Source organism: Poecile atricapillus, chromosome 11 (assembly GCF_030490865.1).
Source record: "Poecile atricapillus isolate bPoeAtr1 chromosome 11, bPoeAtr1.hap1, whole genome shotgun sequence".
Lineage (NCBI taxonomy): Eukaryota > Metazoa > Chordata > Aves > Passeriformes > Paridae > Poecile > Poecile atricapillus.
Genome location: NC_081259.1, coordinates 6429115 through 6540064, shown reverse-complemented (window position 1 = coordinate 6540064; position 110950 = coordinate 6429115). Strand labels below are relative to the sequence as shown.

General features: G+C 43.6%; 1 protein-coding gene across 1 annotated transcript; it reads left to right on the top strand.

The window, feature by feature from the left end:
- The first annotated feature begins 578 nt into the window (after positions 1-578).
- On the top strand, positions 579-56547 carry SV2B (synaptic vesicle glycoprotein 2B). Its single transcript, XM_058846878.1, has 13 exons — positions 579-715; positions 29164-30013; positions 39736-39916; positions 40499-40650; positions 42518-42651; positions 43404-43493; positions 45611-45721; positions 46760-46848; positions 47563-47727; positions 50217-50350; positions 51070-51270; positions 53565-53724; positions 54762-56547. The coding sequence occupies exons 2-13, from the start codon at positions 29530-29532 to the stop codon at positions 54943-54945; spliced, it is 2085 nt and encodes a 694-aa protein (XP_058702861.1). The 5' UTR covers positions 579-715; positions 29164-29529; the 3' UTR covers positions 54946-56547.
- The last annotated feature ends 54403 nt before the right edge of the window (positions 56548-110950 follow it).

The following is a 110950-nucleotide window of genomic DNA, read 5'->3' as shown; positions in this document are numbered from 1 at the left end:
CTCCCAACTCCCTGCTAGGATGGGGAATTCTGTGGCTGGCCCTGTAGCTCCTGCCCTGCCCAGCCACACAAGCAGAGTCAGCATCAATCGTGGCTTGTGAAGGCAGAGCTAGAAATCGCTGGAGAAAGCCTGGGTGGAAGAGGGAAAGCAAAGAAGGGAAAGACCGTGGAAAGTCTTTGCCTTTAATGTGAGCTAATGTCTTTCCTCCCTGCGTCGAACATCCTCAATTTCCTGTTTAACTTAAAGTCAACACATCTGTCACGTTAGCATCGCCCGCTGCCTGCTTTCCCCAAGCCTCCCCCCTCCCATCTGCCGTCCCTGCTGCCTGCAGCCCCGCTCCCTCCCATCGCTCCGGGGGTGTGTGCTTGCCGTGTGCTCCCTGCTGCACTTTGCCTCAGCTCCAGCCTCACAGCCCCGCTCCCTCCCATCGCTCCGGGGGTGTGTGCTTGCCGTGTGCTCCCTGCTGCACTTTGCCTCAGCTCCAGCCTCACAGCCCCGCTCCCTCCCATCGCTCCGGGGGTGTGTGCTTGCCGTGTGCTCCCTGCTGCACTTTGCCTCGCATCCTGCGGGATGATCGGCTCGGCTTGCGGAGCACCCACTCCTAATCTCCGCCTTGTGACATCCTAGCAGACAGGGGCAGCCCTTCCAGGAGCAGCTCCACGGGCTGGAAACAGGGGGAATGGCTGGTGAACGGCTGTGATATTTCCTAGTTCTGGTAAGCAATGATGCTTTTCTCTTTGATGGTCCCTTTCTGGGCAACCAGTCCAGATGTAAAAGTAATAGGGCTTAACGGGGTAGAAAAGCAAAAGGAGGGAGCTGAAAACGAGACAGGAAAAAAAAAAGTGAAGCTCATTTGGTTTGTAGTGAAGCTTTTCCAGGGGTCAGTGCTCATCTAAGCAATTTAATTACTGTTAAGTGAGAGGCTGGGACCCAAGCTGATCAATGTGTGTGCCTGGGCAGTCGGACCAGCTCTCACAGGCAGATCCATTGCCCACCCTGTGTCTTTTTTCCTTTGTGATTTCCAGCTTGGTCTGATATTTTCCATGTAGTCCTATGTGAGCTCCTACGTAAATGCTGCTTTCTCTGCCCTGGTCTTGTTACTGCAGGAGTTTTGGGAAGTCATTCATAAATTTCTGCCCCTGAGTTGATGCATAAAGCCTCACAACTTTCCTAGCTGATAAACTATCTCCATCCTGAAGTCTAACTGCATTTTTCACTGAAACCAGTCCCCTAGGTTCTGCCAGTAGCTGATATAGAGAGAGGTGCAGATAAAGATGTTTGGAAGGAAGAGGGTCTCACTGGACACTCTGTTGGGACCATGAGCTGTCTGATGTCCTGGACATGGGATTACTCCAAATGAGAGGTTTGCAAGTCAGTGTCTCACAGGAGTCTCAAAATAGGCGTCCTGCATCTTAGTTGAGTGACAGCAGAGCTCTTATACCAGGGGTGAATTTAGGGCCCTTGTTTAAAGAGGATCAGGGAATAATAAACCTAAAAGCAGCCTTTGCAATCTGGCTGTATTGAATCTGCAAAGGTCTGTACATAAAAACAAAGGAGAAATGTACTGGGGGAGCTTTGGCAATTTTTCTGACCGGTTTAAAGATATGACCTTCTTGACAGACCTGTGTTTCACCCAAAAATTGGTGCAGAATTTGGTTTGGGGGTACCAAAATATTTTTTTCTAGATTTATTTATGACTGGCAGAATGAAAACTACTTCTGGAGAACATTTCAGAGATAACTTGCTTATAAAAATATTCCTCTCAGGATATATTCATGCAGAAACCTCCACTTGCTAAAAACTCACACATTTCCTACTCTTTGATGTTAGATACTGTGACACTGAGAGTAGGGCACTTTGGGGTTTGTGATTATTTTAGAGAAACCTAGGCATTTCAAGCATCAGTTATATTAAATCTGAAGAAAAATATCCTTCTCTCTTCAGCAGCAGGTTTTGACTTGGAGTTTTGTTCCAAGTGTGTTTCAGGGACAATTTTTGACCAAATCTCTGTGATAAACAGGGGTGAAGAGAACATGGGGGACTGGAAGGGACTTTGTGTGACTAAATCCCAGCACAGGGCAAGAAGGAGAGTGCAAGTGCAGGAATTTTCCAGTTTGTTGTCTTTGGGGGTTGATAATGTGAAGAAATCTTCTTAGAGAGGATAGCTTTTATGTCCTTTAACCAAAACACCATGGTTTGTGTCAAAAGGTTGAAAATCCTTCATTCCACATTTCCTGGAATAATGCTTCTGAGCACCAGAAAATTATTTACCAGTCTGTAAATTATTTTTGTTGTTGAATTATCTTCTAAAACCTGCAGTAATGTTGATAGCAGAGTATCTCTGCTGTCAGTTTGATGTTGTGTCCCACATTCAGTCTGAGATGCTGGCCAATGGTGACTGTGCATTCCTGTCCCTCTGCAGTTCTGCCTGGCACTGCTAATTTCCCCTGTTTAATTAATGGCTCTGTAATATTTATAAAGAGAAAAACCTCATACCCATCTGTGATAACTTTGGTGCTTCTGCCAAGATGAAATTCTAGAGCCAAATGAATATTACAATATGCTGGATATAGAGATGTTTATAATGTCCCAAATTTCCTGAGCCTTCCTGATTTGATAATGGGGAAGTGAAGTACTGATCCCAAAGTCTTTGTCTCTGGATAGAAACAAAATTGAATATGCTACAGAATTAATGAATATTGTGACTTCAATTCAATTTTAGCCTTTTCTTATGGACATTTGGGTTATAAAGGATGGATTTCCCTTGTGAAAAAAAATCCATTTGGTGAGGGCAGGGGAGTCATATGGGATCTTGAATGAAGAATACTCCAGATCATTCCTGTGATGGCACTTGGCATCAGCCATCCTCTCTTCAAGACAAAGCAATCAAGAAGATGGAAGATTAAACTTCTCCTTGCTAGGGAGACTTCCACATTATTTGATTGAAATTGGAATCCTGTCACCTCATGCTTGTCTTTCCAGATTTTTCTTACCACATCTGCTAAATTACCACCAGCTATTTGCGTTTTAAATGAGGGCTTCCTCCCGCACACCCCATCTGCTCAGCCTGTTTGTTCTTCCCGTGCAGTCACGACTTAGTGATCGTGGTTATGGCAGAGGAAACTCACTGGTGTTGGGGGGAGAAGGAAGATGGGATTGATTGAGGTGGCCTGGCAGATTCCCCTGGCTGTGCTGAATTTGAAAGAGGAGCTCTGTTAAAACTGGGGAAGAACCTCTTATGAATGAGATTTTACTCAGAGAAAGGGAGCTGGGAAGCTCAGCCCACTTTGAGGACAATTCTTTTTTCTCTAGTACTGTCCCAGGGAATGTTTACAAATAGATGTCAGAGAGTCTCCAGTATCTAAGGTGACATAGCTCACCTGGGCATGTTCTTGACTGCCCTAGTGCCAGGGAGGGAGAAGAAATTACAGCTTTTCTTGCTTGCAGGTGGTTGAAATGTGAGAACACTGTAAGTATTCTAATCTCCCTCATTAAAGTTGGAGAGGCTACAGGTTTCCAGAGATGTTTTCTGCTCACCTTAGTGTGTCAAACCTGGAGATATGACTACAGATAGAGAAGGATGTGATTGAGATCTACAAACTTGTGATGTGGAGGAGGCATTTAGTCAGTAGGGCTGCTGACTTATCTTCTCAAATCCAAGACCCAGGCAACATCAGAACTGACTAAGAGAAGCCAGGTACAGCTCCAAGATGCCTCTTGGCATGAGGATTGTGTCAGCTCTGATGCTGGGCAGGCTCCTCCAGGAGATGCTGCAGGACTGTGAGGGCTCAGTTCTCACTGATTCAGTGTTTCCAGCCAAACTCAGTGTTTTGCTGTGCTTCACAGTAGCTCTTGGGGAAGATGAGTTTGCAGGAAGCTGGAATTCAGCAGCTCCTGACTGGGTGATGGATGGATTTGTTCAAGCCCTGGTTCCCAGCACAGCAGCTGCCTCCTTGGCCTCCCACCTCCCAGGCTGGGAGTGAGAGGCATGGTGTCCTCTGAGCAGCACTGCAACGTGGAGATTTTCCCAGTCCTGGCCTGCAGATAATATCTGTGGAGTGTTCTGTAAAGTGTGAGAGGGTGAATAGACCCCTGCAGGATTTTTTGGACCCTGTGGAAAGTGCTATGGGAGCCAATCTGCTTGTACACACAATATGCTTCACACTCTTCCTGCTCTTGAGGTGCTGCAGTGGTAAACTAAGGACTGTGTCAGGACACAAGTGGTGTCTCGGGGATTGCTCCCACCATATCCCTCCTGGCACAGGGAACAACCTGCTTCCTCCTGCAAGGGACACTTCTCTTGCCCTTTGTGGCAGGTGGTCAGGCTGCTGCAGATTAACTGCTGTAATTATTGCAGCTTACAGGTTCCTGACCTCCTAAACTTATATCCAAGCCCTTCTCAGGTGTGCAGGACTCTCCTGTTGTCTCCTCTATGCCTTGACACTTGGAGGAGGCCCTGTAGAGGAGGTGATGGTCACTTCTTTGAGGAACCTCATTTATGTTGCAGTGATGGCCCTCCATCAAGGCCAGCTGCACTTTGTTCTGCAGCTCCTGTGAGTCACTCCTCAGGGGAATAGCACATCTGGAGAATCAGGTTAGAGGCAGATTAGATTTGATGCCTCCAAGGGGATGATTGAGAGTTTGGGGGACAAGAATGGAAGTATGCACAATACTTCTCCAGCTGTATTTGGTGCGGAGGGTGTGTTGCACAGGACACTCCCACTGATGGATAAAAAGTTATTTTAGATTTACAAACTATCCTGGGTGGGTGGATCCTGATGTTCTTCTCAGGGTAGAGTAAAATAAGTAAAATTTCTCTGGATTTATACCAGAATAAGAGCTAGATGGGCTACTATGAGAGATATGGCACCTCATAATGTAATAAAACATAAAGTGATAATTCTGCTTTGTACACAAAGTCCAAAACTCTCTCTGACCTGATAGATGGAACGTAGGAGGAGGTGATTTGTGGCCACAAGCTGGCTTTTTACACACTTGTTTTGTTTTTTTTAATGGCAACTGGTTCTCAAATGCTTTCTATGCTCCACAAAGGAGGAAATCTGACCCAAATTCTCCTCATCTGCTTCCACTGAGAGTGGGAACCAGTGGGATCAGCCATTTCTGAGTTCGTTTATCCTTCTAGACCCCTAAACCAATGTACTTGTAGCCCAGTGCATTTCAGATGTTTTATCAGGACTGTTTCATTGCAGCAATCTAGTGTGCATTAATTATAAGCATGTGTAAATAAGGTGTTAAATGATTTATACCAAGACCCAGATTGAGAAATCCCAGTGATTTCTTCTCCTGTGTAGCTGCTGTAGAAAAGGTCAGACTTCCTGGCATTGAGGAGGAGATGAGGAATCTTTTCACTTGCAATTCAAACCCAGAATTGCTGGGCTTGGTGCAGGCTATGGCCAGCATGAAAGGGGGAGGAAGCCCATCTCCAGTGAGGCCAGCACATGTGTGACAAATCCTGCTGTCACCACTGCCAGTCACTGGCCCTCTGGGCACTGTGGTGGTTCTCTGACGTTGGGACACCCTTGGGAAGGCTGGGAATTCCTTTTGCATTCTCAGAGCCAGAGCGTGTGAATTAAGAACAGAGTAATTTTAATTAATCTTGTACTTACTATTTATCACTAATTGGATATGCTTTTGGTGCTCTTTTTTTTTTATTTCTTCTTATAGATAAGGGTGTTTAGGGTTGGTTATTAGTATCTATTTCATAGTTCTAGCAAGAGAGGATCCTTTGCTCTTAGAAGCTAAGACTGCAAACCATCAGAGCTGCTGCCTGTGCTGCAGCCTGGATTAGTGCCTGGGGGTGCTGGGCAGCACGGACACCTCCAGCCCAGGGTGCCCAGCAGCAGGGCAGGGACAAACCAGAGCCTTGCTGGGTCTGGGGATGTTGCAGACATCAGGGGCTCTGGTAGGAAACATTCATAGACCATTTCTGACCAGAGAGCATTTGGTGTTTTGACATGATTTTGGAAAGTCAGGCATGACTAAGGTAGGTCAGTTTGGGGTCTCTCATTAAGGCTTTATTTTCAAGCTACCCTCCTTAGCATGGTGGCTACCAACAGAGTCCGTGCTGAATGCTGCACAGCCAGATGATGTCCTTTCAGATGATGTCCTTTCAGATGATGTCCTTTCAGCTCCTGTAATCCTTCTGACACACACAGGACAGGCACTAAGGGAATGAGAAAAGATTAGGAAAAGCCTAATTTTGCCCCTCCACACACCTTGCAGATTCTGCAAAGCCTTTTCTGTAGCCAAAGCTTACACCCTGCCTGCTTTGAAACCAGAAAGAAATGGGAGAGAGCTCACGTCCTGCTGACTCACAGTTACAGGGAGCTGAGCACAGCGATTTCCCAGCCATCAGTAGGAAAGGAAGTAAGATTTACACCTGGGAAGCGTCAGGGAATTTGGAAGGGAGGAATGAGAAATAAGGTGCTTCAAAGCCATGCTGTTTGAAAGATGTCACAGCTAAAGCAGAAGGCTGAAACAGGAATCCCATTTGGCTTTCTCCAGAGCAAATTTATAGAGGAGGCAAGTTCTGAAGGTGGAGAGAGGCTTGGTGAGGATGAGAACCCTCATCCCCCCTCACTCTCTCTGTGCCAGGCAGCTGCTGCTGGTTCCTGCTGTTCCAGGCCATGCAGCTGATTAAATATTGAAAGGGTTTCACTGCTGTTGCTTGAAAAGCTTCTGTCTGGATGAAAATGAAGTTATGTGAGGACAAGTTTGTGCTGGCAAAATTAGTCTCTGTTTGAATACATCTGGCCATACCATACAAACACACCCAAAATAGCTTTGTGGGTTTTAAGGAAAAGGCACCAGCAGGACGTGGGTTTGGGTTCCTCATTTTCGGAGCCAAGGTGTGGGAGTGCTCAGGGAGGTGGGGATTGCAGATGGGGGTCAGGCTGAGTTGTCAGAGGCCTTGTGGCATTCAGAGGCTGGTGCAGGTGCTCAAAGGCTGGTTGTGATGGGAGCCAACACCTGAGGTCTGTGTGGTCACACAACAGCTCCAGGCTCAGCTCCCACACACCCCCAAAAGCCTGGGAGATACAGTGATGGATGGAGGTGCAGGCAGAGAGAGGGGAGGGGGAAGGGATTTGTACTGAGTTATAGGATAAAGGCAGAGGCAGGAGGAGAGCTGGGATTAGAGGTAGGGGCCAAAAGTGTGAAAAATTGAGAGGGTTGATCTGTGGGCTGTGATTGTAGGGAGTGTTACAGCAGCACAGCTTGGCCTGAGATGTTTAGTCATTTTATGCTGTCAGAAAAGACACATTTGAGCAGGAAAAGAAAGCTCCATTCATTGCCTGAGTGTCCAAAACAAGCATGCAAATCTGTCCTGTGATCAAAGGCAAACTTTGGAAACATGTCTCTGATCTTGTTAGTGTAAGTATAAACAGAGAAAAGATATCAACTTGATTAAAATGCTGCTGTAATCTGCAGAGATGTGGGATAATCTGTCCTGAAAGCACCAGGCTACCCAGCAGGCAGGGAGGCCATCCAGCCTGCAGGAACAGGACAGGATGGGTAAAGAGCTGCTGGCCCCTCTGGGTCGTGTAGAGGTTCAGACAGAAGAAGGAGAGATGGGATTTCCATCCTTCCTGCAAGGGGAATTTAGTCCTTGCTTTGGACTGCATTTATTTTAGTGCATAATCATCACTGAGAATTGGTTGTTTTATCTATAAATTAAGTAAAATTTTGTCATAATTTTATTAAATATTTCTAGAATTTGGTGCTTGCATCCTATGGGAGAGAAGTCTGTAGAAATGCCTGTGAGTAAACATGCAAACAAAGCTTTGCTTACTCACAGCCTGAGTGAACTGGCCAACATTTGCTGCACAAAATAAGGCATTTAGCAGCTAATTCTTTTTTTCCCCCAATAGTAAGGAAAAAAGAGATCATATTTATCTTCCTTGCTCAGAACGAGGTGAAATGTCCACAGCAGAATCTGCCGTGCTGCTTTTCATTATTCTTTGGACCGAACTGAAACGAGATTTCAAAAATTACATGAATCAGTTCAGTTTATGGGAGTCATTAAGCAGTTTGTAAGTGGTTTTTCCAGCGTTTCATGACAGTTGTTAATTGCATTTGATTAGAGGAACATAGTCACAGCACGGCTGATGGATGGATTCTCATCTGAGCAAATCTGGATTAATCTATAGCCCTAAGGTTGTGATCCATAACATAATTTAAATCAAATTAAAAATCAAGGCTGCTATTAAAATGGGATGTGTGTTCATGGTGAAAGTAATTTTATCATTTTGGCATCTTTTTCATTCTTTCAGAGCACCTAGTGTAGCTCTTCAATTTCAATTATTTTTTCACAATTATAAGAAAAACTTTTGCACTGGGAAATATTCCAGCTGGAAGATTTCCAAAAGAAAATATTTCTTTTGGCATTTAAAAATCAAATTCTGAAATGGTTTTTAATTCCTACTAGATTTAGATAAGCCGTTTGATTAAAAAAAATCCAGAATTTCCATCTCCCAGCAGTGTACTGAGAAATGCAGGACCTCATTGTAATTATTTAATTAACTATTGCTGAGGCTTTTTTCCCCCTCGTATGTGCTATGAAATAATACCATGATTTTGGCAGGCTTACAGCATCTGAGCCCATGTGGCTCAGCAGAAATGCACGGCAAGTAAGGAATCAAATGAAGTCTGTTACATCTGTGCTACACGGCTTTTCCCTCAAATGGGAAGGAATGCCCAGCCTGCCCACCCCACAAGTTGGAATTAAACCCCCCAGATAAATAGGTCAGCTCAGAACAGACCCTCCCCAGGGGTCTTGGTCTCCTGTACATCGCCCTAAATGAGGATTTTCCCCTTGAGATGCTTTGGGGAGGCAGCAGCCCAAGGGCCGTGGGGTGGGGGCTCAGGGCTCCAGCAGAGTCTGTGGCACCTGAATTATAGGAGACAACCTTTGCATTTTTCCAATTACTGAGTGTAGTAATTGTTGTCCAGTGACTTCCTTTACTCCCTCCTTTCTATCAGTGCAAAGTGTGTAGGAGAAACTCTCTGTGGAGGGATCTCCCCTGGATGGAAGAAGTTCTTTGGCTGCAAGAGTGGTGGTGCAGGGCTTGGGGACATCCACCCACAGACAATCCACAAACACCCACAGACACCCAGGGACACCCACAGATACCCAGGAACACCCACAGACACCCAGGGACACCCACAGATATCCACAAACACCCACAGACACCCAGGAACACCCACAGACACCCAGGGACACCCACAGATACCCACAAACACCCACAGATATCCACAAACACCCACAGACACCCAGGGACACCCACAGATACCCGGGAACACCCACAGACACCCAGGAACACCCACAGACACCCAGGAACACCTACAGATATCCACAAACACCCACAAACACCCAGGGACACCCACAGACACCCAGGGACACCCACAGACACCCAGGAACACCCACAGATACCCACAAACACCCCGGGAAGCTGACAGCAGGGGCTTCAGTGGCCTTTCAAGAGCAGCAAAACCAGCAGCTCCTTGTCCTGCCTGTACAGCACGTGGGAGGTGGCAGCTGGTGGATCCCTGCCCTGTGGGGCCATTGGGGATAATGGAGCTGCTTCCCTGATTAACTCTGGCAGCGGCTGCTGAGTTAATTAGCGGGCAGATATAGGATACTAGGCATTACTAATTTGTCCACAGATGCAGCTTGGAGCTGAGTGGGTTTGGGGTGAACTTCATCCCTGCTGTTAGGAAAAATAATTTTCAATATCTGTTTCGAAATGTTTCAAATTCCTGTTTGAGCAGGAGATGCTTCTGCTGTTTCCACTGTGAGATTCCTTCATGAAGCTCAACCTACATGAGATTTCAGTTCAGAATCTTCCTATATGGCTTCATTTCACATCCATCTGGCCCTGCTTGATCATGTCTGGACTTGTGCCTTGCCCTTGACAGGCATGGTCATTCAGGTTTCATCTTCTCACTAGGAAGGGGAATCTTGCTTGCTCCAAGTGAGAGAGATCCAGTTAAACACGAGAGGCTCCTGAGAGGTGCCTAGAAATAATTCATTTACTGTGCTTGCAGAAGCAGTGGCTTGTTCTGACCAGCCATGTGTGGTTAAAACACATGAGGGCAGAGACCTCCCAGGATCCAGCTGGTATAAAAGGACAGGCAGGACCCTCAATCAAAGCCTTTAGTAATTTCACAGGGCGTAGCTGTTCAGGTTTCATGAACTCAGGGAATCCCTGTGAGAATTCCTGTCCTTGCAGCTAGAAAAGAGCCATTACCAATTGTTCATTATGACAGTAACCACTTACAGCCATTGGCTTGTGGCCATGGCATGATCTGAGCATCAGCAACTCCATTTCCTGCCGGTTCCAGGTAGGCAGATGTTTTCTTTGGGAGTGTTATGGAGCCTGTAAGTGGTTTGGATTGGGATATTGTGCCCGTGCAGTATCTGCTTTCATCAGGTGCTTCTTCTATAGGACATCAGAGATAGCATCTGCTGAGTGGGTGATGGAAAATAGGTGGAGTAAAAAGGGAGAAAGGTTGAAAATGGAGTTACTTGTTAGTTACTACTCAGTTACTCATCACAGAGGAGGGATTTTCTTTCTTTTTTCCTCAGTGATTGCTGAGTCAAATGTGCATATCACATTTTACCAAACAAGCCTGTTCTGCATTCTTATGCAGAGCATTTCTTGCGTGAAGATGGAGTCAATTACCGTGCATGTATTTGCCCAGCCCGAGGAGCCTGCCAGGCTCCCATCTATATTTCATCAGCCTCAACACTCCCCGAGGCTTGCAGCACTTTGCTCTGCCTGCAGTGAAGGGCTCCTCCACTGCAAAAGCAACAATGACTCAAGAGAAATACACAGACAGATGAAGTTCCCTGGATTTAACATCTCCTGGCAGCCTTGGCCTTATCCCCTTAATGCTGGGTGGCATTTGGATGCTCTTTTCAGCAGCCAGGTACCAGCTGATGTTTAATCTACCTGCCACTGGGCTGATGTAGAGAGCAAGCTGCTCCTCACACCCTGTGCAAGCTGGAAGCCAACAGCAGCACTGACCCCCTCCTGCCACGCTGTGGTGTCTTTTCCATCTTTAATTCATGAAAGGGTTAAAGCAAGGTCTCTTAAAACTTCTGGCTCAGTGGTACAGTCAAGTGCAGGCTCACACTTACAGGTTACTGCCAGCAGTTTGCCTTTGCTTTTCAGCAGCCCTGCTGATGAGGTTTCTGTCTATCCCCTCAAGATGCTGTCCTTCAACCCCAGAAAAATTGCTGCCAGGAAGCTTTGCCTAAAATTCAGCATCAGTTTGAATTTCAGGCTTTCGCATCTGCTGCAAATCTCCCAACAGAGCTGGGCCCAGAGCTGAGTCCCTTTATACTACCCAGTGAAGCCAGTGGGTCCATGGAAAAGAGAAACTCCTCATCTCTCTTTGAAGAACATGTTCCTTCCCTCTGGTCAAAGAATGTTCATCCAAAAATTTTATTCTCAAAAGAAAAGGGATCTGTTCTGCACAAATTAGAAATGTTTGAGAAGCAAATATTTCCCTTTGTCCATTTACACAGAAAATTACTGAACCCCCTGCTGAACTTTGAATCAGGGAAAACCAGCCAAATTTTCAAGAAAAATATTTTTTATGGAAAGAAAGAGCATTATTAGCACCTTTCCTTTTAATAGAAAACCAGTCTATTTTTTGATGCTCTTTTCTACTTTATCAGCCTGATGAAACAAACAAGCAAGGCGTAGAAAAAAGACTGATTTTTTTAAACCTTTAAAGTTATACAGTTTTAAACCTTCTAAGTTATAAAGTTTTAAACCTTCAAAGTTATTCCCCTGATTTCTAGTAGATTCCCCATTTTCTAGGTACTTAGGATAATATAGAAGAAACAATGCCTGTTCCTCTCAGAAGGGCTGTATTTTTAGAAGGGATGCAGAAAAGAGAGGTAAGGTAGTTTTTTTCCAAGTAACATATGGGCTTTCCAATAGTGATCCCACTTTTTTATTATTTTGATTTTACTTTAGAATTGAAATACAGTGGGTCTTGATAGTATTTGAACCCATCTGTGCCCATGTGTGGTTTCTTTACGTTGCTTTTATTGTGGAAAGAATAAATGCCACATTAGAGTTAAATCTTCAGTTGCTGATAATGCAGCTGGCTTTTCTTGCAGTTGGGATCAAGCCAAAGGAATAATCGTGTGTATCTATGCAAAGCATATCTCTGAAATCTCCAGCTCACATTGCTCTGGGATCCCAGCACAGGTGATTTTATGACAATACCTGCTGTAATTAGGAACCTAATTAAATATCCTCTGATCTTACCCTTCTCAGAGTCAGCTCAGGGGGCTGATTCGGATTCTCCAACTCTCTCTCTTCACGTGGTCCATGGTCACACTCCTACAGCAAAGCAGGTGACTTTTAGCACCCTTTGAATAGAGACACTGCTCATCAGCATCCCAGAGCTCAGGGGTGAATGGACCAGCAGCATGAGCCAGTGTTGCTGGTAAGTTCCTAAAAAGTATATGGAATGTGTTAAAAAGACAAATCCCACAGAATGACTGAGCTAGAAAGAAGCCAGGAAGGGCAGGAAGGCTGGAGAACTTGGCCACATTTGGGCAGAGAAAGTCAGCTGTGCCTCAGCCATCTGCAGCAGCGCAGCAGGTCATCTGTCAGGTTAGTGTGGAAACGAGTGAGGAGCTGCTCTGTGGCTGGGGGCAGGTGCTGAGGGTGCTGTGCAGAGGGATCAGCAGTTTTGCCTTCACTTGGCAGCCAGGGTTACTCTAGCAGAAGAAATCAGCCCTGTCCATGAGCCAAGGGAGCTCTCTGCATGATGTCATGCTGCAGGGGAACCCCTTGCTGCAGAGACCACAGTCAGTGCTTCCCTCCTGAAAAGCGCCAGAAACAAGAGAAGTGGAAAGAAAAATCAGGCAAAACTTCCCTGCCTCTAGCAGGGGTTCTTCAAGCTCAGTCTGCCTTTTAGTCTGGCTGGGAGAGGTGGTGCCCTAAATGAGCAGAGCAGAAGTGGCTGCTGGTTTGTAGGAACAGCACTGAGATAGCCTTAGGGTTATATGGGCAAATAGCAGGGATGAATCTGGGTTCACAAAGCCCTGCTGTGCAATCCACTGTGCTGTTACCCAGCTCTGACCACAGGGAAGTTCCCCCACAGTTTGCAACATTCAGAGACAGCAACAGATTGGGACCCCTCAGGGAGAGACATTTTCTTTGTTTTAAACAAGGGAGGAGAGTAATTTCAAAACAATTAGTGGGAGGTATTTCCTAGAGAAAATCCTTCTTGTCTCATGGCAAATTCCCAAGGTACATTGCTTGCAGACACAAAACCTCTGCAATCTTCTCAGCTCTGCATCAAAGGCTGGTGCCCCAAATTCAGGCACTGTGCAGCAGGTGTTGAACAGAGGCCTCATGCAGAACCTTGGAAGGAGAGCCTAGATGAGGACAGCTGGACAGGGGACCCTTAGGAAGCAGGTAAAGCTGTCACCTACACTCTGTAGAGGACAGACAGACCTTTTAGACACTAAATTTTATGAGATAATGTCTTACTAAAAATTAAAAAAAAAGAGAGAGAGACAAAATGCCTCACCTGGAGGCTGTTGTACCTGGCTCTGATTAGTTTGGAGGTATAGTGTGGCTTTTTATTGCTCTCTAATTGTGTGGAAAAAAGGTTTTACCTGGATCCTACAGGTGTGAGCAGCCCTGCACAGCAGCACATGGCTATGGGAAGCAGTGAGCAGGGAATATCCATGTGTCATGTCCAGGTAGCTGGGGCATGTGGCCCACGACTGCTTCCACTAAAGGCCATGGGCCAGTCCTGCAGAAAAGTTTGGGCACCAGCACCTCAAAGTTTGGAGGTCTGGACAGGACCCAGCCCCAGTCATGGGTTGTTGGTAACTATGGTTGCTGCCACTACATCCAGCCCTCAGCTTCTCTACAGGGAATTGAGAAACTTGTTTTATTTGAAAATAATAGACTCTTCCACTGACCAGTTTTACAGCCCATCTCATCCCAATTCCAGCAATAAACCCATTTACTGTGGAGAAGAGGCAGGTGCTGCTTGGCCCTCTTCCAGCACAGAGCTTGAAACACAACAGGCCCATCAATGCCTTCAGCTCTCAGCTCTGTGCCCATCTCTAGATCTGTTTGAGGTTTTCATGTGTGCAGGGGCTGTCCTCGCTCCATATTCATTAGTATGGATTCCTCATATCTGCACCTCACTGGAAAAGCTGACGAGGGAATTCCATGCTCAGGCAAAGCACCAAATCCACAGGCCTGAAAACCAACCTTGTATCCAGCACAAACACACCAGTTTTACACCCAGCAACAGCATTTTGGATGCCCTTGTCCAGTGGAGTTGCAACATTATCTGTTCCCAAGTACCTCGCAGCATATTTGGAAGGTAGAAAGTACTCAATTCCATTCCCAAACTGTGAAGTAGAGACAGAAATGGCAGCCACACAGAGCCCTACAAAAATTCTGTTTCAGAGAAATAACTTTCTATAGGAAATGTCCAAAACTGATGTGTTAGTCATGGGTCCATGGTGTCCTATGATCACTTCCCTGCAGGGATCTCATGCAAGCAAGAGGGGGACTGGTCATCTCTTGTCCCTCCTGCCTGGTTTGTAGAGACAGGATTTGTTCCTGCAGGCTTGGTACTGTGGTACTGTGCTCTGTATGCTTATTCATGGGCAAGCAGAAAGATTTTGCAGCCACCAGACTTTACATTCATCACTAAAGTGCCATCAGAAATCAGCTTTTCGCCTATCCAGTCTGGGTTAGCTGAAAGGCTTGATATCCCCCCCTCCAGTCTGTTGGCTGTTCCCTGGCTCCCTGACAAGGAAGTATGAGGTTACACTGTCATAAATAACTTGTGATCATCACCTCCTTGCCACTTTCTTCACCTGGGATATTCTATCCTTTTTCCCCCTGAAGAGGCACTAATGTGATCTGCCTTGAAGTATTTGTTATCCCCTTGAAATTTGCCAGCTAATCCCCCCAGGCTTGTCATCTGGAGGACACCTGCTCTCACTCCACTTCTTCCTGCCTTCTCCCATATATCATCAAGGATTCCTGCTTCTAGCAAAAGTCTTGAATCTATTTTGTCTTTACTCCAGGTGTGATAGACTGTAATTCTCTCCTCCCTGTGGGGAGCAGAAGCCATTTACTGAGATATCACTTTATCTTCTGGTGTCATTTCTGTGTCAATAGTCCCAGTGTAGCAGGTGAAGGGAAAAACATTCCACAGCCTTCCTATTACTGCTGCCCAGGGCTGACTGTCCAGGGAAATATCTAGCTTGGGATGCCCTCTCTGATAGTTGGCACCAGCAAATGCATCCAAGAAAATCTCTTGGTGGATACTTACAGATCAGCCTACACCAGAGTGAAGCTCTCTTGATATTTGCCTAATTGAAGAACTTATTCCTCCAAGTAGAAAAAAAAATGTTGTAGAAAAAGAAACTCAGTTGAAACTGACCTTCTTTCTCTCAAATATATCCAATCCCTGCTTTTTAATGCTGCCAAGACCTTGCCTTTTATTCCCAGGAGACCCACAGGTTAGTGTAAATAGGAATTTCCTTGTGCAAGATTTTAATCTCTTGGCTTTCAAGTTTCTTTAATGTCCCTTTTGTCTCCTATTATGAGACTGCAAGTCCTTCTCATTTACATTTTGAGGACAAGGAGACTGATTTTTTTTTTTCTTTTCTTCCCCATTGCAAGAGATATTTTCCCTGTCCCAAAACATGCTTGGAAACAGAGCCCAAACAGAGGGTAAGGAAGGCAGATACTGCGTGGAGGCCTCTTAGAAGCTGCTGCCTTGTTGTGCCTTCCCTTCCACCCAACTCAGCTCTTGGGTGTGGGCTAATCTGGTGGCCACTTGGCCACCAGACCCACCTGCCAGTGAGTGGCTTCACTCAGCCCTGACAAGGCTTGGAGGAGCGCTGCCTGCTGACTCGGGGCAGAGGGGAGGAGTGGAAGTTCTGTGCTGGGACACAGGATGGGATCTCTGCAGCTCGGTGGGAAGGGACAGCAGCAGCTGAAGGAGTGAGTGTGACAACACATTGCAGGCTGCACATGCTGCTGAATCCAGGAGCTCCTCTGTGAGGCCTGGGAGAGCAGGGGCTAGAGGAAAGTCCCTGATCCCGCTCATGGGAGGCCAGCTGGAGGAACTCTGCTGTGGAGGGTTGGCAATAGAGGGGCCACTTGAAGCCCAAATCCTGGCAGCCAGTCCCTGACACGCTTTTCAAGAGCAGCTCTTTGAGGCCTGTTGTGCCTGGCTCTGCAGCACACAGGGCACAGCCAGCTCTCCTGGAGCTCTGGACTATCAAAATGCCTGTCAAAAGGACAGGCAGCCAAAATTCCCCGAGGAGCCTGGCGAGGTTTGATCTCAGCGTGTCAGAATGTGGACTGGAAGCTGGGCAATAACACACTGACAGATGAAATCCTCAGATGGGGCCAAATGCTGCTGTCCACCTCAGTCCCTCAATTCACCTGCTGACACGAGGAGCTGTGCTCCTGCTGAGGGGTGGAGAGGGCTGAGGGAAAGGCTGCCTACCAAACAAGAGTTTGCAAGCAGGTTCAGGGCAAGTGGAGACCAGCCAATATGTACAGGAGGCAGGTCCCAGACAGGACAGGAAGGAAGGGAAATGATGAAGGTCCTTGCTGCTCAAATTTTGCTGAAAGCCATATTCCTCCACTAAACTCACTTCCACGGTGTCCACGGCTGGCATTTCTGCTGTACAGCTCTTTGAGCTGGGTCAAAGAATCTGGGTTTTGGGTAGAGGTAGAGGGATGTCCCTCACTTCAGTACCTGCAGGAGGGAGCCTACTTGGACCAGGGACAAGTCAAAAGATACCTGCTCCCCACCTCTGAAATCCAGAGTGTCTCCTTTGCATGGGAATGCTCAGGTTTCAGGATCTCTCTCAGTTGCCTTCTCATTTTTAGGGAGTCTGATGACTCTCAGAGTCCTTACATGCCTTCTTTGGCTAGGGCTGAAATAAGAGGAGCAGAAGGAGAGCTATGAAACGTTCTGGAAATATTCTTGATTCTGATCAGAAACAGCACACTGAAGGTCATTCACAGGAGACTCTGCCCATGTGAGCATAATTTCAGCATCATACCGGTCTTGGCAAGGACAATCTGAAGTCCAAAAAGGTGAACTTTTGAGCTCTTCACCAGTGGTTACAAGATTCTCTTTTCAGTTATGCATGTGTTTTTCCTACACAATCTCTGACAGGTAGAGAAAACAAGTTATTATTTTGCAGACAAAGAGCTAAACCTAAGAGTAACTAAATGGCTTACCTTAGGTTAATCGAGCCATTTGTGGCATTAGAGAAAAGTACAGAGTTCTTGATGTTGCCCAAGTCACTAAGCCATCTCTTCTCTAATCAAATTTGTCTGAGTCCTTGCAAATGTCTGCACAGGCATGTATTTTTCTTTTTTTTTTTTACTCTTTTCGTATTTTATAGCGAAATTCCTGATAAAACATAAGCAGAAGTTGCCTGAATTCAACTCTCCTGGCATAAATTCCACTGATGGCAGTCTGATTTTAACTCCCATCTGTACTGTCGTGCCCCTACCCACAGGCATGAGTCACACTGAGCAATAAATAACAGCTAAATCCTTCTTCTGCCTCGACAGGTGATGCTGAGGATTTTCTCTCTGCGTACACACTGGGTATAGTGCCACAGCCTGATGATGTATTGTGGCTATTAATTTGAGGAGATGAAGCTTTTTCATTATTAATGTCCAACCTAAGTGCAGGAATTTATTGGGAATTATTTGGGAAGCAAATGCAGAACCTTCTCACTGCTCTGATGTGCTGAGCCTAATTTGCTTTTGTTTGTTTGTTTGTTTTTCTTCTTTTTGCTGGCTCAAGGCAGCATTAGTTTCCAAGACTGATACTGTTATGCCTTTTTCTCTCCTTACCTTTCCGACCTTCACAATCCCCTGGCTTGTCCTGCCTCCTTTATCTCATGCTCTGCTGTTGCTTTCTGTCATTCTTTGGCTCCTGCAGTATCTTCTCATTGTTTCAGTTTTTTCCTCCTTTCCTTCTCTGTTCCATAGAGGCACAAACATCATTTCAGAAGCCTGTGAGGCAGCAAGTGCCCCATGGCACAGCTGAAAGCCACATGACTTTGGGTTGTCAGAATACTGGTCAAGCTTAGGGCTCTGTGTAAATGAGCTCCTCTTGCAAAGATCTGTCCTAAAGGCTCCTGCAGGAGCAAGAAAGGAATGAGGGAGGCTTAGGAAAAAACCACTGCCAGGCAACCCAACTTTCCAAATGTTAAGGGACCCATTACACGTGGTTAAATTATGCATTCTCTTCTTCTGCAGGTGCAAAAATTTTTGAGTCAAAATCCTTCATGAGTATAAGAACATAAGAATAAATGTAGAATTGCTATGTGTAAGGCTGCTTGTAAGTCAATACCAACATATTTCAGGCCCTATGGCAAATTTTTATGACTTTCTTCAAGATGCAGGTTTCAAAAGTAGGTTCTTCAAAGATCTGAGAGAATCTGAGATATTCAAGGTACAGCTCAGACAGGCTTTACAAATTGCCTCCTTACAGAAGAAGACATCTCTCTGTGGGTATGCTTTGTTTGTGCTGCAGTGATACATGCGGGGCACATAGTGAATTTGATAGCTAGATAATGGAATCTGTTGAATGATCACGGCTGCTCCAAGGTTCAGCTCTCTTCAGTAGTGTCTCATATTTAAAAAAAAAAAAAAGGAAAAAGGTTAAACTCATCAAAATGCCATGAACATGAATGGAGAAAAAGCAATTGCTCCAGTATTTTCCCTGCCACTTAACCTTGAAAGGAGTCTCTTTAAATTTGCTTCTGCTTGCACTTGTATTTCTCCACAGGCAAGGTGCATAATGAACAGTGCATTTGCAATTTTGAAAACCCTTGAGGCCACAATACAATTGTTTTGGAGGTCTTATGCAGAAAAGAAAGAGGCTGTATTTAGTTTGAGAACCACCCCTTTTATCTGATCTCATACTAACTGTGCCCCTTTAGCCTTGATCATTGGGCAGCCCCGAAGGGAAACACAGGGATCAAGCCTATTAAAGGGCATGATGGAAGCATAAGGTTGGCTGTGTCTGTGACAGGCTACAGGGGATTTCTGGGAGCGAGCGAGAATTCTGGCATGGCCACTGTGTTTGTACACTTCACTGGAGCTGGTGAGCAGCTGTCTCAAGACACTGATGCCTGAGCATCCTGGGCTGGGAAAGAGCTGTTCCTGATGGCAGGAGTGGTTTCCAGCCTGTGGAAATGTCTCTGCTAGAGCTCTTTCTCAACACACTCCAATGCCACGGAAAACAGGAGACAGCAACCCTGCAAAGGCTGCCGAGAGGTGCAGTAAATTATTTTGTCTGCATTTGTGGGGAGGTTGGTTGGTCCCCCAGCAATGGGAAGGTGCTCATGAGCAATAACTGATGGTTTTTTGTCAGTACCTGAAACACCACAGTCACCTCCCATCTGAGACTGGGGATGATGAAGCATCCTGGCCACAGCAGTGTGGGAGCACTGGGCAAAGGCTCCTTTCGTGGCACAACACTCTGAAGACACTTTGGCCACATGGATCCAAAGAAAGGAGGAGCCAGGAAGAAAGGAGGAAAGGACAAGAGCATGGAGTGCTGGGGGCAAACAGACACAGCAAACCTCAAGGCTGCTGTGTTAGGTAGAGGCAGGAAAAAGAAGGAAAGGGGTGTTTAATAAGGATAAAGAAAATCCCTCCTGAAAGAAAGCAGTACTTAGAAATCACTCTAGGGTTTTCTGCTTTCATGGCACTGAAGCAAATCTATTCATCACAGCCATGTATTAATGAATTAGTTAATTAAGCAGCTCATTATTTAATAACTCAGGTTGCAAGTGTGATGAAATAAAAATCCCCTTTGTAGCCAGAGGCACATCTTTGCCAATAAGCTAAGCAGTTTATAGTTAATCAGGGATGTTTGCTGTCTGACACAGGCAGAATCTGCTGAATTGCAAGCAGTTTACTTCCAAGGTTATTGCTTACAGTTCTCTCTGGGAGCTTGTCAGGGCCTCCAAGCCCAGTAAGGTTAAACCTAATAAGCTGTCCAAGGGCAAATACACGTAGAAATGCTCAAATTTATGAAAGGGCACCAGGGCACTGCTGTTTCTGAATAAACATCCAATTTTCTATTGGTTTACACTGCCAGGTGCGGTGCTGATAGAGAGGCTGGTTTATTATTAAGCAGTAAAACCTCAAAGATTCTAGCTCATTATTATATTTAAAGAGACAGGGAAATAGTAGAAGCATGTCCTGGTTGTTTGGCTCTGATATGGCTCCCCCAGGTGATTTTGGGAAAGCTCCTTTATTTGCATTGACATTGGGACACCTCTAAGTATTACTTGATGTCCAGGTTGGGGTTTGTGCCTCAGCTCCACAATAAGGAAAATGTTTGTGGGGCAGCAAAGCTCGCCTTTACCTTGGTATTCATGTGGAGGATAGCTGGGTTTGAAGATGGGAATAAATCCTTTCCTAGCTTGTCCACAGAGTCCCTGAAATATGGGGGGGGGGGGGGGGGGTCAGCACACAGTATTTCCATTTCCATGCTCAGATACAGTTTTAGTCTCTCTCTGCCTCAAGTCATGATGGGCATGATGAACAAACCTGAGACTTTTTCTCAGCCTTTGATGGGACTTGGGAGCACTGTAGGTTGCTTAGGTACTGTGGTAATGGGAGAGAGAAGAGGAAATAGATAGCTAGAAGAAGTTTAGAGACCATGAGTAATTTCTCAACTAAAACATTTTTAATCTCAGTAAGATGTCCAAATTCCAGCTCAGGATATTAATTTCTGAGTTTTCTTTGGGTAAATTATCATTTCCACAAAACTCTGGCACATAAAAGCAGACTCCTCTCCCACCAGCCCTCCTGCTGTGATTCTCCTCTATCCTCCATAGTTTTGTTCTTTTCCCCTTCACCCTTTTCTCCCTTCTGACTAAGCTCTGGGCTGCCACTTCTCCCCGCGTTTGCTCCTTGAAGCAAGTCTGTTCATTATTTATTAGCTCCCATCCTCTTACACCATCTGTCTCAACTCATTATCCATATTCAGCTTGTCAAATTGACCTTTTATGGCCTTTCACTGGAATCCTAATGTGTAGTCTGTCCCTCCTTATATAGATATGTGTTGCTAAGCCATTCCTTTCCAACTCCTACTGTTAAACATTCCTCTCTGTTTCTATCTCATGAACACCCAGTTTGTTAGTCTGCACCCCTAACTTCAGAAAAACTATTTATTCTGCTTGACTGATGCTTGTTCCTTGTCTCATCTGCTGCATGTTTGCTATGCCAGCTTGCTGTAGCACATCCTGTCTTAGATATGACCTTTAAAGCATCTGCACCAACAGAGTATCAGACTTTAGGGTATAATCTCCCTATAACAGTCTGGGGGTCTTTCTGTCCCTTAGTTCATAACATAACATAGTGGATTGCAAGCTGAATTCAGCCCACAGCCACTTTGCTGTGAGAGTCACCACCACCACATAAAGCAATGGCATTTTAGTGTGCAATGTGCTGGAAACCAGAAATCTCCCCCAGTGGGATGGGTGAGAATGAAAAAAATGTAAAGGCATTGGAGCAGTGCAGCCAGACTCTTACTCAGCATTAATCAGAACAGTTCAATCAAACAACTGAACTATTTGTGTTCCATCTCTGTTTCCAAATCCAAGGGCTACTGTAAATGCTTCAGAGACAATAGTTTCTCCTCAGAGAAACTATAGTGTAATGCAGGAGTGTAGGATCAAATAATGCAATAAGTATTTTCTCCTAGTGGAACAAACATACACAGTGTGCACCTGCCCAGGAATGTGTAAAACCCACCACAGATCAATAGAGATTATCCAGAAACTGTAGGAGAACTTCAGCTCAATAAACTGTGCAGCAGAGAGTTTTGAACTAAAATGCTTTCTCTAAATAATTAATCAGGGCTGCTGGTAACACACTAAATAAATACTCCAGCTCTGGTTTCCCTGCATTTCTTGATATACCAGGGCTGCATCTGCACCAATCTTTTCCAGCCTACAGTGTGGGAGCAGTGAATAAACGAGTCCTGTCCCAGAGACCCTGGCAGCATTTTTGAGCAAATCAATGTGTTTTACACTGCAGAGAGGACTTTCACCCTCCATGTCCTACCTGTGCTGTAGGGGAGCAATCAGTAGGTGTCATCTGGACTGCTGAAAGTCGGTTCTTTGAACCAGATGATTTCAAGTCAATGACTTTCAAATATCTTGCTCTTCTTCACAGAATCTGTGGCACAGATAGCTTGCTTAACAAGCTCCGTAGAGAGTTTTTGAACCTGTGTTACGTATCTATCAAACAATTCCTTAATAATAAGAAAAGTTTCAGGAGAAACTATTTTTTTCTTTAGTTTTCACTTAATACAGTGCTCTCCTCTGAAGCTACAACAAAAGACACCTCTTTTTACACAGTTCAAAGCAAATTCTTTTTAAAGGTAGGCTCTGCTACAGACTGTGATTTTTAAATCTCTTGCTGCCCAGACCCAGTTAGCCTCCTGTGTTTGCAGCCACAGTTGATTGTGGTAGGCATTAACACATAATTTTACACCTGAAAAACATATATTGATGTGCCCTTCCATGTAATTTTGTTGTCTTTGATGGCAAAGTAGCTCCTTTTTTGCTTCCAGCTACCATGTCACTGAGTAAGAAAACTAAACTCATCTATCCTCCTTGATTTTCTGAAACAAGAGCAGAAAAGAAACCTCAGAAATGATACTGGATCTGATATTGCTCCAGTTGCAATGGGTTTTCAACCTGGGACTGTGATATAATTCTCCCTCAAGAATACTTGATGACCATGGTTTCTTTTGGACATTAATTGCAAAGACAAATTTTACTCCAATCTTGTGAGACTGGAGAGGAATCAATTTAGATTTTTTTTTTCTAGTGTTGTGTATAGCATTCCTTTACCTGTCTAAAATCCTGTAGAAACTTGCATTCCAAGGGATGACCTGTATTTTGAAAAAAAGAGACCAGGTTTTCAGCTGATTAAATCTCACTGATCCACTGGCCAGTGTTCAGATCTGAGAACATCCTCCTGGAAATTCCCCAGGGACACGCTGCTCTTCACCACCAGTGATTAGGATATTTGATGGAAAGGCAAAAGAAGGAACGTGGCTGCTGAAGACCTGCAAGAGATGTGATCTATATTGATACAATCATCCCCTAAAATAATGTTCAGTCATTGGTGTGGGTTGGGTTGGGTTTTTTTTGACTGAGTGATGCCCCTCAACTTCTTCCAAAAGTGTTTCAGAGTTCTATGCTCTGAGACTTTTCTCCTGTTATTTTGGCAGTGAAAGAGAGATGCAAAAAGTCAAGCAAGAATTAATAAGGCTTAAGGCTGATCTCGAACAGAGATGGCACCAGATGCATTTATAATCCTTGGATATGAAGGCAAGAGCTACTGTTATTACAAAGCATTTTTTTCCAGTTTGTGGATCAATAATATCTCAGGGCTTCCATCCTTCCCTGGCCATTTCCTCCTTTATTCTGAGCATAGTTTGGACCACTAATCCCTGTTCTTGCTCCTTGACTTCCGATTTCACTTGGTTTCTACCTTTTTGTATTTGAAGCCCCCTCATTTCCTTTTTCTACCTTCCCTCACATATAAATTCTCTTCAGATTCTGCTGCTTTTCCCTCTGCAGGATCCTTGCCAAGAACCCAGCCTTGCCATCTGTCCAGGAGAATGATGATATTGCTCAGCTCTCTTCTGGATGTTGAATTGTGTGGCTGCAGCAGCAATTTTAATGTTAGCAAAAATACCCAAAAAAACCCCCAAGAAATGAAACAAAACAAAAAACCAAACAACACCCCCCCCCCCCAAAAAAAAGCCCCCAAACCCCTCCCAAAAAACTCACAAAACAACAAAAAGAAACCCACCCCAACAATATCAGAACCCTGTGGAAGAAAAGCCCTTTTCTGCCTCACAAAGGTCAGATGCTTTTATTCATATGCATATAAATAGCAGGATTACTTTTCCTATATTGTATGTCTCTATATTGTCTTCCTAAAGGTGCACCTGAGATAATTTTACATCCATGAGAGCATAATCAGAGTTCATGTTACAATTTTTGTTGATATAAACATGCCATTTTTCCAAACCTGAATTATTTAGAGGGAAAAAATCAGTTTCAATGAATGTTTCTAATAAAAAATGGATCAAGCAGTTGACAAGATGGCATTTCTTAAATGAAATCTTTTGTTTCAGTTTCAAACAAATCTCCATGCACCTCTTTTTTCTTTTTTTTTTAATACCAATGAAAAGGGCAACTTTCTACAGTATAAGATGAAGTATTTATAATGGACCTGATCTGAAAGCATTTTGTTGTGAATTATGGGATTGCAGTCCAATTTTTTAGATTTAAAATAATTAGTATTATTTATACTAGTTGGAAAGAGAGAAATTTTCAAAGTTGCCCTGAGGTAAAATAACATTTTTCTTAGTTAAAAAAAAAATAAAATGGAAGTCTTCATTGAAAACCTGACAGAAACTTGGGAGCATTTTCCTGGTCCTCAGCTGTGAAGCTGGGAGCATAGAGACCTCTTTTCCCTAAATTCTGGTTTGTTTAAGGCTTAAGCTTTTGGGGACGCAAGTTGCCATCTATTCATGTATCCATATAACCACAGCTGCAAAGGGATCTGCAATTCCCACCAGAGGAAAGCTGTGCTGCCCTGGTGTGGGGTCTGGAGGGACACAGAGATGCCAAGAAGCCAAGGAACAGAGCCCAGGATGCTCAGCCTGTCTGATGATGTTGGTGTCACTGCTGGCTGCCTGAAATCCAGGATGCTGCTCCCCTGGGAGCTGTGATTTGTTAGGCACCTCAGAAATCTGTCCCTTCCTGTGTACAAACAGATCCATTAGTTGCAACCTCATTAAGAATCTGAAGCTGGAACTTCACAGAAAGCTATCTACATAATCATCTTTCTCCTTTCAGTGAGGAAAATTTCTCCTCAGGAATTTTTTTTACAGTCAGCTTTGTGACTGCAGAATTGTCCTTACGGTCACTGTAGGATCTGGGCACCTTCCCATTGCTGTCAGCAGAAAGCAGCTCTGGAGGTGAGGATGTTCTGCAGGAGGAGTCGTCCTTCAGGCAGAATATTAAACTGCTCTGCCATCTGTTTTACAGGGATTATTCTGGTGAATGCTAAAAATCCCTTGAAAGCATTTTTATGGTGTCCCTGTCCTGCTCCTTCTCCTTAGGGTTCAAACAACCTCTCCCTCCTGCTGTTGGTTTTGAGTGTTCTCCCCTTCTGAGCGTGCAGCAAGGCCCTGGCAGCTGCCAGCCTTGGCTGTCCCTGCAGGATCCACATCATGGATGTGCATCATGCATTTATGTGTGTGCACCCACGGCTCGTGCTCCCACAAAGCAACATCCTCACTCTCTTTGCTTTTCCAGAAACTCCCTCATGCCCCAAGCTGCAATATTTCATAAGAAAACTCTGCTCATATCTGCCCTGCTCACTAACTTGGCATGATTTCTGTTCTCTCATAGAGCTCAGCTCTCTGATAAGCCCTGGGCTCTCTTCATTTAGTACCAGGCACAAGGAACTTGCCCTTCTCTACATCCCCTCCAAGCTCTGCTGCTCTCCAGCTTCCAGTTTATCACCTCACCATGCCAGACTTACCTGTATGCCCTCTCACAGAGGAAAATGCAGTGTTAATCTGCTTTATATAAACATCCCTTTTCCTAGAGTAGATACCATTTCTATTATGAGGATATCCAAGACTTTAGGTTCCTATTTTAATTTGCACAGCTCAAATGACTGAATTCCTGGCTAAGTATGCAACATCTGAGCTAACTAATGAGCTCAAGAAAACTCCAAGATGCATCATGTATTTTAAAGAAAGCAGGAAAGGAACTGAATCCTGATGTATTCCAGGTTCCTGTGTCCAACACTCAGTTTAATGGGATGTTTTGGGGAAACCCAGAATGAAGCTTTCCTGCCTCTGCCTTCCTGCCCCTGCAGACCCTGCCTTATGGAGCCTCGCATTTGTTGTGTGTTCAAACCTCACTTGTGTGTCTCAGAAAGGAACTGGCAGCTTAGAAGGGCCAAGGATTGTAATTAGAATAATTTAGATTGGAAAAGAACTCTAAGACCATTAAGTCCAACCATTGACCCAGCAGTGCCAAGCCCACCACTCAACCATGTCCCCAAGTGCCACAGCTACAGGACTTCTAAATACCTGCAGGGGTGATGACTCCACCACGGCCCTGGGCACACTGTTCCAATGCTTGACAACCCTTCTGATGGTGCAATTCTCCTAATTTCCTGTCTGAAACTTCCCTGGCACAACTTGAGGCCGTTTCCTGTTGTGCTGTTGCTTGTTATCTGGGAGAAGAGACTGACACCCACCCTGCTACAATAGGCTCGGTGTGATGTGTATATTTGTCTCAAGTGCTCATGCATCACTGTGAAGGGTAATTATAGCAACCCAAGCCTGCCATCTTTATGACACATCATGGTTTCGCATCTAAATGCTAAATGGGGCTGTTAATGAGTGAGTGCAGCTCAGCTTGAGTGAAAGGGTGTTAAAGAATCAGGTCTGGAGTGAATCAGCCTGTGCATATGTGGCAAGGAAAGAAAACAAGTGGTGTGAAATACAGGAAGTGTGGCATTCTGAAGTTATAGTCTGCCTCTCTGTGCTGCCCCTTCTCCTAGGGTGATCCCAGGAAATATCCATCCTACAAACTGAATGGGAACCCAGTCACTATTTTTTGCCACAACCTTTTCTCTGAAGTACATTTTATTCCCCATACAGGTGACTCTCACCAGGCTGTAAGACTCATCAGCTCATGTCATTATTTCTTAGGCTGCCCAAGATGTGATTCCATCTGGTAAATGCCAGTCTTTGTGTGTCAGTGAAAGAGCACAGATGCTTCAATAGGTCTTTTCTAAGTTTGTGATCTTTGGTCCTGTTGTTGTGGGAGGCGAAGAGCCCAGCTTTAAGCCTCAGCAGCTTTTAGAGAACAAAAAAGATTTCCAGCACTTGGTCTTTCAGAACATACTTTTACCTTTTGAAAAGAGAGGTAAGGTTTGTGGAGACCCAGGGTCTGATCAGTTCTGCTATTGATCATTAGTGTTATTGTTACTTTGTTTCCTAAAATGAGTTTTCAATTCAGTTCTGCAGCAACCAGAAAGGGACAAACACAGTGAGGTCACTGCGCTTCCTGCTCCAACTCTTAGGTCGCTTTGAAGCATGACCTGGCAGCAGATGATTCTTAAGGATTTCCAAACCAAGGCCTAATGTTCTTTTGCACATATTGTTCTTTTGTTTTTCCTCTTTAAATAAAAGGCTCCTTCTCCTACTTTTCAAAAGAAAATATGTCTCTGTGGAAGGACATTTTACTGCCTTGGAGAACATGATGTTCAGTCATGACACAAATCTTTGTGTAATTAAGAAAGTTACTTCAGGACTGGGAGGCTCTGAGACTCAAAAGTAATATTGGAATTTTTTTAACCATTAAAGGTAACACTCCAGCACTGAAACAAGAGCTGTAGGACTCACTTAAATGCTTCCTATGGCTATCAAATGTATTAACTCCCCTGCACATTAACAGCTCTGGTGCCTATGCAAATATTTCTCTTTACTGCTCCATGCACTGGAGATGCCTGGTCATTATAACCTGAAAAGAATGCCTTTGGGATTAATTTTTTTTTTTTCTATTGCTTTATTGATCACTCTTTTTGAGCCTTGGAAGAATACCCTGTTGCCTTTTTCACTTGATGCAAAATGTACGGTGTGATTCCACATAAAGAAAGGGAAGAGGAAACACTTTGAAGCGTAGTGACAAATAGCAGAGGGCCAGAGAAAAGGAAGAGGTTCTGGCAGGCTCTGCAGAGGCTGTGTTGTAATTATGGGCCATAAATATATAGGTAGATAAGCAGAGGTGCAGAGGAAGCTTTTATGAAGTTCCTTGGAGCAGCTCCATGAACAGGCAAAGCATGGCCATTAATCCATGCAGAGAAGTCAGGTCTCTGCTCCTTCCTTACCCTGAGCATTTGGGCTGCCAGAAAAGCACAGCATTTGCAGCAGGAGTGATGCCTCTCTGAGCATTTTATTATAGAGGCTGCTACTGAATTTCTCCTCTGAAGACGTTTTAGCTGCATATAGCACTGTTATTTACAGTGTGTGCGTTTGCGTGCGCTTCTATAGGTCAACTGACTGTGTAGGTAACAACACCCACACATCCTCAGGCTTGTGCCTGCCCATGTCAATCCATACCTCATTTACACTTTATTTAGGCAAGTAGCTCAAAGCTTAAAGCAAAGTCTACGTTCTGTGCATGCCTACGCTGTGCTGCCTGCTCTGGCGTGACTCCACTCCCTTTCCCTGTGCTTCTCCTTCCAAACTCTGTGTCTACAGCTGTGTGAGGCAGGGGAACACTGGAGAGCCAGCTGGCTGGAACCTGCCTGGAAAATAATGGAAATCAGGTGTCCAGAAGGAGTATGTGTTTAGATGTGTCTTGACTCCCCTTGGTTTTCCCTGCAGACAGCAGTGATTCTGTATTAGCTTTATTTTTTTACTCTCTCTGAAAATCATCCCCTGTTGATGTTTAGATATGGAGAGAACAGTGGTGTCACTTTTGGTGACTTTATCTTGGCAGATGCTGCATGCCAGCTGTGCATCTGGCATACAGATGGAGAGAAAAGAGGGAAAAAAGAAGCCAATAAATAAAATTAATGTGGGGATCTGGATGAGAAAGAAAACCAAGATCATATTTTGTCTCATTATGATGCTCACCAGTTCTGGGGACCAGGGCTGAGTGTACTCTGAGGAGATGGGTAAAAACTTATTTAGCAACCTGAGAGCTCTGTTCCAGCAACCCAGCCCAGTTCTGCTCTCTGTGGAAAGCAGTACCACATATGGGAGGCAGGACTTCCAGGAACGACAGAAATTGGGACCACATGGTACTTTACATTCTACTTTGGGTTCCCACTGAACTTGGTACATTTTAATGCTGTTTTTTTCAGAGGCTTTGGGTTTTGGTGATGCAAGAACATTCCTCTGTTGCCGTGTTTTTTCAAAGGAAAGGCATGTATTCAAAATGTTGGGCATTAAAGTCAGTGCATGTGTGCTTGCAAGCTTACTGCTGTCTCATTGCTATTGTTTCCTCTTTCTCAGGACATGACCTTCAGCACCACAATGAATCAGGAAAAACCTGTCAAATCCTCCTAGCTCCCCGGCTGTGCAATTTGCTGTTCCCTCGCTGTTCCCCAGACAGCAGCTTTTCTCACCCAAAGCACAGAAGCCAGCAAGTCACAAATGACAGCTGAAAAGTGAAGCATTACCAAAAGCTGCGTGAGACTCTGTCAGAGAGAACCTTTATATATAATTCTCCCTCTGAGCCTGGGAAGCTGTGCATCCCATCAGTTCCAAAGAACGGAGAGAAGATATGTTCAAGTAACCAACACCAGAAACTGCACAAATCCATAGACATTTCAGAATATCTACACAGTGACCTACAGCATTTAGAATTCTCCCTTCAGAATGGATGATGGCTATAGAAACACAAACCAGGTCTCAGATGACTACAGGTACCAGGATGGCAGCTATGACACACCCAATGACGGCTACTACCGGGGCGGGGACGAGCCCGCGCAGGAAGAGGATGCCCAGAGTGATGTTACAGAAGGCCATGATGAGGATGATGAGGTCTATGAGGGCGAGTACCAAGGGATCCCACACCCAGATGACATTAAAGAAAAGCAGAAGAAGCGAGCCCCTGCCATGGATGATGAGTACAGAGACCGTGCTGACCTTATGGCCGAGAGGATGGAGGATGAGGAGCAGCTTGCCCACCAGTACGAGAACATCATCGAGGAGTGTGGCCATGGACGCTTCCAGTGGACTCTCTTCTTTGTTTTAGGGTTGGCACTTATGGCAGATGGGGTGGAGGTGTTTGTGGTTGGATTTGTTCTTCCCAGTGCTGAGAAGGATATGTGCTTGTCCAGTTCCAACAAAGGGATGCTGGGTAAGTGCCACTGGCAAACAGCTCTTCTAATGCAGTGAGAAGCAGCTGGGACAACTTTCTCTAGTGACCAGCTGATTTCAGGATCTTCTGATGACTTTCTTCTTGTGTTGTATGTCATGCATAGTCATGCCTGGGTGGATCTGACCCAGGAGGGGTTCACATGCTGATGAGCAGCAGAATTGTACCAGAATATGCTGTGGCCAGTCTGGTCACAGTGGGCTGGATCTGGGCAAGGCAGATCACAGTCTGCAGGTCCCCAGAGCAAAACTCCAAGGGGTGTTCAAGGATAAATAAGTGAAAAGTTAAAGGTGGATCTAGTGACTCAAAATTCAAAGCTGTTAGAAGGTTTCCCTTTTCTTCAGCCCAAAGTCCCAACTGGCAAATCAACTGTGCAGTCAGTTCCTTCTGCCTGCTAACTTCTCAGTTTGCACATATGTCCTGGATCAGATGTAGTCAATGGAGGTTTCTTTTTCTGTCTCTGGAATGAAATTAAAGTGCAGCATGCAGATTAAAGCTGAGACTACTGGCAGCATCCCTTTTGCATCACTACTGACATCTCCCTGAGGACAAAATACAAGGCTTAGTTATTGGGAGTGAGACTGGGTGGAAAGGTTTGGACGAACAATTTTTTCCCTTGAACAATAGGCAAGCCAAATTCCATCAGCCAAAACAGCAAAACCTCCCAGATCTCCAAGAATCAGGACAGGATCCAGCATGGTCTGTAGTGAGAGCCAGCCACGCAATAGGACAGAGCATCTGGAAGGGAAATAAAATAGCTCTTGGAATAACAGCTTGTGGAGGGAGAGAGTGTCTTGATGGACATGTAGTGGGATTGCAGGGAATCATCAGGGACTGCAGTCATACATGCTGGCCCAGAAGCCCTGCCTGATGTAAGGTAAATGCAGATTTGGGACTAGACCCCAGCCATTGACTTCATTCTATTTACATTATTTTCATGTGACAAAGGCAATAGATAATTATCTCTATATAAATCTCTCCTCTTGGTGTACTGAGGTCATATTCACTTTTCTTTTTCTCCCTTTTTCCTTGAACTTGAGGATCTGGATGTTTCTTTCTATAGTTAGCCAGGTTTGTACTGACTTTTGTGCCTTAAAGAATTTAGTCACCTTTTTTGCTTCACAAACCCCTTAAAAATTCTAGCTCAAAATATCTCCGGTCAGATATCTAAAGACAAACCTCTCACAATTAGATCCTGATTTCAAAGGAACTTTGGAATTCACCAGCTCCCCGTGGGACACAAGGCTTGGTGTCTTTTCAGTGATGAGACCTTTTTTTGAAAAGCAGGTCATTTATTTTAGTGACTCTGTGAAAGCTGAGATTTTCAGAAACTCTGACCCCATAAATATCTACCTCTGTATAGCTCAAGCTCTGGCAGGCTCCTAAATGAGAAAACTTCAAATGTCACAAGGAAATCTATCTTTGAAGTATTTCTGGCCTAACCACAGGTAAAAATGAACACGAAATCTCCCCAGAGAGCACATTCTGCGTTTTCCAGCTCAGTATTTGCAAAGCTGAAAGTTCAGGTTGTTCTGATAAGCTCTGAATAAGCAAGGAGACATTTGGGTCCGTATCCAATCCCAGCTCCAGCCTCCTGCGCACTAACTGAGCTAATCTGGGACTGCTAATGAGGGGAAGAGAGCTCTTCTTGCTGCCTTTCCTGCCCACTTTCAAACACAGCTTGTGAGAACCTGATCTTGCAGAACAATTTCTCCTGTCCTTAGCTTGCTTGTTTGGTGGAATCTGCTGTCAAAGCTTGTATTCAAACTATTTCATGACTTCATTATGAGAGGAAAGAAAATAATTTTTCTAAAAACAATAAAAGCTGGTCCACTTTAGTTTGGAGCAGGGAGGAGAGGGGGTGGTTATGGTAGCATGCAGTTGTTATTGACTGGTGGTGTACACAGGACAGGTCTCTGATTCAGCCCATCTTGTTTGTTAAACACCCCTTCTTGTCTGCTGGACATTTCTCTGCTGGACATTTCTCTGCTGCTGGATCTGAGGTTTGTGAGATGACTCTTTGTGAAAATGAATTAAGCACGGCTTGGAAAGCCTTACATTGCCCAGCAGTGCTCTGATGTGAGAAATGAGTCCCCAAGGCATCAAGGAGAGTGTGACGAGCCTGGGGTGGGTAGGGGGCTGCTGGAGGGCACAGGAAGGGAGCAATGCAGATCTCTGGGTCTGGAGAGGGGAAGGGGACCTTTCTGCCAAATAAAGGGTGGCAGCAGCAGGGAAAAAGAAGGTGTTGGAGGTTTGACAGGTAGCAGGGCAGTGCAGGGACATGAGGTGTGGGTGCAGCCCTGTCTCCAGCACAGTTTTCTGTCCCAAATACTGCCCCTGCAAGAAGTTTCATCTCTTTTCTGAGCGGCTGGGGCATAAGGACAGCAGATATCAGCTTCTCAAGGGGAAGGCTGAGGAAGTGCTATTGATGGAGACAAGAACAAAATCAGCAAAATCTTTCTTAGCATAGCTTTAGCTCCCATCCACCTGCAGGTAGGAAAAAAGGTGTCTCCCACAAAACTCAGTGTCCAAGACAAGCTCATGTCCCTCTGTGAATCCATTGCCTTAGTGGGCTGTGAGAGTGGACATTGATCAGGGTTCAGTTACACTTAGGGAATGATTTGGTGGCAGTCAAAGAGCCTTCACCTCAGTTTCTCATGTGCAGTGACAGTCCTGCACGAGTGTGTCTGCACAGGATGAACAGGGGGGTGATTAGAGCAGGAACAGCTTTCCCTCAAGTTATCACACGGGTTTAGGGAAGCAGGGATATTATCCACACATGAGCTACTGCCCCTTGCCTTATCCCCATCTACTGATAAACATCTACAGATAAGCTCGTGTTTATTCCCAAGGAACCCATTATCTCCACACGATTTTGCTAAGGAAACATAACCAGGTTTTCCCAGGAGCAGTTAAGGTCACTTCCAGGCAGCTGCTAACATTTAAACATACAAGGTCTCAGCCATAACAAGAGAAGCCAGGAGGGAAAAACTGGGAAATAAGTCAGGTGAGTAATCAAACTCCAGCAGAAATAGGAAGGGACAAATAAGAGATAAAGCAGATGCCTCCTAAAGACTAATTTAGTGAAGTTCAGCTTCTGTTAAAAGGATATTTTGCATTAAACACTCTGCATATTGCATATTTTTTTCTCCCTTGGAAAGCAGTCATGGGAAAATATCAAGCAAACTATGGCCAAATTATGCAAAAATTGCAAATAAACAGATGCCCACAGTGTTTCATGAAATGTGTGAAATGGATATGACACATCTTAGAAAACGTTTACATTTCATTCTGAAAATAAACATCTTACCATCAGATGCAAAGTAACAACTATTTTAGCCCTAAATATCCCAAGTGGGACAAAACACGTATTTGGGGGTTTTCAGTTATGAGAAATGCTAATTTAAAGATGATTTCAGGAGTATTAAAAAAAAAAAAAAAAAAAAAAAAAGAAACAACAGTATACATATTTAAGCACTTTGATTTAATCAACTTATAATACAAGTTGTTAAGAAGTTTGGTAACATGTAACAACATTATTTTTACATATTCATTTGATAGATCAGCTTTGCTCAGCTTTCATCAGCAGTAGTCAAAATAATAATTCTGTTCTTAAATTTAATGAAACAGAATATTCCTTCTCAGTATGATACAGCCTATTAGAAACATTTTCTTTTAATACGCTAAGGATAATCAAAAGAATAATAAAATTTGTATTTTTGTATTTGCTCAAAGGCACACATTATTTGGAGAAATATCTTATAAATATATATCTTTACATGCTATAAATCCCTTCTTAGAAGACTAAATATTGTGTTTGCAAGCACAGAGCAGTAAGTACACAACAAGTATAGAAGATAATGACATAGTTATGTTTTAAACTTTTTCACATCCTGCATACAAAAACTCAAGGCACAGTTAAAGCATCAACCCTCCCAGATCCCAGAGCTGCAGTTGTGTTATTGTCATTTCACAGTTCACTAAACTGAGACAAAGAAATTTTTAAGGGATTTGCCCATAACTGTAAAATAGCTACACCAAGGCTGAGAATAAAATTGCTTTTTCAGGCTCCCTTCTCCTTTTTATGATTTAATAATAATGTTTTTAAGGAGAATATCATATTACAGACTCTTAACCTCACAATGCCGGATAAAAAGAAACTAGAAAAAAAATCCTATAAGTAATTATTCTTTTATGTAGCAAATCAAGCTTGGCTGTGTGAGTCAGGTTAAATAGGATGTGTACAACATGCCTGCTTTTACTTGTGTGAAAAGGATGTTTTATTATCAGCTGAGATAAAATCTGGTCACAGCTTCTCATTGACCTGAATTCACCTGATATGACAGTAAATCCTAATCCCCTCTGCAGAGCTCAATGGCTTTTCTCCACTTCTTTTTTTTTCCTCTGGCTGAGCACGAAGCCCTGCCATGACTCCCTTGCTCTGCCACGGGTTTTTGCTGCCTCTTTTTCTCCTCCGTAGCCACTGACCCCCAACACAGCAGCCACTACACCCTGGTGAGACCTGCCCATGTCAGGCATGGATTCCTGGCTGCAAATTTGCTCTCAATTAGAAACACTCAGCCCAAGATGCAGCCCAAGCAGCATCATCACCTTGAGCAGTAGGGAAAAAAAAAAGATGTTTTTGTGATTTGAGAACACCCCACATTTTGTGTAGGTCTGATATGGGGATGAATGTCTGAGTCCCCATCTGTAAACACTGTGGGAATTTCATCTGATGGATTCCAGCCTGGGGAGATATTTGTTGGACAGAAAAGGATTTGTTTGGCCTCCTCCATTGAAATTGTTGCTTTACAGAGGGGTGGGACAAGCCTTTCCTTTGACTTCCATTTAAAGGCCAGGTTGATTCTTGGGGGAAGCATTAATAAGCCTACAAGGAAGAGCAGATTGAAAATTGCAAGAATAATGGAATAAAAAGGCCACCAGACTTCACCTGATCCTCTGTCAAGACTGTCTCCTGTTCTGGGACATCACTGGTACAAGAGAGTCAGCACTAGCACTACTTTCAATTCCTCTCTTTCAGTTACTTACAATTGGATCCTTTGCTTTGCCACATCCATCTCTCAAATTGTCCAGACCTGACTCACAAAGTTTTGTATCCATAAGGTGCATCCCTAACAGATTCCACACCATTAACAGTATTCAGTTTTGGTTTTAGTACAATCTGAACTACAAGATACAAAATGTCCTAATCATTTTCTGTTGTCCAAATATTTTCCCTCTTCAAGAACCTCTTTTTTTCACCCTAAGGCTGTACTGGTAGTGGCCTGGGATTGGAAGGCAGGCAGGAGCTTTCCCATTCCTGTGGTTACTGGGCCCAGGCAGCCTCCTCACCTCCCTGACAGCCCCAAGGACTCTGGGACTAATTCTTCTCAGTGAGCTATTTGGGTTTTATTCTGCTCAAATTTTCTATTTATTTCACAAGTCTTTGTCCTGTCTTAAGAGGGATTATTTTTAGATGTGCCTCTTTTTTAAGAACTTTAATCCCATTAACTAACAATGACAAAAATTCATGCTTGTGATGCTGATTTAGGTAAACCTTGAAGTTTTTTATTCTTTTCTAAAACCCTTAGAAGTCTACTTTTAACTATATTGAAGTAGTAAAAATACAGTTTAGCACACTAAGAGTCATATACTGTATCTGCAGCATACTCCTTTCCTTATTCCTAGAACTTCAGCTTTCAACTTCAAATTCCTGTCTAATACTGAGCACACAAGTTCAGTATAGGCTAATAAATTTCTTAGTGTGAAAATGCTAAATATGTAACCCCTTTTCTAGTGGGAATAATCCCAGACAGTGGTCACATATTTTCCTTATAACTTCAGCAATGGATGAGTCATAGCCCAAAATTTATTCATAGAATTTCAGCTCTTTGGTTTTCCACCACTTTTATGGGAGACTGTTGCAGACTTTCCCACAGGCATTCATTATACTCCAGGACTTGTGGAATAGCCTGCAAATAATGGCTTATTCAGAGTTGCCCTTAACATTTCATCTGAGCACCTTATGTGTCAATTGGGAAGTTGATCCTTCCTAGCACAGTCTAAGTCTGTGTGGTTTGAAGCCAAGTTTAGAAGTCAAGATTCTGGTGCAGACCATTTTAACACTGTACTGCAGAATATTTGATGGACAGAACTAGCCCAGCAAAAGAAATACCATTTTGTGATCACTTTTCTTGGTCCAACTCTCCTTAAAATTTTAGTCTCCTTGACATGAGCTGGATCTTTTTCAGAGGTAGCAGCCATCACTGTGCTCTCTGGAAGATTGTCTCCCTGCAAGGAGGCTGTTTGAGTAACTATTCCACTCCTCCCTGGGTCCCTGCCACCTTGTTGTCAATCCAGGACACAGCAATCTGCAAAGCAGACGTTGTTCTGCACCCTGGGTCCCGAGATCCATCAGCTGACTGTTCTATAGCAGCTACCCCAAAATTTTAATTACGTTGGCCAGAACATGCAGTCTTCACCAAAAAAAGACCTCTCCATGATAATGAAGTGTTCTGTTGATTTTGTTTCAGCCCTGAAGCACATATTTCCATAACCAGGATCCTTCCCTCAAAACCTGGCTATGTAGACAGTCTCTAGTTGTCCCTGATATCGTCTTTACTACAGATTTTTATTGTTTTAAATTTCTGGGGGATCATGCATCAATTGATTTATCATCTATAATAACCAATTAAAGCAACGTCCTCTAGATGAGTTTGTGACATTAACAGCTCTGCTGTGATGTATCTGCTCACTGTTTGATGCGTGCTGTGTTGCAGAGATCCAATCCTCCCTTCCCCCACAAGTTTGTGCTCCTTAGTCAGAATCTGCAGGGGTTTGGTTACAAAAGCAGCTCCACTTCTTGATGTCGAGTTTCAAGCAATGCCACATCCCACACTGATCCTATTCTTCTCCTGGCCAGAGAGCAGGCTGCCCCTCACCAGTCACTGCAGTAAAACACCAGAAGACAGTGACAATCTCCTCCACCTCCTCCTGACCTGGGATGTTTTCTGTTACTAAGAGGATTTGGATGAACATCTGCCATCCAGGGATTTTCTCCGGAAAAGAAGAAAAAAAAAAAAAAAAAAAAAAAAAAAGAAAAAATAGGAGAAAGAGGGGGGAAAATTAAATTTGGCAGATCATTTTTTTCTTCCTCATCAGGGACTGGCAGTGCTGGCAGGGCTCGCTGCCAGATGGGTGCCTGTGATGCACCAGTGAGTAGATACAGGGCTCATCATCACTTCCTTCCACTGGCTGCCATCAGAGCTGCTCCATTAAATGTGGCTCAGGAGCCAGGGTAAAAGCATTAAGCCTCCAGCACTGCATTAAGATCCTTCCTTCAGGAAGTTTTTGGACTGAAACTGTTTTTGCTTTGGCTCACCCTTGTAATTTGCACTTCAGTGGACAAGCTGAAGGTCAAGGTTAATAGAAATGGAGATCCCAGACTCTGAGGTGTGCCTGTATCTTCTCTTCAGATCAGTACCTGAAACCTTTACACACCTTCAGATCTCCTCACCAGGACAGCTTGGATCAGAAGGGCAGGGCAGGGAGTGCAAGGATTGGCTGCACAGAGCCACATGCTCATGGTGGAGGCACATCTGGCCAAATCCTGCTCCACAGTTCTGGTACAAAGGCTTTTAATAGACAAGAACAGATTTTTTTGCTTTTGACACACAAGTCTTGCCCATCAGACATCTTGTGGATTGAAAAGAATCACTCACAGAGAGGTGACCCTACTGTGGAATGGGGAGATTTAAGAAATCCAAACTTTTCCACATCTGATCAGTGTGACACAAGTGTCCTTCAAATGCTGCAATGGAACTCTGCTGTATAGCTCTTAATTTAGTAATGCATTTTAAATCAAGTGCAAGCATTTGCAATGAAAAGGAAGACAGGATCAGCTGCCAGATAACTCTGCATTAGCCCTTAGCTGGCTTTGCTGGATGGCACAGAGCTGCCCTCAGCCACCAGACTGTTTTGTTTAAACATTAATGAATTACAAAATCATTCATTCCCAGCTTGTTTTCCAAGTGTGTTTGACAGAACAGGACCTGGGGAAGGTGTTGGCTCTCAAGAGAAGCCAATCCTGGTTCAAGATGAGGAATGAACTTCCAAAGAGTCCACCATGCTTGAAGAAATGTTTCTTTTAGCTGTATTTCTTCAATCAGTGAATAGGAATGTTTCCTGTTAAGGTAGTGTATTGCTCAGCATCTGATGCCTTCACTCAGGGCCAGGGATGCAGGGAGCACTGCTGCCTTCCTTCAACCCCTGCTCAGCTGGGTCTTGAACCTGACATGTCCCCAGTCTCCAAACATCCTCAACCATCATCTTTTTCTTTCAAGAACTCCCTGCACTGCAAGTTCTGCTTTCTGGCAAGCAGATGTTCTCCATCCTGAAATAGCTCAGCTCATCTGGATCACATCCAGCTGTGGTCAGGCCCCATCAGGATCTCCACAGCAGGACTGTGGAGCAGGACAGCCCATAGCTGTGCAGTCCTGTAGGATTGCACACAGGCTACAGTCCTGTCAATGGAGTTTGATATGATGCAGGAGGTATTCTTGGGAGCAGCCTCTTGGACCTCTGTGCTCCCCAGGTAAAGCTGTGGTTGCAAACAATTTCCTCTGAACTACATAAAGTAGATAAAATAAATGAAAAAGAATATTCCTGAACTTTTGAGCATTATTAACGAGTGCTATTTACACTGGTACCTGCATAAAGCAAAAGACAATAAATTCTGCAGCCCTTCTGCAGCAGTGGCAGTAGAAGAGCAAAGGACAGCTGCTGTGTTCTCCAGGAGAGTAGCAAGCACAGTCTGAGCAGGGGACAGGGAGACTGCCCGGGGTGGAAACCCATTCTCTACAATTCAGCCTGGCACTAAATGAGTCATTGAGACTGCCTTTTGAGGACCCCATAGTAGATCCAGTGAAGTCAGGTTAAAAAGAAGAATCCATCTTTCTTAAGTGTTAGAGAGATAACTCTATAGAGAAAACTGTCCAGACAAGGCTTAGATTCTCCCTTCTCCTCAGATTTTCAGATCAAGACTGCACTCTTGAGTAAGCTGTCCTTTAGTTAGACGCCAGATCTTGGCTCAGAAACGAAGGAAGTAGCTGAGCTACACGAGGTGAGTCTGGGTAACAGACTGATCCTTTCAGATACAGCTGGGAAAAGCAGAGAGTGAAAGAGATGAAACACTGCAAAGAGATTTAGCCATGCTTCATCAGTCTCTCTGCTCTCACAGCTTTCTGAGCAGAAACAGCCGCCTGACAGAGCCTCTCCCTACACATCCTCTATCCCGATGCACTCAGGGGGGTCAGAGGAGTTAAGACATCAGACTTCTGTTGTATTGTTGGTGGCACATAGCTGGGACACGTGCATCCTAAGCTGCTTATGCCTGGCCATTGCTTACGTGCAGGGGATGTGTGAGCAGCGAGGTTGGGAAGGAAAGATGTGGGTATGGTCAAATGAGGGTGTGTCCATACTGCCTGAAGTGATGCAAGCTCTCAGGCACAAGATGGGGAAATTACTGTCCTGCCAATGGGCAGAGTTTCTGGCATCTGAGATTTGGGGTGGCTAGGATTATCTCTGCTTTATTGCACAGTATGCCAGGGCAACATCAGCTGCCACATGGGCACCTTAAAAATCTGCTTCTACACTGAGTGCTATTTCCACCCTGCTAACAAGCTGACTGTCTCTCTCACTTCCAGGCTTGATAGTCTACTTAGGAATGATGGTGGGGGCTGTCTTGCTGGGTGGCCTCGCTGATAAACTGGGAAGAAAGCAATGCCTCATCATATCACTTGCAATCAATGCTGCCTTTGCATTCCTCTCCTCCTTCGTCCAGGGATACGGATTCTTCCTCTTCTGCCGCCTTATCTCGGGCCTCGGGTGGGTACCTGGAGAATCTGCCCTAGCACAGCTGGGCAGGGTGGGTGTGTGGGCAGGGACAGGGAAGGCTGCTCAGGAGATGCATCCCTGCTACCCAGCTGGGATGGCATTGCCATTTAGGACCTCACTCTTGACCCTTAGAGCTGTAATGGTGGGAAAGGTTGGTCACTGATGTTCTTCTGGTACTGCCCAAATTGTGCAGGAATGTGGGCAAAACTGAAAAATGCCCACCTCCAAGGCCTCCAATGAGACCCTCAGCAGTTCCCATTGGCTGCCTGTATTTTGCCTCCCTAAAATGAGTGATAATGAAATAACAAAAGATGTTTAATTGAAGAGCAGGGTGTTACTCTGGGTTTGTACAAACTGTACAGGAAATTCAGCTTTTAGAGCATGAGAAGGATCTTGTTCATCTTTGATGTCTAAGACCAGTCCAGCCAAAGAGAGATTTGCATTTTTCCTCCAAGCCTCACTTCTGAGCAGCCCATCTGTGAGTGTGACCTCCCCTCATTAAACATGCAATCCTAACCACAAAGACATTGAAAAAGACTCTCATTTTTCCCATGTGCTATTTTTTTTCCTCAGTATTGGGGGCACCCTCCCCATCGTGTTTGCCTATTTCTCTGAATTCCTGTCTCGTGAGAAGAGGGGGGAACACCTGAGCTGGCTTTGCATGTTCTGGATGATTGGTGGCATTTATGCCTCAGCAATGGCTTGGAGCATCATCCCACATTACGGTAATTTGTGCTTTTGACTTTCTACACCACCACATTCCTACACCACTGCACCACCCCAAACCCTTGCACAGGTAATGACAGTTCTTACACACCCCAGCATAAATATCACTGAAAATAACAGATACCTGAAGTGCTCACAGAAGGTCTCATAAATTGACTGTGTGATTGACTGATGGATACTAAGGCTGCAGGTAGGACTGGATGGGGCTGCTTTCCATCTAAAGCCTCAAATACATCTTTTGAATTACACTGCTGGAGCCTGAGCCTTAATCTAAATGTCACCTCATTCAGGGAAAAATTGACTAAGATTATATTTCAAAAAATTGATCCTGTTATCAAAAAGAAGCAACTTTAATCAGGGAATTACTGATGTAATTACTGATGTAATTACTGGTGCTGTGAATGATAGCAGTGAGGACAGCACATGTGCCTTCCCTTAGCCAAGTGGCCACACTGGCAGGGCTGTGTACCTGATGACACATCTGCCCAGATGTGAGGGGCTGAAGGCACTTCCGACTTCACCTAAATGGATGCAGGAGTGGAATGGGTTCCCTGCCCTCAGCTGCAAGTGGGAATGAAAAAGTAGATGGCTGTAAACTGAAATTTATTTGTGCTCTGAGAAGCAGAGTCTGCGTGTCACATGGAATTCCTTGTAACTTGTATATATAACCTGGGAAAACACCAGAAGCAAATATCTACTGGAGAAGATTAATTCCCCCAGTACTCAGTGACACCAGCTGTTTGCAAAATCCTGTTTGAGGAAAGTAGGACAGTTCACAAAACCCACAAAGGAAACCACTAACGTTTACCTGTCTATCATTTCATTTTTAGCACATTGAAAGCACATTCAGTATAAAGAAATATTCCTGCTTTTGATTGACATGACAGAGACTGTTGGAAGAAATAGGCAAACTTATTGCAGTGGTGTCAGGTAGAAATAATTGTATTACCTGCAACACCATTTGCTTTTAAAAGCCCTTAGATATTTACATTACAATTATTTTTCAGATGACTTTTTGATGTTGTGTTTTTGTAGCTTCCTTTTGGATTTCCAGTGTTCCACCTACTATTTTGGAACTTTGTGAAATCATTAGAACACCATGACTGGCTCAGATGAGACATCTGCAAAACCCATTGCTTGATGATTTCCTTGTTATGTGAATAAAACTTTTATAGCAAAAAAAATATTTAAACACTCCTTATGAGATTTGATCCTAGGGAAGGTGAATGGAGCAATGTAAGAGAATGAGGCTGTACTTTCCAGTTCTTAGCAGGGGAATACCTAACTTGGTCAAACACCAGGAAAAAAAGCAGAAGGGGTACCTCAAATGCAAGACTAGGATTTTGATGTTTTTAAGCTTGAACCCCAGCTCAGGTTTTGTAGGTCTGGAAAAAAATAAACGTGCTTTTCTTGCTCACTTCCATGAAATGTGAAATACATATGTGATGTAGGAGATGGAAGGAAGCTGTCTCTAATGTGCCTCTCAGATCAGAGATTTAACCTTTGTAAAATTTAGTAATATCACTGAGAAACAATCAGTCATGGCCCTTATTCCTGTACCATTTTCCTGCCTTGCTATAGCTAACACAGAGCTGTCCCTATCACTAGGTGATTTCTAAACTCAAAGATAAAAGAAGGTTCTTAAAAGGCAGAGCCTGAGCATGTTCCAATTTCTGTAATGAACATGAACTTGCTGCTGTCTGCTGAGCACACTATTGAGCCTCCAAGAACCACCAGTACTAAGAATAGCAAACTTTCAACCTGTCCTCATGGCATACAGAGCTGCAAAGTTCAGAGCTGCTTTAGCAGAGAAAAACTCAGAATTCCTGGTCAGTATTTTCACTTGTTGGCTCTTGCTGTTTCCAGGCTGGGGGTTCAGCATGGGAACCAAGTACCACTTCCACAGCTGGAGAGTTTTTGTACTCGTGTGTGCTCTGCCCTGTATTGCCTCCCTGGTGGCGCTGAAATTCATGCCTGAAAGCCCACGGTTTTTGCTGGAGGTAAGATGATTCATCTCAAACCTTGCAGTCTGATATCAGCAGAGGATGGCAGGTCCCTAAAGTGCCACTGTCTGTCTTTCTTTGTCCCATCAAACACACGGAGCACAAGCTCAGAGGCAAAGCCACTCCTACATGTCTACACCAGCTCCACAGACTGCTTAAAGCCCAAAGACTGCAGACTGTGGGGTCAGTCAGTGATGATTTGTGTGTCACTGCCAGATGGGGTACAGGAGGAAGGTTGTGAGAGATGGGAATTTTGTATGTCCAATAAAGGCACTTTGAAAACATCTCACAGAGTTTGGGCATGGAACTACTGAATCCTGGTGGTAGAGCAAAGAGCAAAGTGCATTTCACTGAGTAAAATACTTAAACATCAGAAATCTTAAGCAATTATTCTGCATCTCCACTTCACAGATGGAAAATGTAGCAATACATAGTTCAAGCCTGCAAGTCTTTAGCAGAGTGGGGATGGGAGTCCAGTTCTCCTCATCCATCTTCTTTCATCTCTTTTTAAAGCTCTATCCCTGACCCCTTTTCTGCCTCAGGCAGTTTTAGGACAGTTCCTTTCTCCAGCACAGAGGTGCTGCACTCTGTGGATACCAACCTTGCTTCCAGCTCTTCAGATTTCATGCAGCCCAGGCTGTGTGCTTCTCTGCTATGCTGGATCTCTAGAATTGATTTCTCTCTGTGCTTTGATAAATTACAGAGCTGGGACCTTGAACACTTGCTTTCTTTCTCTTTGTTGTTTTCAGATTGGTAAACATGATGAGGCTTGGATGATACTCAAGCAAGTTCATGACACCAACATGCGGGCCAAGGGCGAGCCAGAGAGGGTGTTTACGGTGAGTTGATCAAAGCCATCAGCTAAGAGAAGCTGGACATACCCCCCTTAGTGCAGCACAGCATGACTTTACTCCTCCTTGGAACTCTCTCAGTGTAATCTCTCCCCAAGCAACCAGAAAAAGGACTGTGAGAAGTATTTTGTGTGTTTAAACTTAGATGCCAGTCTGGTTTTTTTCAAGAATTAGTCAGGTCTATCAATTGCAGTGAATACTCTTTATTACTGGTCTTACTCTACATCCTTTAGACCAGTGATTTCTCAATTATGCACATACTTAATTGGCTTACTCTAAGAGACTAAAACAAAATAAGATATTACCCATGTGGGGTACCTGAGTCAGTCCTTTCTCCATTCTGGCTTCTAATCAAAGTCTGATTAAACTTCAAGTGCTTTCTAATGAGCTTTCCAAACTCCACCTGCCTCATATCCAGTCTTTAATCTCTCCAAGGGAAAGTGGGATGAGTGGCTATTACTCATTGGTCTGCTGCTTGTTGTGAAAAAGGTCACACCAGCGGAGTTGTTAATAGTAAAATCAGAGGAAAGGTTTATGCTGGGGTTAGCTGCAAATTACTATAATTCAGTTGTAAAATCCTGGTGAGCCAGCCAGGGAAGAACTCTTGATTTATACTTTTAAAGATGAGAGTGCACATGCTTTTAAAGGATGGAAAAAAAGGAGATACCCTTGTGTGTGAAGCATGTATTTTTGATCAAGAAGGAGAGAAACGCTCCATGTTCAGAAGGGTTGTCAGGAAACTGTGCCCCTCGGGAGTGATCCTTCAAGGAAATTAAAGTTTCATATCTGAGCATGACAATTGTGTGCAGGTTCATGTAGGATCTTAATGAGCATGTGTTATTTTTAGGCTACCAGCCATTTGAGTAATGCAAGCCCTGATAGCAAAGATGAGAGAGACGTTTTCTTTAAATCCATCACTGGCTTTGCTGTAACGCTGAGCTGGGAAATGAAGCTCAAATAGAAATATATATAAATATATCTATATATCTCACAAAGTAGGGCACTATGAGAGTCTGAGCTGAGTAGGAGAATGAAGGAGCAGCTGTACAGCCCCCGTTAGTGCTCGTTACTCCATGCAACAGAGTCATGACTGCAGTGGAGGAGCTGAGCTCAGTATCGCACCTCGCGGCTCCGGCTGAGCCGAGATGTACTCACACCCGCTGGCACAGGCGGTGATCAGTGCTCCTGGTGTGGCACAAACTGTCAGGTTTTGTGCTCTTCTGATAGGCCAGAAGTTGTCAGTCTGTGATGAGTCAGCTGGTATGGGACAGTTCCCAGATCTGACATTTAATCGGTGCCAGGAGGAGGAGTGCGGAGACTCCACAGCTGAGCCAAGGCGCTCGTTCACACTCAGAAATTTATTCAGCAAATTTTCGCCTTCTCCATGTGTTTACAAACAGTTCTGTTTCCCTTGAACATGTCCTTTAATTAAAGTTACTAAGCAAATATTTACTGGGATCCATTTGTAAGTTTTCCTGAGCAGTCCAGTTCAGGTACTCAGCAGTGAAAATTCAGACTCTTTTGGTGAAGCAAACTGATTGAATTGTGTGGGCTCACTTGATGGCAAGATGCATTTTCAGCTAAGAAGATTCCCATCTACGCATTCATTTGTCATAGAAGTTCTGCCAGTGGTATTTAAAAGATATTGAATGGGAGATATTCCTGTTAGCTGTCTTAGAAGCATGAAATCCTGAGGACACAGTTTAGGTACAAGTGACTGATCTTAGAGATAATTTTTACTATATTTTCTGAGTCCTAATTTGTAGTAGGAATCTGAAGATAGAGAAATAAGGTAGTATACAGGTACATTAGCCAGCAAATGAAAGATTGAAGTGGACATGATGTATTTGAAATATTTCATGGAAGAAAAGAGAGAGAAAGAGAGGATGGAGGGATGGATGAAAAGAAGGAAGGTTCATTTCTGTTAATAGTGCCTTGCTGTAATTAAATCAATTAGTTCAATTGCTAATGCTAACTTTTAAGGAAAAAATAATAAGGGTTATTAGGTAGAAAGATTGCCTGGAAGACAGTGGAATTTAAATCCATCCAGGATGAATTCTAGAAACTTCAGTCCAATTTTTTTCCCTTTTTTTTTTTCTCTCCAGGTTTCCTATATCAAAACTCCAAAGCAAGTAGATGAATTTATTGAAATCCAGAGCTCAACAGGGACCTGGTACCAGCGGTGGCTGGTCAGAATCACGACTACTTTAAAACAGGTAAAGAGAAGAAAAAATTCACACAGTGCTCCAGTGCCTCTTTTATTCAGGTCATGATACCTTGAAACCCTGACTCTCACCTCAGAAATCTTCTGGGTGTTGCAGAGAGCTGCATTTTCTGTGCAGATGTGTGCACCTGCAAGCTGCCATGCTGCCAGTCAGGCCCCAAAATGCCCCTGTGAGCGTCACTGTCATCCAGCAGTGCAGAGCTTCCAGCCACAGCCCCAAGTGCTTGCCTCTCCTCCTGAGCAGATAAATATTGATTCTCTCTCCCCAAGCCTAAGTGAAATTACCACCTGCAGTGGAGGAAGAAAGTGTTTGCTCTTTGCTTCTGCTGAGACTAAGTTTCTGAGAATTGTTTCCTAGGCAAACTTAACCTTTCACACCTGCTATGCTGCTCACCTAATGCCCATGTAGGACTGTGGAAAACCTTGCTAGAACGTCTAGTCTTGAAGGATGAGCTGAAAATAAAGCAAAGTGGCAAGATAAGAGCTTGAGGAGTTACATCCCCTCATCTTCTTGGCAGCATTTTCTGCAACAAGTCAAGAGCAGATCTTGGTCTGCCTCCTGCTTGGCTTCATCCCTACCTGATTTCATCTTATACCTCTTACAGTGCCAGCTGTGTTTGGGCTTTTGCTCTCCAGAGAGCTTTCAATCTCAGTTTGAAAGCACTCCTGACACCATACATATATTTGAAAAGATAAGGTTGTCAGAGGGTCTGAGAATAATCTCATATCCACATTTGCTGATATAACCTGAGAGAGACATTGCCTCATACCCAGCCCTAATCATGCACTCCAGCTCATTACAGAGGGCTCTGATCAAGTACTCTGGCACTGAGCTGAATAACTGATTTTTTTGTAAGCCATTTACTTGACAAATACAATTTTGAAAAAAACACTGAATATAAGCCACACATCTGATCTTCCCCTGATGAACCCATTTTTCTGACATTAGGTTTATGATGCACTCATAAATTAAGCTGTCAAGCACCTGCTGGGGTGTCCTGGCATCTAATTCCTTCTTGTGGATTTGTAGGTCTGGGACAACGTGCTATATTGTTTAACAGCCCAGTACAGGATGAACACACTGATGCTGGCTGTGGTTTGGTTTACAATGGCCTTAAGGTAAGGAAAGTATTTCTTTATATTTTTCAGGAAACTAAAGCACTATTCAGAGTCTAAATAATTATTTACACATGTAAATAAACTATTACAAAATTAATCCTGCTCTTACTTTAAAGAGTCTTTGTGAACTAAGCCTTGCTCTTCTACATATATTGATCAATCTGATTGCTTTATATGAAGTACAAGATGCTTTGAACAAATCAGGACTTGAGAAGTGGTTGGTAGCACAGTAATAAATTGACTTTCTCACCTGTAGATCTTTTATTTGATCTTGTCCACACATGCACACAAAAGACACAACTCTACCAGATTCTCAGCTGTTCCTTAGTCTAGATCAAAACCACTCAGGGGAGTCTAAACTACAGAGAAATTTTGTCTAATTCTCACATGAACTGCACACTTCCAGAAATCAGCCCAATTTGTTTCTGCTCTGCTAATTTAATGGGTAGCAAGGTTAGCACATTGCTTTATTCCCCAGCCAAGGGGAAATAAAATGAACTGTCCTGCTTCAAATGAAAGGGAGTGGACCAACACACTTCTGAGATCAGCAGGGTGCTTAGAGCACAGAAACACTTTGCTCAGTCCTGTGTCAGCACTGAGCAAGAATTTGTGTCAGACATGCATTCACATTTGGAGTTTAACAAGTTTGCAAGATGTGAAGTAGATCTTTTAAAGAATCCTGTATCCCTGATGTGCCTCCCAATCCTGCTGCAGTTACTATGGCCTTATTGTCTGGTTCCCTGACATGATCCGGTATTTCCAAGATGAGGCATATGAATCCCGAGTGAAGATATTTGATGAGGAAGAAGTGTCCCATTTCACCTTTAATTTCACCCTGGAAAACCAGATCCACAGAAATGGGGAATACAGGAATGACAAGTAAGTGAACAGAATTTGCTTTGCTGTATTCACAGTGAAATCAATTTCTAGAAAGTTCCTTCTTTCTTTTCCATTTTTCATCAACTTGAACCTCTCTGTTGTTCTTTTGGACACTCAAATTAAATCTCTCAAGTCCCAGAGGCAGTTTTTGACTGACAAAATATAATTTTAATCCTGTTTTTCCACCTACTTTGCCTCTGTCACTGACTTCTGCAGAACCCAGGGGATCCCAGCAGCCCTGTGTTGGGATCAGGGCAGAGAGTGCCCACTTGGCTGTGCTGAGCAGCCCTGGATGCAGAGGTGACTTCTTTTTCCTTAGCCCACACTGACATCTACAGGGCTTGGGCAGCTACTGGTAATGAAATCGCTGCTGTATTTCCAAAATAAAAAGCTACTTCTTGAAGATGAACAACCCCAGTATCCATCTTGCAGCCTGGGCTGTGGCCACACTGGGGTGCTTCTCCCACTGCAGTCACTATCTCCCCACAGATGAGTGTGTCACCTTCTCCTTTAGTGTTTTGAAGTCCGTGAATTTGCTCCAGAAGAGCATCATTGCTTTCCTCCCTTTCTTCCCCCTGTTTGGGCCTTGTTGTTTCTCCTTCTGGGTCCACTCTGGGCCCCAGTCAATCTATGTTCCACAGAAATGTAAATCCTAGTCATTCCATTACTACTTTTCAAAATCCCAATAAAAATAAAAAATATTCCTATGCAATTTCTGTGATCTCATTGCCCCAGGCAGACCTAGCAGGATGCTGCTCCAGCTGCCTTGCTGGAGGGAGCTCCTCCTCAAGTGGGGTGGATGTTAAATGTTACACAAAACACTCTTTGTTTTAATCTTCACAGCTGAAACCACATCTCATTGTCCAGCCAACTTGTTCCAATCCCCTCAGAAACTATTCATCTCCATTTCCTTTTTACATATTTGATATAAATCGGTGGGGGACCCCAACATGTGTCCTCATGTGCTTCCACACACCATCCCTGCAGCAAGGAGCTGAGCTTGGTGATGCAAACCTGGCCCCACAGTTCCTGTTCCCCAAAACAAAGTGGTGAGAAGTGGATGTTGGTCAAATTTAGGGACTGGAGACATTTTTCTTATGCCTAGAGGAGGTACTGAATTTTCATTAACTTCACTGAGAACTGAGGATACTCAGGACCTGGATGAAGGCATAAAACTGTGCTGTAAATCACTGTTCTCCCACCTTGGGCCTCTCCATTTTAAATACCCAAAATCTCATTGAGCTAAATTGCAGTAATGCCCAGAAGTTATCTCAGCATGGCTTACAGCTGTGTTTTCCCTGCAGCCCTTGGCTGTGAGCTAAAACTCCATGGATCACCAGGCCATTGCTATCTGACTCTTCTAAACTTGGGTGTTATGAAAGCAAACTGCAGGGGGAAAATGGGTTTTAACAGCCTTTGGGAGTAAATACATCACAGACAAATACATCACTGAGCAAATGCAGAACAGCTTAAATTTTGCTGTAACCTGTGAGACCGTCTACATGGAGCAAAACACTTGAACAATCTTCTTGTGGTATTTTGTGCATTAATAATTTCTGTTAGTAGGCTCAGTCAAGAAGCCCTGCAGCGCTCATTTAAAGGTGTAAACAACCATCACGTTACGCTGTGTTAAAAGTGCTCAATTCAATTAAGCTGCAGAGTACATGTTAGAAGGGTTTTTTTCATCTGGTGACAGTCATGGCCTCTTTAGCTAGAGCAGTAATGCTTGTTCTTAATAGCTCCTTACATCTTCTAAACATGCCTGTGCATTACCTAATACATCTTCTCAGTGTTCCTGCAAAATCTCACAGGTAAATCAATATTGTGTCATTCTTCAGGCAGCCAGGTCAGACATGTCACGCTTCCCATCAGAGGAGAAATCAATCACCTGACACAGTTTATTATTTTTAGTGAAATCTCTTTTCATTACATGATACGTAATAAACCTCGAACAGAGATGGTTACAAGCAGAACTCAGATAATCTCCCCACTCTCTCCAGAATCCCTACTGCATTTTCACTTAAAAAATCACTTTGAGTTTAAACAGCTGTCAGAAACCTTTCACCAAATGGCTCAATAGGCTCCTGATAATGGCTGGCTTTATTTATGATGGAGGGAGGGGGAAACTAAGGAAGGCAGCAAGGTCAGCTCATGAAGGAAATGCCCTGCATTGAGTGAAATTCTCTCTTCTTCAGACAGACTAGGACTGAACATGAGAGGATTTGTGTCCCCTCAGCTTTAGAAGCACATTTTCTCAGATGTGATTATTTTGAGGAATAGAAAAACTGCCAAATCCTAAAAGATCCATGTCTCTTTAAAAAAAATACCTCTTCAGACCCTTATCTCCTAATAAAACACAGAAGGACCTGGAGGGAGTTATGCACTAGAAATTGGAATGAGTGCTCCATCTCTTGAAACGGCCACTGCACACTCTGCAGTGTAGAAAATATCTTAAAGCACAGAGTGAAGTTCTGTTTCCTGCCCCACAGATTTATTGGCATGAAATTCAAGGAAGTGAGATTTGAGGATTCATTATTTGAGGATTGCTACTTTGAAGATGTGAGATCCAGTGAGACCTTCTTTGAAAACTGCACCATCATCTCTACTGTCTTTTATAACACAGGTAATGGGATTCCTGCTGCAGTGTCATTTCTGTAACTAGGAACTACTTTATCAGAAAACCATTTTATTAGAACTGTTTTACCTGTTTTGTGGAAGAAAGGATGGCAGGGGTCTGTGTGTTTGAGTGTGTGCTGGGTAATGAAAGTGGTGCTGGAGGAAAAGAGTGTGATGCATTTGGAAGGAGATCTCAGGTTGCTCCATCAGTGATTTTAACCCCATGGCATCTGGTGTCTCTGTGTGATGTATGGGAAATGCAAAATCCTATGCTCAGGCCCTGACAGGTTAAAGTAATGGCACAATTCTCAGCACTTTACAGCTCTACTCAGTAAAAGTTAAAATATAATTTCAAGCCACCGGCAGTTGAAGATCATCAGCAGTAAAATACTCTGTAATTTATACCAAAAAAAAGCTCTTAATTTCTACTCTAATAAAGAACAAATGATAATGCTATGAAAACCAAAGCCTGCATTGCCCTGTCCTTGTGGCATGGGGATACTGGTTCAGGTGACTCCACAAATAAAAGTAATGCATGAGCTTGCATCAACCAGGAGCCAAAGACTCAGCTGGAGTTTGCCACTCTAAAAAATTTCCACTGAAACAAATACTCCCTGGCTATTTCCACTGGATGAGAAACTTCTCTTGGGTCTTTGGTCTGGTCCTTGCTGTTGTATGAAGGAGTTCAGCCAAGCAGGGTCAAGCCTTTGCCTCTTTCCCTCACAGATCTCTACGAACACAAATTCATCAACTGCAGGCTCATCAACAGCACGTTCATGAAGGAGAAGGAAGGCTGCCACATCGACTTTGAGGAGGACAATGATTTTCTGATCTACCTGGTCAGCTTCCTGGGCAGCCTGTCCGTGCTGCCAGGCAACATCATCTCTGCATTGCTCATGGACAAAATTGGGAGGATCAAGATGATTGGTGAGGGGGACAATGGGTGATGGGGCAGGAGGTGGTGGGAGCACAGCCCTGCAAAGATCCCTGCTTGATGTGAAGGGCTGGCTGTGTCTGCACACGGGCATGGCTCTGGAGGGAATGAGCCATCCTCAAAACAAAAGGAGCAGAAGGATTAAGACTGGAGGGTGAGGCAGGTGATCTACTCCATGGCAGTGAGCAAGTGACCTACTCCCCTCCTCTTCACCCTGCTTTTCTGTGTGTCTGTAACATTTCTTTTTTTTAAATTTATTTTGCCTTTTGTGTCAAATCCTGCACATTTTTTTCAGTGCTCTGCTAATCAGGGTCAGAGCTAAAAAAGGATCTCTTGGTCCTGTTGAGCTGCCACTGAAATCCAAAGCTTCTGTATAAATAAATGAACATTTTGCTTGTAGCAATGAATATTCACAAAGATTATTTGATGTGGCAGCTTGACAGCCCAGGAGTTCCCTCTTTTGGTTTTTATCTGATTTTCAAATGATTGCACAAGGAGCTTCAGAGACCATATGGTAAATTAACTGACCATGTCACAGCCAAGAAAGGAGCCACCCTTTAGGATCATGGGAATAAATTATCGAGTTATCACCTTATCAGCTTCATGAATACTTTGGGAATTGCCGGTGTTGCAGCCTCCAGGGTTCAGACCTTGCTCTCCAGGTACTATGGGAATCATGCCCTGAGGGACAGCCAAAGGAAGGTAATAAAATCAGGGATGTGGCTCAGGGATAAGGGGTGAATCACTCTCTTGAGCTCCTCTCTCTCCTCTGAGAACAGAGGGAAGGTTTAGCTCAGCCTCACCTTCAGACAGGTTAAAGTAGAGCAAGATGACTGATGTCTCAGGAAGGTACACTGAGGGAAAATGAGCATTCATGTGGTGGATTTGGAAAAGACCCAAACAAACTGGAAGGTCTGTGGGAAATAAATTAGAGGAAGCTGAATGAGAATCAGATTGTCCATCCTGCAGACATGTCAGCATTTCAGCATTTTCATCTGGAATTGAGATGACAGCTGGAGCCCTAAATGCTTATTTCTCCTGCAAAATGAAGAGAACAAGACAAAAATTAGTAACGACATGCTGAAATGTTTCACTATGAAATTTCCAATTGAAAAAGCCTTCTGGCATCCCACCTGTATCACGCTGTCGAACATTTTATTTCTGGTCAGCTTAACAGGAAAACTGAATTTCTCCTTTTGTGTTATGTGCCTTCCTGGGGCTTCAGTTCGTTTTTATCATGTTCTGCCAAACCTTCTCTTGTACTAAACAGCAGATCTCTTGGTGCTCTCATGGTGACCAGTGCTGGGCTGGGCTTTTGCAGCAGGGGGAATATCCACACCACACTGTGGGGATGTAGTTTGGCCTTGTGCCATGGAGGAGTAGGGGACATGGAGTCCTGAACAGCAGCTTTTCATAGTGAAAATTGCCATTTTCAGTGGCAAGATGCAACCTAATGTCCAAATTTAAGCATTTCAGTTACACTTCAGCATCCAAATTATTTTGGATGGCGCTAAATTGACACCAAAAACACCAAACAACAGAGAAAATGGTTTGCTTTTCTGGTAATAAATGGAGATATTACAGTGATAACAGAACATTCTGGTGAAAAATAGTTTGATTTTTCACAAATTTCATCTTTCAGGTGAGAATTCCCAATGGGGTAGAAAGCAGTGATGTAGCTATTAATATTTCTGAATCTGAACTGTGCCTAACTGAGCATGAATGCTCTCACTTTCTCCCTCGGTGATGTTCATAAAATTATGGCTCCTGTGCAAATGTGCCATGAAATCTAATGATGTTCTTATAATTAAAAGAGACCTCAAGTGCTTCATACAAGTGACTGTAAATTATCCTAATTGGGACTAGAAATGTGTCAAGTGACTTCAATATGATATGAAATGCACAAGCTTATCACTTGAAACTCAAGTTGAAAAACCTTCACAATGATGCTTCCTCCTCATTGACTTTCATGTTTACTTGTCTCTGCTCTTCCTGGGTCCATCTGGAAGTCTGAGATGCTGGAAGCCTGCCTGGAAAAGCCCATCTTCACAGTCTTTATGGAGCAGGATTATCAGCAAGATCAGGTGGACACTGAGAACGTTTCCAGGCTGGTTTCCAGCATCAGAGAATGACAGATAGGCAGCATCAAGGTGTTTTTGGATTCTCACAGATTTAGTTCTTATTGGGATGAAATGCCATCACTTGGAAGCCATCTTTAACAAATGTTTGCTCAACTGTGGACAGGGGAAGCTGGTGCCAGTGTTCTCCTGTTGGTTTCCCCCCGCAGGTGGCTCGATGCTGATCTCAGCCGTGTGCTGCTTCTTCCTGTTCTTCGGGAACAGCGAGTCGGCGATGATCGGCTGGCAGTGCCTCTTCTGTGGGGCCAGCATCGCCGCCTGGAACGCCCTGGATGTCATCACCGTGGAGCTCTACCCCACAGACAAAAGGTGCTCAGAACATTTCTCCCTTTAGCCTCCACCCTCTACCTAGTTCTCTTGGTTCCCAATGGAAAAAGCTGCTCTAGAGACATGTAGGTGGGGGAGCTGTATATTTTTATTTATTTTACTTTCACCAGTCCTTCAGGGCTTTTAATCCTGGGTCACAACAGACATTTTCAAGCATAATTCTGCTTGTGTGGCAGGTTTAACTCAGGGATCATGTGGACATATGGAGATTATGGGCTGATAAATCAAAGAACCATAGAATCATGGTATCACAGAATGGTTTGGGTTGGAAGGGACCTCAAAGATCAGCTAGTTCTAAAGCCCATGCCATGGGCAGGGCTTTCACCAAATGAAAGATGTACTCTGTCATTTCCATGGATGTGCATGGAGGTCTGGTCTTTCACACTGTATCCCCGAGCCTCTGGGCATGGCTCATCACTGGGGCAGCCTTCCCCTCCAAACCTGGAGAAAACCACGTGCACAGAGTGATTTGAGACACCAGGAAGAACAGGAGACTTTGGGACCACATCCTGCAGATTAAATCTCTCCTTACAACATCATTATAAGCCCCTTTTTGTCTTTTTCAGACTGTTTTGAGGGGAAGCCAGAAATGAAGGAGGACTATACATTGAAAATAGTGTGCTTTTAGCTGCTGGATGAAACAGGATTTAGAGGAGAACTGTGGTTATTTCTCTGGGGACAACCTACTCCAGGCAGCCCTTGGAAAGGCTTTGAGGAGATCTAGAGCAGATTTTGTCCTGCTGTCTTTGGGGAGGGCAAAGGCTGACAGAGTGGGCCACTGTAGGGCTATGGAGAAGGTGAGATGAAAAGGAGAAATGAGTGCACACAGACATTCTCATTTACACAGACATGCAAAACAGTTGCATCTATTTATCAACTTATTTGTTCTGCCCAGTATTACTTACTAGAAGAGTAGCCTGGGCAACATAAGAGAATTCACAAAATTACCCGTCCAAACATTCTCTGATTGTGCCAGAAACTCCCTCCTAACCATTGCTTTCTGCTTTTCTTCCCCACAGGGCAACAGCCTTTGGCATCCTCAATGGTCTTTGCAAGTTTGGTGCCATCCTGGGGAACTCTATCTTCTCCTCCTTCGTAGGGATAACCAAGGTGGTTCCCATCCTTCTGGCCTCCTCTGCTCTGGTTGGGGGTGGCCTGCTCGCTTTGCGCCTGCCAGAGACTCGAGAACAGGTCCTGATGTGAGCAACAGAGGCCAGGGGGCTTGGAGGGGGGGCAGGTGTAGAAGAAGAGCGAAAAAGAGCCATGTCTGGAAAACCCAAAACGCTCATTCTAACTGTTCTGTCAATACCTCAAAGCGAGACAGCAGAGGGAAGGAAGAACCCGCAGGGATATAAACAAAACCATCGTTTCTGACCTTATTACAGCCACAACTGGTGCATGCAGCCCCCACATGCCCCTTGCAGAGCTTGGGTGCCACCCTGCCCATGCTGGGAGCCCCCGCTGTCCCTGTCCACGTCCCTGCAAGGACACCAGACGCAGACAGTGGCTCGGTGTGCGGGTGTGACACGGCAGGACAGACCCCCACCCTCCTGCCTCTGCCCCATGAGACCCTGCCCTGCCTCCCAGCCCTGCTCAGCCATCCACACCAGCTGTGCTCAGAGGCACAGAGCATCCCGGGGGAGCCAGGTAACCAACCTGCAGTAGGTGAGCTCCAGCAACAGGGGTAAGAGTTGCAGATGTGGCCGGGGGGGCCCCAGCTGTCTTGGTTTTGGGATTACCACTCACCTGGAAGAGTGAGAGTCCTGATTTCTCCAGTATGTGAGGGTGGGTGCTCAGCTGTCTCAGAAGATTCAGAGCTTCAAAGCCCTTTACTGTCTTTATTTGGGCACAGGGAATCACTAGGCACCTTCTTGCTGTGGAAGAGAAATATCTAAATAATTATATATATATATATGTATTTACACCTACTTGCAAACGTATGTACACCCATTGAAGTGTTCAGCTATTAAAAGTTAGTATTTTTTATTTCTGTACCCTTAAGATGATTTTAAGAGTCACACTAAAAACAAATCCCAGTAATTCAAGATTATCAGGAGTCATGACCAACTTAGTGACAGTTCATTCTTTACATCCAGATACCAAATATTTAAATGTATTAATGGCTGGGAATATATATTTCTTTAATGATTGAAAGGGTTTTTTTTCCTGCAACTTCACAGAGGAGAAATTGATATGATATTGGAGCATTCCACAAACCAAATGTGTACATATTATCCAGTGTAAATAGGGGATTTTTGCCTAATACCTAGAGTATGGTAACTGACAATTTACCAGCATTTTAGCCATATTATTTGAAGAATATGATGCTTGATTTTCTAATATACTTGGGTCTCATTGAAACACTGTAAGCACAGTTACTTAAAGCCATTTAACTTGTTACACAGGGAATGCACACAGCAAGTTTTCACTGTACAGAACATTAAATTCCCCATTAAGTGGCACAGTTTAGTTTGATATCCTGTGGAGAACATTTCTGAAATTTGTGTGCCCTTTCTATCATACGAGTTAAGTCCTGTAGCACCTAGAGGCAAAGTGAGTTGTGTATTTTGGGCTATGTATTCTTGGGAAACCAGAAATGCAAAGCATCCTGTTCAATAACAGTGCTCATAATAGATAACACTAATTATTTTGTTTCAACAAGCTCAGCAATAGACCAGAATCGATCTGAAACCACCTCATAGTGCAGCTAATTTGTCAAACCAGGATATTTTGTGACATAAAAAGTTCTTTTGTACTTCCGCTGGTGATCTTCTCATTTACCTTTTGTTGGATCTTCTTCATTATTGCTTTTTTTAAAAAATTTTTTGGAGATTTTGGTTTTTTTTTAAGAAAACCAAGCAAGGCCAGGCTGAAATCCTGCAGGAGTGATGTCTCACAGCCCAGGCTGCAGCTGTGGGAGTCAGCGTGCTGCTGCTGCAGGGGCAGCTGAAGGACACACAGCAGGGCTCGATCACAAGCAGAAAATCCTTGCCAATGAGGCAAAAGCCTCTAATGAGCATCGCTTTTATCATTGTGTCAATCAGGGATAAGCACTCATGGATCACCTATAGGCTACAATGGGCTGTTTGAGATTTTTGACCTTTATTCTGAGGTTTGTGAAGTCGGTAAAATCACATGCTGCTGTAATAACCAACCTTATTATGCCTCATTTCTTCATTTTGTGGGTAGCTTAGGGCTTTTTTATTATTATTTATTTTATTTATTTGTCTTCAAAACAACAAGGTTCCCTCTCTAAGGTAGGAGTGAATGTAATTATGTCCTTTGGCAGCAGTTCACAGGTTCTATGCAGAATCACAGCCCAGAATGTGGGGTTTTTCTTTAAGAATATCTGGTCCTTCTGCATGATGAGAGACAGTTTAAATATGTATTTTAACACAAAAGATCACCACGACCTTTAGGTTTCACCCATTTTATTGGGCTGTGCTTGCCAATTACCTCATTGCAACTGGGCAGGGGGGCAAATTTTTGTTTCATTTTCTGGATTATTCGCTTGTGCTGCTCTGAGGAGCCAGAACCTATTTTTCTAAATATTTATTTTGCATAGCATTCCTATTTACATGTCACCCAATGCTCACAGCAAACCTGACTATTTGTGTTCTCCACTGACATTTTGCAGTGACATTAATGACATCATTTATTTTGCAAAACTTCCCTGTTAATTTTCAGAGAAGGAAGAAACTGAAATCTTGAGGAGATAGAAATGGCAAGGTAATATTAGGAAATATTATCCAATCTTAGACACCTTTCTTCCTTGCAGAATGGCTCTTTCAAGGGCTGCTAAATCTCACCTCACAGACCAGCTGGGATGAGGTAAAGGGTAATAGGATCTCACTGTCAATGTCACCTGGAAATTCTTTGCACCCCTAAAATCCATGGGTCAGTCACTTGAGGGCTAAGGGATATTGCACGTGTTGGGACAAGGCTCCTACCCCTGGCTTGACCAGGGAGTTTGTGACCTGACAGGAGAGAGCAAACACACACCACAGCTGGCATGTGAGAGCCTGAGATAAAGGACAACAATGAGCAGAGCAGAGGAAAGGAAAAGCTAAAGAGAGCTCCCATCTCCTGGCTGAGACACCTAGGACTGGACTGAATGGATTCCCACTGTTCTCAGCTGAAAGGCAGAGGCAATGCAAAACTTGCCCTGGGTAGTCCTGCTTCTTCAGGGACAGAGAGATACAGGGCAACAGCTCCAGCTCAGGCACTGAATTTGTGATACCTGGGCTGACATCTCCCACCCAGTTCAGTGGAGACAGGCTTGGTCCATATTCCCAATGTGTTTGTTTGCTGTCCTTGCCATGGTGTAAATCAGTGTGGGTGTCACACTGCTGCTCTCCAGAGCAAAGCAGCTGCTGGGTGCAGACCCCTCTGCATTGGCTGGGGTTTGTTCTGGGCTCAGTTTCAAGCCTTGGCCACCTGCTAGGCTTAGCCTCGGTCACAGACCCTTGAGCCTCAAGCAAGGGAAGATTTCTCCTCAGGCACCTCCTCTGATGGCTCAGCTTAATTTCTGCTGTAAAATCAGCATTGCCTGGGCTGGTCGAGGGCCAGCACATCTCCTCCCTCAGCTGCCCACATCTGCCACAATGAACAGTCTCTCTCTTGGATACACTGGACCTTCCACAGAGAAATCTGCTCATCACAGGTCCCCTGACGGTCCCTGCACAGCACTGTTTCCACGGATTCATGAACTTCACTGCAACAGGGACACAGAGGACCAGGGCAGGGGACTTGCCTTAAATCCCAAAGATCTCTTCTAGAGGACAGCTGGATCTCCTCGTGCATGTGTGGCACACCAGGACAGCCACTTAGCTGATGATAATTGTGGCATGGGAAAGGTGAACCTAAGGAACCCAAACTGGCCTGCTGTGGCTTGGTGTCTTCAGCTCTGCTGCACTGTGGTGGGACAAGTCCATTGCTGAATTTCTGAGCATGCAGACACAGGCTTTTATAGGAACACCAGGCACTGTTGATATTATTAAAGACCAGTGCTATTACAATAAGAGTTCTGCCTCCTCATATTCCCTGTTGATTTAACGGGTTGTGCTGTTGTGATTTATTTACTCCAGTTGTGCAGGACAGCTCCTGTTACTGATTTTGGCTCTGCTACATCCTAGTGGTGGTGGCTGCAGCTTGTGCTGTGTGGGGTGATCCCCTCCTTGCCCATATCAACATTACTATTTGAAATTCCTTGAAATGCTATGGGACTTACAGATGGTGGCATATGGATCTTTTGGACTATGAAGAGCGTCAGTCTTGGAAAACCCATATCCAGTGCCAGAGGTTCTGCACACTGGGAAGTTCTCAGGCATCCTGATGTCCTTCAGTGATGCTGAGAGTGGTCCAGCCCCAAGGCTGCTTTCACACAAGGGCACGGAGCAGGACTGCATGGAGCTGAGCTTTCTGCAGGTGTCCAGGCCCCTTCCAGGTCCTGCTTTGAAACCTCCAACTGCAGAGTATACTCTGATGCTCTTAAGGAGGCCCTAGGTCCTTTTATATTCCCTGCTTGTGTCCTTTGACTTTCCAAAGGAGTCACAAAACCTGAGAGGATATTTTGAAGTTTATGTAGATTTGAGCCCTATGCATTTTATTTTGCATTAAGTTTCTCCCTCAGTTTCTCACCCTTATATTAGCAAATGCTGCTTTTAGGAAGAATCAAGCCTGGGAACTGAAGAAAACAAAATGAAATTAATTTCTTTGCTGTATGTGATGCTAGTGCTGTATAAATGTACACACACTGCAAGTCCCACTGTAAATAACACCTGGTGTCGTGCTTTAATGGAAAGTTTCATTTAGATGTTCAGTCAGCTCTGTGTGTGAAATAGCCAATTCCAGTCCCTTGGTTCCTTTTCTTCATTTAAAACCTTCTTTTATTTTTTTTTTTATTTGATCTGTGTCTGGTTGTCACTGGAAATTGCAGCTGTTCCAATGGACTTTGTTTTTGTTCTCTCTGTCACATTAAAAGGCTGGAAGAAAAAGAATGGCTCTTGTAGTGTTTGTGTTTAATGTACATTTGAGCCGTTTCACAAGGACTCTACTGGGTAACTTTGTACCCTGACACTGTGACGGCTTTCTTTGATGTTTGCTACTTGTTCATCCTTCCTTTCTCTCAAACAATCCCAACTCAATTAAGTCTTCCTTCTATCACAATCATTTCACACTGTGGACTTCCAAATACAGGACATGAGAAAATCTTCACCCTGAAAATTTTTCTGGTAGGAGAAAGCACGAAATATCTTCAAATGCTGTGCAAGACCAAAAAGCTAAATTCTGCATTGTAACAGGAATGCATCCCCAAAGAAGCACTGCTTTTGTGGCCTGGCACACTATTTGCCCACAGTATACTCCCTTCTCACATGCATTCTAGAGAATGTGATCTCTTTCTTTTTATTTGCAGCTCTTTGTATATATCTAACTGTCCAGGCCATGCTTTCAGAACAATGATACAGATAGCAGCAATTGCTGCTCATGGAAAAGAGCTCATGGCAGTGGAGCAGTGGAGTCTGGCTGCCAGACTATGGGACTTACACAAGAATTTCTTTATGTAGAACATAAAATGCAGTGATCCCACTTGTCCTCGGCCCGCTGAAGGGTTTTGATTTGAGTTAGTTAATTAAGAAATTTAAGTGCTGAAAAGTTGTTGGGTAAATCAATGATTAGTGCTCTCATCACATCCACTGCAACAAGCTGAAGGTAATATTAAAGTGAGAGATAAAGAGCCAGAGAGATTGGAAATGTAATAAAGAAGCCATGAAGGTATTTCCATCATCAGGGGACTAAACCAGCGTTTTCCCTCAGCTTGGGTTCAGATGGGTCCCACAGGACCTGTCTGGGCTGGGGTTCCCCTGGGTGAATCAGAGCCAGCAGCAGTCTGGGATTGGTATGGGGCTGCTCTCAGGTGGGAACAGGTAAGGGCTGCTCTCAAGTGGGAACAGGTAAGGGCTGCTCTCAGGTGGGAACAGGTAAGGGCTGCTCTCAGGTGGGAACAGGTAAGGGCTGCTCTCAGGTGGGAGCTGCCAACTGTGACTTTTGCAGTGCTCATGTCCAGAGTGCAGAGCTATGGAATCAACTTTCCCTGAGCCCCTCCTGTGTGTTTGGCCTGTAGGAAAGCGTGCATCAGCAAACACCATCAGAAAGCATTTTCTACAAAGTGGGTTTTTACATAAAGTTCAGAGATTTGCGCTCAAAGCCTTGGAGGTGTTTTTGAGTCATTCTTACTCCAGGCTACTTGACATTCTGCATAAGGCTGAAGTTTCAGTAAGCAGAAAAATCCCATATTTGAATGTTCAGACAGGGTTGCTGATAAAAACAGGGCATAAAACCCCTGACTAATTTTAAATTAAGGCGCAGGGAATTTAAAAACAGGATTATGTGGCACGTCTGCCTGAGATCACATAGGATGGACTGGTTGGTAAGAAAACCTTTACAAATCTGTGTTCCTGCTTTTCCATATTGATGTTCCTGCCCTGACCATCTCATTTTCATCGTGTGGATTTTCTGGCACAGATTCTCGTAGCTACTAATAAATGACCCAGATTCCCTAGATGTGCAAGTTCATCCAAGCTGTCACAGGAGGTTACCTGGTGGAGGAAGGAGGCTGGGGATGATGGCATTCCTAGCAGCCACAAAATCCAGCAATAGGCCTGAGTGATGCTTCTGAATTGTGAAGTGACTTCATATTAGGAATGTGACTTGAGTCAGGTTATGGTAAGATGGCAAATCATTTTACCAGTGCTCTGGTATTTCAGATCCTAATTTGGGGACTTTAAAAGTAGAGACCAAACTTGGCAATCTAAGTTCACATTTGTTGAAAAGACAAGGGAAGAGCAAAACTTGGCCAGGTCCTTGTGGATGGGAAATAGAGCCCAGCTTGGGGCAGAATTTACTGGAGACTGAGCACAAACCATGGTATGATTTTGGGGCTGATACTGAGTCTGTCCTTCTCAGACAAGTTTTTTTGTGAGCAGATGATTATAAACCAAAAAAAACTATCAAAACATTTTTCCTACCATTCTCAGTGAGCAAGGAGAATTAGCTGAAGAACTTTCAGCTACCATAGCCCATGATAATGCAAATAATTAGGGGATTAGATATAATTGTTAACATTTTAAGCGTACAGAGTTATTACTGCACTAACCCATACAGTACTATTTGAAAATACTAAAAGTCAGGTTTAAATTTATTGTTCAGTTCTTTTTTCACCTATAAAAATGTGTGTGTGTATACCTACATACACACATATGCACATGTATGTAAAATCCAATTATTGCACTTGACCTTACTAACGATGCCCAAGCTTTTTGGGGGATTGAAAGACCAGGAGATGGCAGCAGTTGCCCACAACATTGACTGGTCTCTGCTTGCCAATAATTGCTGGAGGCTGTGCCCAGGACCCCCTTCAGACAGGCGAGGTGCTGCAGCAGTGCCATCAGATTCAGCTCACAGGGCTCTGACCCTCAGCGAAATCAGGGAAAAGGGGGTAACAAAAAAAAAAAAAACAGTGATTGGAAAGTTGAGGGAACAAGCAGCCCTGACTAACGCCAAAGCTTTTGGAATGTGAGTTGTGCAGACGTGAAGCGAAGCAAACACAATTATGGGGGAGAAAATAAGAATTTCTGCTTCAGTAGGCTAGTGCAATGGTTTTCAAGCTTTCTCAGCCTGCACATCCTGAGTGTTTTCCAGGGGAGATGTGGATTCCTTGTAATAATGTGGTGGGACTGCAGCTAGAGGAGAAAAGCTGTGGACTGGACAGTGCCTGAGCCGCAGGGCTCTGAGCAGGGGGGCATGGGGTGCCTCCTGGGGCAGCCTGCTGAGATGCTGTAGGGAATGGGCTTTGTGGACAAGGTCTCCAGCCCAGCTAATCATGACAAGATGTCACCAACACTGTCTCAGAAGTTCCTCCTTCCCCAAAAGGCAGAACCTTCTGCAGTTAAAATTTGGGCTGTTAGAAGGAGTCTCAGCACAGAGTGGTTTGGTGAACCCCTCCCACATCTCTGTATGAGCAATGTAAGTCAGGGGACAACACAGGGGTTTCTAAGTGCTTTGCTTATCACCTCAAAACAGCTTGAGGCCACAAACCCTCAATGCTTTCCCTATATGGGTGATTCAGATCAGAATTCCGATCCTGCTGGGAATTAAGCAACTAAAATCTACATTGCAGCTGTCCTGCCCACGGCTTCCAGAACCCACAGAGCCAAGCCTGAGGCTTGTGATCCTCTCAAGCAGGGCTTTACCCCAGCCTTAGGAGCTGGTTCCCACCACACCTGGCTACAGCTGAGGGCCACCATGGATTTTGTGTTGATGTTTTCTCTCTGAAAAGAGAGAACAAGCTTAGAATTCCCTGGAAAGCTTTTCCTTCACTATAGAAAATAAACAAAAGGGCTACTCAGTAAACACAAACAGAGCTAACAGCGAGGAAACTAAAGCCAGATCTCAAGTGGCTTCATTCCTAGCTTTTGTTATCCTGGCAAAGTAAAGAGACACTCCAGGGAGGACGTAACTTCCCAAGGCTGCAGCCTGTCCAGCAGTGGAGTGCCATGGGCAGGACAGGAGCAGGATCCCCTCCTGTCCTGGGGTTTCAGAAGAAGTCTTTAAGATTTCTCCAGAGGGAGCCCTTTCTTAGCCTTGAAATCTTCTGCTTCAGAATGGAAAAAGAATATTGCACTCAGCCCTTCAAAATACATCTTTGAATGATAAACTCAGCTCTTTTATCCTTTCTTATTTAGGATAAGGATAAGACCTTTGAAATCATCCCAGCAACCCTGTTCCTTCTCTTAGATCCCTGAACAACAAACTGCTCTGAAGAAGCCAGCCTCATACCGAGCCCTTAGGCCTATAAATATTTCAGAACAACTATTTACAGCCCTCTTTTGACACTATCCAAAGAGACCATAAAGAGTTCTGAGCAGCCCTGGCTCTGCACAGGACCCTGCTAAGTTACTTTGTCCCCTTTTGCATCCCACCTGGCAGAGGACAGGAATAGTGTCACCTTTGTGTTGATCCCTGGGACAGATCTCTTGCTCTGTGTGGGGTGACCCCTACATTAGGGGCTCGAGAGACCTTCTCAGACAGATTTTCTGAGATTTTGGGTTTGGGGTGACAGTTACTATTCCATGTCCTTGCTGACACTTGTCTCTGGTATTGCAGAATGCCCTTCCTCCAGCTCAGTTAAAGCAGCTTTTTATAAATGCTACACATTTAGAAATAACCAGTTTCCCTGTCTCCACGGGTCAAGGTTCAGTATAAAACTTGTGGGAAGAAACTCTCATTAAAGGGAAAAAAAAAAGGTAACCCTGGGCGAATGCCACATCACCACAGAAGAGTTCAAGGCTGAAGTTAAGTGTATCCTTAAATCATGAACATGATTATTGCAACCTTCCAGTGTCCACTGGGGATGAAATATTGCCTTGATAGGCTTTAGAGACAGGATTTCATAAAGAGGAAATCTAGATGGGAAAATAAAGCAGGGAAATCCAACAAAATCCAACAAAAAAAATTGCCCCAAATTCAAACCCAAACACTTTTCTGACCATATCTCATATTAAACAGGGGTACCTCCCAGCAGAGCAGGTTGCTCAGAGCCCCACCCAGCCCTCTCCCAGTAGCACATTGGTCATGGTGCAAGGGCAGAGCCCTCAGCCTGGATCTCTGCTGTGTGTGCAAGCCCCAGGCTCGTGGAGCTGTGGGTGGCAAATTCTCTGAATGAGAATTAGGGTGGCGGTGTGGCTCACTGGAAAGCTGACAGCTCCTTCTCACTTTAGAAGACTTTCTGAACTAGAACTCTGAGGTGTCTCAGGGCACAGCAAAATCTGGGAAAATTGCCTTCTGTCTCCTTTTCTCTCTGGGTTTTCTTTTTTCTCTTCAGGTATGACTTCCCCAGGTATCCTCCCTTGCTTGATGCAGTTGGAATCTGGTGACACGATGCAAAAGAAATGCTGATTTTTAAGCAAGATTATGCAAATCCAATATGTTCAGTCACTGCAGTCCTGGGAATTCCCTTATCAGCAACATAATCATTGAGAATGAATTCCCCCAGTCTGTGAGATAATGGCAGGGAAGGAGTGAGGACTGAGCTAATCACCAGGCTTTACTCAGCCAGGGCATCCTTGTACATGACAAGGAATGAGCACAGGGTGAAATGTTTGTACCACAGAGATTTCCAGTGCAATGACCCTGCTTTCAATAGGCCACAAAGAATTAAGGCCAATGTGGAAGACAATCTAGATCTTTCTGTTTGCCACATAGGGATCCTGGTCTAGTTTGATGTCTGTCTTTGAGCTGATTGAGGAATAAAGCACTGAAATTTTCTGTCTCGAGTTGTTCAGTGGTCATAGACCTGAGCTGTTAGTTCTTGTGCTCCCCTTTGAAACAAAAAAGTGTTCCTTGGCATTACATTTATGAATAAAGTCGTTGGGTGGTGGCCTGATAAATTTGATTTCAAAATGAGATGTGGGGCATAATGCTGACTACTTATTTTATGTCTTTGCTACCTTCTTACTACCAATCACAACTCACAAGTGACTACTTTGTTTTCCTCTGGGCATGATTTAGCTTTATTTATTGGCATTGTTCTTATTACTATTCATAAAAGAAATTATCAAGGTAACCTGGTTGATGGACTTCCAAGCATTTGGTAATGACTTCTGCAAATCATGAAGAAAAATGAACCTTCAAAACTGAAGACATAAGCAAAAGCAGGGCAAGGGGATGATGAGCTTTAAAGAATAGGTGTCCTTTCAAGCCAAAGATTAATTCCAGATTAAAATTATCAAACAGTAAATAGTACACTTGAGTCTTCGTCAATAGAAAGCAAATTTACCCTGTTGCAAATATACTAATCACTAGCCTAGCAACTCACATTATTAGCTGACAATAATTATTCTCTCCAAGGGAAGTACAGCCCTTCAAAGGAGATTGCATCTTAAATCACGGCAAATTTTAATTTAAATTAAAAGTGTAGGAATGCACACAATGCCCCATCTCTCTGTTATCCGTCCAGGATGGTGTCATTACAGTGTTTTAAAGACAGCCCCAATCATTGAACTAAATACCTGCAGCCTAACACCTCGCAATTTCATTTTCTCCTTGTCAGACTGTGTAATTGATATTTGTACTGGAGGTAACAAAACAGAAAATGTGAAGGTAAGGTGTTGGTAACTGTGCCATTACTGTCTCTTAAACTGCCTGAGAGGTGGCGAGGATGGAGTGACAGTGGGGAACTGGTGCCTTTGTAACTGGGCACAAAACCATCCACGGGGCCTAAGGCTGCAGTCAGTGCCTCTTGGACTGGGATAGGTGTGAGGTCTTCTCACAACACCCCGTGTGCCTGTTCCTGCTGGAAACCAAGTCCTGCAAAGAACCGAGTTCATTGACTTCAGCGAGATCTCAGCTTGCTGCAGGGTGTGACTGGGGATGTGGAGAGTCAGCCCCTGGGAGGTGGCAGGAGATGGGGCTCTCCAGTCACCTGCAGGGACAGATGGAGGGAGCTGAAACCTTCACTGGTGCCTTTGCTGTCTGACTTTCATGATTCATGCAGTCTTGAGGATTGACAGTTCCCAAGCACAGTCACAGAGAAGTGACCGATTCTGTTCCCCTTGTTCTGAGCTCAAGGACAGGGTAATGGGATCTGTTTCATGGGCTTTTTGCTGAGAGTGAAATCACCAGCTGAATTACAGAGATTTTTCTGCCTGTGTGGGAGTTTGTTTTCTCCTCCAAATGCCTTGGGCTCAGTGAGAGCACTTCTTCTATAGAAGATAGCTCAGAAGTGTCAAACTATGGTGAGGGCCAGGTAATTGCAAAACTTTTCTCTGAAGAAGGCTCACAGACTCCTGTCTTTCCAGGTGCCACAGCAAGATTTTCCTTGGCCATCACAGCTCTGAAACCATCTAAATGCCCAAATCTTCTCCATTGACTTCTAATTCTTTTCATGTTGTCCTTTCAAGTTTGTACAACACAAAGCTCAACAGGGCTGGTGGGTTAGGGAGATGCAAATGCCCTACAGAAGTGACCCTGAGTCTGAAGACTAAAAACCAGGACCTTTGGGTTAAAACTGCTCATCAGGTAAACAAAACAAAATCCTAATACCTCTCAAATGTGAATAATTTGTTGAGAATATCTTCCGGGGTGATAGATAATTGTATCTGTTCTGCCTCCAAAGCAGCTCAAATCAGCCCAGTGACATTTGTCACAAGTGGAGGCAGTTATTAATAGGCTGCATACTTATAAAACTTCTTTACAATGCAAATTGCTTCTTACTGTCTTTATCCCAGATTTGGGGATGTTTTATCCATGTATTCCTGCCATCTGACTCCTGAGTTGAATCTAAATATCCTGAAGGAAAGAGGAGTGAAAGCCCTGTTGACTCCAAAGCTTTGGACAGCACCGGGAGTTCTGGAGATGTGTCCAGGGGGGATGTAGGACACTGGTCCAGCAGGACTAAAAGACTGTGATGCCTCCCTTACTAGTAAAAAGCCCACCAGAATAAATCCCAGAATATGGCCAATTTACTTGCTCACCACTGGAGCTGCTTGTACCCATCCACTTGGCAACACTGATTGAATAAGAAGTTTAATTTATTTGGATTTCAGAGATGCTTTGGCAAACGTAGAGTGGGGATCACCCTGTCTTCTTTCCAGCATTACATGAAATGTGTATTTTTAGCACTTGAGCTCAGAACTAATTTTTCAGGAATTTCACAGCTTAAGCCTCTCGATTTGGAAAATAATCAGCGAAACATTAAGCAAGGCTGGAGGTAATGGGGCTGGGGCCAGCTGTGAGCCCTTTCTGATGTCCCATGTTGATTGCTGGCTTTATCCTCAGTGTCAGGAAGAAAAACAGGAGAAAGCAAATACAATGCAACCTCCAAGCAGAATATGTAAACATAAATCATCAAATAATAGTAGCAGTGACCCAGGGACAAGCAGTTGCTGGAGAGGAGAGGCTTTCAGACTCCCAGATGAGATTTAAAATCAAAGTCCTGAGCTCTTCTTGTCAATAATGGATTAATGAAATGAACAGACACAATGTGCATACTATGGGAAGATGCAGAAAATAAAGTACTGAAATCCTGGCTGTATTTTTGTGTGCAGCACAGTAGACTGGGTTGTTCTAAGAACTGAATTCTTGCTTCTTTTAAAATCTGTCTCCATACTGAAAAAATGCCCCTATATTTATACACAGATGAAATTAGACTTACTGTAATGTGTATATTACATAAACAGACTCCAGTAGCTCTTGGGGTCAGATATGATTTAGAAATGCACATTACTGTTATTATTAATAATTATGATCATGACCAGCTGGAGTTTATAACTCAGGACATACTAGCCATGGCAGTTTATTACTAATGTATGTGTCCTGATCATTATCTTATAAAACAACCAACCAAAGTGCTATACTGTGTATAGGAAATCATCCCCTCTGCACTGCTAAGTGAGCTAAACACATAGGTACCATTAGTCCTCCATTATATACTCTTCCAAGTACAATTAAGTGCAGACAGGGTCTAAAACTGGGGCCTGTTGTTTTTCCCCTGTGCATCATGTAGGTGGAGTTGGTTTATTACACCCATTTCAGTTCTTGTTTTTTAAAAAAAGAATAAAAGCTAAATGGTCTCATTAAAACCTCATAGAGGAAATTTATTCATCCTACTGAAATATTTTTGGGCTCTTCCGAAACCAGTAATCAGCGTCTGAAGACAGTCATCTGCCTTGCTAATGGACCACAGTTACATGTGTAATTGATTAATTAAGGAACGAAAATCACTGCTGAGACTAAGGGAAACATCCACAGCTTCAGCAGGCATCAAAGTGAAATAGCAGCTCCTCCTGGGCAAAGCAGATGAGACTGTTTCAGGTATTTTTTTCCATTTTAGACTGCTCTATCTTCTCTGTACACGTTGTTGTTTGGTATCCCAGACTTTTCTGTGGGGGTAAGAAACAAGGAAAACAAGAAACACTCCAGCCCTCCTTTTCCAGCTGGCAGAAGGAGCACAGTGTGGCTGGGTTTGAGCATGTGTGTGTTTATCCCCTTGCAGTCACTCACTGGCTTTGTGTGCATGAGCAATCACGTACATGGAAAAAGGCAATGGAGGCAACTCAAACAAACAAGATCTTTGGCAAGCTCTGGGTGAGCATGGTGGCATCTGCTACTCTTTGCAAGCTGTGTTGTCATGATTTCCCTCCTGTGGAGGTTGTGCCTCCTGTCTCACCACTCATTTCACCAGTTTGGGGCTTCACCGATGCTTCACAGCAAAGCTCTTGCAGGTGCTGGCTGAGGAGAGGTTCCACACACAGGCAGAGCCAAATATCAACACCTCAGCAGATATTCTGAACAGGGGAAATGGTGCTGTCACCTCTGGTGAGCTCATGGTGAGTGTACACATTGCTAGGCAGAGGAGCTGTGCTCCACTGGAGCTCTTTCAAGGCATGAGAGTCCTTCAAGAGCAGGAAGAAGTGGGACACAGGGATTCTGCCTGCAGACAGCATGGCTGGTGCTGAGGTCTTGCTTCTTCTGTTTAACACCTGAACTGAGAGATTCCTTGCACTTTGAAAGAACTTTCAGAAGTTTCTGGTGATATCTGTACTAGGGGCTGCATCTAAGAGAAAATAAAAGATAGGCATAAATATTTCCTGTCACTAAATCTATTGTTTTTCTGTGTCTCTCGTTGCCTCAGTTTGATCTTCACAGCGCTCCAGGCAGATCCAAAGATCAGGCAGATTTTATAGTGGGTTAGAAAGAACCAAAGTATTGAAATATGATAAAAAGTCCTAAACCTATTTTTAGATAAGCATCTTGAGCCGTCTAATAACTCAACCTTTGGCAACTCAGCCAGGCAGCCCAACCAAAGCCAGTTTTTAATAGTCAGAGACTGAGCTGTTTAGCTTGCTCTCTTCATCTGCCCATTAGACACCTCCCATTAGGCATTACCGCTCCAGTTGTGCACTGGTCAACAAACTCTTGGAGAACAGATGGCTCAGACAGATTTTCTGTAGACCAGAGTCAGGCAGTTTCAGTGCCTTTATGTTCTTGAGGATATGGATGGTGTAGGTACAGCTCTGGACTCCTCACTCCCTGTATTCTGGCATAAATACTCTCATAACCAGCCCACTGCACACCCTCCAGGGGGTTGTTCCTGCTGATGTTGATGTGCATGAGCACAATTTGTGTTAGTGATGAGTTATCTCAGTTGGTCATGAAAAGGCAGGAGTATAACTGAGGCACTGAATGCTTTTCACTCAAATAATTTTATTACATGATGAATTTTCAAGTGCTGGGAATTGTAGGTAGGCATCCACAAGCAAACATCCCTAAGTTACCTTCAGATTTTGTAACATCTGAGTTTAGTTTTTAGGCAGCTAAAATGAAGTATATGGAAATTGTCTGGCTTTTATGGCAGTTGTGAATGATTGCTAACCTCAAAATTCTTAAAAGCAGCATTTTTGTGCATTTATTCCTCAGAGCTTATGTCACATTTGGAGAACAAATTGAACCCTCTCCTCTCAGCTTCCTTAAGCTTTTGCTTGTGAGTGGCAAAGATCTGAAGTTGGGTACATTTCCTTAACTGCACCTTAAGGTATTTGCCCCTAACTGCTATAAACAGCTGTCATAAGCAGCCTTTTGGAGGTCACTTATGCCTGCATTGCTATCCAGTGCCAAATAATGATTTGGCAAAGCACTACACAACTGGGCTGAATTTTAAGTATGGCATTAACTGTGTTTAACTCTGCTTGGTGTCAGCGGGGCTTACAATGAGTTTTAAATGTTTCACTGAACAAGGATGGATTCAAGCAGGTGCTTATTGTTCAGCAGGCACAAAAGCACCTGACTGAATCAGGACCTAAGAGAGATGAATGGAGAGAGTTACAGAGCAGCTGTGTCCCTGCCTTCCTAGCAGTGAAATTTCCATCCAGGGAGCAGGTGAAAATGGAAAGGAAAAAGAAAAACTATTTCAAATTAAAGAAGGAAGGGAGAAAAACACATGTTGGGTCACTGTGGGTATGCTTAGAGTGATGTGTTGACTCTGACAGACTCCTGGGTATGGATGTCTCCTCTTTGTGAGGGGCAGTCTGTCTGATGGTTATGAATGATGGCCAAGTGGAAGGATCATCAGGACAAGTGCAATCCTATTCATAGTCCATAAAATAGCAGAAGAGACGCTCCCAGTCTTCTCACTTACGTCAGCTTTGAGACTAAGCCAGAAAACCTGTTATTATGGAACAACTTTGTATGCATGTGCATGTTCATTGTGTGTCTGGGTTTGCAAAACCTGTCATTGTCAGACACAATAATGGCATTTTACTGGACAGAAATTGAACTTTCCTTGTCTTTTTAGGTTTTTATTTTGAGAGGAAAAACTGAGAGGTCTGCTGCCCCCTCAGCTTCACTGATTTATGATTGAGGCTTATTTTATTGTAGATTTTATTTTCTTGTGCATTCAGATGATAACAGGGTTCAGGAGGAACAGCATGAGTGACATCCAGAATGCCTCTGTTTTCTTAAGGATTATGTAGTTTGTCTGTTGTCTGATCTCTCGCAAACAATTAAACTTCCATCATGGATTTCTACTTTATTTATAAAATAGATATTTCAGTACCTACCTAAGAGGCCCCATATAATCACAGTCTGGTTTGGGGACATTCTAAGATGATCTAGTCCAAACCTTCTGCCATGGACAGAGACATCCAGCCTGACTTTGAACAATTCCAAAGGTCGGGCAGCCACAGCTTCTCTGAGCAACTTGTTCCCATGTTGCACATAGAGCAATTTTGTGGTTTTCCTGTGTCTCCAGGATTATAACAGTAGCTCTGCATTGAACTCTCACTTCCCCCTTATCTAGATGGAAATCTATTTTGCACACACACACACCCCCACACCACTCAGTTCATGTTTTCATCTCTTGGGAATATTTAGTCTTCCTATGAAACCCAAGCCAACACAAAGAAATCAATTAATTCTGACTCGTGAAGACAATGATACTGCGGAAGGAGAATAGATGAGTAGCGGATGTTTAGTCTAATGGATGATGAAAAGCTAAAGTGTTTTAAACACTGATGTATTACCACTGAGACCAACAGTGGGATTTAGAGAGAAGAGGAACTGTGGCTCCTCATTTTGCTGGCACCTCCATTTTTCAGGTTGGATCCAAAGGTCTGTCCCAGCTGGTACCAGGGACAGCAGGTACCCTGTGGGGTAGGGTGGCTGCTGAAAGCCAAGGGCCACATTCCATCCTGATCCAAAAACAAGAAAGGTGGCATGAAAGTGCTCATGGTTAAGACTAAAATCAAGAGAAAACAGAGTGGAGGGTAAGAAAACAGTGAAGTGATAGCAGTGAACAGGAAGGGCAGGGACATCTGCAGGGCAGCCTCTCAGTCCTGATTTGCAGAGGGTAATGATGGCAAGCTCTCAGGTCCTCCTCATGCAATTCAGATCTGCTACAACAGAAGCAGTCTACAGTATCCTTGGAGCTGTTCCAGCTGTCAGAGACCAGCCTGGAAGCGTCTCACATGTGTTTGATCCATCGTGGAATTGTCTGAGTTTCAGGAAAAATGGAGGGTGAATCCTAGGGCTGAACTTGAGGGAAGAGCTCATTGCTAGCACAGATACAGCTGCTGCAGCTTCCCCTGGTAAACTGCACTTTTAGGAGCATGTCTCCTTCCACTTCCTCTGCAGTGGTAAATGCAGAGGCTTTCTGGCATCACTCTGTCTCCTGTAAAGGGTTATAAAAGTGCAGTTAAGCACTGGAGCATTTTACAGCCCTGACCACCCCAGCTACAATGAAATAGATTAACAATTCTCCTTGTGGACCCCTTCCAACCCAGGACATTCTATGATTCTATTATTCTTCCAGCCTTCATTTAAGTTCCTGAAAGAACCGAGAACAATCTGCTTTGTGGCCCTGACTTTGCTCAGTGGATTTAAGGGAGAGATCCACACAAACTTGAGCTCCACAAAAGAACCTGACAAAAGAAGCAGGGACACAGATTTTTGATGGCTCCAATCACCATTTGATTCTTTATTTGCTGCTGCCAGAGAAATTGTGTTGCTGCAGAGTATCTGTATGTTGATGATAACCATCAAAGGCAGAGAGTATATGAAATAATTAAATTTGTAATTACTTACTGCAATAAAATGCAGTAAAATGCTCCATTCCCCTCTAAAGGACTTCCTCCCTTCCCTGTACCTTGCTCACCATCCTGCAAAGCACAGGAAATTAGCAGCTGGGAGGGTTAGATTGTAATAATGTCCCAGTGAAGAAAACCCTAAAGCAGTTGGTAACATTAATGTAGATACCTGGGCTTGAGCATGGGCTCCTGCCTACTGCAAATACAATCTTTTTATATTTACTTGACACCTGCAAAATGAAGATCTAGATGACATGCTTAGCTTCACTAAATGGATTTCTTTAAAAAATGTCAACTCTTTCCCTCCTCCCTTTCATTATGTCCCTCCCAAACTCATTCTCTATAGAGACATTATTATTTCACAGGTAGGAACCAGCCAAAAAAGTTTTTTGAAGATGCCTTTGTCAAATTTAGCTGAGTTTTGTTTTTGTGTAGGGAAGTTTGGGCTAGGAACCAGTGAGGACACATGTTTGTGTGTTCCTGTCTCCAGTGAAATGTGCAGGAGTCAGTGCTGAGGGGCTGACAGGCTGAGCTGGTCCCACTGAGCTGTGCCTCAGGCAGGGGAGCTGCTCCCCCCAGGATAATTCCTGTTCCTTCAAGGTGTGTGGCTCAGTTCCCATGCCAAAAACCAGTCCTCAATGATGGCTCAGGAACAAAATGCTCACATGTCATGAAATGCATTCTTAGATTTCAGTTGTCAGCTTTAAGCCTGATGCTGGTGCTGCTGCCTTAAAGCACACTCCTTCTTCTTCCCATTGCTTTAATTGCTGCACAGTCAGCTGGTCTGGAGCATCCAGCTCAGATCACCAGGGACCACAATCACTGCTGCTGCCCCTAAATCAATGAAATTTAGCTGGTCTGCCTCACTGGAGACTCAGGTCACCTCTTCCATTTGTCCCAAATCAGGCAGGGCTCTGGGTTTCTGTATCCATTCTGAATCAACATCTGCCATCTGAAGTGCACTCAGTGCCTGCAGAGCGAGCTCCTGAAGAGGTACATTCATCTGACAAACATAATATTTAGTGTCTGCTAAGACAGAGGCTCACGAGAACAGACCATCCACTTAAGCAGAGAAAATATAAGAGATTGTGTTCAATGTACTGTATACAGGAGTCCCTTTTTCAGCATATACCCTATTAAATTAACTGGAAATGAGTGTTCATCAGTCTCTAAGGGAAAGTGCCTGAAGCCTTTTCTTTTCTCTTCACATCAGACATTCATCAGGCTTTTGATCTTACTGCTCATGACTATGTTGGCTTACAGAAAAGGTCAGGAAACAGCTCTGCAAATACAAGTAGGTTTTCCAAGGGCTAAATCCCTTGGTTCACAGGTGAGAATTTTTCAGTAACATAATGGTCACATGCAGCAGGTCAATCATATTCCTTTTATTCAGTCTGATGTTAAGATTGTATGGAGATTTCAAATTCCCCATTGTTTCTCTCCAGAAGCAGGATGAATTCAGAGTCAGGGTAAAGTTCTACTAGTTTTGCATGCTTGAAACCTTCAGGTCTTTCTACTTACTCCAGGCATCCTCTTCAAGAAAATTCATGTTGATGACTGTCAAATAATCTTCCAGTTTTTGGCAAACAGCTTAGTATTTATGGAAAATGGCTGGCCTCAGCTATTCTTTTGAATGTTTTTTTTTTTACTTCTGGTGGAGCATGAATATCTCCTCTGCATTGGTAAGGAGCTTAGAGATACATCTAAAATCATTTGCTCTCACTCAATTTGCTTATAGGCATGGAGACAAAGTAGAGGTTTGTTTTTGTCTGAGTGTCTCCTTCTAGTGCTTCTTGTTATATAATACTCTATATAACTTACTGGGAACAAAACAGATGGTTTTTGTCATAAAATCCTGCTCTGAGACACATGAATCAGGTGAATCTCACACAATTGCTTGCTGAACTGGGTGGCAGAGTCCCTCTGCAGAAGGCAGCTCAACTCTCCCACTTTTCTTCTCTGATTTTATTTCTAAAATACACCGAAAACAAACTCCTGAACTCAGGCTCTGGAGAGAAGTTTAAAGCCCCACTTGCAATCTGCACATCCCCACTTGGGGAGGGAGAGCCATCCTGCAGGCTTCCTGACAGATGACATCTCCTGCAGTTATGACTCCACAAAGGGGCTCCTCTTGTGCTTTGTGAAGCTTTTCCAAGTGATAAATGGAGTTTTCCTGTCTCTCCATATTCATCAAAACCTCTTAATGAATTTGATTGCTCTCTGAAAGTGCACCCTTGCCATAGAAATGAATTAATATCAAGGGGAAAAGTCAGTTTTCTGTTAATTCACATCATTTTTTTCATTTGTCACATTATCTCCTCAGCTTTAAAATCCCTAATGCTTTGGGCATAAGCTACTGATTAATGACACAAACTTTCACCACTCGTCTCTGCACTCGTATAAAGCATGAAAAATGCAGGGGGAAATCAGCCCATCCTCAGATCTTCTCTGCCCTGCCCTTGAGTCTCTGTGGTGACCTGCTCCAGCAGATGTGTCTGGTGGGATGTCACGGGTAAATTAACAACTCTGAGCGATTTCAAGTGAAAATCAGGAAGCTGAAGGAAGAGCACTGCATTTTCAACTCCTTCCTTCAGAGTGAGGATGATCTAGCCCAGTTTCCCTCCCTCAGAGAACACAATCCTGGTGGTGGAGCACAGGGAAGGTTGGCTCTTGAGCTGAAGGTTTGCTGTAAATACCTTGAAATGCTGGAAGCCTTTGCTGGAGAAGCAAATCCTCTGGTAAATGGCTTTTTTTTTTTCTCACTAACTTCTTGTGTGCAGAAATCTGACCAAATGTTTGCAGAAATCAACTCCAAGGGAATGCAAGCAATGAAAAGGAACATTTCTTCCAAGGGAAGGGAGCATAATTTCCCAGGCTCCATCCAGGAGCAATGTGTAAAAGCATCTGTAACAGCCCAGATTTCTGCCTGCTTCCTCATAGTTAATGTACTCAGAATAACATCCAGATTTTGAGTCACTGCAGGCCACCCTATTGCAGGGCCATACTGCTTTTAGAGGAAAACTGAAAGCAGAGATACTTGGTCCCCTTATCAGACTCCTCATTGCTAAACAGCCCTGTCTTGCTTAACTGCTCTAAATTATACTTTTGTTCTGTCACATTGACTAATGGGCACTATGGCTGCTATTTTCTTTTTTAAACTAGAGCCAAACTGAAGTCTCCATGGATGAATAAATGAATTAATTTATTTTATTGCAGTACTCAGTCCTCAATAAAATGTCAGAGGTAAAGTGGGGTTATTTTTTTTTATGTTCTTGGATAGGAATATTCTGAGCACATGCTGTACACACGCTTCCTGGGGAAATTAATTATTGTTATTTTATTATTAGAACCGTTGAACACTTGTATGGAGTTTTACATCTTCAAAGCACTTTGCAAACATTTAGCTAATTAATTAAAGTGCATTTCATGCAAATCCATTTCCATCTGGATTTACAATCAGCCTTCCTTTATGGGGAAATTATGTCTCAGATAAACTGAGCTGAAAAGCACTGTGGCTGTGGCTGTGAGCAGGAGCAGGGAGGTGGGCAGTAATGATGTCTCCACAGCTGTCACCCTGGGCTGGGCTCTGGCAGCTGCAGAGCCCCTCGCTGCTCCAGACAGCCCCTGATACCCAGAGACCCACAGCTCCCAGCACCACACACACCCACAGCCAGGTTAGAGACAGCCCCGTGGCCTTATTTCAGAGCAGAGTTTGGGAGGTGTCGATGGCTGCCTGTTGTTAGCGGTGTTCCTCTGTCCTGTTTCCATCATGGGGTTGGCAGGAGTTATTTCAGCCTTACCCCCAGCCAGAGTGATGGCAGTGACATCCTCTAAACGTCTCTGTCCTGCAGATGAAGATCACGCTGGTCACAGAGACTTTTTTACCCCTGTTGGAGCTCAATGAGGCTTGAAAGACAGTGAGTGTGAGTGACTAAATGGGAACATTGCTTTTGACAATGTGGCACGGGGGAACCTGTGGCTTGTTGGTCAGCCTCCTCCAGCGCCCCGTGACAGGGCTGGCTCTGCCTGCCAGCCCAGCTGCCTCCCACATGGAGCTCTTAAAGGCAGAGATGTGCTCAGCCACTCGGATGAGGAGGAAAAACAGTCCTTGATGCACTCAGAGATGCCTTTGCTGCCACACAAAGGATCAGTCATGGTGCCTCCAGAAGATATTTTGCCGATGACTTTGAAATTATCTACAGCATTTACTCAATGACCAGCACAGTCACCAGAAGTACCACACAGAGATCAGCAGAGGTAAACAGGGTCCTAAAATTGAGGAGTTCCTGCTGTCTCAAATAGGTAAGGCCAGAGTCACCACCCAACTGCCTTGGCTAAGGGCATTCTACTAGCAGCCAGCTGCCCAAAACTAAACATACAGAATGTACATATGCATGTTATATACACACACACAGTGTTACATGTGAAAAATAAGAGGTGTGATCAATCATCCCATCAAGAATGGTGAAAACCACAGTTGTCAGAACTAAGAAATTTTAAAACATATTAGATATATTATATTATAAGATATATTACAAAATATATTAATATATTATTATTAAAATATATTAGGACCAAAAGGAATATTTACAATACACTAGATTTGTGTGTGGTTCTAGGGAAAATACTTTAAAAATGAATGTCAAAATACTAAAAAAATTCAACCTGAATGCAAGGTAAAAGCATTTAAACAGGAATAATGCTTAAGCAGCAAAATAATTAGTGACATGGTTGTTCCATCTTCCATGTTCTTTAAAAAAACCTGGATGTTCTATCAGAAGTTTCACATAAGCTGAATAGTTAGTTCAGCCCAGTGCAGCTTAACTGGATGAAGCTTAGAGAAGTCTGAAATGAGAAATTTGATGAGAATATTAAATCTTTTTATCCTTGAACTCTGTAAATAGTAGAGTGAAAGACACCTCCACGTACAAACTGATGTAAAGGCTGCCTTAGAAAGAGATCAGCACTGGTGGGAGGACTCTCAGCTGACAGCACAACAGAGTTGCTGCCCAAAATCAGCAGCCTCTGGGGCTTTGCCAGGCTCCTGCTGCATCAAAGGACAGTGGACTTACAATTACAGAGGTGAGAAATTCCAGGGAAAGAGCAGAATTGGGAAGGGATGTCCTGGAGCAGCCAAGAAAGAGAAGAAAAGGAATGTAGCAGTGACCTGGTAAACATGACCCAGAGGAAAAGACTTCACCAAACATTTTAATTTCTTTTTCCTATTCTGCATGAAGCTGAGATTTTAGCACTTTGGCCACTGTTTTCCAGCTGAAAATTAAAATATTCTTCTTTAGGACTCCAACTATTTTTATAATATTCCCGGACTTTAAGGAAAACAGATATGTCTTTAGCATTTTTCCCTCCAGTGAAGATGAATGTTCTATTAAAAATGGGCTTTAATGAAAAACCTTGATTGCTGTAGGAATCTGTACAGTCACAGTAACTAATAAGAAGTGTGGTGAATTATGTCTGTAAGACTTTAAAGCTATTCCTCGTCTCTACTTGTGTCACTGCTATTGGACTATGTGGTCATACACAGTACAACTGTGGCCCAAACCCACAAAAATCCTGATATTTCACTTAAGAAAGAGCAGAAAACAATTTTGACACCTGGTGCAGTCAAGAGAGCTGTGTTTGCCTTTACAACCTGTTAAAGAGGAATAAGATCTAAGAGGAGGGAAGTAGGGTGAACAAGATCTCAGAACAAGCAGAAGTTCATGGCTGTGTTTGCTTTTTGAATTCTAACATAGAAATTGCAACATTAAATTCTAATGCATGTTTTTCTCGAAGGGAAGAAGGATCAGGTGAAAGTTAGCTTTGAACAGGCATTTTCTGCATGATGGCTGCATTCCAAAGGGAAGCATCCCCCTCCTTCTAATGATGCCCTTTGGCTCTTATGTTATATCTATCTTGGTTTTCCACTTCGATGCTAATTTCTAAATTGTTGCTTATTATTGTAATATTGGTTCTTTGCAGAACGCTTCAAGCAAAATGTTTTAAAATACAATGCATAAATAGTGTTGTAACTACTACTGATAATCTCTACCATGCCTGCAAGAGCTTTCCCAGGCTGGGAAGGGAGGAAATCCCAAAGCTCCTGCAGAGGGCTGAATGCAGAATTTCTCATTTGAATATTTCTGAGTGCAGAAAAGACCAAACTTTTATGTCTTCATAGGACAAAACAGAGCTCCTCATACTGAGACATGAACTGGCTCCAAGGACCATACAGTGCCACAGCCTTGGCTCCTGGAGAACAACAATTGTTCCAAGGTAGGTGACAGCCCTGGAAATGAAAGCAGCCTCTAGAAAATGTCCAGTTTGGCTGGGGACTCTGCCAACACATCGAGAGCTGTTTGTATTGAATCCTTTCCCTCTTCAGCCCCACTGATAAGTGAGCACCTGCTCCTGGTAGGTGAACATCTCGGTGGCATCAAACCACTGACCATTGCCCTCAGGGTCTCTGCTGTGTGCAAACCATGGCCCAGACTGAGTTTCCTTTCCCTTAGGGAGGGAAGGGCTCCAGGATTAGGACAGCCAGCAGGATTAGTCATGAAAGAAATTCCTCAGCATTACAGTTCATACTTGGCTGCTGGGTGCTGGGGTTTCAAAGTCTGGGCCCCAGTGAGTCCCTTTCTGAAACACAGGAGGCAAAGCTATGCACAGATTATCTCTTGGCAAACACTGGCTTAAGCTAGAGGAATCAAAAGGGAAGATATTTAAGAAATTATTTTCTTTTCCCTTTATGCCTTGCTGCTTTCTTGCCTTCCCGAGACTCAATTTCTGTAGCTGAGCTTCAATTTTCAGCTCTGTGTCACCTCTCTGAACTAAAGATTGAATTTATTGCAATCAAATCACTGAAGAGATTGACCCTTCAAATTCAGATCTCACTCTACTTTCATGCCTCACACTGCTCATGTGTTTTGAGGTAGCTTGATAGTCGAAATGCTTGGTGAATTTTCAGATTGTCAGAGTGCAGCCCAAGAGGCTTCTTGCTCCTTCCCCCTCCTTTCCCTGCTTTTCAAGTCAGTGTCCAGCTAAGGAATTCCTCATGCATATTGTTCCATGGCCAAATGATCCTAATGAAGAGGCCTATTCTCCCAACATCACATCTTCCTAATCTGATGGAATCAGCTTGCTGACCTGGAAGGATCAGCTCTGGAGGCTTGAGGTTGCAGCAGGTTTGGAGGGACAGATCTAAGCAGGCCATCAACATGATCTTCTGGTTTGTCCCCATCCACTTTGGTCTTTTTATTATTGAATACTGAATTGAGCAGTCCATGTACCTTGTTCACATTTGTCCCCTCTCTAAACTGCTGGGAGAGGCAGTAAATGAAGATTCACTCTGCTTTTGTGTAATGAACAGACAACACGTGGAACAGACTTCAGAGACTGATGCCATGGCTGGCTGGGATCAGCTATACAGATGTACCTCTCAAGGCATCCTTTGAAAAAGGGACTTCATAAATCATTCAGTCATCACCATCCTGAGAGTGCTCACACTCCCTGACCACAGGGCAGGAGCACAGCAGCTCAGGGAATGCAGAATTTCTTGATTCAGGGGGTTATTTTCATTTCTTTAGGCTGCCAATATCCTGTAACATTTCAACAGCCAAAGAACTATTTGTTCTTGGGCACCATTTTCTGAACAGGGAATCTGTCAAGCACATTTGCATGATTTCTTTTCAGAGACCTTGTTTATTTAAGCCCCGATCCTCTCCAGGTTTTAAAAAGTCAGTTTTTCCCCTGCATTTGGTAAAGGCTGATTTCTTCCATCCCTCAAAAAAACCCTATGAAGCTTAAAATGAGCTTTCCTTTTCAATCCAAAACAAACAAACAGAGTTTGTGTCCTTCCACACTCAGCTGCCTCCCATGTTTTTGGAAGCAGGTCTGTTGGTTTGCTCACACTGCTGGACTGGCAGCCTCTCCTCCTCTCACACACCGAGCGTGGGCACAGGATCTTCAGGGCTGGCATGAACAGGCTTCCTGGCAGGACTTCTTGGTGAGACATGAGGAGAAAAAAACCCACACGAATTTATGAAACCTCTTTCCTGCCATTTTGTGTCTGGTATTTGGATTATCCCGGGTTTAATCGTCAGGATTGTGGCTGAATATGAGTTGGCAGTGTGCCCAGGTGGCCAGAAAGGCTGACAGCATCCTGGCTTGTGTCAGCAGCAGTGTGGCCAGCAGGACAAGAGCAGTCATTGTCCCTCTGGACCTGGCTGCACCTCCAATCCTGGGGTCGGTTCTGGGCCCCTCACTACAAGAAGGGCATTGAGGGCCTGGAGTGTCTCTGGAGAAAATGGAGCTGGTGAAGGAACAGGATCATGAGTCTGATAAGGAGCAGCTGGGGGAGCTGGGGGGGCTCAGCCTGGAGAAAAGGAGGCTCTGGAGTGACCTTATTGGTCTCTACAGCTCCCAGAATGGAGGGTGCAGCCATGTGGGGGTCAGGCTCTCCTCCCACATAACAAGGGAAAGGACAAGAAGAAATAGCTTCATGTTGTTCCAGGAGAGGTTTACATTAGATAGGAGGAAAAATTTCTTCAGCAAAGATTGTCTTGTTACTGGAACAGGCTGAACTGTGAGCAAGCACTGAACAGGCTGCCCAGAGCCATGGTGAAGTCACCAACCCTGCAGGTGTTGAGGTGTAGATGTGGCACCTGAGGACACGGGTTAGTGGTGGGCTTGGCAGGGATGTCAATAACAGCTCTGTCTAATGTTGATTCTCTAGTGTCTCCTAAGGAAATGTGAGTTCATTCCTAGTATCAGACTGAACATAGACACAGAGGCTTTTCCACCTGCTGGCCTATTTCCTTCTGGGAACTTCTTTGAGTATTCAGGTATCTCATTCAAATCAGCCAGTGGACATTATGATTTTCACAGAGGCAGAGAGCTGCATACAAAGCATGGATCACATAAAGCTCATTTTCCCAGGTACACTGCCAGCCCAATAATCCGTCAGTCACTGCCTTTTCCACCACAGCTGTGAGGAGGAAGGGCTGTGCTTAAAGCACCTCATTTCTGTCCATCCCCATCTAGATCTACCAACCCATTGTAGTCTTGAAGGGTGAGAACCCCTGGCTCCTTTTTCCTTTGGTCTGTGTTTCTAATTCATTCTTGGAACAGCAGCAAATCCCACCCTCCTCAGCCCCCCAGGTCCCAGAGGAGCAGAATGCTGTTAATTAATTCTAATGAACATCAGACAGCCACTCTCTCTCTACATTGGGACAGGGGGTTACTTTTACCTTCATCATTTGCCTTCCTTGATCAGATTTCACCCCAGCTAAATTAAATCTCTGTCTTCTGTTTCAATTGATTTTTCTTTTCCTGCTCTTTTTAACTGAAGTAAGTTTACATAAATGTAAAAGTAACAAGATAAGGTCACGCAACAGACACGTCAGCTATTTAATATGGTACAGGCTGTTGTAAAGCAATAGTAGTGTAGTTTAATTTGTATTTTCATAACTCATGCAGTTTCCCCTCCCCTCTTCCCCCATAACCCTGAAAGCTAAATTATATTTAAATGTCATAGGGTGCTGGGAGATTGGCTGCAGCTGCCTGACCCATTGGACCATTCATTTGATGCAAGAGCCATGAAAGACTCAGACTTATGTCACAGAAGCAATATTTCTTGTACTAGCTATTTATGGATTTACACATATTTTCATTTCTCAACAATAAATAAAATAAATAACAGGCACCAAAATGCTGGCAGCATGACAGGGACCTTTATAGGATGCAGAACAAGGACAAAATTAAAAGCAGAGAGACAGTAAATAATTCTGTGGACCTGGTTTGTGACACGTGCATGGGTAATTGCTGCACTCTGTGTTTTAAAGTCATCATTATTTCTGTGTGGGGTCAGAGAAGTTTGTGTCCTCCAGAGAGAAGGAGACTTTTCTTTAACTTGAGACAGTCCTTGCATGGTCATCTGGCATGGGCAACAACCTGGGGATAAGACAGGAAATAGCTGGAGAACTAATGGGCACTTCTGGTTTTGAAAGCTATTTCTTGGAAATACTAAATCTAATAAACTTGGAAAGACTTGGCCTCGCGTAGGCAAACGTGATGGCTGCCAACAGAAAACAGGCTTAATTATTTGAAGAAAAAAAATCAAAACCCACAAAATTTCAAGGGTTATGGATAATGAGGGGCAATATTTTTATCTATTTGGACAAAAACGTAATGCAACAAATCTTCTGGATTGTGGGCAAAATTTAAAAGTATTTACCCTATTGGGTATTACTTGGAGATGGCCAAGGAAAACCCTGACTTGGGAGACACCTTGTAGGATACAGTGGCTCCAAGGATTTGGCTCTGTTTGCCTGGGAAGCTGTGATGGAGGGTGACAACTTGCAGTCATTTTCCCTGGATGATCTGACTGCTCCTGGCTTTCTGACTGTCCCTGTCCTCCCAGTTGTACTTGGATAAGAAGGTTCCCATCAAGAAGCAAGTTTAAGCATGTGCTTAGCTTTCACCACATTCAGCCTAACTCCGTGGTCTTAAATCACTGCAGCTTCTGGCACTGGCTTGTGAGCTTTAGGCCTAAAGCGAGGACAGATGTGTTCACACAAACAAATATATGTGTAAAAACCATGTAACATTTGCTGTCATGGCAGCAGCAGGATGTCTGTGTGTGTCTGTCCATGGATCCTGAGCTGCCATGGGATGGGGTGTGGGATATATTTAAAGGAAATAAGTTTTTTAAAAGCACAGGAATAAGAAAACCTATCAAGACATCTGCCAAATCATGATCCCTTTTACACATCTCCTTACAGCCCCTACATGCAGTCCTGCTCTTTGTCATAACTAAGGAAGACTGAAGAGTCTCCAGAGTTTTTGTTTATTTGTTTTTTGGTTTTGTTTGTTTGTTTGCTGTGCTTATCCTCAAAGCCCCACATATACTAGACAAAGGATGGATAAAATTTAGGGGGAAAATAATAGTATTACAACACAATGAAATGTGGACATCAGTGAAAACTCTTTTATTTGGTGAATTCCTTTTTTCTCCAAAGAATGAGTGCAACAGAGCACTATCAATAACACACCAAGGAGAAGGAAAGTGGTGTGAATTCAAACACATCTACCTTGGTAAATATCATGATCTAGTCCATTCTCCACAGCAACCACTAATAATTAGAGATATTTCCAAATCCCCAGTTTTCTAATATAATAGTTAACAACACAATGCATTGATATCTAACTGTTGCAGTAAGATTAATCAATTTGTTGGGTACCTGCAGAACATAAATAAGTCAGTCTGCTCAAATTCATTGCTAGAATTCAAGGGAATCATTACCACATTGTCCCTTTACTGAAAGCTCTCTTGAATCATTAGATTTATGAGTAGCCATAAGTTATCTTGAAATTAACAGTTGTCCAGATTTCAGGATAAAAAATCCCAAATTCTAGGCAATAAACATCAATCCACTATAAAGAAGGAATGTAGGACCACTGTAGCTGTGTGAGGGTCATGAGAACACTGCTTATATCAGAAGAAATCTAAGCTATTACTTCCGTCTTATACAATCATGCCCATGAACTCTGAAATTCCTCTCCTGAATTTTTCTTGCATTGATTTAACAAATCATTCTCCCTGGTTTTATTAAACTGGAAGTGTAAATCCTGGCCTGACTGCCATTGCACCCCAGTCAGTAGGGAATTTTATTTATCAGTTGTGAAATTAATGCTTGAAAGGACACAATAAACCACAAAGAAGAGTGAGAGAAAGAGAAAATATCAGGGAAAGAAAAACAAAACCAAAACCCCCAAGAGACAGGGTTGCATTAGATTGTGCTGGATTGCTAATACCTCTCTGATGGCAGCACTCTGCATATTGTTCTGCAAGTACTCATGCAATCAAAATGTGGGAATTCTCCCTTTGGAATGGGGATGAACATCATGGGGATGAACTCTTCTGCAGGGCTGTCTTCAGCTGCATATGAAATGGATTTTTTCATATTTCAAAAGGTTTGATTAATTGTGCCTGCCTTCACATCCCAGTGGCAGTGCTCTATGGGCACACTCATTTGCTGGTGAACTTGGCCAAGAAGTGCTGCAGACTCACTCCACATGGGCTGGTGAATTCCCAGTGCCCAAAGGACCATTCCAGTTCTTGGCCAACACCAGATTTCTATAGAGAACCACGTGTGGTACCAGCTCCTGGACACTTTTTCCTGCAGCTTGCACCAGGAACACAGCAGAGCTGGGTTTCACCAAAGCCTGGTGAAATGAAGGGCTCTGTAATGTACCAACTGAGCCTTACAAGGCCTCACCTATAGTAGAATTGTATTTTTACATGGAATCTGGTTTTAAAAGCAATGTATAAATATGTGAGCATGAATAAATTCTCTTAAGAATGCCTGATTTCTGCAAACTTCTTCAGCTGTTATGGAAAAATTCTATAGAAATCCAGGGGAAAAAATGAATGTCTCTGAAGAAGTTTGGGGTGAGAAGGTTAATAGAAAAATCATATCTCTGGTGTGGAATTTATTTTTTTCAGTGTACCTTGGTATAGCATTCTGTAGGCAGCTAAAAGGAAAAAAAAAAATCTATCAGAAAGTAACATTTTCTAATCTAGTTGGCGGCAGTTCAGCCCTGCAAAGAAATAAAGACCCTCTCATCCCAGGAATCTAGCAAGTGTGAAAAGCAGATAGGAAATAATTTGTCAATAGATTTGCAGATATCAAATGGATGCGAGAGGTTAGAGCAGGCACAAACCTCTGCACAGAGCCACAACTTGTCTAACATTTTCCTCAGCAGCTCAGGGAAAGCAAATAGTTTTCCATGAACCTTTTCAGTGGAGGGCAATAAAGAAGGAGTTCCTCAGCAGCTGCTGCCTTTAATTGCTTTTCAGGTGTTCTCAACACTGGCATCTCTCCCTGCTGCACAGACCAAAATCCAAAGGAAGAATTCAAGGAAGAGACCAAGGGAAAAAAATCTCTGTGGTTTAGAAGTCTGTGCAGTGGGTTTCTGGTTGAAAACAGGGTGTACTTTTTCAAAGTTTGCATTTGTAAGGCAAAAGTGGGCATCCTGATGACCAAAATAAGGCAGTGTGGGCCCTTAATTCCTTTGGCCCCTTGCAAATTCACACTAAAATCACTGATCCAACAACAAAGGGAGTGCTGGGAGCTGCTCCAAGCAAAGCTCTGATTCAAGCTACTATGCACCAAACCACAGCAAACACTCCAGCGATTTCATCTGCTGTGAAAAGAAAGCCCTAAACATCAGTAAATGCACCAGAAATTAGCTTTCCCTGGCAGTAAGGTTTTGTGGGTCTATTTATAGCCTATTAGTGCTCATGGAAGGCAAGGAACAATAATCTAAACCAGAGTCAGCAGTTCTGCTGCTAGTTAGAAAAGATGCCATTTTAACAACTCTGTTTGCTCCTGGTCCAAAACCCCTTTGCCTTTTCCTGCCTGTTGACCCTCACACACCTCACTCCATTTTCATATGGGCTAAGGGCTCCAGGCATTTGCATCACTGCTGAGCAATTTTAACCACAACACAGAGAGGACAGAGCTGCTGAGAAGGCCAGAAGGTGATTGTTCTCTCCCAGAAGATGCGTTCTGTGTCTCTGGAATAAAGCTGAACACCTGGAGTCAGTGTGCTTCTGGATTAGAAAGGGGGCAGAGCAGCTGTGGGAAGCAGGTTGTGGAGGGCTCCCTGTTGCTGTTTGAAGAAGCTGCTGGATGAAAGGAGTGTCTGTAGGGCATGTGAGGAGAGGAGGTCACTGGTGGAATGCCATCCATGAGTGTGGCAGAAAAGGATTGACAGGAATGGGCTGACTTATAAGACCACTTCGGTTTAAACAAGAGTAGTCAAAATTGAGTGATACTTTCCTTATACCCCACTTTAGCAAAATGTAAGTGGAGAAACTCCTCTAAGACATAAGAAATGTTTTAAATTCCTGCCAAGCAAACCTGCTTTGAGCAGGTAAAGCTCCAGGCTCCTAAGACAAAGGCTGACACAAATTACCTGCTATACAGCAAAAAAAGCTGCTGTAATTACCCTGTGTTGCCAACGATGTTACAGAACAATATTCCCAGAAAAGAGAGGAGTAGATGTGCACTGTGCATGTGTAGAACCATCACAGCACGTGGATTCATGGGACAGGACAGACGTGAGGAGTTCTGTGTGTTGGGAGGAGGAAGGAGGCTTGCAGGAGAGCAGACTTGGTTGTTAAAGAAGGGATCACAATCTGAGGTACAAACCACTATCAACCTCAACCTCTACAAAATCCATCCCATGCATACCTGGGCTCCAGTGCAATCCCCAGTGAGCAATGTCTCACTCCATGAATTCCAGCAGAGGCTGGAGGACACATCACATCCCACTCAGGCTGAGGTACAGCCCAGAGGCTCAGCTTTGTGCCAGAAGACATTTTTACCACATGCCAAGGCCTCCAAAGCCTTGTTGTTAACCTCAAACTAACCTCTTCCCTCTCCCACTAGTGAGAATAACACTGGGTAGTTTCTCTTCTGTATGCATTTCTTTTCTTTGCTGGAAGTCTCAGGTTTGAATTGCTCTGGAGCTCTAAGCTTTCTGGCAGGTTTAATCATTGGCTATGCCACATGTGAGAGGATAATTCTGAAAAGGGCACCTGGGACCCCAGTTCTGGTGATCAGTGTATTGTCTGTGTGACCCACAGAAGAAAATGGTTTGGCTGCTCCCATTTAAGCAGCAGCAAGCAGCAGAGCATAAGGAAAGGAAATGCAAGGTCTTAAATGAATCCAATTATTCATGCCATTAATTTAGATTTACTTGAGTAGTTAGAGCATGCTAAATAAACAAAAATTGATTAGTTACATCATGTTCATTTGAAATTTGACCATGAGTGGATGGATATTTATTTTCCAGTCTAATGGTAAAGGTTTGCCAATATGTTTCTGTGGCATTTAAAAGGAGGTCACTTGATTTTTTTATCTTGGATTTGCAATTATTCCCAGGATCATTTTCATCTGCAAGCCTTTTTTCCTAGATAAGTGCTGTGCTGATGACAGCTGTAGGTGATGCTTTTTTGCATGTTTCAATCAAGCTAGACACACTAACAAAAGAGTGAGTGTGGAATGAACCCTGAGGTTTGCCTCTAGCTCATGTGAGAATCAGCTGCCCACAGGAGCCAGCTCTGATTTTTATTCTTGAGGGATGACAGCAAAATATTACCTGAAACCCAAATCAGTTGCAGAAGGATAGCATGGGGAGAATAGAGCCTGAATGGGCTTTGAAATGAAATCAAGCCAAGAAAGTGCTGACATGCATGCTGAGGCAGCTAAGAGCAATATTTCATATTGACTACATCCCATGCATTGGGAGGTGGGGGAAAATAAATGCTTTTATTTAGAAACAAGAAATATTTCCCTAGCTCCCATTTCCTCTTGATAAAATCACTGTTGTCCCTGTAACTCAAACATATCTGGAGGTGGGGACCTTTCTTTCTCTCCACCACACAAAAAAATAGATTCAACTTTACCCTAAACTTCCCTGTGAAATTTTCTACCACAACCTTTTCCCTGGGTTAAACTCAGCAAGTATTATCTCCACTCTGAATTGTTCTAGGTATTCAATCTCTGACAAGAAAAGAGTGAGAAATAATTTCTTCTGTGGCTTAAGAATCTTAATCTGAGCCCAGGTAAAATGATTATAAAGTAATGTGCTTCTTAACCACATTACTATCAGCCAACATTTCCTGTCCATTAATAAGTTTCTGAGATTGCCTCATGGATAAAAATGGAATTAAAAATAATTTATTATTTCCTTCACTGGAAACAGAGTTAGGAAGCAGGTATACATAAAAATAGAATATTCACTTGTGAATGAGGGTTGGGGGGTCCACATAATCATCCCTGCAGAGGGTACATCTTGATTTTCATCAGACACTGGTGAAATTTTGTGGGTATTTGTTCTCTCCATGAATGCTGTATTCAGTTTCAATCAGTCTGGTTCTTGTACACTGTTTTTAAGATGGAAAGACCTTGATAATATTGAGATAAAGCCCAGTTCTCCCAGACATGGAATATGTATAGAGAGAGCAGAATATTAAAATAAGCTCTGTATTGTGAATTTCAGTAGCATTCTACCCATGGCTTGTAGAAAACTAAGAGAGGTTTAGGTGGCAAAACTGAACCGTTCCTTTGAAGCTTTTATTTGCTTATTTCATTGGTTAATCATAACTGTTTTTCAACTCAGTTGGTTTTAACTTTTTCACTTTCTATGTCTCGTAGTGCTTGAGTCAGTCTTCCTTACGGAATGCCCTTGTAGATGAAATATTATCCTCTCCAATGTACTTTTAAAAAAATTAAAATACTCTTTAGTTCCTACTTGGAAAACAAAATCAGATCTGGCAGTTTAGGATTATTGCAGTTATGTCAGGTTGTACTTCAAGAAGACAGCTCTATGTGCAGTCTTCTAATTAAAATGAGAATATATTATCAACTTACTAAATTAGCTTCCTATCTGGTAATTTTACTGTTTAAAATAATTTTTTTTTTGTGCTTTAAAAAACCTGAAACCAGCAAAACAAGTGATAAACTGATCTTAATACTGTCACTGCAACAAAAAGTCTTCCAAAAGATGAGGGTGTCATTGGTGTAGTGAAAAGCTGATAATCCTCACACAAAGTGTAGAAATAGAAGATGAGGACCACTAGTGTGGAAGGGGTAATAATGGTGAATGTTTTACTGGCTCCAGGTAAGGTTTTATTGTAAGAGTTTCCCCCAAAACTCACAGGATCCCCCTTCCATCAACCTCTGTGTGTAACATGAATGGCTCCACCCCTGTTCTAAATAGCATGAGGATTTAGAAATAGATGTATCTTTTTATATCACATGTGCCTTTGATATGACAAAAAGGAGTGAAATTTCAGCTAAGTAGTCAATGTATTTCATGCAAAGCCATTCTCACACCCCTCAGTTTGGCCTTGGCACTCTCCAGCAGTGGCAGCAGCAGCCCTTTGGTAGGGGAGGTGTGGGTCAGGTTGTCAGGCCTGGGCTCAGCTGTGTTGCTGTGTGTCCCCTCCAGACAGGGATGTCAGGAGTGTGGAACTTCCCTGCCAGCTGTGACTCAGCCTGGGCTGTCAGGGTCAGCCCCAACAGCATCTGTTCCACACCAATCTGTGTGGTTCTCCTCCCCTTCATCCCAGCACTAAGGGATGTGCTGAGAAACACATCCTGAGAGCTGTCTCCAGCTGCTTTGGGACCAGCATCCACCCTGAGTGCTGCTCCCCAGGGAGAACAGCAAGAGGAATTACTTCTCAAAGATTATTTCAGAGTGTTCTGATCCTTTTAACTGAGGGATTGTCTTACATGGGAAAAAGAAATTAAAAAAAAAAATAAAAAATCCAGGGAAACTCCAAAGAAGTTTAGCTACATAAGTTATCACTTAAAAAATCCTAAAACAAGGCTTAAGCTTGAATGCTCTTTAATTTAATTAATTCTTCTCCATTTTGTTTGTTTGCATCCATGGGAATTTGTGTGTATAGCTCAAAACAGATTTTTCCTTCTTTCTTTCTACTTCTCATCTGGAAAATCACTTCCTGATGCCTTGCAGACTCCCCAGGACGATCCATAGCTTATCCAACAATGTTCTGGCCAACCAAGATATTAATAAAGAAGACCAGCTCTGTAGTCATTCATACACATTTCCACTGCCAAAAGCTACACAGCAGGAAAGAAAGAGCTGACAAAATAGGGGTCTACAATCCTGACTGTTTTATGAATCAGAAGAATTTCTGGGAAAGTCAAATATAACAGATAGCATCTGCTGTACCTGGCAGCAGCAGCCTAGAATAGATTCAAGTCCTTCCAGGCTAATTGCTCATGACTCAAAGCCACACTCCTGAAGGTGCAGAGGCTGTAGGGTCTCAGGGAGGAAGAACCAGTGCACCAGGTCTGGGAAGCAGGGTGAAAGGATGCAGGCCAGGTGATGAAGACAGGTCCATCATCTCAATGTTCTCTCTTTTCTTGGCTTTCCACTGCCTGGAGCCAGAAAATAAGGAGAAAAATTGCAAAGGAACAGCTACAGACAACCACCTGCTGGAAGAGAAAGGAATACAACAGGAAGAATTATTCAGCTGGCTGTGAGAACAGCTTTTGGTCAAAGGCCCTCCCAAAGTGCTGTGCTCATGTCTGGGGATGGAGATGCTGAGGCAGGGCAGAGGGGCAGCTGATGGGCGAGAGCAATTCCCGCTCCCTGCAGGAATTCTCCTGGGCTCAGCTGTCAGCCAGGGGCAGGAGCAAAGCTGCACCCTTGCAGTTTACACCAGTGATAATTTCCAGCCATTTTTTCCCATGAGGAAAACCCGCAGGGATTTCTATGGCAGCTTAATGGCCCTTAGCTTAGCTGAGTGGCTCTTAGCAAAGCCTTCACTGTGTCAGAAGAGCTGCTGTGCTGTGTTAAGGGAGGGATGATTTTGCTTCAGCTTTCTGCTACACTCAGAACACACTTTTTTCCCTGTCAGTGAGTGCCCCATCCAGTCATGGAGTGCAGATTCAGAAGAATGTGTTTCCATCCAGTAATGGGTCTGGGATAAAGACCTCATCAGTCTGATATCCACGTGGGATTCTGGCTCAGTAGTGATGAGGCAGTAACATTAATGCTGGATACTAAAGCAAGAATGAGATTTTTGGCCCTTAAATTATTGTGTTCGGCTCCCTCCCCAACAACCCTGTCTCCTCAGGAATGGAAAAATAAAATCAGAGAGAAGAATTCTGTTAGCAGACAAGGCAAGAAATTCAATACAGATGACATTTGCTTTGCAAAGCAATAAAATAAGCTCCATCTGTTTAACAGTTAGGTACTTTCAGATAGGATTTAGCACAGAACATTTAGAACATTTTCAAAACATTGCAATGTTTAACACTCAACCCTCAGGACAGATGTGGGGTGGAGATGAGGAATTGGAGGCAGAGAGGTTGAACTGTGGCAGAATTCCAGTTAGGACTTTGGGTTTTGGGTTTTTATCCCAGGAGCAGAATGTGGAATTCTGTTTTGCTGAGTGAGGCACCCAGCATGGCAAAGGGCAATCAGCATTTCAGCAGCAAACTGGGCATCTTTTAACTTGTATTCTCCAACACAAGAGGAGTGGGACCTCAGGGAGGTGATCTTACATGAGCTTGGTGCCTCACACCCATCCAGCTGTCAGGATTCCTTGGGTCCCAGGGCTGTGAAGCATCTCCTGCTCCTGTCTCAACAGTGCTGTGCTCGTGACAGCCGATGTTTGCAGCCCTAGCCAAGACCCTCCTGCACATGACACTGCTATTCTGTCTCTGCTGCTCGTTCTTCCAAGTCACAAACACCACAAATCTGGTTTTAAACAGGGAGATTGGTGTGCCAGTTTAGCATATCAGGGCATGTCATCCCCACAGAGGTGCACATCTGCTTTCTGCTGAGGTAACATGAGATGCCCAGCTCAGCTTTGTGCAGGAAATAATTCAATTGTTTGTAATTATATTCAAAGAGCAGCAGCTCCCACTCTTCTGTGTGGGTCACTGAGATCCTAGGAAGGGCTACCAAGGAACCAGAGCAATTAGCATGTGGGCACCTATTCAGCTACTGCAAAATGGCCTGAAATACAAAGGAGAATAAAGGCTCAGCACATTTACCTCAACACAGCCTATTTGCAACACAAACAAAAGCTTCAATTACTTTTGGAGCAATATGCAAAATACCTATCACAATTTCATGGATATCCAGAAACAACAGCTGCTCTTCTTGTGGATGTTTGTGGTTGAGACCTAGCAGAGGTTAAAAGTTCATTGTTTCTATTATCCTCAATATATATGTATTTATACATAGCAATTCACAGAGGTATGGTAAGGCTGGGTGCATCTATTGGCATTCTCTTCCTCGGAGGGGGGCCTGCCTGTGTGTATCTGCATGATGGAAAGATCTTGTTCATTAGCTCAGGATGCTCATATTATGTATATTCTATTAAGCACATATTGAATATGCATCTCATTTTCATTTCAATTAGGATCTGAGGGCTGATTTCATTCATGACTATTGATTCCTTCCAGGACATTTGCATTTTATTCTGTTCATTATTATTTATAAGCTCTGTGCTCTCTGAGGAATTTAAACATCCCTCTCATGATTGCCCCCAGGTGATGAATTATGCACCATCCTTCAAAAACCAACACAACAAGCCCTACCTTAAGCCTCTGCTCTTTCTGTGTATTCATGGGGCTTTCTGTGCTTGGCTCTGGTGCCTCCTGTTGGGTTGGCAGCAGGTGATGCTCTGCATGGTGAACTCGATTTACTGCATGACAAGCTGTGGGACCACCTGGAGTTTTCCAGCAGAAAGACATATTTCACCCCCAGCTCTGGTGGAAGTATTTCCCTGTCCTGTCAGGGCACTGGGTCGCCAGGAGCTGCTGCTGATGTGACAGCTGAATCACAGATACCCCCTCTCTTCAGAAAATCACTCCTGGCTTTTGTCCCTGACTCATGAACCAGGACAAGAAACGCTTCACTCCCAAATCCTCTCCCTCCCCAAGGGCTCCCTCCTGCCTGGCATTTCACAGTGTCATAGGATTAATAAAATGTCCTCCCCCTGTTCTTATAGGAAGGCTGCGTCCTTTTAGGCAAGATACAGTGTTTTAAGTGTTTTAGAGAAAGGTTTCAGTTCAGTGGTTTGCACACTGATGTGTGTGACTGAATTTGCTGGTCCCTGAACTCCACGGGGGTGAGTGGAGAACTGGAGATTCTTCCTGACACGTGGAGGCTCCCCAGTGCCCTTTGATGATATGACAGGTACTGTCTGAGATCAAATTTGCACAATCCCTAGCCTGGAATGAACAGACAGGAAACTTCAAAAGAGCCAGAACTGCAGTTTAAATTGAAAACAAGTTGTGTTTTCATTGGAAGAGTTATGCAATAATTAATTGCTTACTTAAATGTAGGCTTAGATCTGAAAGGTCTTTTGAGAGATTTAAGAAAGTCTACACATTAAATCTGATAGGAACATATGCTCCTAGATTGTTTTGATCTATGCTAACAGAGCTGGAAGGACACAAAAGTGCAATAGAAGTAAAATACAAACTGAATTTTTCCAGATGTAGAGGAAAGCAGTTTTCTTGATGGAGTTTGATAGAGTAGAGCAAATGGATAAAAAGAGGAGAAGAAAAAGACAAAGGGCATTCATTTTTCTTTCAACAAATTAACCCCTCTGTCCACAGTTCAGGCTTTCACACACCCATCAGCTAAAGCAAGGCACCACACCACGTGTGCAATCAGACAGGAAGAAATGAAACCCTGGCTATCAGGTCTGCCAGGGTTTTTCTCCACTCCCACGAGGATTCCTGTGTGATCATATCAAGGTGTAACAGAAGACACAAAGTCCCAAGACATTTCTCCAAAAACTCATGCTGAGGGCAGGCTTAAGTTGGATGGATGTTATCTAGAGATTACATTCCTGACTCTCCAGTGATTATTAATTACATCCTGGCTGCTCCTAAGGGGGGTTGACATGCAAGGAAGGAGCTCAGTGCTGAGGATTCCCATTCCAAAGCAGCTTCTCAGCCCACGGGTACATAGGATAGATGGATAGGAAAGAAGGGAAAAGGAATGTGGCAAAGAGAGGAAGAGAAAAGCTTTCACAGCTGTACCAGGCATCATTTAACAGAACAGAAAGAATGAGATGTTGGTCAAACTTTTAATTTCTTACAGCAAAAGGTACATAAGAATATATATTTTTATACTTTGCAAGGAGGGAGCAAAGGCTCCATAAGATGCCTCTGGTGTTTGCTCTTTCTGCATCAAGTCAAGGAGAGTTAGTTTCTAGAATTCTTTTTGCCTGTGGTCAGACACATTCTGCTCTGAAATCCCAGCCAGTTTCTGGGTCATACTTGCAAAGAAATCTGTCATATTATTTGCATTTTCAGGACCTTGTAAGCAGGGACACCCAGCCTTAATTAAAAACTCCTATTTAAAAGTTGCTTATTCATGAAATTGTGGGTGGGGAGGATTTATTTCCAAATAAATTATCAATTTTGCCTGTACAGAGCTGCATCTGAGAAGCTCACCTGTTTACTGACAGCTTCTATGGGTAGCTACATTTCCCTATTCCACTGTAAAAACAGAAGTCTATTTATATCAACATACAAAAGGCCCTATTGACTCCAGAGACTACTCTTGGTAGAAGTCAATTATGTTATACATACTCCTTAAAAAAAAAAAAAAAGTTTCGTGATTCTTTCATATGTAAACTGGGTATCCCTAATTTGTCTTGAAATAAATGTCAATAATTTGTCTTGAAATAAATGCCATTTGTCTTCAATAAATGCTCTAATGCATCAGGGCTGATCAAAGGGCTCTGGTCCTTGCCTCTCCACTGAAGATGCCAAAGTGGCTCATGCTTCCCAAAACCCTCTCAGCGTGGGTATTTCACCCCTTGAGTGTGAGTTCCCAGCACCCTGCACAAAGGCAGAGCTGGGGGCTGCACGATGGAGATAAGACCCAGAAGGAAGCACTCGCAGATGGCAGCTGCCATAGAAGGTACAAAGGATTCTTTAATTAAGTCTTCCCTTCCCCTTATTAAAATTCAGGAAAGATTACCAAGGAATTTGTACTGTATCTGGAAAACAAATCATAACAATTACAGCAGACTGCCCCAGGCTGGCTAGATTGTAGCTTATTATTCCACAAAGGCTTGATAAATGTGTAAATTTATATAGAAGGCTTCTGCATGTCATCATCACTGTGCAAAGACTTCCTGCTTGCTGTATCCAGTTTTAGAAGGAGGACCAGCTGGCTAGAGTCCCTTGAATTATTTGCTGTTGTTGTTGAATTTTTAAAATACATATAAATTATGTCTCACATTTACAGTTTATCTCCAAGCTGTCAAACGGGGACTCATTCCTGCTCTTTTTGATGCCGACTGAAAAGCCATCTAACTCAGTTAACTCTCTGGCCCCACATCCCTTAAACAACACCAAAAACAACAGCTTTAAGATTCTAAATGTGTGTTTTTTAAATGCCACAGTCTTCCCCTTAAGGAAAAAGCAAACATTACAATATAATTGTTTTATATCTATGAGTTTCATTGCCTTACAGGCATAAAACAGGAGATTTGCATATGAGGACAGTCTGTATTTCCCCCCCAACTGATTAAATGCTGGGTTAAGTGGAGTGGGTGAATCACTCATTATACACATTTCCTCTTAAAAGAAGAGCTTTGAACAAAGATCAGGGCTAGATTTGATCCTCCTCATCACATCCTTTGCATGTGTGATTCCACAGGGAAGGCTGGAGCAATGGTGTGATTTATTGGCAAGGCTCATGGATTACAGTGCCACAAGGGACTGTCAAGATGCTCTCAGCCAACTGCCCTGCACAAACCAGAGCAGAATATTTCTCTGAATTAACATCTGGATGAAGATCAGATGTTGGAAAACATGTCCACTTGTAATTAAAACCTATCCATCAGTAGATAATCCACTAAAAGCCCTGGGGAAATGAAGCAGGAACATCATTCTGGGACATGCCCAAGCCAGCATCCATGCCTGGTCCATCTCTCTGTTTTTGCTATTCTCCTGACTTTATACCTGAGGTCTCAGGCTCCAGCATTGCATAGGGAACTCCTTCACCATTCTTCTGGATGTATTACTATTATTGCAAGTTTAAACTAATTTATGTGAAACAGGTTCAGTGTATGCTTGCTGCAGAAAAGAGGAAAATGTCTATTTTTGAAAGATAGTGCCTTTGTGTTCTGTGTCCCAAATGCTGTAATAAAATCTGAGGTTCTTAGTCTGAAATAAATCTGAGGTTCTTAGTCTGAAATAAATCTGAGGTTCTTAGTCGGCCTCCTGCCTGGCTGTGGTGACTTCACGTTTTCTTGCAAGATTTAAAATGTTCAGATCCACGCAAATCCCATTTGCAAAGAAAATACCAGGCACTTCCAGAGTGCCCGAGAGCTCACAGCTCTATGTGAGCACTTTGCAAATATTTTAAATTCTGCTCATTTTGCCAATGGCACCTTGAAGCCAGGACTCCAGGGTCTCAACCCATCATGTTGGCAGCTAAGTTTAGCTAAATCAAACAGATCCAAGGTACAGCACTCCACAATCTGCAGGTTGTAGAGGCATGGGCTGGAATATGATGTGACCAAGGCCATGATGAGACTTGGCAAAGAAAAGGGAATAAAAACTTCCCACGGGGTGGAAAAAGACATAAGAGATTCTGGGTTTGTAGTGTTTTGCTGTGTTTTTATTTTTGATTTTAAATGACATTTCTCATTGCATCTCTGTGTAAATAATCAAAAGAAAATATTCAGCAACCTTCTCCAGAGCTAGTCTTTATTCTTGCTTTTATTCAAAACACTCTGGCTGGGCTTGTCCAATAAATCAAAGTCTTCAGCTGGTGATGAAATTAATAAATAAGGTGACACATTTGCTCTCCACTGCAGATGAGATTTCCCATTTCATGCTTCACTTGCCTGAAGTAAGAATGCAAGAGAGGGAGATTTTTTCCTGTGGTGGTAAAGCAAGCTGATGAAAGATTACCTTAAAATCCCTCATAAGGGACAACCAAGTTAGAGACAGGGTTTGATTTTTTTTTTTTAAACTTCTCTTAAAAAAGATAAAAGCAAATAAATAAATAAAATAGAAGGAGGCATACTTTATATTGATTTTCCTGCTCTGCCTGCACGAAGAGAGGAGCTGAGATGAAGAGATGAAGAGATGAAGAGATGCCACCAGTGCCTTGCAGGGCTCCTGCTGCCACCCCCTGTCCACGAGGGTCTCTCCACTGGGCACTCACAGCCCTGTCCCTAAAGGTGTGATAATTTAGAAACAGGAGTCCTCCAGTGTTAAAAGAGGAAAAAAATAAAGATTGTTGCCTGTTAGGAGGGGTTTTGGATATTTTTGCAGCACCTGGAGGGTGTGAAGCACATTTTGAATTTCAGCTGAACAAAGGATTCCTCGATTCCTTGGGTTAAAATCGTGCAAAGTTGCAGGGTGGCACAAGAGGCTGATGCACTTCAAGGATTCAAGAAAGAAATTCCAGCCCTGACTCATATTCATGAATATACATGCACATGACCCTGCCATGTATCCTTTACTAAAATGATCTCATCGATAAACACTGAGATACATAAATAAATGAGTAAATAAATGAATAGATAAATACATACATACATGCATGCATAAATAAATATCCCTCTCATCAAAGTAGATATGGCATTTTTTCGAAATTTATTTTAATAAAGGGAGACAGGAGGAGGTCTGTGAATTCTGAAATATATTCTTTGCAGGGATAAAAGCATCTGGGAAAATACAAGACATCATTACTATGACTTAGAAGATGGCTTAATTATATTTTTGACAGAATGTTCTAAGTTGGATGTTGTGGTGCATTCTTCAGCAGCTAATGAAGATTGCAGCCTCCCCTTCAGCTCAATACATTTAGAATGTTGGTCCTGTTAGTGCAAGGAGGGAAATTTTCTGTTAAGTGTTCTTAAGGCAATGGAGAACTTCAAAAAGAAAAGATCTCTTTTGCCTACAGGACAAAAAAAAATGAATATGGTCAGCGTTTCCTTGTGCAGAATACCAAAATATTCACTGGCACACAAATCTGTACCTCCAATATAATTTTATTTTATTATTGTTATTATTATTATTATTATTAAGGAAAGATGTTTCCCTAAATGGAAAAGGAGGGAGCGATCATAGAGACTAGCAAAGCCATCTTTAAAAGAATAGATTTGCATTTTGTTTGAAAAATAAGACAGGAGGAGAGGTGTGATTTTGGAGGTTGTTGTCACCAGTGGTCATAACAGCAAGAACTGGTGCTGCTGTCAGGCTGCTCCTCTGCTCTCTTTCTTCCACACAAAGCAAGTTACACAAACTCCCCACCCTCACATATATATTTTTTATTTGTATAAAATACCTTGAATGCTTGTTAAATGTTATTTTGTAGATTACAATATGCACTGAGTGCAAACATTTTGGTAAGTCATGACTAAGATAACCAAAGGGATTTTGAAAAATATTTCCAAGATCACTGTGATGTGAATCATTATAAGAATAAAGAAAATATGTTGCTACAAATGAATTAATGGAGTGAAATAAGATGTCCCAAAAGTAGTGTGAAATAATGGCAAGTAAATATGCAAATTCAATTATTTGTTTTCTAGAGGAAATTAACTTGGAAGATATTCCTAAGACTTTGTTCTCTGTACTGCCAGAGCATAAATCTCTGTAGGAAAGATTTAACAAAATATTAGAAAACCTTTGATTAGTCCTAATTCTTCTTTGATTAGCAGTCATTAGGTACATCAGGTCCACATTTACTTTCTGTTTAAAATACTTTTACCTTTCTGATTTAATATGGTTCATTGTAGACGCACTTAGAAAAAATTACAGGAGTTAATTTATTTTTTCCCTTCTCAGTCTAGCTTCAGTATCAGGGAGAGCCTGGATTCCTAGTCCCTCCTTCCCCAGGAATGCAGGGATGCTGGAGGATTTGCATCCTTCAGCAAAAGGCTCATTATCACTCACTGTGGTGATGAATTCGTGAGCTGAACAGAAATTTCTCAGCTGTTGAAGAATGTATTAAATGTTCCCAATATATATTCTAGCAAGTTAATGAATATATATATGCATGCGTGTATATAAAAATGTTAAGTTATAAATAAATCTTCCTCTCCTCTATGAGTTTTTATGCCATAGTAGGTTAACTCCATAAGCCCTGGTTAATATTATTTCATAGAATTTTTGTTTATGCCAAGGGAATTTCAGGCTGGTTTATGCCACCCCCAAGTCCTGGGCTGGGTGAAATCAGGAATTACGGAATCTACAATTCATGGGAATATCTCAAAAGCTGAATGGAAAAGACAAAACTGGTTTTAACAAGCTGCAGGATTAAAAAGATACAGAAGTCTTCAGACATGGAAAAGCCCTGAGCTAGACCTGGCCTCCTGGATTCATAGCCACCACTCATTTTAATTCAGCTCCTCTGCATAAAAACTCCAGGCTGCCACTGTGGCACTGCCTGTTCCTGGATGTCCAACCTTTACCTACAGTTACAGCAGGGTCTGCAGTCAGGCAGGAGATCAAGAGCTCTCAGCTCTAGGTAGAGCTGATACCACCCCATCCATCTATCTATAGCTGGCATTTCAATATTCCTGACTGAGCATTACTCTATCATCTTTTTAGTCTCCTTACAGAGGAAGCACATTCAGGCAATTTCCAAATGATGAAACCCAAACATGGTCCCTGCACCCGACCCTGAACCTTTGTTTCAGGACAAGGCCATCTCTACAGAGTTGATGCACTCTTATTCCAGATTTCAGCTGCTCAGCCTGGGGTGAGATCCTAGTAAAAATAAGCTGGTGTGTACTTTAGAAGTAAAGCTCTTTCTTCAGAATTAACTCTGTCTTGGAGCTTAGCATCACTCTCTCAGACACCTGAAGCCAGCTCTATCCTCTCTAATAACAGATAAAGTAGAACAGATGTCTTAGCTTATTACTTTTTCCTTTCCCTGGTTCTAGTGAAACCTCAGTTTTTCAGAAAGTACAGTGTAAATCAATGAACCTTTTCCCTATAATTATCATCAATAGCTGTACACTAAAATTTCCAGCCCCTGAAAGCAGACTCTGCCTTTCCTGTAGTTTGATCCCCTCTCCTCTGCATGATGCTGCCTGCAGGAGATTCAGAGGGCAGCAAGGCTGTGAAAACTGTGTGGGATGAAACCCTAAACAGGAAAGGATCTGTTGTGCAAGATGCCTTTTGTCAGCTGAAAATTGCACTTGTAAGAAAACACAGAAACCCCAAAGCTTGTAGTTAAAGAGTAACATCTTTAGCTCTAATTTATACTGACAGCACAATAGAGCTGTTGCTCAGGCTCTGCCTGCTCTCTCCCCATCACAGCAAGGGTTTTATTAAGTGATAAATCAATTTCTACAAGGCAAACTGGAGATTAAGTCCTTATCCAATGTTCATTTGCAATTGAAAGCAAACAGCAATACCCTGGGACAGGGGCTTGGTGACCCTTTTCAAGGGTCAAGCTTGAATAAACACCCCACATGCCAGCACAAGGCTGAGATCAGTATTGCAAGTCCTGAGTGAATGCTACTTCTCAGAATCTGATTGACTAACGATTTCTTCTTTAAATTGATAAATTCCCCGAAAAAATAATTTGGGTTTAAATGATAACTGCTGAAAGGAATGTCATTCTTTGTTTCTGATGGCAGGTCTCTCTCAGCTGTTGGAAACCAGTGTCCAAATAGCCAGATCAGCTTGCACCAGGACCTGTCTCATCTCAGATTCCCTGCCAGGTGAGAGCACAGCCTGATAGTTCAGAATAAGGCACAGGGAGATCTCTCAAGGAGCAGATCTTTAAGTGACCTACTCATGGATTCTCTCTCCAGGTACAGTATCAGCTTTTTGCCATTTGAGGTAAGAGCATTTCCCTTTGGGCACTCGCTGTGCTGGTTAAATCCTCTCCTGCATCCAGGGAAAGCTGGAGTGGAAAACTCCCACATTTGTTTACAGTGCCAATAATAAAAACTGAATGGGAAGAGCCCCCCTGTCCCAGCTTCTCCCAGCAATTTAACTGGTGGTGCTGTATGTGGAATGGAGGCAGGGAGAAAAGATGAGGAAAATGAGAATTGCTCCATTCAGCCTGGCAGCAGCTCAGTGAAAGGGCCTCCACCACCACCCCTTGGAGGTGGTGTTGAGTGCTCAGGCAGCAAACACAGGTGGGAACACCTGTGAGCCGGCAGGAAGTGACACTTCATGGAAATACAATTACTCAGAAGATCAAGGTGAGCTTATGAGGCAATGCCTGCTTTCTTCTCCCTGCCAGTACCCCTTCAGCAGTGCTGCAGGAAGCAGTGACAGCCTAGCATCTCTTTTTCCCTTGGCATGAAGCCTGCTGCTCAAAAGGTGTGATTGCCCTTCTCCTTTGGCTCCTCTTTCCTTTGAGGAAGAATTTTGGCCCCATTTGTCACCTCACCAGTTGTGCTTTCCCCAGTTCAGTGACCTGTCCAGGATCTCACCCAGCTTAGAAGTGAACATCTTTAGCCATTGCAGGAGTTCAGAGATGACCTCTGGGTCAGCTTTAGTTGCAGAGTTAATCTTAGAATCTTCCACTAAGTTGAGTGAGTTTTTAATTTTGTTTAGGGCTTTATGTTTTGTGAGGGAATCCATAACTGATCCACCCTTGACTGTGGTAGCTGTTAGAGAAAAGCAGGAGGGAAAACTGTCGCAGTATGGGAGAGTGAAACTGTTTAGTAGCACAGGGATTAGTGGTTTGCAGGCAAACTCATTTCAGAAGCCATCAGAGATAGGAAATCCTGCATTTCTACTTCTTCCTTGATGAGCCCTTTGCAGAAGGACCAGGCTTTCAGTAATCCCAGTCTTTGCACAGTGGGATGGGTTAGGAAGGGCTCCCGTGAGCTCTTTAGCTGGGAGCTGTCAGTGGGAGGCAATCCCTGCGTGTCAGGGGCTGAGTGGAAATTTCCACATCGGGCACAGAGGATGGGAGCTGAGGGCCTCCTGTGCCCAGCTCCCTGCAGACTTTCCCTGGCATTAATGGGCTCAGTGTGTTTCTGAGGTCTCATTAACAATGCAGCAGCCATAGCAGGGCCATTGCTGCAAATGGCACCACTTCAGATCATTACTATAGATTGCCGTAGCATTATCTCTCTCCCAGCAACAGTTTCATTTGAGTTCGACCAGATTCCATCAAATATTCAAATGCAAACAGATATTTAACTGCAGTGGAAGGTGGTTTGCTGGCAGTGAGTCAAGGCTTTCAAACGTTTTCCTGTTTTTTCAATCATTCCCTCCATCCCTGAGGTGTTTATGGTGAATTACCACCGGGAGGACATAACTTAGCAATGAATGGGGGAAGGAAGAGGGAGAAAACCTCTTAACCACAGCTGAGCAATAAGCAATTCACTTTTCCCCCAGAAAACTGTTTTCAGTGTTTCTGTTTTCTTTAGAGCTGGTTATAATGTGATTTGAAGAACAAAAATGCCATAACCTAGAGTCCTGTGGCTGGTGCATTCAACCTCTTTTCATTTCACCCCATACAGGTTAACTATAGCTTAAAATAAAAATTTTACTGCTATTCTGCACTTCATAAAAGCACACAAACCTTGAGAAAAATCTATTGCCTTCCTCCAAATCTTTGGAGGAAACTTTCTTACATGTTTTCCCACTCATCTGGGAGCTGCCCTTGCTGCACTTATCATCAGCACAATCAGGACTTATTCTCAGGGACAAAAAAGAGTAGCAAAGCTCTAAAAAGGACCAAAATGACACCAAATCCCTATGAAATCCAAAGCACACATATATTTTCAGCAGTCACCGTCAGTACAAATGCCAGGTTATTTCCTGGATAGGAAAGCACCCAGGAGATGGTGACAGCGTGGAGGACCTGTGCTGGGACAGAGCTGAGGAAGAGGGAGATGAGGCTGCTGCTGGCCTCACTGGGCAGCAGCAGCAGCAGCAGCATCTCCACTGCTCTCCCAGGAACAGCAGCACAACTGAGGGTCGGATTCAGGAAAGCTCCTGCAACAGCCGGGCTCCACACAAAGTGTGTCCAAGACAGACACCACAGCTTCTTCTTCATCAGGACAGGGGTGGGTGGAAAGTAGGTCACCTGAAACCACTGAGCTCCTGCTCCTGCATTCAGGGCATGGTTCTTACATCTCCAGCTCAGCAGCAAAACCAGGCTGAGAAGCTGAACCATGGCAGTCAGTCCCTGACCTCTCAGCACCACCCACCACCCGCTCAGCTGTGCCAGCAGGGCAGAGTCGTGACAGCCTTCACCTTCCAACCTCATCTCCCTCACCTTTGCACCGCTCACAGCAAGGTCTAGGACTCAAAAACAGGCTGTTAACCTGAGGCTGTTCCTGTTGTGGCACAATTTGTTTAGGGAGCACCTTGTAGAACAAGCCAGCAGCGCTATCTCTGCTCATCGAAGCCCTTTATCAGAGATCCAGTCTTTCCCACTCATGTAGCACGGTAACCAACAGGTAGAAGGCCATAAATAAAGAGCACACAAAGAGGAGAAGGGAGATATGGAGAACAAAGGCATCTGAGCACAGCCCAATGCTGGAAAAAGCAATGTGAGAGCATTCCAGCATGCGGGAGATTTAAGTTTTACATCTTTCTGTCAGAGAATTTGTTGCACAAAAGACAACAAAAATAATTCAAAGCGGTTTTGCCTCCATTCTCTTTGTGATAGGAATCTGTTCCTTTTGCAAATAAACCATGTTTTCCCCAGCTCATCCCTCTCTGAATGGAGGAGCAGGCAGAAACAAATTAATCATGCTTACACTGCCTATTTGGTTTTTGCTCATTGCTCTAAGCTCCTTTGTGATCTCTCTCAAAATATTTTCATCTATTTGTTTAGAGAGAAACTTTCCTCCAGGCAGTAATGCATAATACAGTAATACAGGACACTGCAGGAAATTTCATCTTGTAAAAAAAAACCAAAAAAACAAAACTAGGTAGATTTGGTCTGGTCTCCCATTTGAATTCCCATTCACTTACCTAAACAATAATGCTCTTATCCCCACTGTGAAAGGAAAGTCAATACATTGCACTTAATGATGTTTTTCTGTGGTCTGCCTATTCTCTGCATTCTAATTTTCAGTGTTAACTTCCAGACACATCTAATGTTTCATAAAAGGCAATGATCCATTTCAAATTCCTTGGGACACGTCTCATTTTCTGAAAGATGTGTGTTGTTTACTGCTGGCTGAGAAAAAAAAAAAAAAGTCTTATTTCTTGCTGCTGGCCTTTATATCCCTGATTTTATGTCTTTTTAAATCCTGATGGAGAAAACAAAAGAGGTGTTGACCCCCATTTTATGGAATTTCTACCCAATCAGTTTTTCTCTCGCTGATTTCTTAGGGTTAATTGTACATCCTGCAAGTGACGTTAAGGGCAATATTTTCGTAATTGTAGGGTTTAGATTGATGCTTGGGGTCTTGGCTGTGTTTAGTGACTGTGCTTATCTGCTTTGCCATCGCTGTCTCAGCCCTGCAGAAGGGCTGCCTGCCTTTTGCTGTTCCTCTGCTACTCCACAACTGCTCTGCTCCATTGATTTAATGAGAGGTTTCATCTCTGCATCTTCACTCACTCCTTTTCTGGGAAACATTTCCAAGTCCTGGTAGCTGCAGGAGGGATGCCCTTAGGTTACCTGGGCATCTTTTCTCAGTTAAAGTCTTGCACAGACAGAAAAGCACCCCTTTTCCAGGGACAGATCTGGGCCTTCCCTGAGGGAAGTGGAAGCAGAGTTTAGAGCTAATGTCTCGCCTGTGTTTTGATGTAAATGTCTTGACCCACCTCACTTCTCCCAGCTGAGTCTGCATAGCCTTTTCCACTTATTTCCAGGACCTAGGGAATACAACAGAGGAGAAAACAGCATTCCACAAAATCCTGCTGATATTCCAGGAAATGCTGATGCCAGGAGGGCCTGAGCTCTTCTGTTCCACTCTCAGTGCAGCGATCAGGGCAGCATGGAGGGGCAGGGAGGGAGGATGAGGAACATCCCTGTGGGATTCCCATCAGCAGGGGTGCTCAGCACTCCTCCATGACCCCATGGAGCCTCTTGGCTTGTGCTGGCACAAGGACACACGGGGGAAACCAGAGACCCAGCACAGCATGACAGCTTTGCCTCTCTGTGCCATTACACAGTGCAGAGAACAACCCGTGACACCCTCAGTAATGCTCAGGCATCAAAGTCAAATAAGTACCAGCTTTATGGAGGGTTTTCATGTATTGATTTGTAAATAGACAAACCAATTTTGCCTGACTCCCTTAAGACATTATTGATATTTTCTGCTGTAAAGTCTTCCCTGCTTTTGTGTGTATTTATCAAGGACAAGGCAAATAAATGACAGGATTGGTGTTTCATAAGGGTAGCTCTGGAATGAACTGTCAAGGATTTTGTCTCCTATTTCACTTGCTGCAGTTCAGTTTTAAACTGATAATATACAGAAAGGAGTAGAATTCTTTTACCCATTCTCTACTGGTTTGGTTACATTTTTAATTGATCCAAAATTTTGGGAGTCACTCAGCCTCTTGTATGAGTCTCTTGCATTTGAAGATTGTTGATTATTCACGCAGAACTTCTCCTGAGAAAACAGAAATAAGATTTAATGTACATCTTTTGATCTTTAACCACCACTCTTAGCAACAGATGGACAATCCTTTGGTGAGGAGGAACATTCTGGTGCAGGACACCCAAGAACTGATGGTTCAGTGCTGGCCACTTGGGTAATTCCTCTGTAGGCAGGAACCACAATTAATTAAATTCAGTGAGTATTGAAGGCATGCATCTGCTAAAAAAACAAAACAAAACGACCATTAGTATATTAACAAAATGCACTGAAATGCATTGTGCCTTCCACAGGTACTGATTAATCAGGTTTAGAGGAAAGTAAATCCCCTTGTGCTTCATGAGGGCAAGGCTATGGAGGTATCCAAACACACCCAAGCAATGGCTCACTGGATATTGAAATACAGCAGGGACCAGAATTCCCACTGCTGCTGTGTATTAGATTAAACCCTCGCCCTTTGTGATCCTGGCACAGAGGATTTTCTAGCTGAGAATATCCCAAGTGTTTTTACTAATTAACCATTTGCAGAATCTACCATTCCTAACGCGTAAGTCAGATTCCAAGAAAGCATGATATTTTAACTTTTTTTTAGTGCACCTTCTGCTTCCTAAAACCTAGCATTGAATTCAGGCTTTTCTGTGGAATCCTGTAGCTGAGATTTCTATCTAATCATGCATCTGCAGGAGATTCAGTGCTGAGAAAAACATGACATATCATAAAAGTCAATGAGTTTCACTCTGGCAGTGAAGAAAAATCTCTATTTCCATCATTTTCCTCCAGGATGCGGATTTTGCAATGCTATTCCATGGTATTTCAATGCATAAAAAGATGGCAAAGACCTTTGTTGTAAGAGATCCAGAGAGGTTATTTCAAATGGTTTGGAATCGTGATAGAGGTCATGCCACTGACTGAACAGGACAGCACCAAGGGGTCCCCATCAAAAGCTCTGGGCAGGGTCCCAGCCTGTTTGATTGGCTCCCAATTACCTGAAACAGCAAGGTGAATTCTTTGCTCTTGCCTCTTCTGGACCAAAAGTAAATGCAGTTACAAGAGCCCAAAGCAGCCAAACTCCTCACATCAGAGAGAACATCAGTTTGCAAGATACAGGCTCATCTCACTGCCAAAAATTCACAGACATAATAAAAGGAGGAATAATTTTTTATCTCCCTTTGGACAACACTAAAACAGGATTCTAAGGGGATGGAGAATTAAAATCCAAATGCAGATGTTCAGCATGGTGTGGGCTGTGCTTTTCTATTTCATTATCAGCTGCTTTCTGTTGGGGACAAAATATCTTTTCATCTCTTGAAGAGCTCCAGTCCTTTACACACCACCTCTTCAGCTAGGAAGGAATTAACAACTATTGTGGATGTTTTGGTAGTGATGAAAGCTTCAGTATTCATCATGCCAGCTCTCCTATTCATGGAGAAGCTAGTCTGTGCTGCTGGAAAACTCCACCAGCTACACTTCTCTTGGGTGATTGTGAAGTGTCTGTGCACAAAGTCAGTCCAACTCCATCTCCCTGCCCTGCCCTGATTGTGGGAGCCAATTTCTGCTGAAATCAAAAGTGAATGCAAAAGACAGGAAATCAAATTTATTGCTGGGGGAGATCCACAAACTGAAAAACTTTAAATGAGGCATTTTTCATCCACAAAGAACAGGACTCAGGGTCACCCTGTGCCATCTCTCTACATTAAACATTTTATTGATTTTATCTTTCTCGAGTCTTAAGAGTCTTTCAGATGATTAAAATTCAGGTGAAAGCAATCTGAGTGAGGGGAAGGTGTGGTGGAGCCAAACTTCCTCCTGCAGGGCAGCCACATCAAAATGCCTACATAATTGTCAGTTGGAAGTAGCTTCTTTGGAGTCCTCGAAGCAGCTTAAAAAATAATGATGACCCTCTGTCCTTCTGCTCCATTACCCTCAACATACTTTTTCTTTCACATGGATACATGCCATAACGTGGACAAATACCAGGGAAAGCGAGTCTGGGAAGAAGTACTGTTTAAATCCAGGGCTAAGCCATTTCCACATGAACAGGCTAAGAGGGGCAGAGGAATCTGAGATGAGGAGGATGTTAGTTATCCTGAAACATTCATCAGTGCTGCCAGCACAGCTGTTTAACAGGGAAAGAATCCTCTGTCACTCTTGGCTGCCAGCTTGGAGCTCATCGGGTGGCGAAAGCGTAAAGGTGGTGTGTGCAGAAGAGCAGAGATGCACAGTGCCTCCCCCAAACACAGCCAGGTCAGGATTAAGGGTGTTTGGTTGATTGCCCTGATCCCAGCTCAGGCAGGAAGGGGTTGGCTGTGGGGCTGCAGCTCTGCACACAGATGCTGCAGGGCAGCTCTCGCTGCTGCCAAAGGGCTCCACACCAGGGAGCTCACAGCGCCTGTGCCAAGGAGCAAATTGTCTCCTTGGGGTGCCAGTGGGTTTGTTGTGACCTCAGAACCGGGGCACAAACTTGTATTTGTGGGAAAAAGCTTCTTATGGGATGTGTTGTGACAGGACGAGGGGAAATGGCTTTGCACTGAAAGGGGTCAATTTAGGTTAAATACAAGAAGGTTTTTTCAGTGAGGGCAGTGAAACACTGGCATGGGCTGCCCAATGCCCCATCCCTGGGAATATTCAAAGCCAGGTTGGATGGGGCTCTGAGCAACTTGATCAAGTTGAAGATGTCTCTGCTCACTGCAGAGGGGCTGGACTACAGCTTGAAGGGTCCCTTCACTCCCTCTGTTGATGCTCACAGAGAGACAGAAGTAGCTTTGGAGTTTATTTAACATTTTTTTATATCCATGAAAGATTTGGGTGTCCTGCTAATTGCTGGGATCTGTTTCCAGGGAGAAATGAAGACTAAGATGGATAGCTGCTGTTAGCATTGTCTGCTTCATTTTCAAAGATGGCTTTTTGCTGTTGTTTTCTTTTGGTTGCCTGTCTAATATGTGCAGAGCAAGTACCAAAGTCATTACACTCAACAGGAAATGGCTTTGGGCCACAGCAAGCTGGGGTTGTTTTTGAGCTGGCAACTGAAAATGAGATTTCTGTGTGCTGTTTACCAGCCCTCTGCATCTCCCATTCCCCCTCCTTCCTCCCTGCCTTGCCCTCCATCATACTGCAGTGTGGATCTGTCATTGATGGATGATATCCAAAACCAGGTCCTGTCCCCACCATCAGATGTGAATGTTGGGCAGATTGTGACTGCTGCACAAAGAGTAACCTCAATTTTAAAATGTTGAGCAAAAGCAAATTCTCATCCTAGGAAGTAATTACTGAGAAGAGGAGAAAAATAATGTTCTATTGCTGCATGTTTGGCTCCTTCCTGCTTTTGTGGTTCCCAACACTGGCTCAGTCATCATCATCCTGATGGTTATGGACAGCCTGGGGGTGCTGGCACAGCCACTCTTCCCACACTCCTCCATCAGGCTCTCCATTTTCCCCATACAGATCATTCCATGATTCCATGGATTCCATTCCAGCATGAAGGGAAGAAATGCTGTCTCCTGGAATGGAGAGGATCTTCTCTGCAGCCAGGGCCTTTCCTGACCCCAGCCTGGGATGTGGCTGAATGCTGACAGGGTTCCAGGAGCTCAGTGCAAAAGGGTCAATGTCCATGTTCCTGGATTTTAAGGGGGGACTGGATTTCTGATGTTCAAAATCAAGTGGAACAGGAGGAGAGAATCCAAAAATCAGTAGGAAGAAGGTGGAGAGGGGGACAACAGAAAGGAGTAGTGGGGCAATGGCTGGAGGAGAACTGTGACATAAACCATGGAAGAGGACAGTGCCCAGAGCAGGCAGGACTGTTCAGAGTACACTTGCTCCTTTTGGCTCATAATGCAGCTGATAATCTTTTCCTAAATGCATTTTCTTTTCATCATTTCCCCACATGAACAGCTGTGCTTCTAATCCTCAGAAAGGTAACGTTTGTGAATAGTTTGCTAGCCAAAATCCTTTGAGTGAGAAATTTAACAGGCTTCAGGATGGAGCTTGCTAAATTTATCAAAGATATTAAGTGCTGGATGTACCTATGAGATTTGGTACCCTTGGAGTCCTCTTTGGTCCTGTTTCCTAGGTTCCTATCTCAAAGCACTCTGCACACATTTAGCCCATAAGCCTCAACAACTGGCAAGCTGATATTATCACTTCTAGTTTTTATCTAGGGAACATTAGACACAGAAAAGAGTTGGTCAAAAATATTGTTGCCAATGAATTTAGTGGAATTACTGACTCCTTAAAGAGAAGTATGTGCTTCAGTGCTCAGGGTCAGAGGCTCCCTTGTGCTCACTTAGACCCATTTGTGCCTTACAAATGACACCCTCTTAAGATACCAGCTGGCCCCTCAGTTTCTGAGCTGCTTAATGTGTCCTGTCTTTCCACCACTGCCTTCCACATTCCCAGTCAGATGGCACTGGGCATTTTAATACCTTCGACAGCTAGAGGGGTGTGGGAATGCATCACATGTTGTTCCTGATAGTTAATGGAGAACTAATGAGACAACAGCTGCCAAAAGGCAGCAGTGCCTCTCGCTCCCTCCCTGTCTCGGTGCCTGCAGCAGGAGCACGGCAGCAGAGCTGGGGATGCTGGTGGTGCTGTGGGTCAGGATGCAAAGCAGTCCCCTGGCCTTGGGAGCAGAACAGACCTTCACCCAGTGAAGGCTCTGCTCTGCAGCTGTGTTACTTCACACAAATGGGATTTTCCATCTGCCCCGCAGGCCTTGAGCAGCACTTTCCAGGGAGAGAAGGAGCAGGGAGGGAAAGGGAGGATTCCATGGAGCTCGCTGCTAGTTCTACACTAGTCAGCAGCAGACAATGATATCTACACCCAGAGGTGAACAGTGGTTACTGAGAGCCCAAACGTTATTTTTTTTCCCTTCCTGCTTGCTCAATAATTCTATTTTTTGGTTGTCATTCCTAACAGCCAGTTTGGAAAATACAGTCTGCAGCTCCATAAACATTCAAGGCTCTTCACCTCCAAAGACAGTTACTGTATGCTGTGGGGG

What these genes read in the sequence shown, in the direction of transcription:
- SV2B (XM_058846878.1), top strand. Translation starts at nt 29,530, where the DNA reads ATGGATGATGGCTATAGAAACACAAACCAGGTCTCAGATGACTACAGG. An exon ending in CGCCTTATCTCGGGCCTCGG is followed by an intron (nt 39,917 to 40,498) that starts GTGGGTACCTGG and finishes TTTTTTCCTCAG; the next exon opens with TATTGGGGGCACCCTCCCCA. An exon ending in TACTGTCTTTTATAACACAG is followed by an intron (nt 50,351 to 51,069) that starts GTAATGGGATTC and finishes TTTCCCTCACAG; the next exon opens with ATCTCTACGAACACAAATTC.